The sequence below is a fragment of the Micrasema longulum genome, unplaced genomic scaffold (genome assembly GCF_059751315.1).
Source record: "Micrasema longulum isolate JH-2025_06_02 unplaced genomic scaffold, ASM5975131v1 h1tg002382l, whole genome shotgun sequence".
In the NCBI taxonomy this organism is placed as follows: domain Eukaryota; kingdom Metazoa; phylum Arthropoda; class Insecta; order Trichoptera; family Brachycentridae; genus Micrasema; species Micrasema longulum.
In genome coordinates, this window is record NW_028279532.1 from 2,798 (window position 1) to 146,976 (window position 144,179).

Here is a 144,179-nt window from a genome sequence, read left to right on the forward strand (position 1 = left end):
CCAACTTATCTAGACCAAAATGTTCTAGGCGCTGATCATAAAAAATGAAGGGATTTGCCGATGTTAAATTTATATGTTAGGTTACGAAGACGTTTTTCTGCACATATTAAATTTAATTCATGTGAGTTTTGTAATGTGGTGACCAGACTACATATCCTTATTCCAAATTACTACAAACTTATGAATTGTATAAACAAAACATCGAAGGTACATATTATAATATTAATAACTCCCAGGGCGGTTAAATACAGTTCTTGTATACAAAAATTTGGATAAACTCAAAGCATTGTTGACAAATCAGCTAAGAAAAAAAAAGTCTAAGAAAAAGTATAAAAATTTAAAAATAATTTCAGGCGTTGTCTAGTATATGGGTGAAATAATTTCAGAATTTAAAAGGCCTTGATAAAAGTTTTAGCTCTTTAACTTCACAAAGATCAACAAATTAAATAACTGAAGAAATATGTAAGTTTAAATATGGGCAGTGAATTTAAAACCAAGAGTTAAGTGACCACTTAAACCAGCCAACGACAAGCCCTGTAAATGTCTAGATTTCTATATTTCCTTCTAATAAATGTTCTCCGTCTCTGTTTTAATATGTTAACAGCATTAATAGTTAACTAATATATATTTCAAAGTTATTTGGAGAAGGATAGCACATAAAAATCAACCATAAAAATGATCGTAAACAAAACATAACGACTTTTGAATTGCGAATAGTTTAACTGAGTACCTATTCAAGGTATCACAGTTGCTGAAGTTATTAGTAATTTCAAGAGCTGTAATTGAGAAAATTAATCTGTGGAAAGCTAGGAAACGAATCAAGTGAGAAAACTGAAAAAAATGAAGTATAGGAGTTTAGCGACGCCAGAGGTGGTATTGTTCTACAGCATCTATACAAGTCTACTGACTGCAGAACATACAATTCTACCGAGCACAGCAGTATCTGTGCAAGTTGGGGGTCGGATTTAGTAAATTAATTTCAATGAAAAGAAAATTACATTTCACTGTATAAATGTTCTGAAGACAGTGGTTTGCAAGAGTTGACTGCGGCTATTATGTGTTTAAGTGAAAATTATCTATGTTATTTAACCTGTACTCCAATTTAGCATTTGATGAAACACTAGACAATGTGGATATGGGGGTCAGAAAGAATGGCGTCCATATGAATAATATCGGATATGCCAAACGTTATTCTGGCAGATAATATAAATAACTAACATAAAACAAAGTTCATCGTATTAAGCCGATATGCGACAGGACTACGCAGAAGGACGTCTCACGTCAAACGGTGTTAGTACGGAGAAAGTTGACAAATTTAAATACATTGCAAGTGACCTAGTTGAAAACATCGATCCAGAAACCAAAATCAAATTCTAAATAGAGGCAGCTCATGCAAAATTCAATATAATGATAATTATTTTCTGTAATTGTAATCTCAATCTGAAACTAAGGCAAGAAATGGTTAGGTCAGTGCTCTTATACGGAGTTGTAACATGGACCTCAAGATCAGTATTATGAACCGGCTGGAGGCATTCGAAATGTGGATGCATTGAAGAATGCTACTCATTACATGGACCGATTGGTCAGCAATGTATTATCCGGAGCATGTGTTTAGATGAAAAAAGGCAAAATGGGGAAGTAAGACGAGGTGTGGGCAGAAGGCAGATCTCCTGTCTCCGAAACATACGAGACTAGACGGGGATTAGAACAGTCAAGATGCAGTTGAGAGCTGCTCAGGACAGGGACACATACTCTCAGGTGATGGGAACCTGACATAACACATAAATAAGAAGAGGAATGAGGAATAGTGTGAACGGTGAGAGGCTGCAAAATTCAAAGTTATAGACGACGCAGCAAAAGAAGGACGGTTGGCCATTGCAAATGGTGAATTTGAATAAAATGGTAGCATACTTATGACCACAAGAATCGATCACAGAGCACTGCAGATTGAATAAACATCTTGCTACAAAAAACGGGTGGTGGTTCCGTGGCTAGGTCACCGATTCACAAATCAGAATAAAGAATACATACGAGTACAGTTCTACATTATTACTTTTATTGTCATATTATCATTTATTTATTTAACTTATTGCTTTACGGGATATCTTACCACCAATCAAAACTGGTTCACGTAGAGTTAAAATTTAGCTATTTCTCTCTTTACAAATAATCTTTCACATGTCTTAACTCTGTGGGTTTTTATTCCTGTGTTGACATGGACGGATCATAATACTAAATTCAATAATAAAGTACAACAGATATAATAAAGTATTACAAAAACATAATTTAAAAATAAAACATAAAACATCACTATAGAAAGAACACACAAAGACAAATATTAGACTTACCGGAAACAGACAACTCAAATACATGAAAAATAATAACAGTTTCCAACTAGAATTATTCCTCCTCCTAAGAAAAATCGAGTCCTCTCTCATGGAAATTAAAATGGCGATTTATGAAATAAAAATTTCTAAAATGACTTAATTTTAATTTTATGCAGTTTCTAATACGAGCATTTATTCGTGTAAGTTATGTAATTGGCTAAGGTCCTAAATGTAATTTATATATTTCATTTCATTAACACTATTATAAAAAATATACATGTATTCAAAATTATTTTATTTTCGATGCTAAATAACGGAATACCAGCCAGCAAAAAGCTGGTATAAAGTTTTCCAAACTCTCGGTTTTTTAACCAATACGTCAATATCTGTAATAGGAAATGAATTATTAAAGAGGTAGGTGGGTTAATTTTAAATGTTTAATTATTTATTCAGGGTTTGCATGCGTAATGGAATGCAAATACGATGCAGCGAAAACTTTTGAAAAGTTAACTGTGACGTCTGTGGAGAGTTTCTAACTAGACGCAAAAATTTTCAACTCTCAAATGATGTTCAAATTGTGAGCTGTGGGATTCCCAGACAGTACTCGTATGGGGAGTTATGCACTGGGCTCATACTTGTACGTGAGAAATTACACGCCATATTCATTTCTTTAAGCTCCGGGTAAAATGTTGATTATACGGTATTTTTTCCCTATTCATAGAATGAGTTTATTTCATATAACTACTTATTCAATAATCAGAATTATATAAAATGCTATTGCGAAATTACCACTATAAAACAAACTCAGTAAAATGAAGTACGATATTTTTGTTTGCACCTCAACAGAGTTGAATTACAGCGCAGAGCATCCAGGCTTGAGGAAAATCTAATTTAATTTATGTGTCCTCACCGGGAATTGAATCCGTAACCTACTGTGCGTGAGTCAAGCGTCTTAACAACTACACCACGGAGGCCGCCTTATCTTTTATTTTATTTCAGAACCCATTTTTAACTTTATTAATATAATTTTTTTTAAGCCCTGACAAAGAAACGGTCACGTTCTGAAACCGGTCGCCATATGAATCTTTTTAAAATAATATTACACATAATAAAACACATGTTATTTAACAATAATGCTTTTGGATGCGCCTGAACTACTGAGCTCAATAAAATTAAATATCCTAACTAGAAACCTCAGACAAAACTTACTCTTTCATACCGATAACCATAGAACTAACTATGGTTTTCATTCCCCTATGCCCAGAATTCTTAGGTCTGCCAACAAACATACCAGTCTTGATTTCTCTGATAACAAGTAGTCTTCTTTTAAACAATCACTGAATCAAATTCAATTATAAACACCTCTCTCCCGCTTCCACTCCTGTAGATACCATTGTGTTTTTCTACTTTCCTTTATAATAATTTTCTTTGCATAAATATGTCCTTAAAAATGCCCATTGGGCATATATAAATAAATAAACAAACATGAAAAATCACAAAGTCAGTGCTTATTATATTAACATATTTCAGCGTAGATGAAGAACATTTAAGAGAAGGGAATCTAGAAGTCCAGGCATCCATAGGACTTATGACCTGTCATTGGATGGTTTAAGTGGCCACTTTACATACTGTGTAACATTCACCATTTTGCCATTGTTTGAACATCTATTCCTTCAATTCTTCTATCTGTTGATGTTTGTGAAGTTAAAGAGCTGAAACCTTTATTGTTGCGGGTGAGATTTATCTAATTGAATTATTTCACCTACATCCTATCTTTTTATATATTATTAGTTTTATTCGCGTGTTTATTTATAAATATTCTTAACAAACTTTAATTTTAGTTATATTTTGACCGGTTTCGAGGTAACTTCCTAATCAAGACTTTTGCTACCTGAGATTCACTCACGTTACTTTATTTATGTTTATTATCATATTATATTACATACATAAAATTATAATTTATACAAGTTGCTTTGACTATCTAACTAGGGTTTTTTACCCGGTTCTAAGACACTAAAAAATAAAATAAAAAAACAGTAATTAATATATAAAAACAGTTATAAAAATAGTGGACAAAGTAAAAAATATAGTGAAAACATGGTAAAAAATGTAGTAAAAATATAGTAAAAATGTAGTTAAAAATTATGCAAAAACATAGTAAAAACAAAGTAATAAATTTAGTGCAAACATAGTAAAAAATTTAGTGAAAAAATAGTAAAAAACATTAAAAATATTTATAAAAATATTTTTAAACTCAGTAAAATGCAAAGTAAAAAAAAAACAGAATACAAGTAAGAAACATATTTAAAGTCAAAGTAAAATAATAAATGTATGTGTATAGCAAAAAGCATATTTAAAAACATATCAAAATACCGAGTAGAAAGATAAAAAAAACAGTATAAAATAATGTAAAAGATATAATTTAAAAAAAGTGTAAGTATATAGTAAATAAAATAGTTTTTATTTTAAATTAAAAAAAACATTCTTTGTTTACATTATAAAAATGTGTAAGAAAAGAACAGAAGGATTGAGTAAAGACATAGAAATAATATCATATGAAGCATAACGGGAATATAATGAGGACTCGAAGGAAACTTTAATTTTTTTATTTAAATTTTTGATTAATAGCTTTACTTATTTCTAATATTCAGGATTATCTAAACGAAGAGCATTTTTATTTATATGTGAAATTTCTACAACCGTTCCTTGATTGAAATTTTGGAGTTTTGTATATTAGACGATTAATAACTTCTCTGATTCAACTCAAAATTCTGTTAAGGTAATAATCACCTAAGTTGATCAAGATGGGTAGTATTTGTTGTACTAACGCAATGATGCCCTATGCACTTCTGGGCGCGAATAAGGGAGTGATAAAAATATAAAGTACGTACAAATATTGGGGATCTAACCAGTTACTGGAAATTTAAAACGATGTTTTTAAATTAAGACGAAATTCCTCGTTTGGTTCTGCGTTTTCGAGTTGTGTAAAAATATCTCACTTGGAGACGAGTGCATTGTTTAGTGTTCCGAGGGAAATAGCTATGGGTGTATTTACCTTTTTAGGGTACAAAACACAATAAAAACATCGCAGTCTGTCGTAGACAAGTTGGAATTAAAGTTTAATTGTGATTTACGCTCGTAGAAGCAATCTCAAAATAGTTTTGACTGAATAAGGTAGTCTCCTCGGTAAAAAAACAGTGATTATTTAGTGCCTAAATGCTTCGTAGAGTTTAACTTTGGCTGCTGGAATTTCGATCCTACGGCGAACTAATTATTGTACCAGTATTGAAAATGTTGAACTTAAAATAAGCTTTCTTCGTCGTGAAAGAGAACAATCTGTTTTTTTGAGCTAAAGATTTTACATCTTACTTTCTTTTACCCGAGGCTTCGTTCGCACGGTATTAGAGAGAAATTAGTTAGTTAATTAATTAGTTTTGTCGTTTATCTACTTATTTTTTATGTAATACGAGTAAACGTCGTTTTGCGCCGGTTCGATTTACAACTACGCCGGTGAGTGCCGGCGTGGGATTCTCCGGTACGATCGACATCAGACGACAGTAGACGCCGCGATTCTAATAGCAGACACACTTTTACACGTTGTTTTATTCTATGATCGTGTACGCCAGCAGCCTATTGTGTGTGTGAAATTGTTCCAGAGTTAAATCAAAAGAATATTCACATACTTGGAGTTTATGTTATGATTCTACAAGAAAGGAAGCAACAATCAAAGCAAGTGAACATGGAATTGTATTTTGAAAAAAAAAAAAAAAAAAATGAAAATGGATGGTTTTTTTTTAAATGTAAGAATTTAATTTAGTACCGAAAAACTGGTGAGTAAGTATTTACTATAAAAAAAATAATATTTATATAAAGAGATTATGATTTATTTTGTAAACGAATTTACACTGTATTTATTAAATACATTTATAAATTATTTTAAATACCTATAGGATATGTATTAAATAAACGTGTTAGATTGTTCTTAGAATTTTTACACGAAACCTTAATACCTTCTATTAAATTTGTGTTCATTTTACGACGATTTTTTTACGCCGGTGTCTCTCGGAACGGAACCGCGGCGCAAAATGACGTTTACCTGTACTTCTAAAAATCCCAAATAAAACAAAAAAAATGTTTTTTCGATGGAATAATATATCTATCTTTCTAGAGTAGCTTGTATTGATTGCAGGTCCTCTAATTATCACTATGAAAAAATATGACAGTCCGTTAGTCTATAGCGATGCAGCGTTGTTATTATGTTCGGAAATCCAAAATCCCACTCGAAAACGAAAACGAAAACGAAAAGCAAACCGAACTAACCATAGATAAAGCAAGTAAATTATTGAAATCAAAACAATTCATTTTAAATGAATTATTTTTGACAACTCAACTTGCCGCTTATTAATTTTCAAACAATGTCACTTATTGTTGACACATCAAATATTTTTTCTAATAATAAGTTTCCTATTTTACTTCTCACCTCTCCAGCTATTACTTTGCAAAAAAATATGTCAATCGGACGCTCCGTTGAGACGTGAACGAAACATAAACAAACAAACACACTTTAGTATTTACAATATTAAAATGGATTGCATTTATTTAAAATGAACGTAAAGAAATATGATAAAATTATGTTCACAAAAATCATTAAGAAATATTATTATTTATAAGATTCACCAAGTTAATTTATATGCCTCGTCAGTAACGATTTTTTAAAAAACATTTAAATACATTACTTATTTAATACTAAAGTCTACTCGGCAAAGAATAAAGAGCTATCACGATCGTATTACATGGTTCAGAAAATGGTACATGATCTTATGCAGTTTCTTGTACAATAATTCTGGTGCCAAATCTTGAGCCGTTAAATTTGGTGTTTTACATAAGGCAGATTCTGAGATTAAAAATTGCGCACATGCATATTGCAGTGCGTAGAAGTTTTCAGCGCCATGACAGATAACGGGCAGTTCCACAGTCTGGAACACCACCCCCCATAATTAATAAATTACAACAATGCTCCTAAAAGCGAACTGAAGTTTATCAATAAATACATAATAGTTTAAATACCTACCTTCTAGTAACATCCAAAATGATAAATCAAACCTTTATACTACAATATTAATGTACAAAATCGAATTAAACAGGAATATTGCATCTCATAAAACGAAACAATACGGAGCAAAATGGCCATCAAGTCGTTGGAACAATAGGCATCATCCCTTTGTAACTACACATGTGCATCAACCATCTTCCGGGAATTATCAAGCAGCCAGTATGCCACATGGCGGCGGTATCTACCTACTATCTACAAAAGCCAATTTTCGGACGTCTATCTTTATTTTGTTAACTATAATGTTGAAACGGTGCTTAATGAATTTAGTTTTTTATTGCTTACTTCTCGACATGAACACTTGACAAATTTACTACAATGTTCGATGTTTACGTTTACTTTTTGTAAACTTATTTATATAATTTTAACTTGCTAGAATCCCACTCGTCCATGCGCTTTGTAGATGCATGACAATTGGTAATCTAGCTTCCATATGTAAATGTTATCAAAAATAAAATACCAAAGTTTTGTAAATGGGATTTAGAATACTAACCGTCTATGCACTTAGAAGATGCAAGACGTGTTGTAATATTACTCCTTTTTATTACTAATATTATTGCCATAATTTATTTATTTTAAATTTCATTAATACAATAAATTTCATTATCAATTTTAAAAATGTGTAAATCGGGGGTAGATTTCTTACCGTCCATACGCTCTGTAGCTATAAGACATGCTGGTATATTTATTTATTGTAAATACTATCCCAGCACCCAATAAATGATCTAACTACATATATCTTGTGACAACTAATAATATATTATTCTGCGATCAATAATCAATATCAAGTTCCTCAAACAACATGAATCGTAAACCTCACTGAAAATCAATGATTCCTAAAGGAAAAAGGCAAGCGTGAAAAGTGCAATGAAACAAATAACTTCGAAAATAAATAACGTAACACATCGTGTATTGTAAAAAAAACCCTAATATATTTTTTTAATTCGTTGTTATTTTCCAGTTCCAAAATGATTAAGCGGATTACATGATTAATAGCATATTTAGATATCATATCGGCTTCGCTTAAAACCAATGGCATGATAATGAAATAGACGTGTTGCGAGTGCCTAATAAATGACATTTACATTCGTGGGTTGCCTTCATCCATTCTTTAACTGACCTTCATCGTAATAAGACTTAACGCTACGCAAAAAAAAATGTCGTCATACGCGAGAAAATGCTTTAATTACGCTAGATAACTGTAAAAATTAGAACAGATGTATCGTTTCAATCATAAATACGAGGCATGCACTAGATTTATATATGTATGGGGTTCGTAGTCCATTGATCGATGGCATACACACGTACTAAATAATTTACTTAAAATATAATGCAACGACCGATGAAGCAAGTCATCGTTTTCTACTGAATCCACTACAAAATATTATGCAAGTCTAACAGTATTGCACGTAACGACGAGAGCGTCGTCCTGCAGTATATTTACATTATTCCTACCATGGAGAAATGAAGAACAAAGGAACCCCTTTTTTTTTTTCATTTCATTACATTTTTTTTTGCACCACAACAGGCCAGGAGGCCCAATTACAGTGGTGAATTACATTACAGAATAACCAGGCTTGAGAAAAATCACATTTTATTTTTTGTGTTCTCACCGGGAATCGAACCCGGAACCTTCCGTGCGCGAGTCAAGCGTCTTGACCACTACACCACGGAGGCTGCCAACATGGCTGATGATGAGACCACAGGGCGTGGTTACGCCCAGTCAATCAGTCAGCCAGCCAGTCAGTCAGTGAGTCCCAGTGCAGCCAGTTCAACATCTTATCGCCGTAACATTCGCGCGACATTATTTAATTCATCATTCATTCGCCATGTAATAAATACGCATTTAACAGTAACCTCGTGTCTTCTGTCAATCTCTAACTGGGGTCGGAGCTTCACCAACTTTCAACAACCTGATACTACATATGTTATTAAAAAAAAAAAAAAAAAACTGCAGTATTTTATTGATACACTTGTTGACTATTTTTCCACAAAAACGTTATCTCGTTCAAAGCATGTGGTGAGCCGTGGCACAAGCTTCTTTATGCTCTCCTAGAAGAACTCCCCCGCCAGCTCCTTCCCCCCCCTTCAGAACCTTTTTCTGCACCTGCTCGTCCGTTGAAAATTTAATTCCACTCAAGTGTGTCTTCAGGGAAGTGAAAAGATAATAATCTGAATACGCCAGGTCAGGACAATACGGGGGGTGGTTCTAAACATCCCAACCAAATGATTTCAAGAGCGCCTTGGTGGCTAAGACTGAGTGAAGACAGGCTCATTTGCTTGTGATCTTTTGACCCACCTCCCGAATTCCCCTGACTTGGCGCCTTCAGATTATCATTTATTTACCTCCCTGAAGGCAAACATGGGTGAAATTAAATCTTTCGCCCATTAGCGGGTGCAGTAAAAGGTTCCGAAGTGGGGGAAGGGGCTGGCGAGAGTTTTTCGAGAAGGGCGTAAAGAAGCTTATGACACGGCTCACCACATGCATTGAACGAGAAGGCGATTATAAAAAATAGTCAACAAGTGTATCCTGTAATTTTTATCTAAATTCACTTTATTTTTAAAATATGTAAATCTAGTCCACGTACTTTCTGGACATGCATTGTGCGTTGCTTTGGTAACGAGTAACGAGTTAATAAAAAAAAATGAACCAAGAAACTATGTATACATTTTCTCACATTAATTTTTGCATGTGTATTGTAACAAGTGCAACGTTATATTTGCTAAATCTGAGATGGAGCTAGTAAGCGGATAACGTTGTTATTTATTATAAGTCAGTGCTTAAAACAGCTTTTTTTTTCTTTTGACAAAAATCAAGTTACTTTTTTTTGAGAATTTATAAATCGCGATTTCAATTTAATTTAACATTACTGGTTTCATTGGCCCTTTTCCTGAGAGTTTAGCTTATGGAAAAATTAAGTCCTACAGTTTTTTATAAAACACTTGTTTGGATGAACCGATTTTGGGCGGAGAGTTCCAAATTCGTTTCCTGATATGTTCACAAAAATGCTATATGACTTGAAAAGCCTAGGTGTTTCACCACAATAATTGAATCGCCTGATTTGTTGTGGTACAAAAAATAATAAAACAAACCTAAATAACTTTCACCGCCATTTTTTAGTATATATTTTATTTCATTTTCAATTCTTAGTTGAAATATGATATCCTGAAATATGATACCTTAAGGATTTATCCATACAGTTGATTGGACTCTCGACAAAGCCTTATATTGTTGAAATATTATTTCAAAGGGATTAAATATTATTTTTTATCAATTTCAATTATGCAGTAGAAAATCATTTACAAGATAGTACGTCGATGTTACTTTTACCTAAGTATTAAAGAAAATAAATATATTCTTTTGATGTATTTAGGATTAACAATACGTAATCATTTTTATTTGTTAATTTCAATTAGCATATACGCCTAAGGGCATTTACAAAAATAACATAAGGAAGTACTAGCATAGTAAGTAATATTTTGGAAAAAACTTTTTTTTTACCAAGATGCGTAGGAACCGAAAACGTATGGTGTAATGGAAAGTAAAATTAAAACTCAATATAACAACAACAAAAAAATTAAACACATTTTTAGTTATGAACAAAAAGACATAACATAAAAAACATATTTAAAAAAAAACAGTGAGTAAAGAGAAGAAAATAAATATGTATGAATAAAAAATAATCACAAGAAATATATATTCTTATGTAAAAAGAATGCACAAAGAAATTGGCTTGCTCAAAGTAAAGCAGCAAATTAAATATTATGTAGCAATTTTTATACATAAAATAATTAAGGGGATGAAAAAAAAAAAATAAATTTAACCAACAATGTCAAATGTAAGGTAAAAAAAAAGCAATCTGTTAATTTCTCTACAATTTTATTGTGCATGCGGAAATATTGATTGACACAACAGAGTAGATAAGTAAAGGGTCATTTAATAAGAGTAATTAAATTAATGAACGTTAAACTTAAAATATAAAACAAATATCATTTGACATAAAATGGATATTTTTATATCACGTTAAATAATATTTGATGTTTTAAAGATAATGTTGGTCAAATGTCCACGATAGAGTCGTTTAATCCGAGATCCAATTTTCATTAGATGAGCAAAGTAGAGTAAAAAAAATTACTACCCTGGCAATACTAAGGAAATTTTCATTTTGTTTCTTCGACAATCTGACAAATGGAAAAATAATTCAATTTTTAAGTAATGCATTTGTTACACACACATTCATTTGCTAATTACACATGAAATGTGATTGCATCCTGTTTCTTTAAGATCCTAGCAGTATTTCTACACTTTAAAAGGACACAACACGGCAAAGTTGAATTCAAATCAGGAGTTGCGTACTGAGCGACGTCTACAAAGAAACTAATGGGTCAAAACGTAAACCTACTCATTTATGAGTAGTTCAGTCGCCTTCTGTTTGATGTGCATATTCGGTTTCTGGACTATTCTTAATTCTTTGGGTAGTTCATTCCTGAGCCCGGTGGCACCTTGCATAGAAAAGGAATAGGGGTTTTTCATATATTTTTTGTTTTTAAATGAGCAAAAAAAAACGATGGCAACGGTATCAATATTTTTTTCGTACGACGTCAGATAAATTTTCAAGAAAGGATTAAAATATGCATATTTTGAATTATCCGAAAACGAGACGTTTTGCGCCCTGTAGGACAAACGACACGTATGACGTTTAGGAGCCAAACTTGTACGCAACGTTTATTAGAAGAGCGGTCGGCAGTCATAACGCGTGACGTCGAAATGACATTATATATATATATATGTATCAGAGGCAGATCCTTAGTATGTGCATAAGTGCAGTGCACTGCCAAGTGGAAATTTGTGTAAATAAATTAGTAATCTTATTGATAGTAAAAATATGTTACAAGTAGGTAGAAAGAAACAGGGAGTCGTTGCAATATTATACACGTAAACATCATCATAATATTGAATACTAGCGCCAAAAGATCTAGCGAGATTGACTCTAGCGGACGATTTTCTCATCTTGTTTACGCATGCGCAATCGTCCCAGTGAATATTCTGTTTTGCACAATCTTTTACCCTGAATTTGTAAGAACTATATTATATCTCCTAAAATCGTCATTTGAGCGAGACAGACAATGCTTCATACCAATGAATTGTGCGTTAGAGGGAGAAGATAATATACATATTCCGGCCATTGCCGACGCATGCGCAGATTTGAAGTTCGTTTGAAATGTCACTTTGAACATGCGTAATGACATGATATTAGTACAAATTTAGTTAACTATAACGTGCGTATTATGTTGGGCGCATTTAGCGTTTCTAGTTCCGATCCGCGGGCTGTCATACTACTGCTCGTTTATCACGTCAGACCTATCATATTATTATAATATTATTGAAATTAATAATATACAAGTTGACAACATGTAAAAAAAATGCACTGCCAATGTTTTCGGTCAGGAGCCGCCAGTGATATGTATATATATTTGGATAATTTATAACGCACCATTTTTGTGAAAATCACCTCAAGGGCGCTGTACAATAAATAAGTATCCCTGCACGTCTAGCAGCTACAGAGCGCATCGACGACTGGGATTCTAGTTTCTCCTTTCTAATTATGATAAATTTCAATTTCAACATAAAAGAGCAAGGTTACAGCACGTATTGCAGCTACAGAGCGCATGGACGGTAAGTAATCTAGCCGCCATTTAGCCGCCGTGAAGTGTTCGAATGACATTAAAAGAAAAGCATAAAAAAACTCATTTTAAAAAATAGAAGTTCGATTATAACAAGTCTTGCAGCTACTGAGCACATGGACTGGTGAAATTCTAGACCACATTTACAAAATTAATAGTTGATAACATTTACACATTGACGCAAGATTACCAATCGTCCTGCAGCCTACAAAGCGCATGGACGAGTGAAATTCTAACAACTTAAAATTATATCAATAAATTTACAAAAATAAAACATTTTATTTATTTATTATTTCACGTTTTACATAAAACTTTTTTAAAAAATATGAATACCTCATTGGGCACAACCCGTCTCGAGGCATTCATTTACATGATTTAATATATCATACTTATAGTGTCTAAAAACATAAATAAAATACATATAAGATATTACATATTCACATTTGAATCCACACAGATATATATACATATATAATAGCAATAGAGAAAAAAAACAAAAAATAAAGAAAAATAAAAAGAACAACATTAAGAAGAGCAGATAACAAAAAAGTAAACAATAAATAAATAAAGTACTGTTCTAACATTATGGTTAAAGAAATAAAGAAAGATATCCGAAGGGTATCTATTGTATCATATTCGGACATGTGGCCAACAGGCTGCTCGTTTATTCCTGGAACTACTGTAACCGAGGGGTGATGCCAACTGCGGGCCGTTTTGTATGTGCTAATTTATAAACCCAAAAATTATAAATGAAAACTTTTTGTTATATCATTAGAATCGTTAAAATTCAGTTTAAATATATTTTATATTTTTAACTTTATTCCCGTCTTGTGAGAGTACGCCATTGCTGTAGAATGGGGTGATACGTCGAGGAGTGTTCTCCACTGAAAAGAAGGAAGTGATAGACAATGATCAAAAAGATAAATGGCGGATAGTTTCGAGTTTAACCTTTTAACCCTTCGAGTCTGTATGTACACTTACAAAAATGCTAATTTTACATTGGCGGGCTTATTATTGCCAAATGGCGATTTTTTCCAACCAACAATAATCCATGTTGCAAAACATATTCAACAGAAAATAAAAATAAAAAAGCTAAAGATGTATAAAAATATAAATAAACATATTTGTGAATAAATTATTTTAAATCGATACCCATTACTCAATAGGGAAAAAAAAAACAGGAAAGGAAAAAAGATTAAGGAAGAGAATGAAGATGTTTCAATATACGCGGTTTTTTAGAGCCAGACCGCGAAACTTCAGAGAAACATTTCTCGCGGTAAGCTGTAACGCGGTAAAAAAATCGTTATAATTTAAATAATAAAAAGTAATTTATAAAAAATATTTTTCTTTTAGGATTTCAAAATTAATTAAATCTTTTATTTCTCAGACTAGCATCCCTTCCGCAAACCCCTACCCATCCCCGACAAAAAATTGCGATAAAAACGTATTTGACCGACGAAGCGATACGCACCAGACGTGGACAAGGGAAGCGGCTGGGTAGGAGAGGGGTAGGGGTTTGTGGAGGGACTGTTTTTGTCCGAAAAATTAATGATCTACTTCATTTTGAGATTACATAATTTTATCACATAAAATATTTTTTACTTTTACAAGCAGATTTAATCCAGGTTTCAGAAGGTTAAAAGTGTTCGCATAGAACAAAGAACTCTCAGTTATTTTTAACCGTGCGTAGTTTTATAGTATTTTAACTCAAGTATGTCAGTATACCGTATAGTGTGCTTTATTTTCTGAACCATTTCTGCTCATGACATCACTCGAATTTATTTTTGTACCAGGAAAATGATCATTTATAAGGATTAGGTAATGGCGTTATAGACGACAGAATCTTCAGCCGAACGAGGAAGCAGCAGCATTCGCATCGTTTTGTGTTTACGCACGCTTAGAATCCGTGCATAAAAACGACAAGAAACACTTTTTTTTTTACAACAACAAACCATCACACCGTTTCAACGTAAGGGTAGGCAGAGAGGATAGAACGCAACATCACCCTATCTCTGCATACAGATTTTATACACATACAATATATATATACATATAAGAGCGGGAATATTGCCTTAAGGCAGTTTCTTCCTACCTACCCAAACCGTTTAGTTTGAGAAAATTACAAATAAATGGACATATTTTTATTTCAATCAATTGTCCCGTAAAGTCAACACGACAAGTTAATTTTTTTTATAATTTATTGCCAAAAAAAAATTATGTTCAAAACTCGTTTATTTATCGTAGCTGCTCCAAATTTAATTTACACTGTCCCCATTTAGATATTTTTAATACAAAATTTTGTGACTTCAAAAAAAAACTTTTTGAAACACTGTAAAATAAAACATTTGTCAGTGTGTAATAAGTTTATGTTCCTTCAATTATGTATATTTTATTATAATATCAAAATTTTGAGTTGGGCAACTATATTATGAAAATCCCTCTCTTCCACTCCTCCACTCTATTTCCTCATCCCTTAACCTTCTTAAGAGCTCTTTTTTTTCTCATGTCTTATATAATATATTATTTTTTTCTTTACTGTGTAACATGTTCTCTAATTATATTTGTGAAAAACTTTAACTGGATGTATGTACTATTATTTATATTTTGTATTCTTATACAAGTGTTGTTTTTCCTTAATAAATAAAAATAAAATAAAAATAAAAATATTGAATCATACAATTTTAAACAAAAAATTTAAACAGAGATTAACAAAATAAGAATATATAAAAAAAAATACGATACTATGAAGAGAGGAGAGGGGATGGAAAGGAAAGAAGAAGGATAAAGGAACAATTTAAATATTTAGATAGTGACATTTCAGTCTTAACTTAAATGTAAAAGAAGAAGGCGTCTCTAACATTAGTGGGTAGATTATTCCACAGTCGAGCGGCTACGACATCTTCTCATGCACGCGCGCCGATTATTCCGACAAAATGGGAATCAACTTGAGGTAGAGTAGGATTCGAACTACGGACCCCTGTTCCATGAGTCCGCGACACTAGCCATGGGACCACAACCCGACTTTACTCAAAAACAACAATTTTGGACTTTTGCCATTATTATCGCTCACGTGCGATGTGTGCTAATAAACCATTTATAGGAATGATCGTTTTTACATGTACTATTCTTTTTCAAGAATACGTTATTAATCAATTTGTTGTCATTTTTCTTCTTGTTCTCTTCATTTGAAAAAACGGACACAACTTTTGTTAACACCTATACGAATTCTACTCGTCTAGCTGCAAGACGATTAGTAATATTGCGTTAATATGTAAATGTTATCAACTCTAAAACACTCAAATTTTGAAAATGGGGTCTAGAATTTCAACAGTGCATTTCGACGCTCAGTAGCCGCAAGACTTGTTATAATCTAGCTCCTATTTCAACAAACGATTTTTTTTCTATTTTTTGTTAATAGCATTCATAAACTTAACTTCATTGTTATACTAAAACATAATGTAAATGGCGGCTAAATTACTTACCGTCCATGCGCTCTGAAGCTGCAAGACGCGCTGGAATATTTATTAAGTGTACATCGCCCTTGAGGTGATTTTCACAAAAATGGCGATGTATAAATTATCCAACTACAGTAAGGTAAAAGCTTTAGATTAAACTTTCATGGCGGTTTTCAAGAAAGACATTTTTATTTTATATCGACCCCGATAAACCTCCTTCATTATCTTTCAACAAATTAGTCAATAATATTTTCTCCTGATTTGTGTTCCTCCCCATTTCCTTGATTGAAAGCGAACAGAAGGAGGTTTCGAAAATGCTCACTTTCGTTTACTTGACATTCCATTTTGAAATAATCACAATCAAATAAAATAATACATGTAACGTCAAAGTTAACACATTTTTTTTGAAAGGAGAAAATTTTTTCGGATAAAGTATAAACCTTGCCATTTTGTTTTATTTTCAGTCCTCATTTTTTTAATTTATAAAAAAAACAGATTCAACTTATCTTCACAGCCAATATTTAATATTATATTTAATAGAGAGTAAAAAAGAATAACAGTTTTCTGATCCATGTAGTACGGGTTTAAGACTCGAGACAAGTTTTCATACAAGCTTCATAGCTCATAGCAGATACTTCTCGCGTGTATGTTTCTTTGTATTTATAATGGGCGTAGTCCTTAGTACTACACATCGTATCGTAACTCTTCGCGGAAAAGCACTTTCTGAAAATTGAAAAATTATAACGTAAATATGAAAACATTAAAGCTACACTTTTACGTCTCGCGATTCAATTGTTCAGTTCCATAAAAGTTAATGTCATTGCGGTTCTGTACCTAGGATAACTACATAAATTCGATTTCCATCACAGTGTTTTTTTATAAAAGTTTTGTTTAATAAACATTAGATATTAGACAAAATTCTGTCCCATGTTTAAAATAAAATTTTGAAAAAAATTGTGGATGGCGTGAAACATTTTTATTTATTGAACACTTTATATACGTTTAATTTAAATACCTGTACCAGGGGCGTGCGGTGAGGTTTTTATTAGGGAAGCAGTCAGTTGGCACTAGGTACATAGATAAAATATGAATTTACTACCAACACAGCAATTCGCGTTGAGTATTTTTAAATAAACTAAAAATCAATTTTATGCAATAATTTCATAATAAACTAGTTATGTTTCATAGTTGAATATTATAATACCACCGTGGCAATCGATTTAAGTTCTACATTTGTGACAAAGGGAAATATGCCCGTCCTTATATGTACAAGTCATGCGCGGCCTGTCCATTGATTGGATGGAACCAATGCTTTCCTAAAAATTGTATGACTTCCCTAAAACTATCAGTACCTATTTTTTGTTGACTTCTTTGAGACGGTCGCCCAGTAGTCAATTCACAAGTCCGCGCACGCGCAAATTGAGATCTTACAAGCTCTGTGGAAGCAGTTCTAGCAAACCAATCCATGTTTATTTTTCATATATTAACAGTAAAATAAATGAAAAATAAACATAAATGAATGTGAATGTTTCTTCTATGTCTGATACTGAGCCAGTGTAGTTGTGTGCGGTATTCGGTATGTGGTGAAACATAATATTATTATTAATAATACCTTTACCAATAAGATGCGAGTTGACTGTTGCATATACATATCTCTTTATCCGGGCGGATGAAGAATGCAGGTATGTGTGCAATAGAACCAGAAGCCTGGATAAGTGTTTTCGAGTTAATACTCGATGGCTTCTCTTAATTTAAAGTCATGAATAAGGAAATCAAGCGGAGATAAATCCACCTCGTTGTGTAGTGGTTGACGCGTTTGCGTCGCGAAAGGTTTTTGATCTGCAATATTTCGTTGTAAGTCTAATCACTCTAACTTCATATGCAGATAATCGAATTACGCTGTGTTTGATTTTTCGAATGCAGTGGCCTATGCACCACGAGGTGTGAAAGATATACATGTTTATGAAACTATATGATATACATGTTTATATATACATATATATTTTTTTCTATTATTCTTCATTTTACTAATTTAGATTAGTTTAAAAGACCTATATTTAAGAAAATCTATACTTTAAATAAAATAAATACCAATTGAAAGGCTTTTTGATAGAATCTTATTTTTCAAATTTGAAAAAACTTTCTCTAATTGATTTAAAAATATGCATTATATGGTAATTATTGTATATGTTTATGAACAATTCAAGAGCTTTTTGACATATGAGATTCTATCAAAATCCCTTCATTAAAAAAAGATTCTATTCATAGAGAGAAGTCAAAACATTTGTTCGATGTTTTGTGGCCGGAGTTGTGAAAGAGATTCAGTCGGTTACTGACAGTGATGGGAGATGCACGTATGTAAGATGACCGGTATATTTATGACTTTTAATTTATTTTTATATTACAGGGATAAATTATGTGTTTAATTGAAAAAAATATGGAAAAGGAATTATTGAAAAGTATGTCTACATATTTAAAAAAAATTCTAAACTTACAATGTTTCATCTTTTGGATGTGGTAGCTCAATGTTAAATCACCGCGCGCAAAGGAATTGGAGAGTCTTTTAAAAGTAAAATAACAATTCCCTGCCAAAAAAACCTCCGCATCAGAAAGGTTTGAACGTTGAACCCCGCTTTACCACAACTTGTTTCCCATTTTCTATGATTTCAAACTTAAAATCATAAGGAAGGTAAACATTTATCTCAAAAAACAAATACTACTGAAGACGACATTTCAGATATTCATTTTTGATTTAAATATCAATCTGCTTGTTTTGTACAATCCTAAAATGAGTAATGTACTAAAAATTTTACATTGAGTACTGTTGACTCCTGGGAATGTTGTAAGTTGTAAGCGATATTATATCCACGACTTCATAACGAAATAATAAACATACACATCAAGTCGTCACGTACTCGTTCGAAGTATACGTTCCATATTGTAAGTGACTCCTTGTCAATTACAATTTAGTTAAGGTATGCAAGTTTGACCTTTGGAGTGACCCTAGCGTTCAGCTAACAACGCATTAAGAGACACATTGTAAAAAGCGAACGTTAAAACATTTTAACGGGAAGCGCTGGCAGCATTACAAGCTATCATCTTTTTGCTTTATGCCGCTGGGCATACTGACGAACACAAAAACTAAAAAATTGATTAATATTCATAGCTCGAGAAAGTAACGGGTCTAAAATCATCGGTTCGTTTGAGCCGTTAATTATTTGCTGAATATGTATGTCGAAGGTGCAAAAACATTGGTGCGCGTTCTACCAAATCTCTAGAGTTCGAATTCAGAACATAGAATTAATGTTTTCATCTTCAATTGCATCAAATTATGGCATTCATGAATTTAGGACTTCACATGCGACGTCTTTCGCGCGGACTTACGCTTACAGGAATGAACGCCAATTTAACCGTATGAGCAAACAAGAGTGAAACAATTATTTTAATAACTTGAAGTCTGGCTGACCACACAACCTAAGATGTGCATTTTGCAGGAAAGAGCCAGCTCTAGCAAAACTTTATTGTATGTTGTGTCATTATGTATTAAACGTATTATTTTATATTTATGTTAGTGTACAATTAATTCATTGTTTTGTTATAATAACTACTAAAATATCAATTTATGGTTTACCTCTTTGTTCTAATTCTCAAGGCACTCTCTAATTACTTAATCCACAATTCCTCTTTCTTCTCTAGCTCATATAGTGTCCATGCGGCTTGATTATGGAATCATCTCCCATCCACCATCAAAGATGTTACTACATTATCTCTGTTTAAATTACGTCTGAAGAAACATCTCCTTTATTTTCCTTAATCTCTCCTCCTTTCCTTTTTTCTCTTTTTTCCCTTTCCCCATTGAGTAATAGTTTCGATTAAAGGTAATGTATAAACAAATACGTTTATTTCTATTTTTAAATATCTTTAGCTTTTTAATCTTTTTTTTCTATTGAATATGTTCTGTAACTTGAATTATAAAAATAACACTTTTATTTTATTAGTTGGTTGGAAGAAATTGCCATTTGGCAATAAGCCCGCCAATGTACAAATAAAATTTTCTACAAAAAGTTAAATAAATGAATAAATTAAATAAAATTATTCAATTATGTGTTAATGGAATTTTGGTGATTTTTTTAAAGTCTGGCTGACCACATAACCTAAAATATGCATTTTGCAGAAAACAGCCAGGTCTAAAATTGAATGAAACTTCATTCAAAATTTGAATGTATGAGGTAACATACTTTAATAAAACGTATTTTTATAACAGGTATTTTAAATTTAATGAATTTTTTAAATTAAAATTCGTACGTATTTATGCACTTGTGTTTATTTAAGAGAACGAGACTTCTGGATGCATTAATCTTCCTACCAGCGTTTATACCGTAAGGTTTTTTTAGTGCTATGGGTGTTTTCTGCGAATTAAACAATGCCGTTTTTGTGATCAACACTATTTTCAGAGTGTGATTATTTCCGTTTTCTGTATGAAAATGGCCTGGGCTGGTATTCCAAACGCAATCGCGGCCGTATTATCTTGTATATTTACACACAAAATACACTTGAAAAACAGTTTTCTGGTGCCGCGAGAGTGGTTTAGAATAGCACCTTTGGTTGTTTTAGGCAGAGCATAGAATTGACCTTACTATATTTGAAACACCAATATCTCATTTTTCATAATTGTGAACTGGCTGTTTTCTGCATAACTACAACAACAACAACAACAACAAACCATCACGCCGTTTCCCCGTAGGGGTAGGCAGAGAGGATAGAACGCCATAACACTCTATCTTGGCATACAGACCTCGCTTTCTCTACATTCATACATCTTCGCATGCACGCACGCCGATTATTCCTACTTTTGACATGTCCATCTTCAAGTATTTGATGGACTCGATCGTGCCATGTCTTTCTCGGTCTTCCTCGTTTTCTGCATCCATCAACATTTGCATCGTAGATCCTTTTAGCCGTTCTTTCGCTGTCAATTCGCTCTACATGTCCAAGCCAACGCAGCACCCCTTTTTTGATTCTGTCAATAATGCATGTCTCAGCCTTACACACTTCGCGGATCTCGACATTTGTGCACCTATCGCACATTCGCCTGAGGGATCGCATTTCGTCAGCATTCAACCTACTTTCATCATTATTTTTCCAATTACATACTTCAATCCCATACATAAGAGTTGGAACTAGAACTCCGTTGTGAAAATTTAAATAAATAAAATTAGGAGTCCTCCGATAAAAATTTAAAATATAATATACGATATTCAAAATTATTGTCTAATTAAACATATTATAGTTATAATTAATGAAGTTTGAATTGTTAATTTAATTATTAGTCTGATACAAGTTTTGCGTATTCACTCTATCGCGCACGATTATTTACTCTGCAGCAAACGCGAAATGGAAGTGTACATAACAAAAGCATGAAAGATTGAACGCTTTCTCCTGCTTTTATTAATGTTTTTTACGACAAGTATTTTTTGCCTCATTGTGTTCGAGGCTTACATTTACGTACGTTCTTTCTCACTGCTTTGACTATTGTGTAAGGATCTGTGAGGTGGTCGGCTGTGGCTTTCTTACGGAATCTCTCCGCATTTGCTTAATGAAGAGAAAACCAGAGAAAACTCATTCAGGAGAAGCCGGACTATTGGCAGACTCACGTTGACAGTGTTATTTACTTATTTATATGTATATATATTTATTTACTTCGACAATCAACTTTACTATTTTACGATGTATTATATTACCTCATGCGATAAGTGAAGGTATTTAAAACAAACCTAAAAATCTCCACCAAACACAGAAAATTATTTATTGATGCCCAAATAAACTATACATTAAAACCTACCTATATAAATAATATTTTTTTATGTACCAACTTGTAAAAACAATTATACCTCGAATTCATTCATTAGACGTACCTGTAGAAATTATAATGGACTCAGTATTGATGTAGACATTTTTAACTGCACGTTGCATTTGTACAGAAAATTTCTTCATGGGGTCGATTATTTGGGATAGTTGCTGAATGTGTATCTTGAGTGGTTCTAAGGCGGCCTCCGTGGTGTAGTGGTCAAGACGTAAGGTTCCGGGTTCGATTCCCGGTGAGAACACAAAAAAATAAATGTGATTTTTCTCAAGCCTGGGTGATCTGTGATGTAACTCACAGCTGTAATTAGGTCTCCTGGCCTGTTGTTGCCAGGGAGGGTCCGATGTCTTGCAGGGTACCTGCTGGCACAGCGCAGGTTTAAACTGTGTAACTCGGTTATAAGCTTAGACTATACCCTGTCTGCGTTATCTATAAGTGCAAAAGCACTACAATTAATGATATGAATCATAACACGTTTAAACAGGTGAGTCGAGGTCCTGTTGTGCAAAAAAAAAAATGAAATGAAAAAATGAAATATGCAATGTATATGTGCCGCGTGTAATATATATGTTTGTGTATATTTTATATGTGGGTTCTTGTGTGTGCGTAGATGGCTCATAGTGTACATTCGGTATTTTTATTTATTTTAATTTAATACCTCCATGGAAAACGCAAATGTTAACAATTATTCTTTTCTCACTTGAAATTCTTATTTATTTATTTTTTTTGTCACATTTAATAATTATATCTTTTGCATAATTTATGAAAACTTAATTGGTCTTTTTGTGTTGAAAAATTGTTATTTTTAATACTTATTATGTATGACTGCATGTTTTCTGAATAAAATAATAAATAAAAAATAATAATTATGATAAATAAATCTTGCAAAAAACAGATTTCAATTATACTTGACACCGCGAAATTCCAGCGTTCTTAATTGAGTTGGTGAAGCATAATTAGAAATCTAACAATTATTTTTACAAAGTTTTTCGCAAATATCTCAATTTTCGCAACTCCTTCAATGGAGATTTCTAAGTTTGCTTGTAAGACCCTTAAGTCTTTATGATTTATTACGGTTGAAATACCTTTCAGGTCATCATTCAGACTTCTACATCGCTCCTCTAGCTGCATTCGCTCAAAGTTAAATAAATGAGGGATATCTTGGGTGTCTCGTCATCACATTTACAGCTTTTGATTTCTGACAGCTTAAAACGGCGATGATAGCTCATGAAACCACCGTGGCCGATGAAAATTTGAGATTTATTTAAAATATTTTTTTTGAAATGTTGGCCATCTTTCCAACGTGTTATTCTTTCAAATGCGTAACGAATGGCGATAAAAATTTGAGATTTATATAAAATACTTTTTCAAAATGTTGGCCATCTCTTCCTACGTGTTATTCTTTCAAATGCGCAACGAAGCACTTTTAGTTATACATACATCTTATTAAAGTTCAGAGATATTCGGTTTCAAGGGATCGAGCATTCTTGTGTTACTAACTGCGTATTAAGCTAACTTCAGAATCGCAATGAAAAAGAATCTGGTTCTTTATTAGCATCACTCTTACTTTTGGAGTCAAATTTTATGTTTGCGTTCATAATCGCACTTTTCGTAATGCGATACCTGCAGCCAATGACAGAATACACAAGTTCACAATGAACCGGATCGATAATCATTTTAATAATACCTGTTTATTCGCTACTAACGTGGTAACCAATTACTCAATTATTTATTTACAGTAGAATCTAATTATCCGAACTCCGACTATCCGAATCGCTTTCAGAATTTCAGAAAAAAAACAGAAACCTACTGCGATTCGCAAAATAACGACTTGGCTGCCCGAAAACGGATAGTGACAGTCAAAAAGCTTACTTTGACTGAGATGCTAAGCAAGCAATTACTTTCATTTACAGTACGGTACGCCATACACATACTGTACTAATGTACAGCACTTGTAACTACGCTCAACATGTAAAAGTGTTGCCTTTTCATTTAATTAATTGAAGGCTCATTTTTCATTTTCAATTTCAATCATTATTTATTATTATTTATTTATAAATTTATTGCAAAAAAATAATATACATACTTAATAACAGGGAATCTATATAAACCAATTAATGTAAAATGAAAACGAAGTGTTCTCTGTTTATGGTAGTCTCTATCTAACATGGCACAGCCTGTTTTAAGATGGAGATTTTCTATCTGTAGAGCATAAGTAGTCTTATACTAATAAAATAAAAACATAAAAAAGAAAAACTAAAACTACTTAATTATAAATGCCTAGCTTATCAAATGTAAGAAATTAAAAATCGTTATTATACAAATATAAAGTATATATATGTTGCTTAAACATAAATATTAAAGTAAAGTATATAATAAAACAAATATAAAGCAATGAAATACATAAAAATATAAATAACATGTTAACCAATTATAAAAAATACTACGTTTTTTGATTTACATATATTTTTTTAAAAAATCACTCGCTACACTATGCGCAGTCATTTTTATTTTAAAATTTGTTTTACATTTCGAGTCTTTTATATTTGGCAATAAATCATTAAATATTTTTGGAACAATTACATTGTATTGCTTTTTACCAAAGGCGGTTTTACCATTCATTTTCATCTTCAACATACATACAGTAATTAATTAAAATATGTCATTTTTTCGTAAAAAAAATCCAATCGTCCGAATTTTCGATTATCCAAATGGGGTCCGGTCGCAATTGATTCGGATAATTGGAGTTCTACTGTATTTGATATTTTACTAAAATACATTATATAATATCGACGCGATTCTAGCAAAAGTTGGTAACCACATTTGACTAGTTGTGAGATATTGTACAATCTAATCACATTTAAACAACAAATAAAATATTATAACGATTGAAATTTCTTCCATAAAATGGGAAAAAAAGGTATTTATATTAAAATTTAACAAATTTTCCCATACATACAAATTGGATTTTTTTTAAATATGATGAAAAGAAAAACTGGATCACAATACTCATTGCAAAATTGTTTAAACCTGAAGAAATAAAAGAAATTAAAAGTATTGAAATATTTAATATCAATTTGAAAAAATACATTTTTGGTAAATTTTGCTGTAAAATTTTATAAAATTATAAGGTTCATATCAGTCCTAATTTAATAAAACATTAATAAATAAAAACATATAAATGATTATATACCATGCATTTGAAATGTGTAATATTTTTTTAATACATATATGGAGTATTATAATCGTATCTCCTTTTTGAAATTGCCAAGTAATAAAAAGATAAACCTCTTCATTAGGTAAATTATTTAAAATTATAAAATATTCCGAGCCCTTATTCTGTAACTAGTGTTTCGTAAATGCATTTGTATCGTATGAGCGAGACCGAGAGTGAAATACGATTTTGATTGCGTTAGAGTGAGGTGGATATATGACGAACGAACGAACTTACGAAACGAAATTGTGACAGAATGAGGGTTCAGTATTGTCTGGCTATGCATCACGGAGAACGGACACGCAGAGTGACCAATAGAGAGTACAAAATTAAGGCTTTTACGGGTTTCAAGAGCCTGAGTAAGTGTAATTTACCGTCAGAAAACCCCTCTCTAGCTTAAATAGGGCCCAAACCCGTACATTAATTCTCCTTTTATACTTACTAATGGTATTAATGCGAAACTAAACTGGGTTGTGCTAATATTCGTTATATTCTAATTTGCAGACAAAGACTGGAAATAGCGGGCGGTTTAAAAGGTCGATACAATATCCATTAATACGAAAATGTTTTTTATTTATTTTTTGTTTCCTCTGTACAAACAGAAAGCAATATAATGCGAGAAGAATGGATAAGAAATATGTAAAGCCTTTACCCGTACTCGCTCAGAACAACACAAATAGCCTGTTACTCTTTTCAACATTTTTATTTATTTTATTTTTTATCCCTCATTGAATACATTTTTGTTATTTTCTTGTGTTAACCTTTTCTTTTCTTTTATTACTTTCTTATTTCATTTACATTTTTTAGATCTTAATTTTAATATGTACTTTTAATTTTCTTATTATTTTTTTTTTTTCTGTAGATATGAATTGAAATTCTCGATTTACTTTACTTTGTTTAATTTATTTTTTATCTTGTTTTGTTTACATTTATGAGCTCACCCTATTTATATATGTGTCTATTATTTTTTTTCTTATATTTAAAATATATTTAAGTAAATAACTATTCTTTAATTTTGATTGTATTATTTTACTCTATTTTCTTACTTAAAAAAAAAAAAAATCTTCAAACTATTTTTATGTTTATTATTTCATACTTATACAGTATTATGTCTGTACTCTTTTTATTTGACTATTAATTAAAACTAATGTCTGAGCACCCGATGACAAACTATTATTGAATAGTTTATCGGGACAAAATATATCTTAATACTTTGTTTTCTTTATAATGTATTAATATTGTAATAATATGTATATTTTGTTGAATAAAGACTCTATAAACTAAAAAAAAAAATTTAAAAAATCTTTAATTTGTCTATTTTTTTACATGTGTTTTTTATTTATTTGTAAAGTATGAACTTCAGGCGAGAGTGTAAATCTGAGTCAAGTATAATTGATAAGATTAAGAAAGGATCTCTGAGATGGTTTGGTCACGTAGAACAAATGGACGACGAAAGAATGGTAAAACAAGTGTATGTGGCGAAAATGAACGGCAACGTGAGACGAGGACGACCAAGGAAGAGGTGGCATGATCAGATAAACCAATATCTTAAGTTTGGTCATGTCAAAATCAGACAGAACCGAAGGGCATGTATGACAAGATGTATAAATGTGGAAGAAGCTAGGAATGTATGCCAGGATAGACGAGTGTGGCGGTCCATTCTCTCTGCCTACCCCTACGGGGAAATGGTGTGATGGTAGTAGAAGTAGTAGTAGTAGTTAAGGTCAGCCTCGTGGCGTAGTGGTCAGCACGTGAGGCTACCATGAAAAGGGTCTCGGGTTCGATTCCCAACATGGTTGACATGAAATATTTATTTAAAAAGGTGTTTTTACAGTATGATATTTCATAGTTCTTTAACACCAGAACCGTAAGACTGATCATCTTACCTTCATTTAACAAAAATGACCAAGATATGCTGCGATTGGTGTACCAGTGCAGTGCCCTGTGCCTCATTAGGTGTGGAAATAGAATGATAATGAAAGTTCATAAAAAATAAAAACGATCTATCTACTTCTACTTATTCCATTTAATTTATTTATTCAGATATTTAAAACATTACAGCAAGAAAACCCAATTCATTCTTAATACAATAATAGATCACAAATAACAGTAGATAGTTATGTTATTAAAATAATATAACAAAATGTTAAAAGAAAAAAATAAAAGTTAGAAAGTGCTTTCCTAAGGGAAGGCCCACCGTCGTGAAATATGTCGACATCCGAGACGATGCGATTAAGTAGCAAGATTGCCCTACCAACCGGCATAACCATTGGCAGGTTGGTTCTGCATCGTGGTAGGTAAAACAATCGTTTGCATCTACATCCATCAAAATTTCTGAGTTATATGCAACGACCAATGCGCGCTTTCATCATCACACATTTTTCTACTGTCTGAAGGTGACTGAGTTGACTTTGTATGAAAAGTTCTGTCATATTTTATCATAGCGTCGCGTCGGGTCTCGTTCCTTAAAAACTTAAATGACGCACTCACTTTTATAACATACTCCTTTTTCGTATCCTGAGGATAAAAAACGCAGTTCTGAGAGTGAAATAGAACCAGAACCCTGGATGAGCGTTTCCGACTCGGTAGCTACTCTCAGGTAAAATTCCCGCAAAGGAAATCGAGTGGAGATAAGTCTACGTCGTAGTGTATTTAGTTGGCGCGTTTGCCAACCATGCTTGAGGTCTTAAGTTTGATTCCATGCAGGATTCACATGAAATATTTATTATGATGGTGATTCACTCCGATATTTCACCATCTTCGGTGATTCACTCCGATATTTCACCATCTTCGGACTGGCACCTGAAACGTAAGGCTGATCACCTTATCTTCATGTAACCGATGATCAAAATACGCTAAATTATTTTACGGATGCAGTGCTTTATGTACCATTTGGTGCCGAAGGGGAAATAATGATGATGATGACATACTCTTAGACATATAAAGCTATTTATTGAACCGGACTGTGGTCCCGTGGCTACTGTCGCGGACTCCCAGTTCAGAGGTCCGACAATCAAACCCCCCTCTACCATAACATGACGTTCATTTTTCTAATAGCGAGTGTTTTACAACTTGTTGATAGTGGCCAACGAAATTGAAATATTTGGGTATCAAAAGAATGCTGATATTTAATTTTTTTTACACATTTTTAAAAAAATAAAGTACTTATCTACGTTAAACGTGTAGATGTTAATGTTTCGTCTATTTTGTTTATTTTTTTGCCTCAGACCCCCGAAACCCTTCCGACCTGGCAATAAGTTTAAAAGTAAAACGTTTGGCCACAAATTGAGATGCAAGATCATTTTCTTGTTTAGTTCAAAATCACAGATTGTTCTTTATTGAACAGGGGAAGGGAATTGCCTCTTAAAACCGCGTTAGAAAATTTGTATTTAATTTTGTGCTGTAATTGGCCAAGCGGAGAATGAGCATCCTTTTCTGGGTTATTTTTCTGAAAACGTTTTAGGGATGTAATTGCAAAATAATAAGCTACCAAATTTAATTTTGCATAATTTTATTTTATAAAAGAAAATTTCTTGAATAACGCTGGTTTATTTTCCCGCTTAAATACGCAAGTTTTTCTCCGTGGCATAATGAGTTAGTGGTTTTTCAAATAATTTTATTTGTTGATAGATTATCAAACTAAACAATAACTTAACAAACTAACTAACTAACTATTTCATAAACATTTCTTGTATACCCACGAACCGGTCAAGCCTTTGTGGGATTTTTTGTTTACTATTTTTACTGTTAATATGTTTTTCATTGTTTTCTATTATCCTTTATTTGTTTAATACTCTGTTTTACCTCTTATGTACGTATATTGTAAAAAAACAAAAAAGTTATTTAAATAAAAAACTATCTATCTTATTTTGGTCGCTGTTTTTTTTTTGAAATTTTGAAACAAAACCGCCCGTGACGTCACGGGTTCAGGTCGTTGAATTTCCCTGATATTAAAAAGGATAACCCATTATCTGTCAAAACACGCAAAATATTGAAAAACATGGCTACCTGAAATCCGAAAATCTATCAAACACATAACAACGGTATAAAAGATCTGTTGTTATTTACCTGGGCCCGTATTATAATGCGGTGTTCACATTTATGTTCAATTTTATATATAAAGTAAAATAAGTCTCTGTATGAAAAATAGAATATGAAAACATTTTTTTAGCATGTTCAGTTACAGATTACCGACGAAGATATTTTAAATTTTAATGCAAGTATACATATTTTTGTACATAAATACCGATTTTAATTTATACGCGTTTTTATCGCGGCCCTGATCCTGAGACGTTTTAAAGTGGTTCATTTTTGTTAAAAAGGTTATTTTTGTAAATTTATTTACTAACGCTCAAGAGGCTTTTACATTATACAGATCGTTATAAACCATTAACAATTATAAAATATAATTTTAAATCAAAAACAAAAGAATTTATTAGATGCTCATTTTTTTTTCAATATTTGTTTAAAGTCTAACAATTACATGTATGTGTTTGGATAGGTGCGTAGGTTTTTACAATCACTATTATCAATACGTTAGTTTTTTAGGTGATCCCGTTTAAATTGGATTCCTTCCGACTTTTCAGCTACCATTGCAGGAGTCTTCAGAGTAAACTGTGTATTTTGTAGAAAAAAATGTGTTTATGTACTAGAAATTTTTACCGTGTCGCAGTCGGCCATCGGCAGCTGGCACATTCCGTGTCATTTTTGCAGTGCGTAGTGCCGGGAACCATGCTGAGTTTAATTTCAGCCCGTCGGCGCCAGTTTTGTTTATGTTATTTGGGTGTTTGTGTATTTCAATTGCATTTTTTATTATTCGTGCACAATAATTTTAGGGTTATGCAAAATCTGTGGTTCGAAGATATGTACATATTCATGAACTCGTATGTTTATTCCCGATAGAGTGAATTCTCGGGAACAGATAATTAATGTGCTAATTTTAGAGAAAATTCGCCGTACAATTAAATGGTCTTATTTTTACCGCGTGTAACAAAACATTTTTTAAATCCAATATTCCATAACATCAAACTTCCTTATTGAAGATATGCAAATAATATTTTACATTTACTACCAGTGATAAATAAAAAAGGGATATACGTAAACATTTAAAAGTTTTTAAAAATTATTTTGATGAAAGCGGTTTAGGGAAAGAAACTTTCTATACGATGACTGCTCTCAGGTAAAATTCTAGTGAATAAAAGTTGAGTAGTGATTTTACTGTCCCTAGATTGGCACCTAAACAAAAAGACTGATCATTACCTTCCTGTTGTACATGATCGAGATTCACTGCACGTACTTTCCAATACAGTCCCCTTTGCACTGTTCGGTGTGGATTAGGGTTTGATGATGATACTGTTATTGGTCTGAATTCAGGTATTTTACACAATTTTCCAGCTTGTTGTATGCTGATGATGCAGTTCTGTCAGTAAGCAGCAACGAGGATTTGCAAAAAATAGTCACTAGAATACTAGAATGTATGATGTATGCCTGGAGAGCGAATTGGTGATGAACGAAAGTAAGTCAAAAGTGATGGTATCTGAAAGAGATAGTGAGGTTACTGATTGCATAATAAATTTAAACAACGAATGTCTCGAACAAGTAAGAGAATTTGTGTATCTGGGAAGCATGTTTTCAATAGATGGAAGAGTAGAAAAAGATGTTGAAAGGAGAATGAAAGCGGGCAACAAAATGAACGGAGCACTAAGCACAGTAATTGCTATAGAATATGTCAATCGAAACTAAACTGGCAGTGCACAACGTAGTTTTAGTCCCAACACTTATGTATGGAAGTGAAACATGGAACTTGCAGAGGAAGGATGAAAGCCGATTGAACGCGGTTCGATATCTTAGACGAATGTATGGAAAATCAATGTATTACAGGGTTACGAATGATGAAATCAGGCGAGAGTGTAAATCTGAGTCAAGTAACGTGAGACGAAGACGATCAAGGAAGACGTGACATGATCAGATAAACCAAAATCTGAGGTTTTTTTTTTTTTTAAACTTTACATATTACATTTTATTACATCTTTTATTAGTATAAAATATTCCCAATCAGCAAAAGTGCTGGTATGAGGGGATATTATTTATATAATAACACAATAGTTTAAATAAAAAATTGATAAAATAACATCACATATCACTCGTCACACGGGCTGTAAGAACTGTTTTATTTAAGTGTTTTTTCAGTACGTACATGTTTGGTCATGTCAAAAGCAGACAGAACCGAAGGGCATGTATGACAAGATAAATGAATGTGGAAGAAGCTAGGAATGTATGCCAGGATAGACGCATGTGTTGTTCCATTCTCTCTGCCTACCCCTACGGGGAAATGGGGTGATGGTAGTAGTAGTACCTTCATTCATGTCTGATAAAATGCACACGATGACAATATAAAACGGTTTTCCATTTTTATGAGTTTCTTTTTAATAAAGACTGTCGTATTGCAAAAATAATAATAAAAACTGAAATGCCCATCTCAAAATTTAAGCTTTGTTGGAGAATTTTCAGTCACGGCAACGAAAAGCAAGTTACTCATAACAATTGGAAGTTCCGCCTATTCTCTTTATATTTTTAGCATACAGCATACATGCACGTCTTCTGATTCATCAGATAACTTATTGACAACAGATGTATCCTACTTTTAAAAAAAGCACAAGATAATATCAAGCGTGAACTCATAACGCTCCATTGTCTTCAATCTCAAGAGTTATGATAATTTGCTCAGTTTTCCGTCATGGCATTACTTAGACGTCAAATAGTCTAAGTTTGAGCGGAGCTATTCATATCTTTCTCAGGGCCTGTCAGCATTTAGCTCCAAAATGCCAATCATTTAATTGGATCAGATCAGAAACTAGTTTATCGGCTCGCGCTAGGTTGTTAAAGCCTTCACTAAACGTCTCAAATTACTTGCCACACTGTTATTTATAGCAGCACCCTAAATTCCCTCTCTTGTACTGAACATTGGCCATTATACTAACGTCAATATTTCATTTGTAGCTAAGTGCTAGAGAATCCATAATGAAGATACACGGTTTAGAATTGTTCGAGCGTATTGCAACGTCGAAATTTTCAATAAGGAAGTTCAATGGTTTTTTTTATTTGTTATTAGACTATCAAAATAAACCAAATTTTAAAAAAATCTTTTGTGTATCGTTTTATCAGCGCTATGATTTGCACGACGGATGCAAATTACGACATGCATTCTGATATTGACTCCTTTCATTTCTTTTTTTTCCATGCTAAGGTACCGTTGTAGTCCAACTTTTTATTTATGTATGAAACATATAATACATATACCGTATATATATATACGGGGTGTTCATTAAACCCTGTCACTCCCGAAACCACGATGATGAGTATGAGCAAGAAGACATATTGGCACATTAAACTATGTTTTTAGAACGAATAAAAAACTAAAATATCAAAAAAAGCAAATGGTTGCTTACTTCTGCAGGAGAGAAACGAGGAAGGGGGAGGGGGGAGTCTGATACTGCGCCGCGCTCCCCTAACTTCTCCCCTGCAGAAGTGAGCAACCATTTGTTTTTTAAATATATATATTTTTTTATAATATGTCTCCTTGCCCATACTGATCATTGTAGTTTCAGATGTGACAGGGTTTAAAGAACAACCTGTATGTATATTATACTCCTAGGAGTTATTAAAAAAAAAACTCATATAGGACCGTACATAAAAAAAAAAACATTTTTGTGACAATACATAATATCATACATAGTTAATACATCCGAAATGGTAAGAACACATCAAACACTTGGATTTGTAGCGTAAATAGATAGTTAAATTTATTTCAACAGAGAGGGAAAACGTTTTTGAGAAGGGAATATGGAAGTCTAGGCATTTACAGGGCTTATGACCTGTCATTGGCTGGTTTAAGTGACCACTTTACACACAAAACGATGTGTTTATGTGTATTTGTATGAGAGTAAGTGCAGATGTGTGTTTATGTGTATTAGTGCGGGAGAAAGTGTTCAGGAGTGTGCATCATTGAATAGTGAGTGGGATCGTATCGCAGCCAGAAATAATAAGTCTTAATTTATTTTATTTTTAAATAAATTAAGGGGTGTGTAAAATATATCAAAAGATGAAAAAAAAAACATATATTACATTTATGATATATAGGAGCTAGATTATAGCACGTCTTGCAGCTACAGGGCACATGGACAGGAAGAAATCTAGCCCCTATTCACATTTTAAACAAATAAATTATTTGACAAAGAAGTTTAGAGTTTAAGTGATATTTTAAAAAACAAATTTAAAAAAATAAAAGTTAGATTAAAGCAAGTCTTGCAGCTACTGAGCGCATGGACGGGTGGAGTTATAGACCGTATTTACTAAATTTAGATATTTGATAGTCGATAACCTGTAACCTGTTTTTATTATAAATAAGTGTTTTTACCATTGTTTAATGGAATCGATAAATTGGTTAAGGAATAAATAATGATTATAATTAATATATCTGCACTTGAAAATTTATTTTTACTTTGGAAAATGATAATGATGGGATAAAAAAAAAATCTCGGCAGTTTTATTTTTTTAATTCAAATTATTTTTTCACCGTTCACTAGACTGGTAAAATTATTTTTATTTCAGTGTATGCAGGTACATGAAGCTAATTAGGGTAATTTAAGAACTCGTCGTAAGCTTTGGTAAGCTAGGAAAAGCTACAACTGTAAGCGGATTAAACAATTTCTTCACATTTCTTTTCCGTGGGTCTCAGATGTTTTACTATGGCAAGCAAAGGACAGTCACTGTAATCAAATGTCCATATAACATAAACATAATATCTGTCTTATTCAAAACTTGACCAATTTACGTCCGAAAACATAATTTCCAAAACAGATCAGATCCAAGTCCAGAAACCATGAAATAATTAGTGATCGACCATAATAAGATTTTCAGCCGAAACCGGATTTCTGATTCTGTTCTAGTTTCGGAAACCGAAACGTATTTATGTAAGTTAAAAGTCACTTCAAAACACCCAAATTACGCGTTTTACGAGTTCATTAAAATAAACGTTAATTTTTTTAATTTATAGAGTCGTTATTCAATAAAATATACATATTATTACAGTATTAATACATTATTAAGAAAACAAAGTATTAAGATATATTTTGTCCCGATAAACTATTCAATAATAGTTTGTCATCGGGTGCTCGGACATTAGTTTTAATTAATAATCAAATAAGAAGAGTACAGACATAATACTGTATACGTATAAAATAATAAACATAAAAATAGTTTAAAGATATATTTTTTTTTTAAGTAAGAAAATAGAGTAAAATAATACAATTAAAATTAAAGAATAGTAATTTACTTAAATAAATTTAAAATATAAGAAAAAAATAATAATAAAAATAATAAAATACACAATGAAATAAAAGGCATAAATTTGATGAGAAATTTGAATTTTTAGCGCTTTTCGGTTCGTTGTTATGTTTATTTATTTATTTTCAGTTCACAAAAAGTAAAAGATATCACAATATAAATACAATTTTAAAAATAAAAAATAATAACACTAAACATCTTTCACCAATTATAATTATATTATGTTATACATATAATTTAGGTGTAAGAGTTCATCAATCTACGCTATAGAAATATTATTTTATTACGATAAAGAAATCACTAATACATTAATATGAAAGATCTTAGAATACCTAACTATAGTAGTCAACAAATCATAGTTAGATAAGATTTTAATTTTTTGTCAGGCATGGCAAAAAATAACTATTTTTTTTAATGGACAACAGTCCAACTTTCTAAGTTGCGATTTTTTTTTATGTATAATTAGTTAAGTATATTTGAGATACTTCGTAAAAAATAAAACATTTGGTCACTAAGTCAAGGAAATGTGTCTACACATAATAAAATAACAGATTATTATTAAAAAATTACAACAGCGATGGAGAATACCTTCAAGAAGGGAATATGAAAGTCTAGGCATTTACAGGGCTTATGACCTGTCATTGGCTGTCTTTAGATAGCCACTTTACACACTGTGTAACATTCACCATTATCCATATTTCTTCAATTCTTCCATTTGTTGATTTTAGTGAAGTTAAAGAGCTGAAACCATAATTGTTGTGAAGATATTCATCTGACTGAATTATTTCACATACTAGGCAACGCCTGAAAACAATTTTCCTATTCTTATTAATTATACTATTATTATTTTTAAATAATAATCATTTTATATATTTAAATCTATTATACGATTTTATATTTTATAAAAAGATTATTATTAAATAATTGTTGAGTTTCTCTCAAAAAACTCAAAACGGTTGTTTTATCATTTTTTACATGTAACATTAAACTTGATTGAAATTAACCTTTTCCGGTAGGGCTCTCATAGAATGCTTTTTGTCCATATGGGCGACTTTATAAGCGGGAGCTAAGATTCAAACAAAAGTGTTATGTATTTTGATAATCATTGAGAAAAATGTAGTTTTCCTTGACTCAAAGAAATATTATATCGATATAAATTCACATTAAAATTCAAAACAGAGGATTAAATAAATGTTTTATTAATGGCAACCGGTGAGGTATTCTAATCAAAGGAATAATTCCGATACGCGTGTGTTATTATTTCACATATAAAAAACCTTTTAGTATAAGTTGTTGGCTTTTATTATTAACGATTTTGATAAATATCCCTAAAATTAAATAAACCTTGTTTTAACCGCTTTTTTTAATAATATACAATACAATACAAAAATAAAAACATAATTGTTTGATTTTTTATTTAATTTGAATTATAATGAAAACATATCTTGATTATCATTTCAATTATGCTTTTATATATATATTCTTTTTATGTTGATTTTAATGATACTCTCATTTTGTTTTTTTTTAATACTACTATATTTTACTATTATTTTGTTGATTTTAATGATACCACTATTTTATATATTTGATTATGCGTGATTATTAATTTGTATAATTTATATTTTAAAAATTATTTCTGATTATCTTTTTTGCATTGTATTCTTTGGAATTTTATTATTTATTGCATTTACCTTTATTTCTAGATTGTTATTCTATGTCATTATAATTTTATCTAATTAATTTTACTATGTGTTTTTATTGTTATTTATTGTGGCTTGACACAGGCATAGCCTAAAAAGCCTTAATAAGTTCATAAATATTTAAACTAGTGTAATTTTGAATGAATAAATAAATAAATGAATAACCACCAAGTTAGTGCTTGAAATATAAATATTCTCAAAATAATTATTTGGTTAAGAGTCACTTTTTTATTTTGTTCAATGAGTGAGGACTAGCTAATTGTTTACAACATTTTAAATTTCGTATTACCTTTTACAAGGTTGGGAGATAAAAAGATCAGATAAGCATTTTATTTTGGGGGAGACGACATAAGCATAATTACAACATGTTTGCAAAACAGTTTATTTTTATCTTAGGAAAGTTTTGCTATCGGACGGAAATTGGGATTAAGCCATATTTATTATTCAAAGGGTGGGGAAAGAACACAGAGAATACAACATAGTGCGAAATACATTTTTATCAGATTAAGTTAGCGCAATACCTTATGTTTATAACACGAAAGTTTACGTGTATTCCTAGACAACAACAGTTTAACGGTAACTGCAAAAGTCAAATATCTAGGACACATACTGACTGATAATTGTAAAGATGATCAAGACATAGAAAGACAGAGAAGAGCCATCAATTTCAGGGCCTCTATGCTAGCAATACGCTCATTTCAGTACAGTGACGAAGTGAAGACAACCCTCTTTACATCGTATTTGACGTCCATGTGTACAGCGAAAATATGGAACAATTATACGCAAGCAGGGTGGAATACATTAAGAGTCATCTATAACAATGCATACAGGCAATTATTTGGACTGCCTAGGTACTGCAATGCCTTCGAAATGTTTTTATCTGGACGGGTAAACACCCTCGCTGCCCTACTTCGCCGAGGAGCCTATGGGAACGCCTGGAAAGCTTCAACAACGCGCTTTTCCAAGCCACTGCAGGGTGGATCCATTCACCATAGTTTAAGCGATGGCTGCAAATGCAGAGAACACCATAAGGACATAATGTAAGAAAAAATATTTTATTTTATCTCACTTATGCCAAAAATCATTCAATGATTATTTTTGTTTCGTACTTTAGTAAAGTTATCTCTGCATTGTTATATTAAAATTAAATATGTTTTAGTTTTATATGGAAGAATTGGCTCTGTGCTCTTTAGCCATTTAATCGAAATATTTTTTTTATATTTATCAAAATCTTTGACTACAAAATTTTATCAAGAAATATCAACAAAAAACATCAATATTATTAATAATCACCATTTTTAAGTACTATAACAAAAAACGCAACGTTTAATTATCGAATGTTTTAAAATTTATATTATTTATATGGTTTTAATCAAATGCTATTAAAATATTTCATCCTTTTATTACCACTACAATAATTATTTTTTCTGTCGGTTTCTGTCAATTTTGACATTAACCTTATTTAAAAGAATAAATACCAAAAAAATCTAATGCCGAAACGTTGCAATGCTGGATATATACAATGTTTTTTTTAAATGAATACAAATTTAAATAAATGAAACTTATATTTGTTGAAATAAGTTTGTTTTTGAAGTATTCGAAATAATGAAAATAGACATTTATTTTTCAAAATGATATGAGAATAATTATCAAATATGTTTAAAGCAGGGATCCCCAACTGAAATCACATGATGGGCCAATAAAATAAGTACGTCTGTCATAAATATTTCGAAAATAAATAATTATAATACGTGATATTTTTTGCGTTGAAAATAAACAAACAACTTTCAATCAATTGTACAAACAAAAAAATCATATGACATATTTTTAATTCTTCAATATTTTTTTAATGTTAACCGGTAATTTTGACGTTATATATATTTTTTTATATTTTTTTTTTTATAAATCATATAATACTAAGTATAATACATTGAATTACATTCCCAGGAGTTACAATCAGATGCAGCTATAATGCACATAGCTAGTTGCTTATTTTAATCGATATCGATGTAATAGGGACATCCACATAACGATGGCCGATATGGGTAAATCATTTTTTTATTTCAGCAATAACAAAATGCAAAATGTATAGAAAATTGACGACCTCGAAAGGGCAACACAAAATTGAGCTACATGTGGCCTTATATGATAATGCATTCAATCTTGTCGGTACATATTTTGATATTTTTGAGTAGTTTCGGCTATTTTGAAAAACGTTGAGATATACAGGGACTTGATTATTATTTTAGTGCAAGAAAAACATACACCAGACATATCTTATATGCTAATGCATTCGATGTAACTAATCCTGTCGGTACATATTTGAATATTTTTGAGTAGTTTCGACTGTTTTGAAGTAATTAGTTCCTAAAACTGAAACAAGTTTTGCGTAGGGCAGTCACCCATTTGGTATTCCAAAATAACCACTCCTTTAAAAACCTTAAGTTAGCAAGTAAGTTTTTTTTTTTAAATATTTTTTTAGTTTGATTGTAATGCGGGTTTCATTTATTTTTGTAAATATTTATATCGTATTGGAAAATGAACTACGTTTCATATTTCCATTCTCTGACGGTACAAATTTGTACCACTATTAAAAAAAAAATCAAGAACAATATGTAATCATTTTCAAGTTTTCAATAACATAAATCAAAAAGAAAAAGATCAAAAGCTTTGCTACATATTTGTTCAGAGATCAAATAATTAAATATTTTAGAATCATTTCGATACGTATTGACAGTCTTTTGATTGAAATTTGACATACATGAGGCATTTTTTTTTTTTGTAATATGTAATAAGTACAAACTAGTACATTGCACATAATAATACGTAAAAGCAAAATGTGTGCTATACTGATAACATAGTTACTAGGACCTACTTTTATGCTAATTGATTGGATTATACAACAAAAAATAAATACTCAAGCCTTAAGTGCAATCTTGTGCTAATTGAATATGTGCGCGATATTCAAAGAGAATCGCAATTATTGCCTAGGGCTTATAATTTTACCTTGTCTAGCTCGCTCTAACGTATGCTGAGTGACTTCAAAGAACATGGTCACAATCCCATGTACCTTAAACCGGTTTCATAACACTAATCCGTGGTTTTATGGCAATTTCGTAATTTAAGGTAGGTTATTAGTCGTCTCGGGACCTTGAATAGTGTTGGTATTATAGTGATGCGAATAGGGAATAAATTAACTATTTTAATTTCCCGAAAACGGTTCATTGCATTGGCCACGCCCCTAATTTGTCGCGATTAGGTTAAATTAAGAACTTTGTTTGTGATCGTTTAAATTTAACCGTTTAATAAAATAGGACTTATTGACAGTTAGAGAACATTTTTTTTATGCTTATGCAGCTTATAATTTTGATTGCAATTCTTAAATTAAAATTCACAAATTTTGACTTAGGACTATTTAAAAAGTTACTCTTAAATTACTGTTTACTGGAAAGTTGTTACATGGATTAGTTATTAAACTGTTTACGTTTTCATGGTGTAGCTAGATAATTTAACTTTGTGGGACGTTTTTAACGAGTTGGTAATAATTCACTATTAAAAAATAGAAACCAAGTTGTGGTAGGGTGGGGTTTGAACCTTGAACCTTTGATCTACGAGTCCACGACATTAGACACGGAATCACAACCCTGTCAAAAAGCTTAAATGACCTTTTAATGATTTTTGGAAAAAAAAAACTCGCTTGCCGACGAGATTTCACCATTCGAGGGGATTTCAATAAAAAAAATCCTATCGAAAAATTATTTACCTCGCTCCTGCGGGAAAACGTAATTTGATCATTATTATAAATATTACATCAACATGTACGTTATAGGTAAATGCATGTTTTTCGATTTTAATAATCATGATAATAATAATTATTTTAAAGCAATCACAAAAAATTCATCTGAATTATTGGTATCTAAGCTGTACGGTTAAGAAAATACTGAAAAAAATATCGAATAGTTCGATTCTAATAATGATTGACTTTGCGCATCACTAGATTGATATTATTGTCTATTTTGTTATACCTGGGTATGGGTGAAATTGATATAATGATTCGCTGTCAACTATCAATCATAATATTCTCCATTAGGGTAAGAATCAATTTCTGATTATATAACACGCCAACAGCTACGATTTGTCCATATAAAGTTCAAATCTATTGACGCTGTCGAAGATTTATGATCAAATTGAAAGCATAAACCAACATAGTAAATACTTTTACCGATTCTTTCAGTCAGCATAGGTTGGTGAAATAGTTTTATTTAATTGACAAATAGTTAACATTGATACAATATAAGAGAAAAATTGTGGAGAAGAGATATAGAAGTCTTAGTTTTTACATGACCTTTGTAGAAACATTTGTAGACAAGAACTGAATTTCACCCCCAAGAAAGTTGATATGTTAAGTCAGCAGTTCCCATTTTTTTTGCTATGGAATCCTTTTTTGATCTACCTTTTTTGGCGAAATCCCATCTCGTCATCATCAATAAAAAAGTCAATTGAAAACAATTAATTAATAATAATCAATTGTTTTAAGGTCGAAATCATGAGGTTTGATATTTGCGATTTGGAATTATTTGCCAAATTTTCTTGCGTGACTATCATCTGATTATTCAACACCTGCCATTACTATTTGTGTCAATTTTAATACAATGAACACGTCAGTCATCAGTCATCGTATTTCTATTGTTAGAGATTCTCATTTCGTATTCATACGCTCGATGACTCGATATTCGATAAATCAGTGAACAGCAAATCAAGTATAGTAACTGTGAAATGATGTTATCCAAAAACCTTTAATGATTTATGCCGTTTTGATTAATGATTGAAATACCCCGTAACTACATTATTTTGTTTTTATATTTTTATGTATAGTTTAGAGAAACTTGCTAAGATTTATTTTACTTTTTTTTTAAAACATGGTACACAGCATGCGCCGTCTGCTCATAGAACGCATGGAATCATTGGTTCCCCTAAATTGAGCCAAATAATGTTTATAAAATATCATGTTTAATAAATTAATTTTTTTTTTTTTTTTTTTTTTTTTTCTTTTATTCAGGAAACATACAGTCAACAAAGATGTTAAAAAGCAACGCAACCCACAAACACATCTGTTCACCAGCGCTGACATGCGCGTACTGATCGGCGAGTACTTGCTACCCGCTGGCTGGGCATCGATTTAAAGAACGATCGCGGTGGAAGCAAATTCGAAATTCCGTTTCAGCGCCGTACAGAACGCGCAGTCCGGGCGCAGGCGCAGACTTCAATTCTCACTAGGCAATGGAAGCAATCGAAGCAAAACAATACATTATTTTCCATGTGATACGAACGCAATACCGCGCCGCGCCGCACAGCACAGATATGCGATTTCGGTATTTTGGCGCTGGACATAATAGTTTAAAAATTATTTTGTGGTAGAGTAGGAATACAAAATTAAATCTAGAATTTAATTCAAGCATAACATCAATATAATGTTGATTTGTTTTAAGAAAAAAGTTTATAATCTACTACATATTTTGATTTTTTGGGTCCAAATAATGATCAATTTTTTTTCGTCGAAAAGTCAAGTTTTTTAACAAGTTAATATCAATTTTGGCTTCACTGCATTTTAGTCAAATAAAATATAACGCTACAAAATACTCGCAGTTATTTATTATAGTATATATATAGAAGTTAGTTGATTTGTTATTTCAATTTATTACTAAATATGTGAAATTGTTGCTTTTATTTCTAACCATTTAAGTGTTTAGTTTATCTTTAATATCTTAAGGGCAGTGTATACTATAATGTACCAGTTACTTATATACTAATTGCTTCCCTAATCAAAAAACCCCAGCGCACTCTCCTGGTACACAGGTAAATGTAATATCAAGAAGGTTTAAAAATGTGTAATTTAAGTTAAGTTAATCAATTACATGTACTTTTTTTTCGCTCCCTATATCTAAGTTAGTTGTAATTATTATTATAAAACCATGTAGGACTATCATATGATTAATTGTAAAGGATCTTTACCGACAAGCCATATTCATTGGCTTGGTGAGTCCTGAAAAAAAAAAAAAAATAATTTCAAAAATGTCTTAAAATAACTAAAATGTAATATTGTATGTAAATAATAAATAAATAAATAAATAAAGTCTTGAATCACTGAATGATTGTTGACATAAGTACAGACCACAAATAATAATGAGATGCATTTACCATTTTTTTAAATTAATGATTTTAAAACTCATAGGGATAAACCATAAAACTGTAATTTTCATAAAGAAATACTTTTACTCAAATATATTTATTTTAATTTTAAAAAAAATTAGTCGATTTGATTTGATTGGAGAACATGATTCAACTACCTTGGGAGTTAATATATATTTATAAAATGAAGAACCTTTTATAGTAAGAAATATAGAAGTATAGGCATTTACAGGGCTTATGATCTGTCATTGGTTTAAGTGGCCACTGTACACACTGTGTTATATTTACAAATCTGGCTAAGTTTGAGCATCTAATAATTTGAACAATACGCACCATCCCTCAGTAATTGGACATATGTGCATCTACCATCTTCCAGGAATCGGCAAGCAGCCTGTAAGCCACATGTCCGGCAGTAACCATGATACCTACAATCTACAAAAGCTACTATTCGGACAGTTTTCTTTATTTTGTTAATCATAATGTTGTTAACATAAAAACTGTATGGATATTAACATAAATTATAAATGGCAGACATGCAACTATTGTTCCAAGTTCAAATAGACTGCTGTTTTAGTGGGTTGACCATCTTAAGGCAGTTCTCGAGATCCAAATTTAGAAGCCATTTTTTAACAAATAATTTGAATTTCTGTTTACAGATTTTGAATTTGAATTTTGAATCAAGAGATATAGTGTTGTAAATTTTGGGAGCAAGATACATATGACTCCTCTGACCAAACAATGTTACCACAACAAATAATTGTTGTTATTGAATGTACATTACAGTATAATTATATTAAGAACATTGTCATGTATTGATCTGCGGTAAAAAATTGCGAATGTGAAAATATTCAGAGCAGTTTTTCTAAATGTTTGTTGCGACAGAGCGAAAAAACGTTTTTTGAAGTCCAAGCATTTACAGGGCCAATGACTTGTCATTGGAAGGTTTATTTTATCACTGTGTAACATTCACCATTCTGCCCATTAAAAATCCACATTTCCACAACTCTTCCATCTGTTGAATTTTGTGAAGTAAAGGAGCAGAAACTTTTAGCATTTTACTTCACAAACAAAAAAAATGGCCACTTAAACTTTTGTATTATTTTCTTTATAAATGATCTAAATAGCTCCTTAGGGAGGAAATCTAGCATGTCAACAAGCGTTTGGACATACTCAAAACATTATTGTGGCACTCTATACGGGGGGGTGCGATATATCAATACGTACCAACGCCATCATTGTACAGATAAACGATCGTTTACAAACATTCTCTGTTATTTGCCAATCTAACAATGGGAAAATAAACCGTTTAGTTTTTGGTCTAATTTACAGGCCAACAACAGGCAAAAGGCCTTTGTATTGGCAGATACTCGTACGTTAGTTAAATTAAGTCATAAATAAAATACATCGGATTAAATTAAACAAATACCCCAGCTGAAACAAATTTAAACCTGCGTTCGTCGTTTTTAATTGAATCGCTTAATAGTTTGCAAAAGCTTTGATACCAAATTGATTCATATTGAAAAGGTCTGGAACGATGTTTTTTAAATGCACTATAAGTTGAATGTTGAAGTACACGTGAGGTCACAATTACAATTTTTCAAAATTTGCCAATCAACTAATCAATTTTTAACATGAGTTTTATAAAGATTTCAGGTTAAAATCTTGCATACAAATAATAAAGGATTACAAGTAAATAATATGGATATAATGTAATAACTTATATTTAAATATAAGTTACTTATAAAAAAATACTTGGTACACTTCCACATATTTGTTCGACCAATTAGCGCTTTTTAAATCTAGTGGTCATCTTCAGACCAGTCTGTGGAACAGAACAAATATGTCGAAGTATACCAACTATTTTGAATAAGTAACTTATATGTAAATATAAGTTGTTACACCATTTCAATGGAATTGTATGATTTTATATGTGTTTCATTGCTATGTAATTATGCTTTATTTTTTTAATACTCTGTTTTATCTCTTATGTTTATTGTAAAAAAACAAAATAATTTAAATAAAAAAAAATAATAATAAAAAAAAAAATAAACAAAAAGAAAATTCCATCAAGAATTGTCAATAAATAATTTAAATAAAATAATATGGAAATATTTCAAAACAGGAAGGATTTCAAAAATAATGTCCCTTGAATCAATAATCAAACCACCTTTCAATATAACCCATTATACGATTTTCCATTGTAATGGTCACCATTAGCTATTAAACTCACGCCTCTCCCTTCATCCCCTCCCTCTTTTACAACTATTTCTCACACAACATAAAACATTTTCATGAATTATATTTATTGCATGTAAGGGTTACCTACTTAAAGCACGTGGTTTCAAATCGGCGTGTTGGTTTTATATTTTTATGCAACAACGATAGTTGAGGTATATAGAGGGTTTTGCAGTTTTTTTTTTTTTTTATTTATTTTCCAAAAAAATTTACAAAATAGTCTTTAATTAAAGTCCTGTTCGTTTAATTGATGTCCTGACAAAGAGACGGGTCCGTCTCTAAACCTGTAGACATTTAATAACATTAAGTCAAATTCTAGACATTATTTACATTTCATTTTTAATTTAATTAGGTACATTTTTATTGCATTGACGACAGTTTTTTTTTTTTTTTAATGCATTATAATATTACATACATTTTTAGTACTCTTTGCCCAGCTTACAAGGGTTCATACCCCGTTCCAAGCTAGGCAATTACATTTTAGTACATAATAATTATTTATAAATAAAAATAAAGAACAGGCAAATAAATATAAACTTACTGGTATACATACATACACATATATAAATACATTTACATGCACACATACACGCATACATACACATATATACATATAAACACATACATATAAATACATACATACATACCAGGGGCGTGCGGTGGGGTTTTTGATTAGAGAAGCAATTAAAATATAAGTAATTGGTACATAATAAAATACACTGCCCTTAAAAAAATTAAAGACAAACTAAATGCATATCTAGTAATAAATTGTAAAAACAAATTAACCAACTTCACGATAATACTATAATAAAAAACTGCGAAGTATTTTGAGGAATTATATTTTATTTGACTAAAATGCAGTAAAACCAAAATAAATATTATCTTGTTAAAAAACATGATTTTTCAACGAAAATTGATTGGTCATTATTTAAACCCTAAAAACCAATATATGTAGTAGATTATAAACTTTTTTCTTACAACAAATCAACATTATATTGATGTGATGTTTGAATTGAATTCTAGATTTAATTTTGTACTCCTTAATAAAATAATTATTAAACTATTATGTCCAGCGCCAAAATACCAAAATCGCATATGTGTGCTGTGCGGCGCGGTATTGCGTTCGTATCACATTGAAAATTATATATTGTTTTGCTTCGATTGCTTCCATTGCCTAGTGAGAATTTAAGTCTGCGCCTGCGCCCGGACTGCGCGTTCAGTACGTCGCTGGAACGGAATTTCGAATCTGCTTCCATCGCGATCGTCCTTTAAATCGATACCCAGCTAGCCAGTAGCAAGTATTTGCCGATCAGTACGCGCTTGACAGCGCTGGTAAATTGGTGTGCCGGAGGCTACGTTGCTTTTTAACATATGTTTTTAAGGCGATGGTAAAATTTTTTCACATTTTATCGCGATTATTAATCAAATTATTATTACATAATTTGTTTATAGTAATCGTAATGTTAGGTATTATGACTGATAATCAATTTATAAAATATGCTATTTTATAAACATTATTTGCCAAGATGTAGGGGAACCATTGGTTCCATGCGTTCTATGAAATGACACGGGTGAAATTTATAAAAATAAAATTAAGTGACACGAAATATGTCAATAAAATTTTAATCAATGTATATTCCTCCTGAGAACAGATTTCCCTGGTGAGAAAGACTCTAAAATTAATTTTATGCAACAAAATATTTATCATAGCATAATGATAAAAAATAAAAAAACATAAACAAGTAATCTCAGACGTGTTACATAAAATTTTCCGGCAACTGGAGGAGAAAATTTCGATTTCAGACGATGAAAAACGTAATGACCTGAATCGTAAGTACCTTTCTTACCCCCGCGTTATATTACGAAAGGAAATTTTATTACTAATATCTCATTACCTCCCCTTTCGGTACAGGGGTGAGTTTCCTTTCATATTCTATTCATGAATTGCTCACATACATCGTACTTTTAGTTTTTTCTCACAGACTTTTCGGATATTTTTATTTTTACGTACATAGCGGCAGCAGTTGAAACATTTTGGTTTTATGTACATACATATTTTTTCAAGTCTCCTTACATTTTTTTTTTGTATTCTGTATATATGTTACGTAATCAAATATACCTAAAAGTGCGCAAATGCGTTAGAAATGGCAGGATGAAGAACAAACATCTCGATTCTGTTTAAAAACTAGAATAAGTACCTACGGTCAAAATTGATACAATAAATTGCTTAAATGCTGGCATTACCAAATTACGAGGGAAATCTGAAAAGTAATTTCATTTATTTATTCAGATATTTAGAACATTACAGAAAGAAAACCCAATTCATAATGAACACATGTTCTCTTAGTGCTTTGTCGGGTATCCCCAACGTTAGAAATCACTCTGGCGAAGGTCTCTTTGTCTTGTGCTACCCAGAAGTTCTGCTCCACAGTCCTAAATTCAGACCAATCTCAAATTTTACGCAGCCAGGACATTTTCCTTCTTCAACCCCCTCGGTGACCTTCAATCTTGCCCTTCAAAATTAAATGAAGCAAGAGGTACTTTTTTCCTCGCATAATATACCCCAGATAAGTAATTTAACAAATGTTTATGGTGGTTAAGAGTTTTTTTTATTATCGCTCGATTTATGACTTCTGAGTTCGTTATCAGGTCTGTCCAAGATATCTTAAGCATTCTGCGATGTAACCACATCTCAAAAGCCTTCAGCCTGTTCGTAGAACACATGTATATAAAACACGAACAAAAACAAATAGCAAGATAAAGCAAAAATTACAAATAAATACAATTCTTAAGCTTCGAAACCATGTATTTATTTTCCAACACAGTCACCAGAAAGTCTAACACATTTCTACTAACTTCTAACAAGTTTTTTCATTCCGTCACTAAAAATTCTTCCGACTTATCTCGAATCCAGGACTTGATAGCTGTCTTCACCTCATCATCCTAGGTGTAATGATTACCCTTGGGGTATCTCTTGAGTCGAAGAAAAAAAATAAAATCCCAAGGCGCAAGATCAAGGAGTGTGTGAAATCGGTTCAAACTTCAGGTTTCGCAGAGCTTCTTCATTAGCACGCGAGGTCTGCTGCGTATATCATCAACAATTATGGCGTTTCTAGGCTCACCACCACGAACTTTTACTACCCATCAATTAACTGTAGACCTATCAATAGCATCATCACTATAAACAGCCTTTAAACGCCGATGAATCTTAGTAGGAGTCACTTTTTCAGCAGTAATTAATTCGATAACAGCATGCTGTGTAACTCGCGTTGACAAAGCACAAGATCACGTCTCCATACTTTTGCTTCTCAAAATACAACGCCTTTGAACCTGCGCGTGCGTATAGAGGAGGAATGTTACTTCCACATGCCACCTAGTGCGCTTCTAAAGGTCATTTCGTTCGCGTTCCACAAGCATATGTGCAATTGTTTCAGCCTACTCTCGTACAATAAACTTGCTTTGAAATTATTATGTATGACAAGGTCACGATATTCCATTTAGCACAACTTCTATCATAAGTTGATAACAATAACAATAACAATAACATCGCCCTCAATTCAGAAACTAACTCTTTTTTGGCAGACTAAATAGATGCATTAGATTTTATTAGCCGTAAGAAGATTTTTTACGCTCAAATCATGGGGATAGAATGCTAATCCCAAACACGCCTTGTAGCTGCAAGGCGTGATTTAATATAGTCCTTCATTTAACAGCGCCCTAGAGATACATTTCACGAAAACGGTGTTTTATAAATCGTACATTGAAAATTTATTTGTATTTTATAACGCAGTTTGTCATATGATTACAATAAAAATGAAGAACATTATTAAAAAGGTAATATGTACCTATAAAATGCATCAGCTTAATTAAAAATTAATGTTAAATATAATTTTTCTTATGATCAGGAAATTTTAAAAAATTACATTAATACAATAAAAAATAAAATTGCGTTAATATTATAAAAGTGGTAAGAAGACAGACTGGCTCTATACTATTTTTTTATTTATGTTGAAATAACTTTTATTGAAAAACGCAATATTTTTTTACATTTCGTTAAATACATTTTTCGTCAATACTTTTATTTTATTTATATGATTTAAATCTTAGACAGGTGTCGTGGCGCAGCTGCCAATTGTGAAACTGGCGTCACGGGTTAGATTCCCGTCAGTTGTAAAAAAAATTAAAGAATTATTTTTTTTTCAGTTGGTCTGGGTGTTGTGTTGTAGTATATTTTTCATTACCTTCTTCCATATTCCCCCCACCTGCTGACAAGCCTCTAAATAGAGACTTAGCGGGTTAATCCATTTAAAAAAAGAAAAAAATTGATACGTTCTTCTAATTTAAAATTTTTTCGTGGATATAAATTAAAATATTTGATTTATTTTGTTTTTTTATCAGTTTTGGATGGATTTTTTTTTATGAGCACCACTATTTATTTTTTTACTTAAGTTTTAAAAGTATAATGTATATGTTTATTCTTTAATAAAATTGCCTTTTTTCTCATTTTGATTTTTTTTATACATTCAAAACCATTTTTTCTCGTTGTGTTGAGTTTTAAAAAAATATATATTGTCGTTGCGCCGGCAATATATGTTAAGTATTTTTTTTTAATGTGTTTTACAGTTCTCAATTATTTTTCTAATATAAAATTTCTTATTTTTAATTTAAGTAATCATTAAAAAAAATTGTGAAAAAAATCCTTAATCCAAAGGTACATTGTGTTATTAATATCCTGAACAATTTTTCCAGTGTTTTTTTTAACAGATATTGCCGGAGAGGCGTAGCGATGACATTTTACAAGTGTAAAATATAGTCATTGAATTTTCATCTTACCAAAATAATTTTAAAAAAATTGTTAGTACAGAACCTGTTAATTTTCAAAAACGAAATCATATATTTTTATTATTAAGCCATAAAATGAATAATAAATTGTTATGACTGGGTTTAAATTGTTACAAGGTTAAGTATTTCTCTTTAGTTAATTGTTAAAACTTTACAAATGTTATTGCCGTGTCCGAGTGGTAAAAAATACAGTTCCGAGGGTGAAATAGAACCAAACAAGTGTTTTCGACTCGATGGCTACTCTAAGAAAAAGAAAAAAAAACATGAAAAAGAAAATCGAATACAGATTTGTCCATCTCGTTGTGTAATTGCATCAAAACATAATAGCACGGCATTTACCGTAAATAAACCAACGTAACACAAACTTGTCTCTGACTGGTAATATTTGTTTTTAAAAAATGTAATTATGTACGTGTTAAAGTTTTAAAAAAAAACAAACAACACTGACCGGTCTTAGTTCGGTGCACTGGCCCTAGTTAAGCCTGGCAATGATACGGTAAATAAAATAAATATACATAATAATATTATATACCTATGTACATACTCTCTGTAACTGGGCTGCCAAAGTGTAGTTTGTTTGGCTTTATTCCTCTCGTCTCTCTTAGACTCTTTCGACTCTCTTGACTCTCTCGACACTCTCGGCTATCTCGATTATCTCGACTCTCTCGACACTCTCGACTCTCTCGAAACTCTCGACTCTCTCGACACTCTCGGCTATCTCGACTCTCTCGAAACTCTCGGCACTCTCGACTCTCTCGACACTCTCGACTCTCTCAACACTCTTGACACTCTCGACTTGCTAGACTCTCTCTACTCCCTCGACACTCTCAACACTCTCAATTCCTCGACATTCTCGACACTCGCAATTGCTCGACACTCTCAATTTTCTCGACTCTCTTGACACTCTCGACACTCTCGGCACTCTCGACTCTCTCGGCGCTCTCCACACTTTCGACTCCCTCGACTCTCTCGACATTCTCGACGCTCTCGACTCCCTCGCTTTTCTTGACTCTCTCGACTTGCTCGACTCTCTCTACTCCCTCGACACTCTCGACACTCTTGACTCTCTCAATTCCTCGAAACTCTCAATTCCTCGACACTCGACACTCTCAATTTTCTCGACTCTCTCGACTTTCTTGACTCTCTCCTTAAAAGATAATACGCACTTGGCCAGTCTTGTCCTGTATTCATGCATGTTGTGTTTTTTTTTTTCTTTGTAAAAGAATAAATAAATTCCAGCTATAGTAGCGCATCAGTCACTTAGCCTTTTTACCATAGATATATACAATGTTAGGTACGAAGCTATGTACGCATGTAGGTACATTATATTGCCTTCCTTCTTACAATGTATTTGTTATTTAGTTCCCCAAATAAATCTTCTGAAGCGTCCCTAAACAGGCTCAGGCCAAGCGTACAGCGTAGCTCATAATAAATCTCCATGAAGACAGAATTTCTAAGGATATTTTCATTTTGTTTACCTCAGATGAATGGATCAAGGGGTTTAAAAATAAAAACAACATAAACTTAAATAATACGGACGAAGGACGAAGGAAGCTGGCGAGAGGTTGAATTAAACGTAGTTATGCAGGAAGTTGCCAGTCCACAATTTTGAAAAAATCGATATTGATTATTATTATTTATTATTTGACACTTTATATGCATATACAATAAATATACATATAAGGGTGGGCATATTGCCTTAAGGGAATTTCTTCCTACCTACCCAAACCGTTCAGTTTGAGAAAATTATAAATACATGGACATATTGAATCTTACAATTTTATACAAAAATTAAAAGCAAAGATTAACAAAAATAAATATAAATATAAAAAAAAAATAACACTATACTATGAAGAGAGGAGAGGGGATGGGAAGGAAAGAAGAAGGATAAAGGAACAATTTAAATATTTAGATAGTGACATTTCAATCTTGACTTAAATGTAAATAAAGAAGGGGCGTCTCTAACATTAGTTATGTTCATGTCTAACATGTTACCGGGTGCAGTAAGGTCAATTGTATGTTCTGCTAAAAACAGCCAGACCGCCTTCATATAAAAAAACTGAATTTATTGCCTTCTGAAAATTGTGTCGATCGCAAAAACGGCATTTCTCAACTTGCAGAAAAGACCCACAGCACTAGAAAAATCTTACAGTACTTTGAAAATCTCTAAAACTGGTCAAATACATAATTAACAAATCATCGAAAGGGTCGAGAGTTTCAAATACCTGGGAGTTTATGTTACAGAAATGGCAGCTTTCAAAATGTAGAAGGACGTAAGCTGATTTCTTGCTTTACCACTTAGGATATAGAGATTTTGGTATTATTCATGTTTTCATTGTATATTTATTATTTACTTTTAAGACTGAAAAAGCACACATAATAAATAAAAATCATGTCACAATCAATATGTCATACAGAATTCGTAATTTTACTTTGTAGATAAAATTGAATTTTAATTTTCACTTCCCATTGTAAAAAGGGCCCTGGCCAGTTGCGGTGGAAATAAAAAAAATACGTAACCGAGTATTTAAAAAGCAGTTTTATTATCATATTTTAACAAAGATGTAGGGAGGTACATGTAAGTCAGGGCGTTTACATGGCTTATGAACTGTCATTTCAAACTGTGTAACATTCCTCATTCATTCCTTGTTTAAACACCCATATTTCTTCAATTCTTCGTTCTGTTGAATTTGGTTAACTTAAAATCAGAAACCTTTATAGATACGGGTTGGATTAATCTCACTAAATTATATCTCCTACATACTAGGCAACGCCTGAAAATATTTTTAATTTTTTATACTTCTTGGACTGGTATGTTTAATCCAGATGATGCTTAAGCTTCTTACGTTCTCTGAAATGTTCTCCATCTCTGTAAACAAAACAAACAAACAAACCATCACACCGTTTCCCCGTAGGTGTAGGCAGAGAGGATAGAACGCTTTGCTTTTAATTTTTGTATAAAATTGTAAGATTCAATATGTCCATGTATTTATAATTTTCTTAAACTGAACGGTTTGGGTAGGTAGGAAGAAATTGCCTTAAGGCAATATGCCCGCCCTTATATGTATATTTATTGTATATGTATATAAAGTGTCAAATAAAATAAATAACGCCATATTTGCATACAGACCTCGCTTCCTCCACATTAATACATCTTCTCATGCACGCACGCCGATTATTCCTACTTTTGACAAGTCCCTCTTCAAGTATTTGATGGACTTGATCGTGCCATGTCTTTCTCGGCCTTCCTCGTTTTCTGCATCCATCAACATTTGCATCGTAGATCCTTTTAGCCGTTCTTTTGTTGTCCATTCGCTCTACATGTCCAAACCGACGCAGCACCCCTTTCTCCATCTGTGTATATTAATCTTAACAACTCCCGATGCCGACGAAGTGAAATCCAGTCCCTGTCTACAAACATTTGGTCAAACTAATAATATTGTTAAATAGATTTAAGAAGTATTTACCACGGTATGAAGAGAGTCGCGTAGTAACTTTATTTCGGTGACAGCAATTTGGTACTTACCTGTAAAAAAAGAATATAATTAGATCATTATAAAAGGAAGTATTTAAACATTCTAATAAATATATACAAACACGATAAAAAAACATATTAATTAGAGAATATACATAATGCAAATTATTTTTCACTGTTTGATATGGGTGAACAGTTTCACTAAGAAAAATATGTCCAAACAAAGATAAATTACAAATTTATAAGATAAAATAATGACTGTAATATTTTGAGCATGTCTAAATATTTGTAGACAGGGTGGATTTCCATCCCTAGGGGGTTATTACGATTTTAATTTGTTGCAACCGAGAGAGAAAACATAATTGAGAAAAGAATATGGGAGTCCAAGGGCTCATGACCTGTCATTGGCTGGTTTAGATGGCCACTTCACACATTGTGCAACATTCACCATTCTGCCTATGTTTCAACATCCACATTTCCACAACTCTTCCATCTGTTGAATTTTATTGAGTAAAAGAGCTGAAACCCTTATCACATGGGTGAGATTCATAAAAAATGTTTTCCCTCTCTGTTGCAACAAATTTAGATCTAAATAACTTATTTATTTGATTTTTTTATTTTTTTATTTACTACAACTACCATCACGCCATTTTCCCTTAGAAGTAGAGAGAGAGGATGGACCGCCAAACACGGATATCCTGGCATACATTCCTAGCTTCCTCTACATTCATACATCTTGTCATATATGTCCTTCGGTTCTGCCTGCTTTTGACATGACAAGACTTGGCTCAGAATTAGACAGCGGAGAGACTATCACTCCCTCTCACTTCTGTTCAATGTACTTCATAGTCCTGACGCTCCTATATACCTGCGCGAAAAATTTCAACGCTTATCAGTTCATGGTTAACCTCTTCGTTCTAATTCTCAAGGCACTCTCTTAATACCCATTCACAGTTCCTCTTTCTTCTCTACTCTAACTCATATAGTGTTCATGCGGCTCGACTGTGGAATCATCTCCCATTCACCATCAAAGATGTTACTACATTATCTCTGTTTAAATCACATCTGAAGAAACATCTCCTTTCTCTTCCTTAATCTCTTCTCCTTTCCTTTTTCCTTTTACCTCTTTCCTCTTTTTTTCCTTTTTCCCATTGAGTAATAGTTTTGATTTAAGGTTATTTATACACAAATACGTTTATTTCTATTTTTATATATCTTTAGCTTTTTCATATTTTTTTCTATTGAATATTTTCTGTAACTTGAATTATAAAAATAAAACTTTTATTTTATTGGTTGGTTGGTAGAAATTGCCATTTGGCAATAAGCCCGCTAATGTACAAATAACATTATGTACAAAAAGTTAAATAAATAAGACTTGAGATTTTGGTTAATCTGATCATGCCACATGACCTTCCTTGGTCATCCACATCCCACGTTACTGTTCATACTCGCCAATTATACCTGTTTTACCATTATTTTGTCATTCATTCGCTCTACATGACCATGCCATCCAGAGACCCTTTCTCAAGTAAACCTGACTCAGATTTACACTCCCGCCTGTTTTAATGATTTGTAACCCTGTCATGCATTGATTTCCCATGCATTCGTCGATGAGATCGCATTTCACAACATACTCGAAGCATTGTTGATTAAACTTTTGAACTTAAGGTGATTCTCAACGAAAATATGAAACTAATTATTTTCTTTTATTTTATTTTTTATTTAATTTTACAATACGCCCATGGGGCATTTACAAAAAATATACAGGTAAGTACAAACATAGTAAATAATAATTTTAAAAATAAACAACATTTTTTTGTAAACATGTAGAAACCATAAAAAGCATACTGCTATAAAATATGGATATAAGAAAAGTGAATGAATTTAAAAGCAAATTGTAAATAACTTGTTAAGAATTTAAACAAAAAAAAAGTATATATATACATGTATACATAAAAAAATAATGTTATTAATATTAAAAACAAATAATAAAAATTAGTTAACAGTGATTATATATAAGATAATAATATAATAACACAAAAATATTTGATACATTAATTTCAGAAATATTTTGCATAGATAGCGCTTTTATAATTATTGAAAAATGCAATTTTTACGTTTTTTTTACTGGAAATTTTACCAAACTCGGTTTGCGGAAACTTTACACTACATTGAGTGTAACAAATACCATAACAATACAATTTAGATCCTCTTCACAAAATGCTGTACAAAACAAAAAATAAGATAAGTTATTAGGACCGAAATTATATTGTTATGGTATTAGTTACAATCAATATAGTATAAAATTTACGTAAATTAAGTTTTGTAAAATTTCCATTGAAAATAAACGTAAATATGCCATTTTTTAATTGAAAAAATGATAAAACGCGCTCTTTATGAAAAATTAGTTTTGTATTTTCGTTTAAAATCTCTAAAGTTTTCTTAATACAACTGTCCTCTCGATTTGTACATTTATAGCAGTATTTAATACTAAATTATTTAAATGCCATTTAAACAATGACGTGCTTCCGACATATCAACGTCTCTTTCTCACGAATAATCCATTGATGGACCCGAAGCTAATAAAGTTTCTAGACACAGCATACATCTGAACGTGGTTTTGAATTAATAAACCTGAAATAAGAATATAAATCACCCAACGCGGGAAATTTCGAAGCTAAAAATAAATTCAAGGGTGCTGGAACACGAATTTTAAATCGTTTTTGCATAGTAAGCTGGATAGTCCATAGCAACAGAAAAGATAATTCAGCCTTTTCCCCACTAAAAAAGGTTACGCTACCACCATAGAAGTTCGAGAAATATGAAAAGTAGGTATTTGTTTCAATATTAATTTATTTAAAACCTTAAATAATGTATTCTAATAAAAATATGGGATATTAATCTAACTATACTTTTAATATGAGTTTTATTTACAAGATTTTGCATAACTAGATTGATTACCCGCCAATTTATATTTGAAAACATTGATTTTATTTATTTTCGAAGTTAGCTTATATTACAATTAGTATATTTATTTATTTATTTATACTTTTACATTGTTTGTATTCTTTTTTTTATACAGAATAATGTTCCCTCACTGGGGTGTCCCGTGCCGAGGGAAACATTTTACAAAATGTGAAACATGCCTAAGATTAGCTATTTAACAAAGTTAACATAATAATCACAATAAAAAAACGTAATTAATCCAATTAATATAATTATCATTAACATAATAAACAATAAAAAAATAAAATAATCATAAAAAACATAACTCATTTATATGGACCAATAGAACCAATTTCATAAACAGTACGCACATTTTACCTATTTGGCTTGATCCACTTATCGATCCGTGCGCAACCCACCTCCACTATCCATTTCTTAATAGCAATTTTATATTGTGAGAACTTACTTATTGTCCTTACGGATAATGAAAGTAGATTGAACATTTTAACAGTAGTAGTTGTAGGCCAATCCTGTTTGACCGAAGGTTGTATTTAATGTTTTATTTTTTGCAGCATCAGGGTGGAGTATCTAGTAACTCTTGTATTTTTTAACGGAAGGTCGAGAATAATGTTTACGTGCGTATAGTAACAAAGCTTTTACATAAAGTTGTTTTATAGATTTTACATTAAGATTAAGATAAGAGCTAGTTCTGATTGGGACTCTTAAGATAATTTTTATTAAAGCTTTCTGTGCCATTATTATTTGCTTGATCAGTGTGTCATTTGCACATCCCCATCCAATTATCCCATATTCCTAAACTGATTGAGTTATTGCGTAATATATTTTTACAAGTTCTTTTAGGCTAATTATTTATTGAAAAAGTAAATTTGCTTTTCAATTTATTTTTAAAATGATCAATTTTATTAGTCCATCTTAATTTCGCATCTATATAAATTCCCAAATATTTCATAGTACCTACTCTGTCCAACGATTTACAAATACATTCAATATTCGGAATTTGGTTATTATAATTACAGCTGTAAATAGTTAAAGAAAGATTTTGATTACATATAGTTTTATTATTAATTTTAAATGTTATGTTATTTGTTTTAGAGTAATTTAGTGTTAGATAATTTGAGTCTAACCACTTTTTTACTAAGTTTAAGTAATTTTCAGCCTTTTCAAATACAATATCCCATTAGCTTCCTTGAGATAATAGCACGGTATCATCCGCAAAGCTAATTATAGAGTCTTTTATATATAAATTACAGAGATCATTTATATAGAAAAGAAACAAAATTGCGTAATATATTTTTTCAAGAGTATGGATATTCGAGCGTTTACAGGGTTTATGACCTGTCATAGGTTGGGTTCAAGTGGCCACTTTTATGTAGAATTCTACAACATTCCCCATTCCGCTTATTAGCGAATATCCATATCGGTGACATTTTTTGGTTTTTGTATATATGTCATGAAACAAGGAAAGCTTTCGCTAGCGCGTTTGGAGCGCCATCTATGTATTTGATATTGAAGTTAAGTATTAAAGCAAATTACTTTATTTATGTAGCTAAGACTCTATCCGAGTTAAATTAATTACTAGTAATCGCCTGCAGATGACTCTGCAATTTATTTTTACTTAATTTTTTGACCAGATCTTGTTGACACAATATTATTCTTGGTATGTGTATATATATTTACATATTTATACACACACAATTCTGGGTTTTATCCCAAGGGGGAGTAGGTATATTATTATTTATATCACTACAGAGATGGGTAGAATTTTTGTTTCAAGAGTATGGATATTCGAGCGTTTACAGGGCTTATGACCTGTAACGCGCTAGCGAAAGCTTTCCTTGTTTCATGACATATATACAAAAACCAAAAAATGTCACCGATATGGATATTCGCTAATAAGCGGAATGGGGAATGTTGTAGAATTCTACATAAAAGTGGCCACTTGAACCCAACCTATGACAGGTCATAAGCCCTGTAAACGCTCGAATATCCATACTCTTGAAACAAAAATTCTACCCATCTCTGTAGTGATATAAATAATAATATACCTACTCCCCCTTGGGATAAAACCCAGAATTGTGTGTGTATAAATATGTAAATATATATACACATACCAAGAATAATATTGTATTTTTTCAAGTTCTTTTAGGCTAATTATATTTCTTTTAGTTTTTATGGTAAACTATACTTATTTGTCTTAACGTATTTTTTTTTAATATTGGCAATTGGTGCCTACAGTGACAGTTTTAGTGACATTTATATATATCATTGTAGTTGGGGCCACTTTATTGAATCCATCAGTGTTTCGTTGGTTTTGGGAGCGACCAGTTAGCCTTTAAGTAAACGTTATTGGCACCTTATTGTCTTATATTGTGGCATATAGGACGATAAAGGGTAAGGAATTTAATTAGAATTCAGAAATCTTCTACTAGCTGGAAATTGTTTCGAGATAAGCAAGTCTCAAATGAAGACGTTGACTGTCATAAAACAAGCGTGATATGTACTAATTGAGCATTGATTGAACTTAAATTATTTAAATACCTTGAATACACAATCCACCTGTGATATTATACACACAAGTTGACATTAAAATCCAATTAAGTCACATAATGCGGCACGTTATTACATTTTAATATTAATGTAACATTATGGCTTCGTATTTCAAAGGGCTGCCCCCGCCCGCACCCACGCCTAGGTTCAGTCCCCTTATAATATTATATTTAATACCTAGGCAAATAAAACATTTGTCGTGTTACCAAATGTTTGATTGTATTCTTGATTGCTTCCTCTCAATTAATTATAATTATTTAATGCTGTAATTAAAAATGACGTTTAAAGAGAGCTTAGAAGAACGCAATTAGCGAGCAGTTTTATCCCGCTAAGTCTTTTGAAATATCCTGCTACAAATGTTATTGTTTATTATTTCCGAACCTTTTAGTTTCTACTGGATTGAATATGATTTAATATCATTCAATTTATTTAATAAAATAATTGCGTCCTTATGATTAAACTAAACATTTCATTTTGGGACTATTTTCAAAGAGTTGTAAATAACTCACTATTAGAAAATGATAATCAAGTTGTGGTAGAGCGTGGTTCGAACCTTTGACCTCTGATCCTTGAATCCGTAATATTAGCCACGGGACTACAAACCATAACTCGGTTCTTATGTAATATGGAGTTATTTGCAAGGACGACCTGTTTTATCTGCTTGTTGAAATAATCACTTTACCCACACTATAAGATAAACCATTCTGCCTTTGCTTTGACTCCCACATCTCAATTTTTTTTTAAAGTCCCATATATCCGCTAATTGTTATAAGCTTAAGAACTAAATCTTCTACTGAAGCTTTAATCTGAATCGGGTTATGGTGCTGGGGATGCTGGATTACAACACTCTCGAATCTCGTCGTCAAAATTTTCTTGGCTTTCTATAAGCTGATTTCTGGAAGTGTAATATATAATCCAAATATACTGAAACAGATCAGTTTATATATTCACAATTATTATACAAGAGCTAGATCTCATGCACTGTTTTACACTCCCAGAAGCCGCACAAATACAAGTCAGAATTCACCCATTAATAGGGCAATTCGCTTGCTGAATATGGCTTCTGCGGATAATATGGATTTATTATTCTGTACGTATCGATAATTTAGCATCTTTTTGCATTTTATTCATTAACTTCTAACTTATATTTACAATCTGCATTAAGAAATGGGTTAAACAGCCCGTAATATAATACCGACAAACAATGATAAAATCTTCTAAGAGCTACTTTTGTTTTTATGCCCCAATGTCCAGAATGTGTAGATTAGTCAATTCAACGCAGTGTAGAATGAAGATGGATTGGCATGGGTTAGTTCGAAGTCTTATGTGTTTTTCGTGTTTTGAACATATCGTATACCATTATTTTACTGCCACTGTTTGTCTTTGCTACACGGTTTCATATTATTTTTGTTCAATTTCTTGTACATATGTTTCTTCATACAACTGTTGTAACTGGCTTGGGCCGTATATATAATAAATAAATCAAAATTAAACATTAGTTAAAATTACAATCCTGAATAAATAATAATAAATGTAAATATGCAAATAAAATCAAAACTTTAAAAGAAGGAAAATTACTGTCTAGGTACAAGAAGCAAAAAAAGACGAAAGACTCCCTCTTAAAATAGTATAAAAATTAATTATTAAAGTAATTTTAAAGAAACCCTCAACATTCAATTCGGAAATTCTCTATATATTATTTAAAGTTCATACAGTATTTTTATTATAATGGATAACTTATTAACACTTTTTTTAAATAAATTCCAGTGTACAAATTTATAAAGAAGAAAAAGCAAAAGAATTTGAGATAAATAAGTGTCTCAGATACCAAAATAATACTAAAATTCCTAAATCCCGCACAGGTTATTGTCAAAATATCTTTGTCTTCAAAGGTGTCAAAAATTACAATAATCTCCCCAATGAACTATAAACTATTAAAACTAAAATAAATTCAAAGTTTATTTAAAGATTTTTTTTGAACAAGTGTAAAAACTGCTTTTAATTTCAATTAGTATGAATGTTTTATTATTTTATGTTTTTTTCTTTTATATCCTATTAGGTTTTTTTTCTGAATTAGTCGTAAATTCAAAATTATATAAATTCTAGTAAATTAATGACTATAACAGTGTAAGTCACTCTCCAAGCACAAGAGTTAGTCTCTTTTTTTGGGGAGTTATAGTTATAACATTTACTAGATGTATAAAAGTAGATTTGTATAGATTGAAAAGAATACGTGTTCCATTTATTAAATATTTATTTATTTATACATCAACGGTTCAAAGAACCTTTTACAAAAATATAATAATTTACAGAAATAATCACAGCAGTGCACAATTATCATGTAGTACATGGTATGAAATAATAGAATAATTAAAACTAAACAATTTAGTAAACATATAATACAAAAAGTTAAAAAGAAACATTACATTTCTAAATAAAAGATAGCAATAACCATGAGAAAATCTTATGTACTAAATATAAATATAACACAGTAAAGTTGAGAATAACTAGATAATAATAAAAATATAAAAAAAACAACATAAGTTCTTAAAAAAATAAAAGTTTTTTTAGCAATAATACAAAAATAAAAAATGATTGATGACAAGTATATTTGATTAATTTTTTTAAAATATAGAAAAATAACAATGTTTCAAGGAAAATGTGCAAAGAGTATTATGCGATCATTTTAATGACTAGTGTATCAATTAAATGCTTTAAAATCTAACCAATGAGAACCCGGGAAACGTAATAGCTAGGTACCTACGTAGTAATTAATTGCCACAAAGGCCAAGTTAGTTAGCTAGGAACTGGAGACTGGAGACCACACTGCTAGAGCTAGGTGGGAAATTCAAATTAAGATCCAAGCTTCCTATTTGTTTCAATTCAAGATAGGAATAATTATAATATACAAAATGACGTATAATTAAATGGGCGAGTTACAAGCGCGAAGAAAGTGGCATTTTAATTCGTGGGTGATAGAGAAATATCACAAACTACGAATACCGATAAAAACATATGAAATGGATAATGAATAATAAATTGCATGTTCAAAATCAATATGGATATTTTGGATATATGTTTTAGATATTTTTAAAATTAAAATTGTTGAAAAATCTTTTTTTATAGACATATTGCGTTTTCACGCGACATTTTTGGCCTTGATATTTGAAGATTTACATTTTTGGCATGCATTTACTCTTTACTTCATATATAGCCAAACTGATGATAAAATGACAAGTTAATATAATCACGTGAAATCCAACATAACGATTTTCGATTAAAAAATTATTGCGACCTTACCCAAAATACATAATTAGGTAGATTTTACTAAGCCGTATTAGTTTTTTCGATTTTCATACAGTTTTATGTAGCATTTGACGTTTAATCATCAGTGTAGCCATATATGAAGCAAAGTGCCGTCGCATTAAAAAAAAAATATTCCCAATTTAACTACTCTCTGAGGGGTAGAGAAGATTCAGAATGCCACCCAAGGTGCTCAATCACATATGTTTATCACATCGATTAAAAGCCCTTAACCAACAATTACCGATAATATTTTTTTTATCGCGTCGGTAATTACCGAAAAGTGCGGCCAATGTGATTGAGCTGCTTAAATAAATGTAAACTTAAAATTCCATTTGAAAAAAATCTTTCATTTAAAGAGGGCGGCCCATATGAATGGTCGTAAAAATATACAATAAGCTTTTAAAAACAACGAAGGAAATTAGTTGTATAAAAGTGTTTGCAGAAGTGTCAAAAGTGTTTTTGATAAATAAATGTTACAATAATATTAAACCATATTTAGAAGACGTATCGGAGAAAATGTAGACTTATTAATGTAAATATTGTAAGCACTAGGTATATTAATTAATGTTATATTTTTACTGTTATCATTTTCTCAACTTTTAATATTTAATTTATTAAGATAGAATATCAGAGAGGATAAAACATCATATAACTCTGTTTTTTGAAAACAGACCTCGCTTTCGCTACATTAATATATTTTTCATGCACGCACGCCTATTATTCCAACTTTTGACACGTCCATCTTCAAGTATTTCTTAGATTCGGTGGTACAGTGTCTTTCTCGGTCTTCTTCGCGTTCTGCATCCATCAACATTCTTTATTTAATTTTATTTAGGAAAAACAACAGTTGTTTTATAAAAATACTACATACATCCAGTTAAAGTTTTTTACAAATATAATAAGAGAACATGTTACACAGTGACGAGAAAAAATAATGTATTATATAAGACAACAATATAAAGGTTAAGGGATGAAGAAATAGAGTGAAGAAGTGGAGGAGAGGGATTTTCATAATATAGTTTCCCAATTCAAAATTTTGTTATGATAATAACATGAAATAATACAAACTTTAAAAATATAGATTACACAAACATCACTCTGTCAGATTTAAAATTTACACTAAAAATGCATTATGTAACTTAGTAGACATTATAATAATAAATATGTACATCTCCCTTCCCCTTCTTATCCTCTCTTAAAGCATTCTTGTTCTAAACCCGCCCAATTTACAACTTACTGTTCTTAAAAAAATATGAAAAAATCTTCGATTTTTGAAAAATATTTACGAGTACATGAAAATAACATTTTTATATGTATTTATTTAAATGTAATATATTTTCTTTATTAACTTTGTATACTTTGTGGAAATCTGTTATTAGTTCTGAGTTTATACACTATATCTGTTTGTTTACTATAAATATGTATGTAGAACTGTTGATTTCCCAAATAACATAAAATATAATTAAAGGTACGTAAACTTATTACACACTGACAAATGTTTCATTTTACAGTGTTTGGCATCGCAAATCCTTTTAGCCGTTCTTTTTCTGTCCATTCGCTCCACATGTCTGAACCAATCCAGCACTCTTTTCTTGATTAAGTCGATAATGCTAGATATCACAATGTATATTATTTAATTGATAAAGATGTATAATAATTATTACCATATCGAATATAAACCTTGTACCTTTATAATAGCAAATCGAGTAATAACACTTGAACTACCTTAAGTGCTACGTCAGAAGACTTGCAAATGAGATGTTTATCTGGACCGTGTATGAGACTTTGTGCTTAGAAACACTTAAGCGTAAATTGGAATCTGTTAGATGAATACCTTTATACTAAATATAAAATTAAATAGATTTAAAAAAATCCGCGTCGGGACGGATTTAGAAACTAGGGCCCCGATTACAATAGGAAATTATCAGAGTGTTCTTCGACTGTATATAAAGATCGACTGTATGCAAGATTTGACTGTATTCAATATTCGAAACGCGGATGATACTGTCCTTCTAGCAGATAGTATGGAAAGCCTGCAACCATTATTGGACAAAGTTCACACGGCAAGTTTGAATAAAGGGCTAGAGATGAATATTTCCAAGACTAAATGTATGGTTTTTCGGAAAGGGCTACCAACTTTCCCAATGACTTTAAATCTTGGAGCGCAGGTTATTGAGCAAGTTCATCATAATAAATATTTAGGATGCTGGCTGAATGATAAATGGGATCACTCGCAAAAGATCAAAGTCAGAATAGAGATGGCGCGAGACTGCTTTTTCAGGATGCGTGACCTTCTTTGCAGTAGAGACTTTAATTGAGACCTCCGAATGCGCATTGCTCGATGTTACGTCTTCTCAGTACTTTTTTACGGCGTCGAAACGTGGACACTCACCCAAAACACTTCAAAAAAGATCTAAGCCTTTGAAATGTGGTGCTACAGGAGGATATTAAAAATCCCCCGGGTGGATAGAGTCCGAAACGATGATGTTCTCCGACGGATGGAAAAAGATAAAGAGGTACTGAAGACCATTAAGAAAAGAAAACTTGAGTACTTTGGGCATGTGATGAGAGGCGAAAAATATAAAATTTTACAAGTAATTCTACAGGGAAGGATTAAAGAAAGACCTATTGAAGGTAACCTATAAGTCAACATGTTTAGATGATAAATTGTATGCATATTTTGCTTTTCATACAGAAAACTTAATTTTACTTTGTGGATAAATGTTAACTTTCCACCATAATCGGGACCCTGGGGTGCTATCCTAGGTTAATCTGTGAATTTTTATTTTTGCAAGCAACTACACTTTAGTTTGGAAAAAGTTACCAAGCGACATATTGCAACTTTATAAAAGAGCCAATTAAAGTTGTTTAAACTAATAAACGATCTCCTATTTGAAATTGGTATTTAAAGTATATAAGAACGCCAAAATGATACGTATGTATGATATTATTTTATTTTAAGAGCCCATTGAAAATCATAAATCACGTGAAAAGTAATTCGTATGCGTCATTTTCCTTAACAAAATCGTATAAAAAATATTACCATACGTCTATTTAAATTTTGATAGTTAAATGATACTCAAAAACCCACAAAAAATCCCAAAATGTGAGTTTTAAAACTGGGTCTGATTTGACCCACCACCGCCAAGCACATATGTTTTCTGCAAGCGGGCTTTGAATAATTGCAGATTTAATCCAAGAAAAATGCATCAAATCCTTTTATTTTGGGTGTCAAATGACAATTGACTGAGGCAAACGCGTGATATGACAAAAATAAAGTACCGTCACGAAACAAGGATGCAAAACAATATTTCGATTTTGTAAAAAAAAATAGATCAATAAATAGTGATACGTCCCAAATTGGAACATAGAAGTGGCGAATGGTGGTTTTATTTACAGGTAAGCTATAAAAAATATCATATATTTGTACCTACATAGAAAGTACATAATATAATGTAGGTAATATAATATAATATAAATTGATATTTTTCCATCGTTCTGTGTGATACAACTGTCAATGTCAACTCTCATCCGTGAAATCAACTCAAACGACGTAACTTCGTGATACATTATATTATTAATATATTGAGTTTTTCTACTGACATTTCTTGGTGGAACTGCATTTTAATTATAATAATAAAAATACTTTTTAGTTTTATTCCACTTTTATTCATAATTATTTTATAATTTTGACGATGTCGGTCACGACGAAACCCGGTCACTCGTAAAAATATTTATAAAAAAATTATAAATAAAAGTAGAACAAAACTATAGAGTATTTTTATTATTATAACATTATATTATATTGATATATTTTCCATTAAAAAACAAATAAAAAATAGCACTACGAATTCAGTCAATATTAAATATTTAATTGAAAAGTCAACTGGCCGAATTATTCTAGAAATTATTAGTGCTAAAAACGGCCGCGTTGAGCGCATGTGTCCTGCAATATGACGCATGAAAGTAATTATGGTGTTATGTCAAAAGTACCACCTCAAAGAAAAATAGCCTTTAAAAAATATTGTTTGAATTACTGTTTTCCAAATCAAGAATCTTTAAATAATTTGTGTAATCTGCAAGTTTAATATAGGAGAAAAAACCCGCACTGGGGTTAAGACATTCAAAATATAGTATACTTATTTCTACGAAAAAATAAGCTGGAATAATCGGCTAGTTTCTTGGCTCACCGCAGGCGCTGGGCGCGCTTTATTTATATTAATATTTTTATAAAGATAAAGATACAAACGGTGGAAATGATTTAAAATAAAAGTAATTATTTATTTGTTTTTCTGTAAATAAAATTACAGTAAAACATTATTACGGTTAGTTGAATATAATAATAAGCTGCCCCTGGAACATAGGCACCAAATGGGTTGAAGAACATCTTAAGTTCCTTTTGAATAAATAAAAACATATTTGATATAACTTAAATACATCAATAAATATTACTTTGGCGTAGGTTTAAAGCAAAAATTATACACTACGTAATACATGTATCTATAAGTTACGGAAATCCGTAGAATACATCTTTAGATTTCCAAAAAATGACGCCGTCTTACCTAATATTTTAAGTCGCAACATTATAAAAAAGTTTCAAAGACACTGTCATGACAAACGCCTCGAGAAGTTTCAATCGAATTAGGTAAATTTGAATAATACAAAAATATGTATTCACAGAAATTTAGATAAGCATTGTATTTTGATAGAAATGTTGATATAAAGCGTCTTAATAGTACATTAACGCCCACGCCATAAACTTTCGATGGTCAGTTGTATAACCCATTTCAAAAGTTTTTTGAATTGGGTGAATTACGTTCCCAAGGCTTTCATTGGGTAAAACCTCAGAAAACATAATGTAATATTTTTATTTTTTATTTTTGGTAACCTTGGATACACATTTCTTGGGGACAGAGATAGAGTTTATAGTGACACTTAGTTTGTTTTAAAATTTAGTAATTTTGTTTCTTTACAATATTTGAGTTTGTCCAAATGTTCGTAGACAAAAGACTGGATTTTACCTCCTCGGGAGTCATTAAGATTAACAAATTACAACAGGGATGGAGAATACCTTAAATAAGGGAATATGGAAGTCTAGGCATTTACAGGGCTTATGACCTGTAATTGGCTGGTTTAAGTGGCCACTTTACACACATTGTCAAGTATCCTCAGCACGGGTTACCCCAGTTAGGTCACATTATTATTAACGGATCATATTTTATCGAATGCAAAAACGAACAAATGAATAAAGACGGTGTTGATCTGTACGAGTATACCTTTTACACAGGGGCTAACCGTCTTTATAAACGATTACGCGCAGATTACCATTATATTTGACTATCGATAATAATATTTTGTAGTAGGGATATATAAAAATAAAAATAAAATTATTTTTTATAAATTACCGTTTATATATTCCACCAAAAATAAATACAAATATCGGCGCCCAGCGCCCAGCCCTTTCCTAGTGAACCAAAAAACTAGCAGACTTCATCAGCTTATTTCGGAATACAGAAATGTATACTGCATTTAAATTCTCAAAACCCATTGGGCCTAACTCATAATCTTGGCCTAAAGTTACGCCTAAGTATAGTGGATATTTCGAATAAGAATCCTTATTCTACCACTATAATAAGGATGGTATATCCATCCGAAGTATGCCACTATACTTGGGCGTAACTTTATGCTAAGATTTTGAGTAAGGCCCATTAGGTTTGCACGCAACGCACATAGAAAATAAAATAAAAAACAGCATAATTTAAAATAGTAATTCATTATTGAAAAAACACCGTAATTTTTTTCAGTTTATGAATTGCCGTCTTAAAATTGAGTTATATTTCAGCACTCCGGGGCCGTGATTATGAACGGCTATCTTCATCGGTATAGGTATGTTTATTTATTTATTTATTCTTATACTTACGGTTCACGGAACCTTTTACAGTAAAAAGTTTTACAGAAATAATCACAGTAGTGAACAATTCATTCTGTAATATATAATATGAAATAAAACTATATAATTCAACTGAATAATTAAAACTAAACAAATTAGTTCAAGTAAAATATTAAAAAAAAAAAACTACAAAAAAGTAAAAAAGAAACATAAAATATCCAAGATGACAAATAAAAGATAACAATTATAGTGAGAAAATCTTATACTCTAAATATAAATATAACAAAGTAAAATTCAGAATAACTTCACATAAACATAAAGTAGCTAGTATTTAGATAGGTAATTATGAAAAAGAAAAATAATGCTACAATAATACTTTATAAATAATACATTTTTTGGATCAATTTGAAAGCTCAAATAATCTTATTAACACCTTTATTTTATCAGTTGGAATTTGACAATTTGGAATACTGAGACTAATATCGATATTTATGTACGAAAGTGTGCATATTTGTGTTTGAAAGTTCAATGCATCTTCGTCGGTAACCGGTAATTAAACATATTTAAAAAAAATCTAAACATTTTCTTTTTTTTTATACAGAAAACTTAATTTTACTTTGCAGATAAAAATTAATATAAAGTTTAACTTCTCATCAGGAAACGTACCCAGATCATTTTTTTTTAAATTACAGATGATGCCACCTGACTACCGAAAAATATAAAACACTGGCAATGAATGTGCCTAATATTCAGATTTATTTCATTCATCACTGCTTAACTTAATAAACGAAGTTACCAAGATATATTCATGGCAAAAAGACGAAATCAACTTCAAGAGACCGGGTTAAAATAGTAATGATTTTTGTGATTTGTGGGTTATTTTATTGGCGATCAATACATCTAAAACCGCTAAATGTAAAATACGTGAACAATATTTTTAATTTGTCCAAATTTTTGTAGACAAGGACCGGATTCAACTCCCTGGGGAGCTGTTAATATAGACATATTACAACAGAGATAAAGAACATTTTAGATAAAGTAATGCCAGCCAATGACAGGTCATAAACCCTGTAGATGCCTAAACTTCTATATTTCAAAGGAATATAGAAGTCTAAGAATTGACAGGATTTATGAACTGTCATTAGGGTTTGCATATTATTATCTCCCATTTTTAACCAGAACGATTAGAAAATACTAATAATTACCTTTAGTGATCGATTAAAAATTAAAATTTTCAGTCGTATACCTAAACATACCAATTTCAATAGCTTAACCAAAGAAATCTTATCTCTACCTACCTATTTTAATAAGCTTTATCTTAGATAAACTTAAGCCCAAAAATCTCTTTACCTTCCTTAAAAGATAGTACAAGTTTACTGATAGCACTCAACAAATAAATTTTGTAACAATCTCTCTTTCTTTCTTTGAATCATTTTAGCATACCTTTGTACATCTATTTTTATCTTATCTTACAACTGCATTTCTCTACCTGTGGTTATATCTTTAGAATATTCACAGTTTTCAAGAGATTAATGCTAAGCAATTTTTAACTGAGTTGTATATTTAATTTATTTTATTTGGGATTTTTACCGCTAATATATAAAACATTAGTAGAAACATATTAACAATACTAGAGTCAATAAAAAATCCACTGTTAATCTAATAATACATAATATATACAGGATGTTCTTTAAACCCACTCAAATCCAAAACCACGATGATCAGTATGGGCAAAAAGACATATAAGCATATTTAAAAATAACACCTGTATAAGAAAAGAGTTAACATAATTGTATGTGTGCGACGCGACGTTTGTATTCATGTGTGTGAATGTGAATGTGTGTTTATGTGCGTGTGTGAATAAACGGTTGAGGATGCGTATGTAAGTATTAAAAACAAAAAAAAAGAGAATTCATGTTTATATTGTGAATTATTTCATAGGAAAGAGCTTGGTAAGAGCTTTTTTAAAAATAATTTAAGCAAGTAATTAACATATTACAACACATATGAATAACATTTTAGAGAAGGGAATATAGAAGCCTAGGCATCTACTGGGCTTATGACCTGTCATTGGCTGGTTTAAGTGGCTACTTACACACTGTATAACATTCACCATTCTGCCTATATTTGAACATCTTTATTCCTTTAGTTATTTTATCTGTCGATGTTTGTGAAGTTAAAGAGCTAAAACCTTTATTTATGCGGGTGATTTTCATTTTATTGAATTATTTCACAGCATTTACGAAATAGATCTTATAATTTTAATTAAATCTAAAAAACACTCAGCTTAAGTTTTTATTACATTACAATCCATTTCAAAAAGTTTTCTTTCGTAATTAACCTCATTAAATTTGCCGTTTCAAATTATTTTGAACATTTGATATTCAATTGATCAAAAGAGTTTAAAACTTCACTCCGTCAATTTCAATTCAGTTTTCTCGAGGTCTAAAAACGAGAAAAAATAACTCACATTTTATTAAGCTTAAAATACATAGTTATGGTAACTTCCTTTCTCTTTAAATTTTATAGAAATCATAAAAAAGTAAAAAACCGAATAATTAATGTAAAAAGTTCTAAGTTTCCATAGATTTTCTTGACTTTTTTGCGATCTTGAAAAATCTCGTTTGTAATGAAATAACTTTGTTCATTGAAATTTTAAGCGAGTATAAAAAAATAAAAAAAATTTGTTTGAATGGCAAAATATTTTTGAGTGTTGAATCATTTTTTCAAAAGATTGAATGTCCACGTAAAAATATTTTTTTAAATTTTTATTTCAATATTACTAAAGGTTATGGTTCTATTTTCACACAGAAATGTGTTTGTCATCCGCCTGGACACAGAGACAATGCATCAGTTGCAGCGATGAATTAAACTATTTATCTCATGTTAGTAAATATTAATACACAACCACTTACCTATTTTCTTATATTGGTTGCAAGACGTACCCGTCTCTTCGTCCGTCTCGAAACCAGTAGACTAAAAAAGTCGATAATTGGTTATATACTAATATTAACTCACATTAGTTACAATGTTTGACCACAAGGTCAATTCTTTAAACATAAATAATAAACTTTTTAATTTTATTCAAATAAAATTTTAGACGCGTTTCGCCTTTCGATATTATCAAAATTACAAAGAATTTGTAATGGATAAGCTAACTGCATCAGAATATAAATTGGTAAATTTACAACCATATTGGCAATAAATTCGGGTTGTGGTCCTGTGGCTAGTGTCTCGGACTCCCGGACCAAAGGTCTGTGGTTCGAATCCCACTCTACCCCAACTCGATTCCATTTTCTAATAGTGAGTTATTTACAACTCGTTAAAAATTGCCCTCAAAATTAAATATTTGGGTAAATCATAAGAACACAAATATTTCTTTAAAAAAAAAAAAAAAATAGAAGTCCCTCAGTGAAAAACATACACCCTTTCTTTTCTTGGAAACATTAGAAAATGAGCTCCGATTAAATGAAAATACAAAAAAACATTGGTGGCAATCAATTTATTTTCATATTGCCAGAAGTCAAAATCAACTATTTATAAAATCTTCTAAGAGCAACTTTGGTTTTTATGCCCCAATGTCCAGAATGTGTAGATTAGTCAATTCATCACACAACTTGGAATTTTTTGGGATAGATCTTCGGGCTTTTCGTAGATCTCTTCGCGACTAAACAGTGCGGGATGAAGTTGGATTGGCATGGTTTAGCTCGAAGTTTTTGGTCTTTCGTTTTTTTGAATATATTGTTTACAATTATTGTTTTGCCCTTGTTTGTCTTTGCTAAATAGTTTTATGTTCTTTTTGTTCAGTTTCTTGCATTTATGTTTCTTCATGTAACTGTTGTAATTGGTTTAGGCCGTATATATATATAATAAATAAATAAATAAATATACGGCCTACGCCAATTACAACAGTGAATATGATGTACAAGAAATTGAATTAAAAGAACATAAAACTTTGTTGCAAAGACAAACAAGGGCAATAAAATAATGTATTTACATAGAAGAAATCTTTCTTTAACTTTAAATGACATGTGAAATATTCTCAATTGAAAAGAAAAGTAATCCTTGAAAACCGTACAGTAATCCTTAGAACAGATTTGTCTAGAGAGGAGGACTCTTAAACTAATTCTTTAAAAAAATAATTTTCATAAAGCATAGTAATAAAAATCTAGATCTAGATGAACTAGATAAGTCCTGGAAGGCGACCCGGAACAGGCAGAAGAAGTGCCGGCAGGCCTCAAGCAAGGTGGTCTGATGACATAAGGGATTGTAGATAGACTCGAGAGTGGCTCGATGATTTGGGGGTCACATGAACTGAAGAACTCTTTTATGACAGAGCAAATCCAAAATAAGTTTCTGAGATATCTCTACATGAGAGAGTGCGGTATTCTTGGCTCTACCCGACCGAGTTTCTCCGTGGTATGTTTGGCTACGACAGTTTCGAGACTAGAAAAAACGTGTATTTGACTTCACATTTTTATCGATTTTTGCGCGGTATTGTGGATAATCCTGAGATTATGATGAGCATTGGTTTGTATGTTCCTGAAAATTACCTAAAACAGCGTCAACATAGATTACAGGACCAACTTGTCGATGGTTACGCCTGTTGGAAGGGCTACCGCCATGCTGAACAACATCGCTTTGAATGTTGATGTGTTCCATGTTTCTGAAGGGGTTTTCCGGAGCAGTATTCTCCTACTACTTTGACAAGAGTCTTTTTGATGTATTTTTCTCTTTTTATAAATTGTACGTCATGGGTTTAGGTTCGTAAAATAAATTGATCGAATTGAATTGAACAGTGGTTGGTCGCAGTTGGCTCAAGATGGGGAGATGAGGAAACTTAAGTGGGAGGTCTATGTTCACTATGGAACGAGGAACGGCTGACGATGATGATGAAAGTAATAAATATATACATGAATAAAACGATAAATAAACTACAGCACATCAAAATTATCGAGCTAAAAATGCCAATACGGTTATTTGGAATTATTTATAATATAGAAACGAAGAAAACTGACAGGCATTCTTTCTTTTGCAGATGTCAGTTTGAAGCATGTCACTCGAAAATAATTTTAGTATGGACGGACGGGTAAAAACTGTTGTGGAAAAAAATAAACAATTTAATTTTCTAACAGAATAGAGTAGCTGCCTGCACCTGACACTTTTCATCATATTCACAGTCGTAAAACGAACCCCCAGAATTTTAAAGTTATCTGGTCCTAGATTAAACTTTATTTTTAATTTCGTATTTATATTTTATCATAATCATCATTTCTTTTTTCGCATATAATGGTGCATAGGGAACCGCATTGGTATGTCAACGGGAGCGTATCTTGATCCTTTTTTAAAAAAGAAATATAAGCTGCCTAGTCCTTCGCTTCAGGTGTCAATCCATGGACTTCGAAATTTTGCAGTATAAAAACACATCTTTAAATAAATAATTTAAATATTTTTAAGCATCATCCCATCTGCATCAAACTGTGCATAAAATACTACATTTTAAAATCAATGTTACAAATATTAATAATTTGTTACTTGAAGGTTAAAATGACTAGTAAAAATTATATTTCTTTTAATTTTTTAAAACACCATTATCCGAAGTTCAAATAATTCAAGGAAAGTACATATAGCACATTGCACATAAAATACAGGTGACATAATTAGGAAGGTCGGTAGTTTTTTTAAATATTTTTGTATATCGTATTATCAGCGCTATGATTTTTTAAAGTTTAGTAATTTTGAAATGACTCCGCCTGTGAAGTCACAAGTTCTCCTCCGTGGGTGCTGCTGATTAGTTAGTTGGCTTCCCGGAAACTGGAAATCTATTACAACACTTGTTCATTTATTTGAAATTCACCTATACATTACAGCACACCTGCCAATTACAATGAACATAACATTTAAAAGTATTTTTTTCAAAAAGTGCATTACAGAAATTAAAATACATTTAAACACGTAGTCTTTAAAAACAATTTTTAAAAAACCAACGAAAACTGAATCACTAATACACAACACTTCTGCTTTTTAAACGCCAGATGTGGAGCGATTAGTGGTCCCCAAAAAAGATAGCCTTCAAGATGCCTAAATGAGGCCTAGACTCATATGGTGACCATCGTGTAAAATATGTGTTCGCGTAGGCATTCTTATCTGGCGACCACTATACGTTCTCTAAATTTGTAACTATGAATATGACAAATATCTGCACTTTTCGAACGTCAGGGGTGGAGTGGCACTCAGAAATTATAACTATGAATATGACAAAATGTCAATGAAAGAGAACATAGTAAATATACCATTGAAACGGTGCTAGACGTGCGCGCTGCACCGCGCCGCACCGCGCCGCGCCACGCCGCGCCGCCGCCGGTTGTCGATAATTCCCGATGATTCCGAGCACGCTGCCGGTAAAAAATCGACGTGAAAATATAGAAAAGCCTTTGGACGTAAAGACGTTTGTTACATTGGACAACTTAGCTGTTTTAACCGGTTAAGCGCCATAAGCTCGATAACGCGCTCTTCGTTTCCGTGATCGGAGGGCAGGCCATACAAAAATTTAACAAACGATTTTAAATTTCGTGCACTTGGAGAAATCTGTAAAAGTCTTGATGACACACTAGGACACGAGGCATTATTAAAATTATCGATAGCGCAGCGATTTACATAAGAGCTATGTTTGACGTTTAACACGCGTCAATAATGAAGGGTTGGCACCCAAGTTTGGGAGTTCCTCTTAGTAGTGAATATTATTTTTTGTCAAACTTTTGTTGTAATATCTGATGTAATTATTTTATTATTTCACCGAGGTTTTAATGTTTATTTCTTTTCTTTGTATTATAAAACTATTATTTGTGGATAGAAGAAAGCGCGTTTTATATTATTTCTCAATGTATAAGCACACTTATCTTGATTTTATAGTGAAATGAACGAGTCTGTGTTTGTTTATTTGTTATTATCAGGACCTAATACGATGCGCTAACTATTTATTGTCAGTTTTTAAAAATAGTTTCCCCTCCTTAATAATTATTGTTTCTCTGACTAAATATTGCTTAAGCTTTACTTAGTAAAAATATCTTGTTTACTTTATTTATTACATACGTATACAGTTCATGGCTTATAATGGCAGGCATATTGTCATAAGGCAATTTCATCCAACCTACCAAAACTGTTCCATTTGACAAAATCATTAGTACATGAACATATTGTACATTGTACGTATTACGTATATTATAATATTTCGTCTACGGTCTTAAAACGGAAGGAGAATATAAATGTATGATGTAAACATACAATTTATGAAGATATAATGTATCAAATACGCAATAATGAATGTATGCAGCAAATGGCAACCCTAATTTTAACTACGTTTTTCTGAGGCAATGGTGTCTTAAATGACAAATCGTACTTTTATTTATATTTTTTGTCGTATGATTATATTCTTAAAATAATTGTTTTAGGTTTCCTAAAAAAATACCTAAAATTTTGCGCCCTGCTGGCAACTGCCACGGCAATACCTAGCGGCACTGAAAGGGTCTTGGTAGTTTCTGCCTTCTCGTAAAGACAGCTTCTGTAATAACTTCTTGGGTTTTGATCGCTACACTACAAATCGGCGCACACGTCTAGTTGTCTAGTAGGAACCACCTATATGAATAAATAAAACCACTACTGTTCTTCCATTACTGTGAGATCGTCACCAATTTGCCTCGGTCAGATTTTCTCTCCTAAATATCCGTACATAGAAAAATACGGTCAGATTTTCAAGATGAAATTGTGAAAATTCCCCCGTCGATAGGTAGGTAATTACTTTAACTAATTACTCAATGAAAAATAATTGAAATAAATTACTAAATTATGTATTATATTTCTGTACTAACTTAACACAATTAGTGGAAAGTGATAGTGACTGATTGACATTGCATACCGCATATCAAGGATACTCGTATTAACTTATTTTATTAAATTTAAAATACAGTCCACTTTATCGGAAAAGCCCTAGGGCTTCGCCTCCGCTATTTTTCGCCCGCATCCGCGTGGGAATTCGTTTTCCCACCAACAATGTTTTATAAACATTCCTCGAGAAAATGTTTTTTTTTAAACTAATTTTCGATGCGCCCTATTTCTTTAATTTCTTCAGGAAACTCATTGTACAGCTTCAATCCCTTGTACACACTAGATTTTGGGATCGTGCTTTTGCCGTTGCCGGCCCCTCTGCCTGGAACCAATTAATTGCCTTCAAACTTACGAATCATCGACAGTCCCAGTCAGTTTAGGTTCCAACTAAAATCCTACTTCTTTAGACTTTCATACCCTCAATTTTAAATCTGAAAATATAATATGTCACTTTAATATAGTTAGAATGTAAGTTTAGGTATACAAGTGTAAAGCGCCCTTGAGGTGATTTTTCACAAAAATAGCGCTTATAAATCAGCCAATTATTATTATTTTATTGAGACTCTGTTTTACTCCTCATTTGAAAATAGACCACGAAACCTCTAAAACTGACCCGGGAAAGTGGACTCGCTTTCAAAGGTTCTGAAAGCTTATTCTGTAAAAATTCATATCAACAATTTAATTTGCAAAGTGGCGACATTATCGAGTCTTTTTTTTTCCAAAATCGGAAAAAAATCTAATTCGTGAAGCCTACGCAATGATAACTAAAATATTTTATATGCAGTTTCCATAGGGAACAGGTAATCAAAATTACATAAACAGACTACAAAGACAGCAAAATAAAATATTAAAGTTAGTATATGATCTTCCCTATCAGACAGCAACTAGAGAGCTCTTTAAACAAACTAAGCCATTAAATGTCATTGTACTCTTCAAACTAGAATTATTACAATTAATCTATAAATTAGCCACTGATGTAATTGTAGACGAAGTACTAAAACTTGAAAAAAATTGTAGTAAACATGGACACAATACGAGAATATCAGAAAAATAATATAATATACAACCTTCTTAAACGAGACAAGGACAGTCGAGACTAATAAACCACGGACTGAAATTGTACAATGAACTTCCAGATAAAACTAAACAAAAAATTCAATCAAAATTTTCGAAAGATGTAAAAAAATTCATCATTAACAACAGAGTATGAATTTTTTTTTTTTAATAATTTTTGTAAAATGAATGTAATGATCCGTAAGGGTTAATAAATAAATTTTCAAATAAAAAAATATTTATTAATCAAATATGAAATTAACACATTGTAAGACGTCACTCCCCTTACGTTTACAAAAATAGTTTTTTCTTTTACGTAGTGGGACGTTAATATAAATATAGTCCAGTCCAGTCCATTAATTTATTTTTTTAAATTTGTATTTAATTGTAATTATATAGACCGATTATGCTTAACGACAAAATCGACGTTTCGCTGTACGTTTTCTGCCCCATTTTCTGTGTCCGTACTTACGTTTTCCGTTTTTCAAAATCATTTATCATATTTGAATACCGTACGTCCGAAGATAGCAGATAAAACTGGGTGTTTTTTTAAGTTTTTGGATGGCTCTAGCTCCCATAAAAAAAACATTTATTAAAAAAGCAAAGTGATAAAAACGACAGTGGTTTTCTATCGCGTGTAAAAAAAACATTGCTCCAATGCCATAATCTTGGGTTGTTTTATAAGAGTATCCAATGCTCCATCCCCATTACACCATGGTGAAAATTGAAAATTGAAATCGAAAAGCAATCAAAATTGAACATCTCCTTAATATTAAGAATGATAATAGGACATTGTCTCGTTACCCCGCACTTATCGAGAAAAGGTGTCTTTACTTCGGCAATGTGTCTTTGTGAAAATGACGATGAGACATTAGATCATCTGTTATTTGACGGTCCCCTCTACGACAGAAGCGAATTCCTTCAAAATATTTGTGAAGAATATAATACGTTCCCTCTTAACGTAAAATTTTTACTAGCTTAGAATTATTTGGATAATTATTTACTTCTGACTAAATTCTTAAGGACAAATAAAAAAATATTTGAATTGGTTAATTATTATCTGCCAAATTTAAATAATAAGTCTTATTGAATGTCCCTCTTTACTTTTGGCCTAAAATTTGATGTTTACGTTTAATTTAGACGGTAATAATATTTTATTGTCATATAACTCTTTCATACTGATTTTAACTACCTCACATTATATTATATTTTTTCGTGGGTATGGTTTTTTTTGTCGTTCACTGAAGCGTATATTCTTTAAATTTTTTATTCTTGTTTCTAAGAGCCAAAATCACTCGCAAACGAGTAGAGGCATATAAAAAATTTATAATAATAAAATATTCCATAATCCGTATTCTCTTAACGGTTATTAACATAATATTGTACATAAGGGCAGTTTTTTATGTTTATTACAAGTGTATATCGTGTAGATATTTATCTAAACTTTCAATGTATTATTTACAGACCATCGAATAAGAGACGTCTATATTTCAAAAGATGAATATTTTCTTAAACAAAATGTACGTCGGAATTTATCAATACGAATTCCAAATAATGGGCTTGGCTTTGTTCCTAGTAATAATGGATAGTAAATATGAAGGGGGCAGTCAAAGCACCGTACCTATACTGAAATATTGGGAAAATAATTATTGAAATGCGTTTAATGTAATATTTATAGTTTATGTGACGCAACACGTATTTATTTCTTAAAACTTTTATTACAAAAACATTTGCACTATGGCAGTCTTAATGATAAAAGCAATGTCTTTCAGCCAACCAAAAACAGAGTGGTGTAAAATTGGGCAAAATTTGTATTTAAAATATAAATATACACAGTTTCATATTACAGCTATTATTGGTGGGCAGATGAGCCAGAACATATAAATTTGGAATGACGACGAAAAGAAAGCAAAGAATATTGGTTTGGGTAACGAGTTTGGAAGGAGACAGGAAGAAGATCAAGGAAAGAAAATAAATAAAAATCAAGGGAATTCAGAGTTGTGAGGATATATTACAATCATATTTTAGGCATTTCTTAAAGGTGGCCAAGGATAGACAGTGAGGTAGTTCAGTGATTTTGAAAAATATATTTTTGTAAATAGACTATCAAACTCAGCTAAAATATATATATTTTTAATATTTATGTATCGTATAATCACCGCCATGATTTTTTAAAATTCTTTAATTTTGAAATCACTCCGCCCGTGACGTCACGAGTTCAAGTCGGTGAGTTGTTCTGACATTTAAAAGCAGAACCCTGTAGCTGTTAAAACACACTAAACGCTGAAAAACATGGCTACCAGGAAAACTAAAAAATTACAGCACATATAACGCCATTATTGATTGGTTTTTGTTCACCTAAAACTGTAACGTTTCAAAGTAGCTCATTTCTATTAAAACTATTTTTATTAACTTTTTCATGCATTTTCGAGAAACTTCGCTTTACAATTAAATGCTCCTTTTATTGCCGTGTGTATGAAAACATTTTTTAAATCCAACTTCCCGTAACACCAAACTTCAGCATTAGGTGCGGGTTAGGAGTTGTTTATGATAAGGAAAATTTAATTAAATAAAATAAATTAAAATTAAAATTAAAATTAAAATTAAAATTAAAATTAAAATTAAAATTAAAATTAAAATTAAAATTAAAATTAAAATTAAAATTAAAATTAAAATTAAAATTAAAATTAAAATTAAAATTAAAATTAAAATTAAAATTAAAATTAAAATTAAAATTAAAATTAAAATTAAAATTAAAATTAAAATTAAAATTAAAATTAAAATTAAAATTAAAATTAAAATTAAAATTAAAATTAAAATTAAAATTAAAATTAAAATTAAAATTAAAATTAAAATTAAAATTAAAATTAAAATTAAAATTAAAATTAAAATTAAAATTAAAATTAAAATTAAAATTAAAATTAAAATTAAAATTAAAATTAAAATTAAAATTAAAATTAAATTAAATAAATTATCTCGTTATTATTAGGAAATATTATATTTAAATATGAGTTAATAAAAATTATAAAAATATATATATATAAAAATTATATATATATAAAAATAATATATATTTAAATATGAGTTAGTAAAAATGCGTGTAGCAGATAAGTTAGCTCAAGGTGATTGCCATTAAATATATTTTTTTTAAATATAAGTTCTATGTTTTTATTACAGTTGATAATTTGGTTAACGAATATCATTGTATTATTTATATTTAAAGCATTAACTTTGTGGTCAAACATTTTAATAAGACTCAAACTAAAGTCAAACATTCTAAGGTCAAAAATTTTACTAACTAGACATAAAAAATTGTACAATAGGTACTGTACTTTCAATATAATAATATTTTTATTTATGGATGTAGCCACTCCACTGGCCCATAGGCACGTTCCGGAGTGTCAGTGTATTATTTATTTTATCCATAATTGTACATACTTTAACATCAATTGTGTAAAAATTCCAAAGAAATTGAAATTAAAACATACCTATATCAATAAAACGAAAAAGGATTTTCAAGAAACTAAAATTATATTATTATATATGAAACATATTCCTTAGCATCCTGTCTAGTCTTTTTTGCAATCCATTTATGGATTCTAGCTTTGAAAATATTGTTTTTTATTTTGTTAACCAGTATGTCCTCGCTTAAAAAGTTGTATAGCTTAGGGGCCAGAAAAGTATAATGCCTTTGTCCGTAATTTGTTTTTTTCTTTAATGTGTTCATACTTTTAATTGATTAAACATCGACTTTACCCATGCATATCTGTGGTTTTTTTTGCGGATTATTTTGGAGGCTTTGTTTTATAAAATAATGAATTTATTTTAATTTTCTTGGTTTCATATGATAATGCGCTGCTGCGTGGATTGGTGTGTGGTTCAGTGATTGTGCTGTCGGTGATTTTGCATGAATCCTTATCTACAAATGTTTTGATGAAATGAAAAATTTCAAGTGTGTATAATTAAGAAATATTGTTGATTAATATATATTATCTAGTTTAAGGGTAATAAGATTTAAGTTAATGTTAGGACATTCATGTATTACAATATTTGTTCTATTTGAAGATATTTTTTTTTAAAACGAGTCAAATTCTTTCAAAAACGTCGAAAGTATTCATCTATTAAAAAAAACATACACACATACATTTTCATAACGTTAACTGGTTTCTTAAGATATGTATGTAGTTATATATCTTTTGCAGAATGCGTACTTTTCTATGCCATAAAAATGCGAGTTTATTTATTTAAAATTTTATTTTGGCATCTTTTCTGTGTTTTGTTATAGAATCACAGTTAATTTCGTTAAAAGGTTTGTAGCTTGTAGGTACGTAATTCTTTTCTATGGACATTAATAGATTCATTATACAGGGTGTGTTTTGTGGTCATTCTAGAATAAATTAAAGGTAACATTCGTAATGCATGAATATGCCAATACGCGTTTAATTACGGGTATTTAAGCAAAGGTGTGTCCCATGTATGTATGGAAAATGACGACATAAATTAGATAATCAGAATCAAAACGGAAACGCTAAAATCATATAGCATAAGCTTCTTTATCAAGGTATAATAAACTAAATAATATAATACTATTCTATTTTAAAACTATTTACTAAATATTGATGCCCTTGGTGTGATTTTTACAAAAACGGCGCTTTATAAATTATTCAAATATATATATATATATATTAAATCGAAACATATAGAGCTCATAAAGTTTGCGTAGTTTTGAAATCGGTCGGTAGAAAAAATAAAAAATAAGTTATCAAAAATAAGGTTGCTTCACATTTATTTTATGGTGATGAATAATCACAACGTTAGTGATTCAAAAACATAAAATTTGTTTTACATTTTGATGGTGTTTTGATAACCGTAATTAGTTTAACATTTATTTATTTTTTTCAATATAGTAAGTCTACTAAACACGTAATATATGAGGTATTTAAAGAAAATACTGCACACATAAAAAGTCTTTAGAGGTTTTTTATGTGGTTGCAATCAATAAAATTGATTAAGAAATACAAATTTGATTATGAGACACATCGCCAATTTCCCTCATATTCTGCGCTTACACTTCGTGAATGGGATTATTAGAACCGAGGGAGTGGTTCAATACCAGTCCCTCTAATAGGGATCTTGGATTTAGTCCAAGTTTATATTGTAATCCACGCTTCTGGGGATGATGGAATAATGGGCTAATAGCCTAATCCTAGATAGATAAAACGAACGACCGTAATAATATTTAGTTCTGTTTGTGCAATGCACGACCATCCGAAATCCAACAGTTGTGTAATCACTTTGACATGAAGCAGCTTTAGTGTAAAGTTTTTTCTTTGATACTATAGAAAATGCATTCTTAACAGGGTGAAGCATTATTATTAATTACACACTAGCAAGCAACAGCAAGCAAGACTGTTACATGCTAAGAGGCCCTTTGGCCTAGCTTTATTGGCCTGACGACCCTCAGTTGATTAATTAAAATCTCAGGCACTGTGAAATTTCCTCCTTTCGAGCGTTACAATTTGTTTTTTGCTGTTAGGACCCATCTAAATATAATAATGAGCCGGGGTGTGGTCCCGTGGCTAGTGTCGCGGACCCAGGGATCAGAGGTCCAAACTTCGCACCTCGCTCTACCACAACTTGGTTCTCATTTTCTAATAAATAAATACTCGTAGTTTGAGTAAATCATAAGAACATGATTTATTTTTTTTTTTAATAATCTGTCACTCAAAATAATGCTTCCAAAACCACACAGTTAAAATATATTAAATATCCCGACAGCCTCCGTAGTGTAGTGGTGAATACGCTTGACTCACGCATGGAAGGTTCCGGGTTCGATTCCTGGTGAGAACACAAAAATTAAATGTGATTTTTCTCAAAAAACCGAATAATCGGTAGGGTGCCAACCCGACCTTCCCAAATTGTACCGATTTTGGGTGAAATCTACCGTTAGTAAATGAACAAACTGAAAACTCACTTGTTTCAGTTTTTTCAGCAAGCTATTGTTTCTGCCTGTCTGTTTTTTTTTTAAACTACACAACAACAGGCCAGAAGGCCCAATTACAGTGGAGAATTGTAGAACACAATAGTCAGGCTTGAGAAAAATCACATTTTGAATTTTTGTATTCTTACCGGGAATTGAACCAGGAACCTTCCGTTCGTGAGTCAAGCGTCTTAACAACTAAACCATGGAGGCCACCTATTATGTTATATTTATTACGCCTATATATCTGTACCTTAAAGCTGAAACGTTAGAAGACATTTTTTGCGAAATTGAGTTATAAATGTCTTTTTGTTCTTTTATTCAGATTCTATTAATGCTTAAAACATTGGAGTCCTCCGGTATACCGTATACCACTTCTGAAATAGCTAGTTCTAAAACACCGGTAGTCCAGAAAGACTTTAGAGCTGAATACCCGGACGTCCATTTACACGTTTTCTAGACTGTGAATTCGTTTTTTTTTTTTGCTGTCAATTGAGTTTTAAGGAAGGCGTATATTTTCCTACAAACATTGAAGTCCCATAGTTATTTTAACAGTCCATATTTTAAATGTTTTTTTCTTTAACATACTTATCAAAAACCTATAAATCCAAAAAACAGCAACTAATTTTGTTTTTACTTCGAGAGATACCACATTTAAAACTATTTTACAACTTCAAACCGCTCTCCTGAACGAAATTCAACATGTTTGACCCATTTTGATATAGCAAACATACTTTAATTTCAGCATTTTTTCCGTCGTAAATAAACTAATACAGAGTAATATAAACTATAAAATATTAAAACATTTAAGTTTGTAAGTGAAAATTCTTGATGGAAGTTCATTGTAATTTATTATATTGATACGGTATAAAGTTAAATTTATATTTACATACATCAAAGAATCTTCACCAGTAGCTAACCTAAAAACGTTTGAAAACGTTTAATGGCAGCGAGATAAATAATATAGTATAATATATAATTTTTAAAAATATAAAGGAAAATAATACAAAATAATATATTTACCAATTTTATAAAGTACTACATTTATTAATTTACACATTATTTTTTTTTAAATCTCTCCTGCACTATTTAAATGTGCAGTTATTTTTATTTTAAAATTTGTTTTACATTTTGAGACTTTTATATTTGGCATTAAATCATTAAATATTTTTGGCGCAATTACATTTTATTGCTTTTCACCAAACGCGGTTGATACAAATGGGACAATACAGTTAATTTGTGTTGCCTAACGAGTGTTTATATTTTGTTAGGTTCTTTTGACCTCACTTAATTTATCATAAAATTTAAGCAGTAGGCACTTCACAAACAATTGTCTTACATTCAATATCTTAAACTTAACGAAAAGATCTTCCGTTGGATACCTCGAGGGTTTTTTAAGAATGATCTTCATGATCCATTTTTGTGCTGTTTTCACTGGTTCAAGGATTTGATTGGATTTTTAGAGTTTTTTAATCTGCAATATTTAATTGTTCCTGAACTAGCATGTGAAGCGCAAGACTGATCACTTTACCTTCAAGTAACAGATAATCGAAAAACATAGCAATTGGTTTACAAATACAGTACCTTATGCAATACTTACGGAAGGAAAAATAATAAGAATGATTGTGTTATATTGGTTTACAAATGCAGTATCCTATGCAAAATTTTAAATTCCTTTCTTTTTATTCTCATCTGTTTCGAATGGTGCATAAACCACTGCTTCTTAATTATTGTTACGAGATGAAATGCTGATTATCCCTAACAGTATATTCTTTAACAATACAAAAAAACACGTGGTTGAACACATTTTCAAAAATAATCATTTTATTGAAGTCGGTGGACGTATTACATAATATATAAAATGTATATTTACACGATATAGAAAAACCAACTGAGTACATAAAACCAAGATGTTTTGTACAAACGTCATACAAACTACAAGGTTCTGAGTGATGCTCGATAATCGATTGAAATTGGAAATAATCTTATAATTCTGACCAATATTAAAATAACTGGTTGTCTTATTCGGTATGAGTTTTATTTTTTACCGCCCTACCTTTGGGTTATTATTAAAAAAGTAGGTAAAAAATCGTCGGGTTTTTTTTCCTTTTGGTTATTCTTAAAAAAATAGTTAACAAATCGCGTTATAAATTTGTATTAAAATTGTATAGTAACAATATCAAAATTCAGACTTAACTATTTACATACTAGAATTAAGTTTATACAATCTTATTATTATAAAAGAACACATAAGATTATACTTATGTATGCCCTACTTCCATATAGCCAAATGTTACAAATGAAATATCAATAAAATGTTCATTTGAAAAGTACCCATATTTTTGTCAAAAAAGTAAATTGTATAAAGTATGAACAAAATCGATAGGAAGACCCTTGTGTTTGAAACGATTAAAATTGTCTTGAGGGAGTACTTGCATCAACCGATTACAGTTCAAAGCCACGGTAATAATCAAAACAATCTGTTATAAAATATTATTTTTTTAATCAAAATTTTGAATCAGTCAACTATATTATGAAAATCCTTATCCTCCATTCCTCTGATGAAATATGTATTTTTTCTCTTAACTGTTTAACATGTTCTCTTTTTATATTTGTGAAAAATTTATGTATGTACCATTTTTTTATATTTTATATTTGTATACAACAACTGTTGTTTTTCCTAAAAAAAAACAAAAATAAAATATATAAAATATACAAACAAAAATAAAATATAAATAAATAATAAATAATGAAATAATAAAAATAATCGACTCGAAAAATAATTTGGAACTGAATCATTTGATATTAAATACCGATCTTTTTTTCACTTCACTAACACAGGTAAAAAAATGTTTTTAATATGAATACCGTAGGTACGCCATTTTATTATTGAGAATTAAAATGTACGATTCTGACATTTGTGTTCGTCAATGATTAGGAATGCTAATTAAATAAATAAGGTCGTGTTATGTAGATTTGTATTACAAAGAGAAAGATAATATTTTTGATTATTTATAACCTTGTGGACCTTGACTGTTTCGACAAAAAAATATAGATAAATATTAAAAACTAATATTAATATAAAAATGCCACCGTAGTCACAATATTTGTTCAAGGCAAATTTAGCTGTTACTATCGATTGTGTATTTTTTAAAGGAACACGTATTGCCTTACCAACAGCATCTCATATTTATCAAATAATGCGTTGCCATCAACAATTCGAAATGAGTCACTTTTTGTGCAACTCCTTGACCAAAGCAACGATACTGACTGTCAGTATATTATTTTTATATACTTTAAAAATACTTATACTTATTCAATAAATTAAATTGTACTTTCGAATGAAATATTAATACTGTTCAGTTTTTCATGGTAACAGTTTAATTGACGAATTTTTCCATCCCACACTACGACATTTCTCTGCATCTTTTCGTGACGAAGGTCCGTTAAGGAATGAAGGCACGAAAGACAATTACCCAAGAATTAAAATGCCATTGTGAGACGCGTGCTGTTGACACGTGGACAGTACAGTATTGTTCTGTGTCAGGACTCAATCATTGTCCACGTGTAAACAGCAATTTGCAGGACAAAACATTGTTCCGAGACACTGTCGCGGAGATAGACTGGCAGGATATCTCCGCGAGACTATGATTAACACCACCACCGCGCGGTCCGCCGTCGTAACTCGCTCGTAACAAATGTCATCGTGTAACTTTCGTATAGTCTCAGCGTTTTGTCCTGCGCCGTCAAGGCTGTTCACAGAGCTGGGACAAGACAATATTGTATTTTCTATTGTATTGTCCATATCTAAACGGTACTTTTGATTTTAAAAAAAAATCCTTCCGCGTTCCTCAAGAAATTAAATTTTCTTTGGGGAATTGACAATATTTTGAATATGTCTAAATTTTTGGAGAGAAGTTCTGAATTTTATCCCACAGGTAGTTTGAAATACATTACAATAGAGACGGTTGTCATTTTTAACAGGGAAAATAGAAGTCAGGATTTACGACCTCTCGTCGACTACTTTTTAAAATTATTTTTTATAGTATATATTTATATTATTTTTTATTTATTTTTTATATTTTTCTGATCATTTTACACAGCGCGTGATATTTACTTTTGTTTGTATTTCTGAAATTCTTACATATGTTGATCTTTTTGATCGTAATTTTTAAATATTGTTTGCCAAAAATATATATATTATGTATATCGACGGTAAAAACGCTAAGTGACGTGCGTATTTTATTCACACCATAGCGAAATCCCACAGCACGATAAAATAACATAATATGGATTTAATATTTGTTGAATATATATTTTTTTCCTAAAGTATGACTAAATGTGAAATCACTGTATGTGGAGTTATAAAAAAAACAGGAGGTGGAATTTGTGTATCTGGGAAGTATGTTTACTAGGGATAGAATGACCGATAAATATATATACTTCTTCTTTTACCAGGTAGTAATTCAACAATGTTTGATTATGTTCAAATGCTTGTATACTGGCTGGATTTCCTCCCTAGGGAGTTGTCCATATTTAAATTTATTTCAACAGAGAGGGAAAATATTTTTGAGAAGGGAATAAAAATTGGAAAATTGTTTTCAGGCGTTGCCTGGTAGGTGATTTGGTTCAGACGGATGAATCTCACCCACGTGGTAAAGGTTTCAGCTCTTTTACTTCACAAAAGTCAACAGATGGAAGAGTTGAGGAAATGTGGATTTTCGAACATGGGCAGAATGGTGAATGTTACACAGTGTGTAAAGTGGCCACTTAAAACAGCCAACGACAGGTCATAAGCCCTGTAAATGCCTAGACTTCCATATTTCCTTCTCAAAAATGTTTTCCCTCTCTGTTGAAATAAATTTAAGTATGAACAACTCCCTAGGGAGGAAATCCAGCCAGTCTGCAAGCATTTGGACATAATCAAACATTGTTATATATTTTTTATCTTTTGTTTAATAATATACATGCTTCCACTTTTCTTGTTGTGTCCGACTAAACACAGGCTCTTGGTTTAAGAGGTATTTATTTATTTATTTTGGACTTTATATACATATGCAATTTATATACATAAAGGGGGAGGGGTCATATTGCCTTAAGTTAATTTATTCCTACATACCCAAACCGTTCAGTTTGAGAAAATGACAAGTACATGGACATATTTTGACAGAATCTTATAATTTTACACAACAATTTCAAATAAAAATTAACTAAAAAATTTTGACTTATAATTTTATACAAAAATCAACTAAAAAAAATACACTATACTATGAAGAGAGGGGAGGAGAAGAAAGGTGATAGGATGGAAAGAAGAGTTAGGGATACGTTATTATTTATTTGTAATACATGTATTTATTTAAATGTTTTTTTTATAATACAAGGCCTTAAACATTTTGTTATTTGTAATGATATTTTGGCAACATAAATAATTTTGAATTTGAATAATTTGCAAGTGTGAAAATAATCGAAATAATACAACGAATGACACAAAATTGTACTGCTTATTTTTAAATCACTTTTATGAAAGGTCTGAACGTTTTTCCTGCGTTGTATTTCGTGTGATTGTATTATTTGTTTTCTTTGAGATGTTTTGAAAGTCTCACCCCTGGGAATAATGTTTTCTGAGAAATAGAACCAGATCTGGGTACATTTGCGAATGGAAAATTCTTTTCCTTTTTCTGAACGGCGAAAAATATTTATGAATTTGCTGGAACAGGGGATTAATAAACTTTTAAAATTCGACCTTTTACAAAGCGCGTATTTTTATACAGCTTAAAGCGTTTTTTCACTTTTGTGTGGCGTCTGTCGTGTCAATCTACATAACATTTATAAAAAAGTTAAAATATAAATTAACTAAATCTGTGTGCGAGGGGTAAACGCAGTATTTCCAAAAACCCAACTTTTCAGGACAGAAATAAGTGTTTTCATACTTAAAACATCTTGTATTTTTCAATAAGAGGCTTTAAAGAAATTTTGTTATTAAAATATACGCACACCAGAATATTTTCTTACCCCCTGAAATGGTACTTGAAGCGTAAGACTGATCATCTTACTTTCATGTAACAAAAATTATCTAGATACGCAGTGATTGGTGTACCAATGCAGTGCCCTATGCACTATTGAATAATGATAAAATATACACATTTAAAAAATCTTTAGGAGTACTGAAGGTTTTCTTACTGTCCTTAACCTCTAATTTGGTGCAGAGCTACAATAAAAAAAATATTAATTATCTTTTTAACTAAATGTTATGAAATATTTTTACATCAACACTTACTGGCTTTTCTATGTCTAACGGTTCGAGACGTACCCGTCTCTTCGTCAGGACACTAATTAAACCAACATACAAACCAATCGCCTCGGATGTCGACATATTTCACGACAGTGGGCCTTCCCTTAGGAAAGCACTTTCTAACATTTAATTTTTCTTTTTACATTTTGTTATATTATTTTAATAACATAATTATCTACTGTAATTTGTGATTTATTATTGTATTTAGAATGAATTGGGTCTTTTTCTGTAATGTTCTAAATATCTGAATAAATAAATGAAATGAAATGAAATAAATGAAAAATACGTGTTAAATAACATATGAGGTGTCTTCACAATAACGATTTCTCTGAATTTGCAAATCACCTTATCAATTTATGACTTTAATAAAAATACAGGAGTTGAAATCTTGCATACAAATAATAAAAGGTTAATAGTAAATAATATGGCAATGTTTCACATTAGAAAAGCATTAAAAAATAATGTTCCTTTGATCAATAATCAAAAAACTTTTCAATATAGCCCGTTATGCGATGTTCCTTTGTAATGGTCAAGATAAACCAATTAAACTCAAGCCTATTCCTCCATACCCTCCCCCTTCTTTTTAAACTTTTTCTACTTTTTCTCAAACAACACAAAATATTTTCATAATCTAATCAGAGCATGTTTCTCCTAATCAGTGCATGTACTTACTCGTTAAGTTAATGCTTTAAATATTAATCATATTTTTATTATTTAAGAAATTAAGAGAAAATAAATCTACCAAGTAATAAAGAACAAAAAAAAATCGACACAACAGTAACTCAATATCATCATATTTGGAGTTATTGTAGTTTATCTCTCGCATACAGAAATATATTTCATAATTTTACGTAATCATTCCGCGTCTGCGAATAAAGGATATAGTTGTGTGTAAAATATAACCAGAAACTCTTTTAATTTTGACTTTTTTTATGCAACTAGGTCTTAGTGGATACTCAACTTACAATAACTGTTTTTGTAAATCAAGAATGGAATTTTGCAGTAAAGTACGTAGGTATTTATTTTTAATTCAGTAAAAAGGTATAACTTTTAAAAAATATGTGTCATATAAAGGGTTCATTGCGCCGAGCCAATTTTAAGTAAATCATCACAAAATATGTGTCCTATAAAGGGTTCATAGCGCCGAGACAATTTAAAGTAAATCAACACAAAATATATGTCCTTTAAAAGGGTTCATAGCACCTAGCCAATTTTACCAATATATAAAATACGTTCGTGTCGTGGTGTAATGATCAGAGCGTTTACCTACCATGCGCGAGGTCTCGAGTTCGGTTCCCGACATGGTTGACATGAAGTATTTATTTAAACAAGTGTTTTACAGTAGAATATTTCATAGTCCCTAGACTGGCAACTAAAGCGTAGGAGTGATCATCTTACCTTCATTTAATAAAAAAACGAATTCGATATGCTGCTATAAGTGCACCAATGCAGTGCCCTATGCACCATTGGGTGCGCTAAAGTAATTGTGATTATGATGATAATACAACAAATCTTACTTTGAATACACTTTTAAAGTTGAAAGCTCATCCCAAATCAACAATTGAAATCAAACAGAGAGTTTATTTTTTTTGTATATGCAAAATATTTTTAATTACTTTTTAAATGAAAATTATTTCGTTCAAGACATCTCATTTTTCTAAAATTTAGAATTACTAACCCAGAAATCCGACGATATATATCATTTAACGTTTATAATTAAAACTGTTGAGTTTTTTCCTTATATTTTTACATATTTTTTCTACGTGGGCACTTTTTAATTGTTTCGCCTTGTTAGGGCATTTTCGAACAAATGTAAAGATTAAATAGACCGAAGGTCCAAATATGGAGTTTTACAAAATAAATGCCAACTTAAAAAGTAAAATCATTAAACTAAATCTTGGAAACATTTAAGTAAAATCCCCCTAATACTGGATTACCTAAGATGACGTATTTTTTTATAAAGATGTCATGCAATAATTACTTTTAATTCAATGGCGGGTTGTGTAATGTCAAATTGAATTAATTATTCACTAATTTGACTTTTATTCTCTTCTTAAATATGGTATCTAAAAAATATAAATATGTTATGCTTTACTTTACGTATAAAATATTACGTTACGTAGCGCAAATGACCCGTAAATGTCATTTTATTCAATGACATTTTGAATATTTAGAACCAGAGTCTTTGAAAAATTAGACCCTCAAATCTTTTTCCACACAAAACAGATCGGTATGTATGTTACTCCAATTTGTAGTAACAAAAATGTCATTTATCTCCCGTGAAACAAAGCCCAAAAGCCTTTTAGATCCAGGGAATGTGTTGACAAGCAAGCGGATCTTTCTAGGCTGCTACACACAGTACAGATCAAACACCCAACCGTCCCTTTACCTACGGCCCAGTGAGTGACAGGCAAGTCTGTCAGTACCTACTAGTGGTAAAATAATAAGCGTTAAGCCTAGAATACACGTCAGATTCTGCTTCCGATTGTCTGACCAGACTGTCGGATCTAACAAATACAATATACCTGTCCGATTTTCGTAACTGTTTTTTTTTTGTGGTTCAGTCGTTTCCGATCTGTCTAGCGAAACAAGTTGTGTCCAATTAGTAAAAAAAAAAATATTTTATATATACTCGTAAAATTCTTCTGTACGTGTGATGTCATTGAACTCCTAAACGGCTTAACTGGTTTACGTGCGGTTTTCAGCAAAATGTAGATATTTGCGCTGCGCGTGTTCGTATAATCATAAAATTTTCGATTGAATCTGTAAAAAAAAGGTTAGAAACAACATTTTTTTTTACGTCGACCTACCAGGGTTGCATTCGACGAGAATGCATGTACAAAAAAAATAGAAAGATGTTGTTTTTTAGTGTTTAAAAAAAGTTTGATTTTGAACGTTTTCAAACAACATTTGCTTTTTATGGATCCCAATCAGATTATTTCCTTACATTCCTTATAATTTCTTCCCATTTATTTATTTTTACTGAATTTTTGATAATACTTAAATAATATCAACTAACATTCAATACATTTAAAAAAATCGCATTAATTAATGAAGTGCAAAGTCATTTCCCTTTGAAACATCCAAAACTACTTCGCTATCCTGAACTTCAAGGTAAGTAGACTTGTAAACTAATGAGTCGGAAGAAAAAATCGGACGTGTATATTTCACTTATATGGAAAAATAGGCACCGTGCGCCTCCAGACAATCGGATCGGTAAAAAAAATTACGAAGCTCGGACAATATTAATGTTCGAGTAGACGTCTGATCCAATAGTCGGATCGGACGTGTATCGACTATGTCAACAGATTCTTAGCCCAGACGCCTTCCGACAATCAGATCAGACTATCGTAAAGAAAAATCTGACGTCTATTCACGACCTTAGCATTGTCGGGATTCGTGATCTCTGTCAAGTACTAATCGTTTTATTTATGGTTATTAAAATGCTGCGTTTTTAACACTGACAATTCAATAATTATTGTCACATATTTTAAAATAGTTAGTCAGTGTCTGGCCCGTTTCTATAATTCAAATATATGAAAAACTCAGTGGAAACTTTCTCTTTTGCATTCGAACTCCGAGGAGTTAGCAAACGGTTTTTTTTAAAGCTATCTTAACTGTAAAAATACATAATCCGAGATGTCTTTTGATATCATTTTATAGTCTGAGAATTCTAGCTAAGATATGGCAAAAAGAGGCCAAGGTTTGCGTAGCCATTTTTTAAAGACATTAAGCGTATTTAGACTTCAATTGTCAAACTTTGGTCTAGCAAAACACTTATACACAGTAGTGTGCACAGAGTTTTTAACTAGGGTAGGCAGTAAAAAAAAAGTACATTTTTTTATAATATGAGTAATCAATCTTAACAAATAGTTTCCTTACTCGTCACGTTAGTTTTTTGTCCATAAGGGATAACCGAGAAAACGCGTTGTTTCTTAAAACGTAACACATATTTCCGTCACTATTACAAGTTTCACAGAACGCCATTTAATTTTTTTTTTTATAAAATTTACAAAGTTCATATTCTCGAATGTGCGAAAGTAATCAATTTCAGGTTACTAATTTGACATTTGACTTTTGACCGTCTTTTATGAAATAATTATTTAAAAAAACGCTAGATGTCAGTAACGTATTCGTTAGTTCCTGAAAAGCACTGCTTTCAAAGTTACCCATCCACGCGTAATTACAACTGAAAAAAAACCCACACCTACACGTTTTGTTCATGTAAACAGCAGCTGCAGTATGGAAAAAAATAAGCATTTTTAGTTTGTGCCTTAGCCGACCATGGCCGATGGCCGCACGCCGATCGGTACGAGCGAGTACTTAACTGAATTTTATTTGGCGCAGTTTTCAAATTTTACTAATAGTTACTTGTATGTTTTATATTTTGTTTTGTAATTGTTTTAATGAAATTCTGGCATGGTAGGCACTGTTTATGTGCCTATATCGAAGCACGCCATTGCCTACACATTATATCAAGTTTGATTGGCGGAACTTCTCCTGCTACAAAATTACAATATTCGACAGTCACGGTGAGGCCGTGGAAATATATAATAATTGATTTAGGCCAGAAATCAATATAAGCAATAAATACATAAGAAAGTTTTACGCAAAAACATTACGCAGCTTAGTTTCGAAACAAAAATTGATTCCTTTATTAAAATATTTTTGCATTTAAAAACAAAAAAATAGCGCAATTTTAGAACACGTGCGTTTCTTGGCACTTGCCAAATGCGTAGTATGTTTGAATTTCATTTTTTGCCTGTTTGCTGTCAAAAATAAATCGAATCATTTGTTGCGTAATTTTTCTTGAAAAATATAATAAAAATGCTGATTTGAAGTAAAATTGCTTATTTTTCAATTGACCACGAATCAAGTCGGTCTTGCAGTGTAATGGTCAGCGCGTTTGCTTACCATGCAAGAGGTCTCGGGTTCGGTTCCCGACATGGTTGATTTGAAATATTTATTCAAAGGGGTGTTTTTACAGTAGAATATTTTATACTCCTTGGACTGGTACCTGAAGCGTAAGACTGATCATCTCACCTTCATGCTACAAAAATAATTCAGATACGCAGCGATTGGTGTATCAATACAGCGCCCTATGCATCATTAGGTGCGGAAAGGGAATGATGATGATAATGAATGAATCAATAGTCAAATCTATACGCTTTGTTATGTTACTTTCATTTTTTACATTGGCGCCGTTGTGTATTTTATCAAAAGATTAAGATTAAAGTTTGAAAGAGTTAAATGATTTACATTGGGATCGTTTAAATTTAACGGTTGCTGAAAATTACTAAATACCAATCTCAAAACAACTACCCTTTACTTACAAGTTCTTTAGAATATCTTGTACCCAACAGAACAAGACTCCATACCACATTTAATTTGCCAGTACCTAGGACTAACTCAAGGAAAAACTACTTTTTCTTTAGAGTTTTTCTTTTCTTATTTTTGGTAAACAACATTTGAAAAAATTGTTGTTTTTTTCCCAAATAAAAATAAAATAAAATAAAAATAAAACGTGTTCTTACTCCAGCAAAAACATTATTAAAAACTTTGGGGAAAAAACAGACAGATTTTCTACAGAAGTTAGCTTGATAGTTACTTTGTCTCTGTACCTAAAAACGCGCTTTTACTGAGAAATATATGTCAATTTAGTATAATTCGAGGGTGAATTGGTGGATAGTGGATCTAAAAGACCATATTACATCCAAAAAATATGTCTGAGATACAACGCTACTTTTTACAAAGAAAACAAAAGTTCCCAAATATTGCAATTTCGGGTGTCATTTTCAACAAGTTTGAAATAACTCACCGTTATAAAATGAAAATTAAGTTGTGGTAGAGTGGGGTTCGAACCACGAATCTTTGATCCGTGAGTCCGCGACAATAGCCACGGAACCACAACTTGGTTCGTAAAATACTTTGCTAAAAAATACCTTTGCGAACGGTGATGTAACACCGTGTTACATTTAGCAAAAGACGAGATATTTTGAAATACAAAAATGGATTATTAAATCAATGGATCAATTAATACGTAGATACGCCCTAAGCCCTAATGTGATGCCCTAACGCTTAGTGATGCCCAACGCGCATTTAGTTGTTCTTCGACCGAAAGCCAGGCGTGACGTTTAGAATCGAAATCAAAATGCCTGTTTGTGTCTTGAAAACGTGTAAAAACATATCGTATAAATACTGAAAAACGACGTTTAATAATTTGTTTATGGGGGATTCGTAAAGCTTAAAGTAATTCGTATTCAAGTAAAAATATTATTTTTCGTAAACGTCAAACGACGCCTTGCGGCGCAATTGCGAAACTCTTCTTACTTACATGGGTGCACTGATAGGAATACATTTTTAAAATATAATAAATGTGAGTTAATAGTATTTTTGCGTTCCCCGAAATCAAGTGAAAAAAATAAATGGGTCAAAATTATAAGGAATTTAACGAAATAATCTGATTGGGATCCACCAAAAACCAATGTTCAACTTTATCGTAAACTAACATATTATAACAGAGATGAAGAACATTTAAGAGAAGGTTATTTAGAAGTCTAGGCATCCACAGGGCTTATGACCTGTCAATGACTGGTTTAAGTGGCCACTTTACACACTGTGTAACATTCACCATTCTGCCTATATTTGAACATCTATATTCCTTCAATTCTTTAATCTGTTGATGTTTGTGAAGTTAAAGAGCTGAAACTTTTATTTATGCGGGTGGGATTCATCTAATTGAATTATTTCACCTACATACTAGGCAACGCCTGAAAATGTTATTTTTTCATTTTCTCTACTTTTTCATGGACCGGGTGGATTTATCAACAATATTTTGAGTAGAAGCCCTAGACTTCTATATAACGTTCTCTTAAATGTTCTTCATCTCTGTTGTAATATGTTGATATACACAGCTTCCCAGGGAGTTGAATCTAGTCCTTGTCTACAAAAATTTGGACAGACTCAAAATATTGTTAATTGGAATACGTTAATCACTGCTCTAGTGCCATAATACAAGGAGAAAATACGGAAATACGTTTGGATAAAGAAAAGTCAGACCGCCTTTTCTCTTAATCTGTTCTTTGTAGTGGCAACCAGACGTACCCAGTTTGAAACATAATAATATTATTTATTTACATTATAATGTCCGTCTTTGGACAAGTAAAACACTCATAATAAATTCTGATATCGTTCTTTTGAGACTCCTCCTTCTGGTCTACAGACATTTAAAAATACGAAAAGAAATAAAATTTATTGTTTTGATTATATCATCACGTGGTTTGCGTTAAGTTCTAGCACTTAAAATGATTTATAAATCAAGGGACCAGATTACGTGCTGGGAAATTAGTCTTTAAAATGTTTCAGTTGCCATGATAAATAGTCCATTTTGATATCTTTGTTAGGAGGTACATGAAAACTATAATATTTTTAAACTTTGATTTATTTTGTTTTAGTTTATTCGGCAACATACACATGGAACTTAATTATTATAACGGATCACTTGAATTTCCATACAAGTGTTCCAAAGGATTAGTTCCAGTTAAGCTAGGGTTTCCTAGGACAGCGGTGCCCGTATCTTTACGGCCGCAGTGAACGGTGATGCGGTGGACAGCCGTCGTAGAGGTTGCTAGAGAGTGGTTTTATTTTTTAACGGTTTTATCAACACCGTTTTCCTAGGAAACAACTCTCTAGTCACCGTTACGACGGCTGTCCACCGCATCACCGTTCACTACGGCCGTAAAAATACCGGCACCGCTGTCCTAGGAAACCCTAGCTTTAGGCGTTTTAATATACAATAATGATTTAAGTATTTAGAAAAAAATAACAGAAATAATAAACATTGTGAAGAAACTGGACGATACGTGATAAAATTCAGATAAGGTTTTACATATTTATAAATACATTATGTATATTTATACATTGTATTTTTTTTAAAGTAAAAAATAAATATTTTCGTTCTTATGATTTACCCAAATATTTAATTTTTAAGGCCATTTTCAACGAGTTGTAAATAACTCACTTTTAGAAAATGGAAATAAAGTTGGAGTAGAGTGGGATTTGAACCACGGACCATAGGTCCGTGAGTCCGAGACACTAGCTACAGGACCACAACCCGATTTACAATTACGTATATTGTATTATTATTTTAAGCGTAAGACATTCTTATTCTGAGTTGTATTTTTTATCTTAATTTGTTGCAACAGACGGGGAAAACATTTTTGAAAAAGGAATATGGAAGTCTAGGCATTTACAGGGCTTATGACCTGTCATTGGCTGCTTTAAGTGGCCACTTTACACACTGTGTAACATTCACCATGCTCCCTATGTTTAAAAAGCCACAGTTTCTCATCTTTTCCATCAGTTGACTGTTGTGAAGTAAAAGAGCTAAAACCTTTATCAAGTGGGTGCAATCCCACTATTTCACCTACTGAACAACGCATGAAAAAAACATTTTGAATCTTTAGACGTCCTTTACCGGTTTGCTTACTCAAAAATATGTTGAGTATGTCCAAATGTTTGTAGACAGGCTGAATTTCCTTCCTAGGGAGTTATTTAGTTCTGAATTTGTTGCAACAGAGAGGAAAAACATTTTCGAGCAGGAGATATGGAAGTCTAGGTATTTACAGGGCTTATGACCTGTCGTTGAATGGTTTAAGTGGCACCCCATAAATAACTTAATAACTCCCTAGGGAGGAAATCCAGCCTGTCTACAAACATTTGCACATGCTAAAAACATTATTGGTATATTGTTCATGTTCATTGATTACATAGGTTTTAACATGTTGCAACAGAGATGAAGAACATTTTAGAGAAGGTAATATAGAAGTCAAGGCATCTACAAGGCTTATGACCTGTCATTGCCTGTTTTAAATTGCCAATTTTGGGCAAATTTAAGTGATAAATACACCTGGTCCATGAAGAAGTATAGACATTGAAAGAATAAGATTTTCAGGCGTTGCCTAGTATGTAGGTGAAATATTTCAATAAGATGAATCTTACCCGCATAAATAAAGGTTTCAGCTCTTTTATTTCACGAACATCAACAGATTAAAGAATCGAAGAAATTTACATGTTTAAATATGGGCAGAATGGTGAATGTTACACAGTGTGTAAAGTGGCCACTTAAACCTGCCAATGACAAGTCATAAGCCCTTTAGATGCCTAGACTTCTATATTCTTTTCTCTAAAATGTTCTTCATCTCTGTTGTAATATGTTAATATTAACAGCTCCCCGGGGAGTCGAATCCAGTTCTTGTCTGCAAAAAATTTGGACAAACTCAAAATATTGTTTACGTAGGTTTTATTTATTTTACAGAAACAAACAGTCGACAATGATATAATAACTTGAAAAGATACGGTTTAAAGACAGACCAGAGAAGTTTCTAAATAAAAATTATACATATTAAATTGGGGTCTAACAAAAGGGTATGTTTATGCGTATTTGTATAAGAGTAAGTGTGGAGGTGTGTTTGTGTGTATTTGTGTGGGATTAAGTGTTCAGGTGTGTGTAAGTGTGAGCATCATTAAATAGTAAGTGGAATAGTATCGCAGCCAGAAAGAATGAGTCTTAATTTTTTTTGTTATCCTATTAAATTGAAATTAAATAAAGCCTACAATTTCGTATGAATAAACTGTTTATGTTGAAAAACCTGTGGTTTAATTCAATTATGTATACCTTACTGTACTTTTAACAAATATTTTAGTTGAAAAAATAGTGTTAGGCGATTTTTATCGTTTTTTGTGAATCTGCATAAATTTGGAGGGCGAAGCGCTTGACTAAACATTACAGCGGCAGTTCATTCAACAAAAATACTAAAAAGTACAAACAAACCAATTAACTTTCACAGTAATAAATTCACTTCAAGTGTTGTTGAATTCATGTGGCACTGCGTTGAAGGGGGGAGCGCACTCTAAAAATTCAGAGATTCATAACATTTTTTTCAAAAGAAACATCGAGGATTCGTTCCATTTACCCAAAAATGCATGTCATTTTAAGTGCCATTTTTAATGTAAAAAAGGCGTATTTCTCTTTGAAAAATTAAGGCAGTTACTACATTTAACGAGAGTGTGATGAAGCGTTTCTATAATGAGCACAAAAAAATATGTCATTTTTGACTGGTAGGTTGCCATTTTTAACTGTGATGAAAATGCTTAATTTAAGTTGTAGTAGACTGGAGAAAGAGCGGCGGATCTCTGCTGTAAGGCAAAGCGTACTCTGAAGCAGTTGCATTTATTTGTTTTAAAATGCTTTAAACACATTACCAAATTATGTAAAAGATTAAGGATAGTTATAGGCAGCATGTTTAGAATAAAATATTTTGTACAAATAAAAACATTAAGACTTATTTTTCAATTTTTATGTACGGTATTACCAGTTGGGGCCTTTCTTGTACAACCAACATTAAAAAAATCAATATTTACAAAACTCGGCTCTTAAATTCATTAACAAATCAGCTAGAATTGATAAGGAAGAGGTACCCGAAGGTTTTAAAAAGCAAGGGTGTCGGCCCGTTAATGCTATTCTCTGGCTCAAATTTGGTACTAGATATCGATTTGATAATAACTACCAAAAAGGGTATAAACATACACATAAAACAAGGCTAGCACAACGTGAAGGCTCAAAAATTACAATGGAGACTAATTAAACGTAGTGAAAAATTAAGAAATGGGTGTTATCGGGTGCAGTAAGGTCAATCCTATGTTCTACTAAAAAAGACCAGACCGCTTTCATACAAAAACTGTATTAATCACCTTCTGAACTAGTGTCGATTACAAAAACGACATTTCTCAATTTGCAGAAAGCACCCACAGCACTAAAAAAATCTTAAGGTACTTTAAATATCATTAAAACTGGTCAAATACATAGTTGGATTATTGTTTGTAATATAAAAAAAAACTGATGTATTCATTATTTATCATTTGTCAAAGTCAAAAACATTCTAACTGTTGTGTAGATTTGATAATTCACTCTTTTCACAAAAGTGCTATTATCTCAGTTTCTTTTCTGCATAACTACGTTCAATTTAAAATCAATCTGAAAACGCACATAATGACTACTCTTACTAGACGAGACAAAATGTGATATGACATAATATGTACGTCTTGAATTTTACTTTGTAATGTATATATTATTTTAATTAAACGAATTGAATGATTAAACATTGTTACATTGCTTGTATTGCCCTGCCTTGCTGAGCCTTAAAGTCGTAACTGAAAAAAAGTCTTCATAGTTTTTTTTGCTTTTGTAAATGATATTAATGAATATCTATTACAAAAGCGGTATAAGTCATTTCTGCTTCTCAAATATGAAATATACTCTTGGAAAAAATAATAATAAAAAAAATCTGACCAGAAAAGCATAAGCTCCGGTAAAATGACGTTAGATTTGTGAGCACCCTGGCATTTCATGAACACATAGAGACAATCAGTGGTAATGCATTGAAGATGTTAAGATTTCTTCTGCGCACTGCCAGGGTTTTCGAAAATACCCGCATACTGAAAACTCTTTACAACTCCTTGGTGCGAAGTAGACTCGAGAGTGGCTCGATGATTTGGGGGCCACATGAACAGAAGTACTCTCTTATGATAGAGAAAATCCAAAAGAAGTTTCTGAAATATCTCTACATGAGAGAGTGCGAGTATTATCCTTGGCTCTACCCGCCCGAGTTTCTTCAGGGTATGCTTGGCTACAACAGTTTAGAGACTAGAAGGAATGTGTATTTGACTACACATTTTTATCGATAGTGCGCGGTGTGATCGATAATTCTGAGATTTTGATAAGCATTGGTGTGTATGTTCCTGATAATTACCTAAGACAGCGTCAGCATAGATTGTTTCATATTCTTATATACAGGACCAACATGCCTATGGTTATGCCTGTTGGAAGCACTTCCGCTATGCTGAACAACATCGCTCTGGATGTTGATATGTTCCATGTATCCGAAGGGGTTTTCCGGAGCAGGATTCTCCTGCTACTTTGACATGAGTCTCTTTCCTGTATTTTTTTTCTTTTTCATAATATGTACGTATTGAATATATGTTTGTAATGTTTATGCTATATTTAAATAAATAAATTGAAATTGAAAAAAGTTGAATTGAAAATGTATAATTCGCCAGAAACGACTTTTATGCTTAGCAGGGCAAAAAAAAAACAAAATTAATTAAAAAATAAAGTTTTTAGTCGTTCTTTCGGCGTTCGTTCTCTTTACTCGTTCAAACCAATGCGCAATGCAGCGTCTTTTCTAGATTGTCTAAGCCTTCTACTACTCAGTCGTAAATTAACCTACATAAATTATTCAACGCTCACTTAAATATTTACTTTTATAGCTTATAGTTTGAATACTTCAATTAGTACAAAAAGTGAGTCAATTAATGAATAACTCAATAAAATCTTAATGGCAATTGCCTCCTTAAAAATTTATGATCGAATGTGTTTATAAACAACATCTCAAGTGTGTCTAAATTTTCGATATAACCATAGAGGGATTTTGTTTTATTTATTTATATGTCTTGAACGCCAGCGGAAAGCTCTATTGTGGAATAATCTACCCACTAATGTTAGAGTCGCCCCTTCTTTGTTTACATTAAAGTCAAGATTGAAATGTCACTATCTAAATATTTAAATTGTTCCTTTATCATTTTTCTTTCCTTCCCACCCCCTCTCCTCTCTTCATAATATAGTGTTTATTTTTTCATTTATTTTTATTTTGTTAATCTTTGTTTTTAATTTTTGTACAAAATTGTAAGATTCAATATGTCCATGTATTTGTAATTTTCTCAAACTGAACGGTTTGGGTAGGTAGGAAGAAATTGCCTTAAGGCAATATGCCGCCCTTATATGTTTATATATTGTATATGTATATAAAGTGTTAAATAAATAAAGCTCGCGTTGACGCCTCTTTCCTGGGCCGACACAACAATAGGCGAATAGGAAAATATTACATACTACGAAAACCGATAAAAGTATATGAAATGGATTAAAAATAATTACAGGTAAACGTCGTTTTACGCCGGGGTTCCGTTCCGGGAGACACCGGCGTAAAATTAACACAAATATTATTTTTTTTGCACCACAAAAGGCAAGGAGGCCCAATTACAGTGGTGAATTACATCACGGAACACCAGGCTTGAGAAAAATGACAATTTAATTTTTGCATTCTCACCGAGAATCGAATCCGGATCCTTCCACGTCAAAGGTCTTGACCACTACACCATGGAGGTAAATATAATAGAAAATATAAGGTTAGGATCCGTGTCAAAATTCTAAGAACAATCTTACATCTAACATGTTTATTTGATACGTATCCTATGTATTTTAAAAATAAATTGTAAATGTATTTAATAAATACAGTTTAAATTCGTTTACAAAATAAGTAATAATCTAAATTAACAATAATATAATAATTACTACCTGACCAATTCGTTGAAACTAAATTAAATTCTAACACTTTTTTTGAAAAAAGCATCTAATTTCATTTTCTTTGATTGTTGCTTCCTTTTTTGCAGAATCATAGCACAAACTACAAAAAAATTAATCTTTTTTTAATTTTAATAATAATGAAATAAAAAATATCATCATACCTTTTCATTTTTCTTAAAAACAAAACGAAAACTAACTCGAAAACAATATCACACGCACAATAGGCTGCTCGCGTACACGGCAATAGAATAAAGCAACGTATAAAAGTGTGTCTGCTATTAGAATCGCGGTGCCTACTGTCGTCTGGTGTCGGCTGAGCCGGGGAATCCCACGCCAGCACCTGCCGGCGTAATTATAAATCGGCGTAAATCGAACCGGCGCAAAACGACGTTTACCTGCAATTGTAATTTCAAAATCAATGTGAGTATTGCGAAGAAATGTTTTCATATATAACTTTAAAAGAGAAATAGTAAAAAATATGTCATTAGAAACACGCGACATGTTGTGACGTCAAGATTGAAGTTGAAAAAACACATGAGTCGTGACATATTAGGGGCGGGTTAATGCAATGACTGTTTTTCATTCAAAATAACAAATTTTAATATATTATTTATGCTACTTATAGGTAGTAAAAATTATTTTTTCACTCTACAGTATTTCATGGACTTTTATAGCTTAAAAACTGTAAAAAAACGTGATATTCCTCTATTTTGAGTCGAAACATTATTTGCGATTAGAAACGAATCTTGTACGACAACCGCAAGCGTCTGCAGTAGTTGGGTAAAAGGACTCCAGTCAAACAGCGCCTAAAACTTAAGATCACCTAAAAGAAGCTCGGTAACAGCGCTGCGTGGTGGTCCAATGCCAGCGTAATCCACTACACCATTATTCAACAAAAGATAATATACCTAACTTTTCTAAATCTATATTTTCCTCGGTATGGCGAATTTAGACCTGCCGACATGTCGATATGTGTTTTCATTACGTCATCTCAGACGTCATGTGATCAAATTCAACCAATAATTGGCGCTAAAACTTTTCTCCGCGCTCAATTCTAGATGTATTTATTTATTCATCTTTTTTACATTACGAAAAATAATCCATATATATAAAAGGCAATATTTGAATGTGTGTCCTCGATGGACTGAACAACTCCTGGACCGATGTTCGTGTGATTTTCAGCGAAATGTAGATCTTTGCCATGAGCGTATTTATACATAGTTCTTAAAATCTTCAATTCATTGAGTCGAAAAAAAGTTAGGAGCGAAAATGTTTTTACATCCTTCACCAGGGTTCCATTCGCCGAGAATACATGTTCGTTTTTTATATATATATATTTGGATAATTTCTATAGCGCCGTTTTTGTGAAAATCACCTCAAGAGCGCTGTACAATAAATAAATATCCCACCATGTCTTGCAGCTAAAGAGCGCACGGACGGTTGGGATTCTTGTTCCTCGTCTCCAATTATGATATACAGGAGCTAGATTACAGCACGTCTTGCAGCTACAGAGCGCATAGACAATAAGAAATCTAGCCCCTATTTACTTTTTTTATTTTTTTATTTGACAATAAAGTTTAGAGATTTAGTGATATTAAAAAAAATAATAAAAAACAAATTTATAAAAATAGAAGTTAGTTTACAACAAGTCTTGCAGCTACTGAGCGTATGGATGGTGGAATTCTAGACCTCATTTACTAAATTTGGATATTTGATAGTTGATAATATTTACCTATTGAAGCTAGATTACTAATCGTCTTGCAGCTACAAAGTGCATGGACGAGTGAAATTCTGGCACCTTAGAATTATCAATAAATTTACAAAAACAAACATTGAGCATAATAGTAAATTTGGTAAGTGTTCGTGCTAAACAGTAAACAATTAAAAACTAAACAGATAAAGCATTTTAACACTATGAATAACAACAGATAAAAGTATCCAAAGGGTAGCTTTCATAGACTTTGGGAAGTCACTAGTCACTGTCGCAGTGTCGCAGTGTCGCACATATGCCAACACATGTTGTTTGCTAAATTCCTAGAAGATGGTCCGGTCCACGTGTAGTTGCCGGAGGGGGGAAAGAAGCCTATAGTTCCAACGACTTTGTATCCATTTTAGTCTGTATTATTTCGTTTTATAATAAATATGAAATTCCCGCTCCCTATCATCCCTATCAGATTATTTCCTGAAATTCCTTAATTTTTACCCATTTATTTCTTATTAGTGGAGTTTTGGCAACACTAAAATAATATTAACTGACATTCAATACATTTTCTAAAATCTCATTCCTAATTAAACCACACCCCCTGTTGGTAAAAAGAGCACATTTGACAGCATTTAAGGCGAAATTTCTCGCAAATGGATAAAAAATTAATAAAAAGCATTAAAGTTGAAATGAACTACTTTGAGCCACGTCAAAAATTCTTCCAAATCAACCAATCAACTAGTCAGGACAAGTCACCGACGACAACTAGCGACGTCACGGACAGAGTAACATATAATAGACTATATTGAGTTTTTCTACTGACATTTCTTAGTGGAACTGCATTTGAACTATAATAATAAAAATACGTATATAGTTTTATTCCACTTTTATTTATAATTTTCACCGGAGACCAGATTTCGTCATGACCGACATCGTCAGACTGGTGTGAGACCAAACAAATTTTATTATAATATATCAAATTTTATATTATAGGAGCAAGAATTCATTTAACATTTTCTTGAATACCCTTGTATATATATGCCTTTGTGGGATTTTTTGTTTACTATTAATATGTATTTCATTGCTATGTAATTATCCTTTATTTTTTGAATACTCTGTTTTACCTCTTATGTATATTGTAAAAAAAAAAATTAAAAGTGCAAGCAGGGGTTGAAAATCATGATTTGGAATATAACTATATATATATATATACGTATTTATATAATTATAATATAATAGAATGATAGTAAAATCCACTGAACTTCCTCATTGTTGTTATTGATGATTATTACAGTCAATGATTCGCAATGATTATTAAACAAATATGATTTAATGCTGCGATCCGCAGTAAAATAGATCTCGAGGAGTCATTCATTGGAAAACTGTAGATAAATTATTTCTTTGTCAGTTATTCATTGTGATCACGTTACATCTAGTAAGTAAATCCTATCTTAATGGAAAATAACTACTAAAATCTGAAAAATATATTAAATTTAAAAGAATGATCCTCATGAAAAAAATGAGTGATCATTATTATTATTTTGTTGAAAATTCACAATATTGTGTGTAAAGTTAACCCTTTCACATCCGAAACCACGATGTTCAGTATGAGCATGAAGACATTTTAGCATATTTAAAAAAAACATTGAGAAGCGTTTCAAAGTTAAAAAATATTTTTTAAAAAACCGAATGAATGCTACGATTGTTCAAAGTTCATTATGTTTTAATTACTTCGCGCGTGTCGTCACTAGTTTTCTTCGGTGACTTGTCCTGATTGGTGGGTTGGCTTCCCGAAAACCAGATATCTATCACAACACTCTCTCTTTGGTTGATTTAAAAGAACTTTGGACGTCATTCAAAGTTGCTCATTTGTGTTCATTTTTTTATACAATTAAAAGAAACTTTGGCGTAAAATTAAACGCTCTAATTAAAAAATATTAGAAAACATTTTTATATCCAATTTCCCATAGCACTAAACTTCCTCATTGGTATGGATGTTGTAGGGTGTTTTTCATAACTTCCTTCCATATCCTCTATTTCCTACCTGCTGACAAGCCTATAAAGGATATTCGTTCCAAAAATAAAAATAAAACATTATGTTTTTGCATTGCAAGTGAATCGAAATGCAAAGGATCGAGTGGAGACTAGTTCAAATATTGATACTAATATTATTGTCAATTGTATTGTTGTTCTTTTAAATAAATATTAAAAGATAATTCAAATAAAGTACCAAAAACAAAACATAAGGTTTTATACCTGGTATTATGTAATTACGCAAATACCCCGCACTTTGTACTTAGTAACAATGGTTTTATATTACGAAAGATTTACAAAATTACACAAGTAAAAGTGTAATTATATCCACGAACATTTCACACGGCGTAATGACCCAGAAATAAGGCCACGTGGAAACAAAGAACACTCACTACTGATTCTGATAAAACACGTGTGTTGACTTATTTTTTCCCATCTCACGTGTGTATTGCTGTCCCCGCCTAACTCGCATTGAGAAGCGTGGTTTACGACAGAGATAGCAAGCGTGATTTATTCCGCTGTAATTTTGAATTGTTCAAACGAGACGTGTTTTGTTCAAACTTTAAATACACGAATATATTAATATTTACATAAATGTGTGTGGACTGCGAACAAACAATGAACTAAGCTTGTGCATTGTGTCAACTCTGTTATCTAAAATGGTGGTGTCTTAAAGATGCACTTATAACCGAGTAAACATGATAGCTGAAAATTCACATGTTGGAATATGAATATAAGATATTATGTAGAATCATCACTCCGCATCACTCTAACAGAAACAAAGTTTTCCAAAACAGTGTACAAGTTTGGATGTTGTCTAAGGGAAGAGATTATTGCAGGAGACTGCTGCGAGATATTGCATAAATTTATATACTGTTAAGCATACTGTTCAGATGTTTATTGAAATAACATATATCGCTGCGTAAAAACATAAGGGCCACAAATCAAAAACTCCGCTTTATTGCAAAAATGATATTAAAATCAGTTATATTTTTCAATAAGAAAAGGACTTCCATGGATTTTGCATTATAAATGACCCAAATCCCGCAAGAGCCCTTTTGATATTTGTGTTCTCTTGGCTAACTTCAAAGCAAAACCGCCGCTCTTTGGGTAATAGTTCACACGGAATTCCATAGTTAGATAGATACAGCTTTTGAAAACGCATCTTATGATATTTAAAACGTAAAAAAAACAAAAATGATTCATGTTAAAAACTTTGATTGGGTCTACTGAAAAAAGTTAAATTTGATTTGTGGCCAATTTGAATTAAAGCAGCGATATGTTATTTTTTATTTTAATTTTGGCAATTATTTAATAAGTACATGCTTCCACTTTCCATTATGCTGTATGTCAAGTCAACACAGTACTCTTGGCCTGATAGAGTTAGGAATTTTTTTTTTTGTAATATATACGTATTTGTATGAATAAATAAAAAAATAAAAAATGGAATGTTGCTGATGATTGAACTGTTAATAAGGAAGATCAATGGTTTAAAAAAGTGTTTTTTTTATTTTAAAATTTCATTGATAAACGGGTTACATACATTTAATAAAATATTTTTACTTTTAAAATTCACAGTCCACTGTTAATGATAATATTCTTAACATCTTTTGTAAAGGTTGTCAGAGTCTTTTACTTAGTTTTGTCTGTTAGTTTATTGTATAATTTCAGTCCATAGTTTATAAGTCTCGACTGTCCTTGTCTCGTTTTAGAAGGTTGTATATGATATTTTTAATAGACTCGTCTTAGTCGGCCTCGTGGTGTGGTGGTGCGTTTGCTTACTGTTTAAAAAGTCTCGGGTTCAATTCCCGACATGGTTGACATGAAATATTTATTTAAGGTGTTTTTACACTAGAATATTTCGTAGTCCCTGGACTGGTACCTGAAACGTAAGACTGATCATCTAACTCTCATGTAACAAACATAACCAAGATACACTGCGATTGATGTACGAATGCAGTGCCCTATTCACCATAAGGTCCGGAAAGGAAATGACGATGATGATGTTAATAGACTATTAAACTTAACCAAATATTTTTTTTTCATTTTAGTGTATCGTATTATTAGCGATTTGATTTTACAAAAGTTTTGTGATTCTGAAATCACTCCACGTGTGAAGTCTCGAGTTCTCTTCCGCTTATTCTCAGTCAGTTCTGCCGATTGGTCCAATTTCTTGCCGTAAACCGGAAATCTTTCAAAACTCTTATAAAATGACTCGCCTACGGTCTGCATTGAATCGCAGCGAGACTTATTTTCGGAATCTCTAAGTTCAGTCATATCACTCCACTACTTCGGGAATTACACGGGCTATGTTTTTCACAGAGGGTGGAATACTATAATGGAAACTCGGTTGGCTTTTGTATAACTCACTGCACAACTCTGCTCCGGAATATCTAAGGGAACTCTGCATTTCAGATGAACTAGCTGACAGATATCTTACGCTTAGATCAGCTACATCTACGTCGAGAGGAAAAGCGCTATAAACGCAGCGCACTAAATTCAGCGAGCGCGCATTTGCGGTCGCAGGCCCTACGGCATGGAATGCTCTCCCAGCAGAGGTGCGAAATTGTGAGAGTGAAGTAATATTTAGAAAAAACTTAAAACCCACTTGTTCTCTAAATCATTCGGATAAATGTACAAAGTCCATTGTTTTTCTTAAAATACAAATTTAAAAAAAAATAAAATCTTTATATAATCACTTCGTTAAGGTCCCTGAGGTATTATATTACGAAAATGGCGCTTAATAAGTTATAAATAATAAAAATAATAATAATAATCATTGGTTGATTCGCATGAACTAGTGACGGCATTCAAAGTAGTTCGTTATCATTAAAATATTTTTAGTAAATTTTTCACGCTTTTTCAAGAAATTTTGCAGAACAATTTTGTGCCCTAATTTTTATCGCACGTAAGCAAACATATTTTAGAACTTCCTCGTTCTATAAGAATAGTTAAGTAAATATCTAAGGTAGGTATTGAACTAACGTAAAAACTTGCGAAAATGCCTTTTCTGTATGTTAATGCATAATATAAAACCACTGATTTTTCTTTTCTCGATAATACTATTGAGAAAGGACGAAAAGTCAGAGTGCGTGAGTTTAGGAGTGCATATAATATTCTCTTATTACCGCTTCAACCCTCCACCATTCCCATCCCTCATATCTCCTCCCCTATAAGTGGCACTTATTGCAGCTTTCTATATGGATTTTTCATTATGCACGGCCAATTGCTCCCAATTATGCTCGGGCGGGGGTGTCTGCCACTGGCACGGCCAGAGTGTACTGGCGGGTCTCCGCTGATATTCTGGTAATTTGTTCCACTACAGCTCTTATCAACAGACTCCAAGTCCCGAGTGTATGAAAAATCTGGTCCGTAAGAAACGTATGGATTCGCGACGGATAAGTCATTTCTGCGACAAATAAATGGTATAGCTCAGATTAAATTATTTCATAACATCTGAAAAATATTCAGAACTGTAAGAATAGAATTTAAATTTAAATCCTATGCTACTTAGTCACATAATAGCTATCAGTATTTAAGTTTATTTTATACTTATTAAACGTAAGGTATTTATTTATTTATATATACGCCCAATGGGCATTTTTAAGGACGTATGTACACATGGAAAATTATTTTCAAAGAAAGTAGAAAGACACAGTGGTATCTAGTATCTAGTAGACTTGGTGGGAGTGGAAGCGGGAGAGAGGTGTTTATAATTGAATTTGATTCAGTGATCGTATAAAAGAAGACAACTTGTTATCAAAGAAATTACTGGTATGTTAGTTGGCAGACCTAAGAATTCTGGGCATAATTGTGCAGTTTTTTTTTAAATATTAAAACCATATATTTATATTTGAAGCACTAACTTTGAGGTTATTCATTATAATAAAATAAATATAAAACAATTCAGTTTTTAACAACTATTTTTTTTTACCGACCGGTTTCAAAGCTGCACAAGCTTCTTTATCAAGGTTTACTTAACTAATGAATTCTATCCTATTTTATTTTTACATCCGTATCAATAGTGTAATATGTAGTTTTCACTGAAAAAATTAAAGATTAGTTAAATATTCCTTGATAAAAAAACTTGTTTAGCTTTGAAACTAACTAGTCGGTAAAAAAGTATATAATGAGTGGTTAAAAACTAAGATATTTTATATTGATTTTATTATAATGAATAACAACAAAGTTTGTGCTTCAAACATAAATTTCAAATTAAAATTATTCTTTATTTAGTTTTGTTAAAGTTTCATTTATCTTTTAAATTTTAATATTCATAAATGTTATAAAGTATTTGTATATAATCACTTACCGACTTGTCTATGTCTACCGGTTTCGATACGTACCCGTCTCTTCGTCAGGACACCAATTAAACCAACATGCAAAACCCACTTAATTTATACCCTGTCAACAGTAATTATAATAATCCTAACAATGATAATAAATGGATAAGAATTCTTTATGTAAATACTATACCCGCAAATGTATCCAAATTTTTAACAAATAATACTCGTATCAAACTTGCTTTTCATACAAATAACAATATTGGTAAATTATTTCTTAATACTAAAGCCAAAAATAGTTTATAAAATAATTCAGGTGTTTACCAATTAAAATGCAATTCTTGTCCTTCAGTTTACGTTGGAAGAACATCAAGAAATTTTTATATTCGTGTTAAAGAACATATGTGGTGTCTCCACAATGATAATTTCTCTAAATTCACAAGTCACCAATTTAAATCATGACTTTAATAAAAATACAGGACTTAAAATTTTACATACAAATAATAAAGGGTTTAAAGTAAATAATATGGAAATATTTCACATTAGAAAAGCTTGAAAAAATAATGTTCCTTTGATCAATAATCAAATCACCTTTCAACATAGTTCTTTATACGATGTTCCACTATAATGGTCGCCCTAAACCTATAAGCTCACCCCCTTCCTACATCCCCTCTAACTTTTTTCAACTATTTCTCAAACAACATAGAATATTTTCATAATTTAATCAGTGCATGTTTGTCCTAATCAGTGCATGTGGTTATTAAAATGCATGTCGTGTTGATTTTATATTTTTGTGCAACAACTATGGTGAAGGTGTTTAGTGGGTTTACCTTTACCACATGGGTGAGATTCATCCGGCTGAACCAAATCACCTACTAGGCAACGCCTGTCATAAAGGTTTCAGCTCATTTACTTCACAAAAGTCAACAGATGGAAGAGTTGAGGAAATGTGGATGATCAAACATGGGCAGAATGGTGAATGTAACACAGTGTGTAAAGTGGCCACTTAAACCAGCCAATGACAGGTCATAAGCCCTGTGAATGCCTAGACTTCCATATTCCCATCTGAAAAATGTTTTTCCTCTCTGTTGAAATAAATTTAAATATGACATAATTTATACTAGGTCAGATCAGGTCACCTAATGTATGTTTTTATTTATTCACGAAATGACATAAACGTAAATAAGTCACTAAGAATATCAAAAATTTAAATAATAAAATGAGATTAACTTAAATAAGTCACTAAGATTATCGGTAAGTCGGGACAAAACAATCACAAAGCTAAATTGTTCGTTATAATATTTAAAAAAATTAAGTAAACATGCCATTTGTATCGGAGTAAAATCGACTCAACCGGCTTTCGGTCACTATGTTTGTCTGCGTTGCGTCTTTCACACGGCAATGTAAACACAACACTAATTGCGTTGCTTCCATGCTGACATGGAATCTACATTCTCTGAGTAATAAAGAGACCGATGTAACGGCTTTGTCCTATTCCCACCCGAATGTTGCGTTTTTTTAATACAGAAAGATGTATAATGTTCATTGAAGTCGTTTTATGATCTTAACTCATTTAAAGCTTTCTTTGAGTTACGTCGTTTTCGTCCTAAAGATGCGATATCATGACAACCATTATATTTAGGTTATACTTAATTCTTACATCAAGAGATTGCGTAGTACGAGATTATATAAATCACCTCATTTAAGAAGACATCGCTGTCGTGCCTTAATCACTTTTGCACATGTTCACGAAACACGTGTTCAAAATTTATGTTTGCGAACAACTTCCGGTTGTGATGCTCAAAATTAAATGTGAGATGAATCGATCAAAAATGTCAATGTAATCAAAAAGTAATATATTTATTATTTGAGTCTTAAAGACTGTGGTATGTAATTCCTTTGTGCGCGGTGATGTAACATTACGTTACCACAATCAAAAAACGGCATATTCTAAAGTTGAAATTTAAAAAAAGCATGGAGACATAATGTTTATGAAGACATAGCCACTAAAAATAGCATTGGGAGTACCACAAGGATCTGCTTTCGGACCAGTTCTATTTATTATATACATTAATTATATTGTAGAGACATTAAAATATTTTAAAATAAGACTCTTTCAGTCGTTGCCTTAATATATATATCGAGAAAAAATTATAAAACAATAATGGGCGAATTGAATCATGATCTAAATAAAGTATCTCTAGGGCTAAAAATGTTAGTAAAAATTTCCTTGTGGCGAAGTTGTCAGCGCATTTGCCTACCATTCAAGAGGTCTTGGGTTCGATTCCCGACATGGTTGATATGAAATATTTATTTAAAAGTGTGTTTTCATACTAAAATATTTCATATTTCCTGGATTGGTACCTGAAGCATAAGACTGATCATCTTACCTTTATGTAACAAAAAAAATATCAAGATACGCTGAGATTGGTGAACCAATGCAGTGCCCTATGCACCGTTGGGTGCGGAAAGGTAAGGAATATATAAATGGATAAAAATTAATAAATTATTAATAAATATAAACAAAACAAAATATATAAATATAGGAAACAAAATAATAGAAGTAACGCCGTCAATTGTAGTAGATAATGAAAAAATGAATGAAGTTAGCAAAATTAAATGTTAGTGAATCGGGTTATGGTCCCGTGGCTAGTGTTGCGGACTCACGGATCAGAGATCCGTGGTTCGAACCCCACTTTACCCCAACTTGATTTCCATTTTCTAATAGTGAGTTATTTACCACTCGTTGAAAATGGCCACCAAAATTGAAATATTTGGGTTAATTATAAGAACGCTAATATTTCTTTTTTTTTAAAAACAAAAAGTATTTGGGTGTAATGATGAATTCCAAACTTATATTTCATCAAAATACTATGTTTTGATTCCTTTAAACTTATCAACTTTAAAGGAATTAAAACATATAAATCTAGATCTTAGAACTCACGAAAACTTAAGAATCACGAGCCATAAAATAAAATTAAGATGTGGGAGACGAACAAAAGTTAAGAAAATGATTCAACTTTTAGATATCATGACAATTTATCAAAGAATCAAATTCAATATTGCTAATGAAATAAACAACATTATTTAAGGAATAGTTCCGAAATATTTTCAAAATAAACTAAAAATAATGAGTTCTTTCATAGAAACTATGCAACAAGAGGATCTAAAAATGTAAGACTAGAAAAGAAATCGAAAGCAATGTCTCAGAACTGCCTTATGTACGAGTACAAGGGAATACAATTATTTGAGGAAATGCCAGAAAGCATAAAAAATGAAATAAATGTAAATATATTTAAAATTAAATGTTAAAAGTATATATGTGAAAAATATTAGGTAATATATAGTGTAAATAGTAAATTTAATTAATGAAAATGTACATATGAAACAGTGAATATTATAAATTAGGATATTAATACCCGTATGCATAGACAAAACTTAAGGTGAGGAAAGTACATCCTATTGTCTTCACTGCAAATGAGATTAGAATGTACTTTCCTCACCTTAAGTTTTGTCTCTGCATACGGGTGTTAGTGTATAGTAGTGTATAATAGTGATAAATAATGTTAGAATAAGTATAGATGTAAATATTGTGTTGTAAATATATATTAGACTATGTTAATCATAAAACTAAATAAAATAAATAATAATAAAATGCACCCGAGTATAGCCGAACGCAATCAGACACATCCAGACCGCAGAATTCGGCTGCGCCGAAGTTTGGCTAATTTTGGCCGTTTAACTAGCCAAAATCTTTGGTCGATCACATTTTTTTTTTTTTTTTTTCAAATACAGGAATCCAACTTTATTTGATTGTATAATAGGACAGGTGTGTGTGAGTTGAATTGAGGTTAAATAAGAAAGATGGACTACAATGGAAGTGTTGATTAAGTAGTTACACACAAATTACATCCTATTATCTTGAACAGAAGGAATTTACAAAAGCGAGCACTGGCGGAGAGCTGTGAGCAGGTGACACGAAATGCCAAGATAAAATGTAGTAAGTTCTTCCGATGCACGGAGTTTAATATCTCGTCCGAGCTGGCGTTGCAGCGGACTACGCGTTGCGGGCCAAAGCGGAGTTCGGCCGTGCTAACCTCACGGCTGTTGGTGTTGCTCGCCACAGTATGAATTTTAGCTTTTTAGGTAAAAACCTGTGTTGAGCTGAAATGTTTTACAAAATTTAAATGTCATACAATACTAAATGTGATTAGACACTTTGGATTACAATGCATTTTTTTCAAGTACAGCTTAATTAACTTAATTTACTTTTTGATGCGCCTAAACTACTGAGCTCAATAAAATTAAATATCTCAACTAGAAACCTCCGACAAAACGTAGTCTTTCATACCGATAACCATAGAACTAACTATGGTATTCATTCCCCTATGCCCAGAATTCTTAGGTCTGCCAACAAACATACCAGTCTTCATTTCTTTGATAACAAGTTGTCTTCTTTCAAACGATCACTGAATCAAATTAAATAATAAACACCTCTCTCCCGCTTCTACTCCCACAAAGTCTACTATAAACCAACGAGTCTTTATATTTTTTTCATAATAATTTTCCATGTATAAATGTGTCCATAAAAATGCCCGTTGGGCGTATAAATAAATAAATAAATTTAATTTATAAGTTATTTAACACATATTTCTTAATCTTCTCGAAAATATTTTACCCTCTCTGTTGCTATACATATTTTGTATTTATTTAATCCATTAATAAACTAAAAAAAAAACTAAAAATATTATTCAAACAAATTGTTGGTAAAATTAATACAATGAACATAAGAAAAATATAAACGAATATTAATAACAACGATAACGCAAAAATTTTAATAAAATGCAACACATTGCAACAACTATCGCATTTTTAACTGTTGTTTTATCGTACGTAACCCCATATATTTTTTTCCTACGATTTATAAGATGGGGATTTTGTTAGTTTTTCATATTCCATTCTATTGATAATTCAATCATGAGAAAAAAAGTTACTAATATCTCTAAAACCGAAAAAATACAATAAAACCGTTTTTGCCGTGTACCCTACCAATATTTACATACTTGCATTTATAGGTATGTTTGTATTTACGTTAGAACGGACATAAATATGTAGGTACACCCTACACGCAGTATGCCGAAATTATTCCTGTTATATATTATATTCCAGCAATATATCCCTCTTCCCATATCGGTTTAATAAAATGCCGGGACGGGATTCGAACCTCTTGCCATTCCGAAGGCAGGCACTGGTAGCAGATGGTGGCTGAACGTGACCTTATATCCCTCCATAGGCGAAATGCGAAATCATTTCAGTGACCAGCTGATAAAAAAACTAAATTATCGAAATTTCTAGAAGGCCCCTGATCGATACGGTCAAAATAACGTGAGTGGCATTTTGAAAAGTGATGCGTGCCTTTTAATTTTCTAAACAAAATATGGTCCTCCGTTATATGGTCTCCTTCACATGTTAATCGCATCGAATCAGTTCAGCATAAATTTATAACTAGGAATCACAAGAGATAAATATAACTATGCCGACATGGAACTTTTCCTGAATATATCCAGTCTCTCACAACGTCGATTCAATGCAGATTTAATTTGCTTTTTTAAAATACTGAATAGTTTATTTGATGTCCCGACTATTCTCCAACAAGTATCGATTTATGTTCCTTCACGGAGACTCAGAAATAATACAATTCTGTTCCACGGCCATCATATGACTAATTATGGTTTCCATGCGCCTCTACCCAGAATGATTAGATTTGTAAATGAAAATCAAGATTTTAAATATTTTGATTGTCAATTCAGTTTTTTTACAAATAGACTGAAAAAATATTCCCAATAAATTGACTGTATATTTCTAGAATTAACCTTGATTCCATAATGCCTGTCTAATGTATTAACTTGTCTTTGCTTTTCTTTGTTGTATTGATTCTATTATTTGTTTCTGTAAAATTATTATGGTTTTTCATTGTATGTATAAAATTAGACATTGTCCGTAAATTTGTTAAATAAAATAAAATAAAATAAACATAAAAAACAACATCAATTTATATAAAGCACTTTTAAAAAAATTGTTTATTCAAATTTATAAACAAATAAGAGTAAAATTTCATACTACAATGCTAAATATTTTTCTTATATTAAAAAAAAACATCAATATGTACTCTGCGTCTGAGCGGATAGAGTTCTGTGTGTGAAATTGAACACAAATCTTGGGCGAGTGCTTTTGAATCGATGGCTACTCTCTAGTAAAAATCCTAAATCGAGTGGAGAAAAGTCGAGTGGGTTCGATTCCTGGGAGGGTCGACATGAATTATTTGTTTATAAGGTAGTTTTACACTGCATATTTCACTGTCCCTGGACTGGTCCATAAAGCGAAAGGCTGATCACCTTACTTTCATATAACAGATGATCAATGATGACGGATGATTTCGATGATCGATGATTTTTTAAACCTAGTTTGTGAGCTCGAATGTAATTTGATTATAATTATATTCAAAGCATTAACTTTGTGGTCAAATATTTTACTAAATGTTGTTAAATTTGAGTATAACCACTTACCGACTTTTCTTTGTCTACCGGTTTTGAGACAAAATCGTCTGTTTGTCAGGACACCAGTGACACCAACATGCAAAACCTAGTATACACCTGTACCATAGTTGTTGCACAAACCACCATACCAATTTGAAACCTCATGATTTTACAATGCAACCCTTACATGCACTGATTTATTTATAAAAATGTTTGATGTTGTGGGAGAAATAGTTATAGTTAGAAAAAAGAGGAAGGAGCTGAAGAGAGGGGTATAAGTTTATATTCAATAACATTCAGCATAATTTAATTAAATCAGTCTACGCACAGGTTATGCCATGTGAGATTTTTGTTTTCTTATCATTTTGTTCTATTATTATTTACATGTACTGAAAACCTATATAATTATGAGAACAAAATTCATTCCATATTTTTTTAAATTAAAAATTAGGTTACAAGTTATTTATTTAAGTTTTTGTTCTATAAACATATCATATATGGACCAGCAGCCTGAATATTTTAATAATTTCTGTACCTTTAAGCTGAAAGGCTGAAAGTGTCATTTTTAGCAAAATTGGGTTATCAATGTCATTTTGTTGATATATTCGGACTCTATTAATGCTAAAAACATTTGAGTCCTCCGGTATACCACTACTGAAATAGCTTGTTCTAAAACACCAGTAGTGCAGTAATAAAACTCATGCTTTCAACAAAATTCATTAGTTTGCTGGTATTAAAGCAGTGGATACCGAATAAATTCCACAATTTTTATAACAAATTGCAGCGAGGAATTTTGAGCAAGATTACGTCCCATAGTCAAAATCAACCATACTTAACCATTATTCAAATCCACATACTGTTTACTTTCAATAAATGTTTTATTGCTTTTAACATCGTGTCATTAAAATTATATTTACCTGTTATTTTCATAAATAATTCATGTTTAAATTATTGCCACATAATTTAATGTTTTTTCGTAAAGAAAGTTTTATAAATACATTGTTTTTCATTCGATATTCTACATTCCTTTTTATACTAAAGTCCGAAGAGAAATTAGGGCGCAGGCCAGGCGGTTAGAACAAAAAAACAATGAAGTCCCATAGTTATTTAAAAGTCCATACTTAATATGTTTTTTTTTTCTTTTACTATTCGTATAAAAAGCCTACAAAACCATAAAAACAACAAAAAATTCTGTTTTTACTTCGAGAGATACATTTGAAACAGTTTTACAACTTCAAACCGCTCTCCTGAACAATTTAGCAAATGTGTCTTCCAGCATTTCAGCTTTAAGGTACAGATTTTGTTGCATTCTCGTCTAAACGGACAAGGTTTGTTGCATGAAAAACGTAAGATACCAAAACGAATTTTGCCCATTTTTACAGAACTCCACAAATTTTTTTAAAATCTTTTTTCGGTGTGATTTCAAAACCGTATAAAAAAAAAGTTTCTGCGTATTCCCTTAATAACATAACCATAGCTTTACACATAGTATTTGCCTACGAAAATTTGGACAGCGAAGAGTGTGCGGCTCTAAGGTAGCAAGCAGTTTTCTTGAATCACAGTTCCACTACGAGAAAGTTGTTTATATCGTGTGCAACCTTTATGTGAATCTCACTCGTTACAAGACCCAAGGGTAGAAAATGGAACTTGGAACTAACAGGTACTTGTGGAAATAGAACCAAATAAAATAAAAATCCTCTGGGAGAGTATAATGGTAGAAAAGGAAAAATAACAGTAGAAAATAGCGAGAGGTATACGTATATGTACATTATTATATATATTATGAGCGAAGTGAACTGAACAAGTCGGGTTGTGGTCCCGTGGCTAGTGTTGCACTCTCATTGATCAGAGGCCCGAGGTTCGAACCTCACTCTACCCCAACTTGATTCAGATTTTCTTATAGAGAGTTATTTACAACTCGTTAAAAATGGTCACCAAAATTGAAATATTTGGGTAAATTATAAGAACGCTAATATTTCTTTTAAAAAAATATTTTCTTAACTGAATTATTAAATCGCACACAACAAATATACAAAGTTATTTAACTTACAGTGATAGCACTTCCTCCACATACCCGAAAACCGTTTTACAGACCAAATGTATTCCTATCGGTTTCGCGCATATCAAAAAAACATTTTTCGTCAATAAATGAATAATTTTGAAAATGTACCTTCACTGCTTTCAAAAATGTTTTGAGTTTGTCCAAATTTTAATAGACAAGGACTGGTTTCTTGCTGCTAGGGAGCTGTTATTACAAACATATTACAACAGAGATGAATAACATTTTGGATAAGGGAATATAAAAGTCAAGGCATATACCGAGTTTATAACCTGCCATTGGCTGGTTAAGTAGCTACTTTACTCACTGCGTAACATTCACCATTCTGCCTTTATTTATAATCTATATTCCTTCAATTCTTCCATCTATTGATGTTTGTGAATAAATAAATTTCTTGATAAATCCACCTGGTCCAAAAAGTATACAAATTTGAAAATATTTTTAGGCGTTGCCTAATAAGCAGGTGAAATGATTCAATCAGATCACTAACAAGCTACAAAAAGTAGCTTGATGGGATTTTAGTTTTAGTAAAAATATAAAAAGTGTTTTTCTTTTTAAATTGTAAAAATGTATAATTATACTAATAAAATAAAAATAATAAAAAAGATGAATCTCACCTCCATCAATAAAGGCTTCGGCTCTTTAACTTCATAAAAGAAAGGATTGACATTTGTCCACAGGACCCTATTGCAATTACACGAATGGTAGCAAAAACCCCCTTGTATAATTGAGTTACAAAATATTATTTCCATTGTGGTACCTTGTATAAATCCAACAAGGTCAAATAAGATTATTTTAGCGAAACAATTTTAATTTCCGGAAGAATATAACAATTAATAAACATTAAAAGAGAATACCTGAACCATTGAGAGTGACTTAACAAAGGTTGGCGAACAATGGCCATTATGGAGGTTTGAGCACACTTATCCACTTCAACCTCGTATTGAAGGGGTCGCGCAGGAGCAGGGGTAAGAAATAGCTGGTAGAAGTATTCGACTAAGGCAATGAGGATAATCGTTATCTGCTTAAACAGTTAGCATAATATGATATTTAGCCATAGCACCAAACCGAGACTCTTATCATAAATTGCGTACGGTCCAATCACCGACACTAAGGTAACTTATTTATAAAAAAGACTTATCATCATTTATTTATTTACTACTACTACCATCGCTCCATTCCTCCGTAAGGGTAGGCAGAGAGAATGGGCCGCCACACACTTCTATCCTGGCATACATTCTTAGCTTCTTCCACATTCATACATCTTGTCATACATGCCCTTCGGTTCTGTCTGCTTTTGACATGACCAGACTTAAGATTTTGGTTTATCTGATCATGTCACGTCTTCCTTGGTCGTCCTCGTCTCACGTTGCCGTTCATTTTCGCCATATATACTTGTTTTACTATTCTTTCGTCGTCCATTCGTTCTACGTGACCCAACCATCTCAGAGACCCTTTCTTAATCTTATTAATTAAACTTGACTCAGATTTACACTTTCACCTGATTTCATCATTTGTAACCCTGTCATACATTGATTTCCCGCACATTCGTCTAAGAGATCGCATTCCAACCGCGTTCACTCGGCTTTTATCCTTCCTCTGCCATTTCCATGTTTAACTTCCATACATAAGTGTTGGGACTAAAACTCCGTTGTGCACTGCCAGTTTAGCTTCGATTGACATATTTTTATTAGAAATTACTGTGCTTAGTGCTCCGTTCATTTTGTTGCCCGCATTCGCTCTTCTTTCAACATCTTTTTCTACTCTTCCATGTCTTGAAAACATCCTTCCCAGATAAACAAATTCTTCTACTTGCTCGAGACATTCGTTGTTTACATTTATTTTGCAGTCAGCAACCACATTATCCTATAAATTTATTGCAAAAAAATAGTATACATACTTAAAGACAGGGAATCTATATAAAACTAATAAATGTAAAATGAAAACGGAATATTCTCTGTTTATGATAGTCTCCATTTAACATGGCTCAGCCTGTTCTAAGATGGAGACTTTTTTATCTTTAGAGCATAAGTAGTTCTATACTTATAAAACAATAACATAAAAAAGATAAACTAAAACAACTTAATTATAAATGCCTAGTTAATCAATCTAAGAAATTAAAAATCGATATTATACAAATATAGCGTGTTTATATGTGCCAAGAATACATGTTACTTAAACATAAATACTATAGTATAATATATATAATATTATATATCATACTATATTTATAGTTATTTTTATTTTAAATTTTGTTTTACATTTTGAGTCTTTTATATTTGGCAATAAATCATTAAATATTTTTGGAGCAAATACATTATATTGCTTTTCACCTAAGGCGGTTGATACAAATGGGACAATACAGTTAATTTGTGTTGCTGAACGAGTGTTTATATTTTGTGAGGTTCTTTTGACCTCAGTTAATTTATCATAAAATTTAAGTAGTAGGGACTTCACAAACAATTGTCTTACATCCAATATCTTTAACTCAGCGAATAGATCTTCCGTTGGATACCTCAAAGGTTTTTTGAGAATGATCTTCATGATCCATTTTTGTGCTATTTTCACTGGTTCAAGGATTTTACGAGAGCGACCTCCCCAAGCTAAATTGCAATATGATAGTTTGCTTTTGCAAAAAGCATTATATAGTAAAACATTTAAAAAACACATTGAAAAATATTCCTTTTAGTAAAAATTAATTTTTGAACATAATATTGTAACAATTATTTCAAATATTTCATTCATTTTACTAACTTTTTATGGCTTGCATCATCCGGATTATAAACAAGCAAAAGTCACTTAACCAAATTTTAGCCACCTTGCCTCATTAAAAACATCCAGATATTTTTTAATGTATCGGAATAAAATATTACCAATGGAATTATTAAAAAGACACGAATGAATTACGCTGTGTACATAAAACTTTAAAAACACAAAAATCTGATCTCTGCTGTTTTTGGGTTAGTGATTTGCCTGAACGGCGATGACCTATACTGATATATACTATAAAAACCACAGTATTCTTTTTGAGGGCTAATATGCCAGCTCATGACTGACGAGAATAAAGAAAGAACGCATAAATTATAATCAAGTTGATTGAATTTAATGTTATACATACTTGAGATTTATTTTATACCTGTTAATAAAAAACAGAACCACAATGACTGAAGTGGAATCAAATCAAAAAGTAATTAAGCCAGTAAATTGTTATAGCTTCACTGCTTGAAGGCTTTTGTTATTTTTTGCCTACTAACAGCTTAGCGACAAAAAACGTTGTAACGAAATAAAACGTCTTCAAATATTTAAAAATAAACATGAATTGAAAATATTAACTCGTAGTTTTCCGTGTCCTAGCGGGATAAACAAAACAGTTTTGTGTGTGAAATAGAACCAGAATCCTAGTTGAGTCTTTTCATTTCGAGTGCTACCTCAGGTAAAAACCCTGAAATGGGAAATCGGGTGAAGATTAATCTGGCTCGTCTACCGGTCAAAGTATTTACCTGCCATATCTCCAGCTCAAACCCAATGGCCGTACTTGTCGGTTAAAACTGACGCGTTAAAAGTTTCTCGCCGTGATTGTTTATCGTTTTAGCGACTCCAATGTAATAACGACTAAAATTTATCAATCAGGGATAATTACGTTTTTTTTTATATTGCTACACTTCAACCTCATGCGTGGCAACACTAACATCAAATGTCATTATTAAAAATATTTGGAAACAAAAAAATAAAATGAGACAGAAATAAAATTAAACATTTTAACCACACGGCACAAAATATTACGATTGGTTGCGAATTATGCATTGTTAACAATGTTTATTGACTCAATTTCAGCATCCTTTTTTATACCCACAACCATTGTTGACTCCCCACCTCAGTATCCTTTGATCATCCGCCACAATAAGACCTCGTGTAGTGAAGCGCGCGTTTATTTTGTTGAACGTGTGCCGCATCATAAACTTAGTTTCCACCAACCACCAGTGTTCAGCTCCAGATTGGGAACCTGCCCTAGTGTTGGTGCCGCTCGCAATTGACCAGTCGGACCACCGCAATTCCATCAAGAACGAACCAGGTTAGTGGCATCCATTCCTAATCCATCTCATTCGTTGGGGTCGTGACCGATTGATACTGCATGCCGCATATCGAGGATGTTAATTTATTTAATAAAAATTAAAGTACAGTCCACTCCGCTAAATAATATCGTAGAAGCCCTAGGGCTTCGCCTCCCGCAATTTCTCGCCCCGCATCTACGTGGGAATTCGTTTTCCCACCAACGATTAGATTTGATTTGATTTTGGTTTGATTTGATTTTTCTGCACCACAACAGGACAGGAAGCCCAATTTCAATGGTGAATTACATTACAAAACAATCCAAGCTTGAGAAAAATCACTTTGAATTTTTGTGTTCTCACTGGGAATCGAACCCGGAACCTTCCGCGAGTGAGTCAAGCGTCTTGACCACTACACCACCATCATAGATGAATTGATGAACACAAAACAAACAAGCTAAACACTGTCTTAAATTTTTTTAAATACTTATAAATATAATGTAGATGTAATTAAGTTAATTTATATAAAAAACCTTGCAATTTGCAAAACGATCAACAAACGGACAAACAGAAATTCGCACAGATCATACGAAACTCGACTCGCGTTGACAACGTGACCGCGATAAACTAGCCCACCTCTACTGTGATGGGTCAAGTTAGTTGAGGACATTTTATCGGCGTGATAAACATCTGTGATTGAGCAACTGCGGTCCCAAATATCGTTCTTGGCAAGGTCGACGAGAAATAATAATTTGTTTGAAATGTAATTATACACTGTAATATTTTACAGTTCCTGGGCTGGCATCGGAAGCGTAAGGCTGATCACCGATCGGCTTCATGTACTACAAGATTCGTTGCATTTGGTATGGATGATGAAATATTTATATAACCTAATATAAAAGTGTCATATTTGACACATCTCCCGCATTACGGTATGGGCCATTTAACACCATGGTAAAAAATCTACACGGCACTATAAAAAAACATGGGATGGATTGATACTCATTGCGATAGTCCCTATTAACAATGTCGGTTCCGAAAAATGACTACTTTTGAGTAGAGCAGTTCAAAGTTAGTTTTCCAACACAGTTGCATGGACAAAGTTATTAGTACCGTCAATAACATGATTTTCATTTTTTTAATTTGTTGCAACAGAGAGTGAAAACATTTTTGATTTAGGATTAAGGTAGTCTAGGCATTTACCGGGCTTATGACCTGTCATTGGCTGGTTTAAGTGTCCACTTCACACACTGTGTAACATTCACAATTCTGCCTATGTTTGAACATCCACATTTCCTCAACTCTTCCATCTGTTAACTTTTGTGAGGTAAAAGGGCTGAAACCTTTATCATGTGGGTAAGATTCATCCGGCTGAACCAATTCACCTACTAAGCAACGCCTGAAAACAATTTTCCAATTTTTCCTACTTCTTCTTTTACCGGGTAGTAAATTCAACATGTGGAAGTTCAAACATAGGCAGAATGGTGAATGTTACACAGTGTGTAAAGTGGCCACTTAAACCAGCCAATGACAGATCATCAGCCCTGTAAATGCATAGACTACCTTATTCCCTTATTTAAGGTATTCTCCATCCCTGTTGTAATTTGTTAATATAATAATCGTCAATCCAAACTAATTTTACCGCGCCGCGCGCCGTGTGGATGGGACGATGCGTATGAAATGGGCATATCTCTACAAGCCTTTGGTCAACTCGATCAATTCAATTCACTCGCTAAGTTTTTGTATCCGAACTCCGAACAACCAATTCATAAAATAAAGGTTTAACTGCCTTAACGGTATTTTTCGTGTTGAGCGGTTTCGGTAAAAAGTGGCTTCTCTTTCGGAACGAGAACAATTTTTGTAATGTCGATGACACAGAAAGATAGCGACATAAAGTGCTTCATTTAAATTGCGTACAAACAAGTTAACACATTCTAAAATACCCATTATACTATAATCTACACCATTACTTCTGATATTCCGAAGGAATTCATTTATAGAAGTAAAATAATTAGCAAATATTTTATAGAATTATGTACCTTCAATGCCATCAGAGTAAATTAGGTACACGTACAAACTCACCCTTTATTTGAGGTTCCACACATTTTTATAAGCATTCATATAAATACATGTTAGTCCAAGATCCTTCAATCCTCTAACTAAGGAACTACGAAACATTTAATCACTGGTGCAGTTTAAAGTAGATTTGAGGTTTTGGATGAGCATGGAAGGAACAGATAGACACATTTTTTTTTTTTTAAATCTTTTTTTTTTTCGGCGGAATTAAGGGCCGCTGGATTGACATGAGAAGTAGCGAGAGTGCTGGCTGGCGATAGGGTCTCCTGGAGGCAACTGGTGATGTCCACATGCTCCACTTAGGAGCGGATATGGAAAAGAAGAAGAAGAATAATCTTTAAAGACATGTTTGTACATGGGGACATATAAAAAAAAACATTACCTTTTAGGCCAGTAATTTTTTATAACTGTCCAGATTATGCGAGTCACAAAAACGATATGGTGATAAAAATTAGAAAAGTACGTATTACGGGAAATTAGTTTAACCGTTCCGAGCTGGCAGTAAAAAAAATCTACGAATTACCAGGAATACCCCAGCTAAAATGCTATAAATACGACTTTAAAAAAAAAATGTCATTATGATTGTCACGGTACTGTTTATAAAACAGTTTCATAATATTTCTAGTTTTCTGCGAAATTCATAATTTTAACAATAAAATACTGTCTTTAAAGAGAGGATGCTGTATAACAGCACACTGCTTTCGGAAGAATGCGTGTAAAATGTTAAGTACGGATTTCGGATATTTGTTGTTATGGTTGGAAATATACACCCAAATAGCAAAAAGCACACGCGCAAACTGACCAACATTTCAAAGATTATTAAACTGTTAAGCGATGAATTGTAATGCGCGCTGCTTGTACGGGAGAAAGACAAATGTGAATTATTATTGAAAGAATTCGGTAAAAATATATTTGAATACTTTGGATACATTCTTTAAATTATGGGGTATGATTATGCAAAAAAATAATTAATATGATGTTTAACAAAAAAAAACATTGAAAAATTATGCTACCGGTGGGACCTTAGATACCCCCCAGGCCCGGAAAACAGGTAGTTAAATTATAATTTAACTACCTGTTTAGTTTGTGTAAAATCACACATTTAAAATGCCAACCGGTTTCAGAAAACGACTCTTCCTTTTTCGATAGGATATTAGATTTATTTTAGAGATTTTACACAAACTAAAAATATTTACGTACCAGTTAAAAAATCTCAAATGCAGTGCTTGAAATATTCATTTTACAGATTAGTTTTTTACAGTGTTTGATGGATTGGTTCACGATTTAACAAACAAATCAATCAACAGTTATAGACACCTATTATTTAGATATGATATATTACTGCTTTTCTTCGGGTACACATTCATTTAAAAATTCAGACTACGCGGAATCTAATTTATATTCATTGGTAGAATGTACACCACGCGTTTGTACAAGATGGCATGCTCGATATTTTTATTATTTGAAAACAAATATTTTATTTATTAAAAAAAACGTATCCCCAACTTTATGAGGCCAACAGCCCTGTGTTATGTTGGGATATAACATAATGGAAAATGGAAGCATAAACATTATTAAAGAATACTGCCGTCATAAGAAAGAAGGACGCATCTAACATTTTTTTCGAAAATGAGTTAAATACATATTCGGAATCAGAAAAAAAATACGCATCTACTGGTACTTGAATTATCTTCCTAAAATAACCACAACCCTATTATTTTCACTAATAAATGAGGCTGAACTGCAAAAAGTCTTAAAGATTACTAAATATAAAAGGCTGTTCTGACTTATAAAATTATAAAAGACTATTTTTTTTTCTATTCCGTTTTTAAAAACATCTGAAATAAATGTACGTCTTCGTACTCAATTAAATGTAAGATCTGCTGGTAATTTTTAAGTTAATTGATTTTTAGGTCGGCGTTACTGGTTTGAAAAGCAGTAAATGGCTAGTAACATCTATTTTATTTAGTTGAGTAGAATCTATTGGCATATTAACACTAAAAATAAAGACATTTACTTAATTTATAAATAAAAAGGGCGTTTCTAGCCAGAAATGTCTTTTCGTTGCAGTATAACATATTTTCTTGTATTTTTTACTAAAAAGAAAATGAAATGTTAATTTTTAAATATACAACGTAAAATGTTTTTAAATTAATATATACATTCCGTTAGGGCAAACCATAATACATACTGTCGCATAATAATATACTTAATTTTTGTAGTATTTTTCACACAGCGAATTTTTCAATTTCCGAGTGTCAAAATATTTATTTTCTCCGTTTTTTGTTTTATGTAGAGACGTTTTTCTTTATTATAACGACAGAATAGCAAAAATTAAATATTATTACATTAACATATATTTCGATAAACATCTTGACAACACCCTGAATAGTGTATAAATTTATGCAATATCTCGCAGCAGTCTCCTGCAATGGTCTCTTCCCATAGATAACATCCAAACTTGTACACTCTTTCTGAAAATGGCTTTCGTTTTCGAGAAATTTATATGTTATTCCAGGACATCAAAAACTCTCGGGGCCACAAAAGAGAAATGCCTCCGAGCAAAAATTGTATGTGTTTTTGGTATTAAATAATTCAAATTACAGGAAAACCTCGTAAGAGCATTTGCTGGGATCTACTCTTGTAACCTATAATTATGTGAAGAAAAAACGCAAAAATGCGTCCTTATGTATTAGTTAATTTACTTGTGTTATCTTCAAGAAACCGAGCGAAAAATAGACAACATAATTACTTCCAGCAGACAGGTCAATAGTCAATGAGATAAGTCATACTTATATACCCAATGTAATTAATATAATATTACATAATTGACAATGAACTGTGATGACCATGATCTATGTTAGTATACATATGCAGTATATTTAGTCGGAATATATTTAAATACTGGAAGGGACAAAGTGTAAACTGTTCGATAGGAAAAAAATATATATAATAACGAACTTATTGCTGTTATTTTTGTTGATATATAATATTAAATAAGATAAAAATTGTAAATTTTAAAAACCACTGTAAAATATTGTGTTCCCATCAAACAGAAATAAATACATATTAAGGTGATTCTAAAATTCAATTTTCATTTAAAATCACCTTAACACACTTTTTTGTTCATTCATACAGCGATTCATAAACAGACAGGCGCCGTGGTGCAGTTGGTTAGACGGCCAACTGTAAAACAGGCGTCGCGGGTTCGATTCCCTCCAATTGCAAGAAAAAAATCCAAGAAAAATATTTTCTACCAGCTGACAAGTAGCCTCTTAACGGCTTAGCGGGTTAATCCGCTCTAACTTTTTTTTTAAATGTACAAAACTGTTTGTTAGTATTGTTATGCACTGTTGTACTGTTTTCAATTTTTTATACATTCTTCATTTTTTTTTTGCCTAATCTTTTTTTTTTCACCTCTCTTTTCTTATCTTATAAGGCATTTTCTCTCTTATACAGTATACTCTATTTTTCAATACTTTTCCATACTGTACTTCTAAACTTTCTTATATTTATTTTTGGTACGTGTACTTTTGTACACACACAAATCTGGATTTTCTCCCAAGGGGGAGTAGGTATATATTTTTTATTTATATCCCTACAGGAATGGGGAATGTTGTAGTACCTACTTAAAGTGGCCACTTAACCCAGCCAATGACAGGTCATAAGCCCTGTAAACGCTCGAATATCCATAATCCTGAATTTGAAAAAATTCTACCTCATCTCTGTAGGGATATAAATAAAAAATATTTCTTATATTTCTTTATACTGTGTTTCTTGAATTATATCTTGCTTATGTACTTCTGTTTTATATAATTAATATGTACTATGTACCTTTGTAAAAGACTCACGGGCGTAAAATGATTTTTGTAATAATAATACTATAATTCATGTACAATGTTTGACATTCCTACTAAAAAAAATACGATAAACATAATCTTTTTTAAATATTAATGATATAAAAAATGATGTAATAACTTATACTTACATACAACTACCACTAATTCCAACTGTATAATGTTTACCAGTCTGAAGATGCTCATTAGAGGGTGAAAGCGCTGATTGGTCGAAAAAAGAAGTGGAAGTGTACCAAGTATTTTTAATTAGTAACTTATATGTAAATGTAAGTTATTACATCATTACAATGGAATGCCATGAAGAATTATCAATAAATAATTTAAATCAAATATAAAAAATGAACTTAATGAAGTCACTGAAATTAAATATTTAGGTGTAATGTTGGATTCAAAACTTACATTTCACCAAAACGCTAAGATGGTAATAAATAAGATTGCAAAAAAAATATCAATTTTGGGAAGGATCAGAAGATTTATTGATAAGGACTCCTGCAAAACTATTTACAAAGCAATTATTGAACCACACGTTAACTACTGTAGTAGCATTTTATTTTTATCAAACAAAGAAAACATAGATAAACTAACTGTATTACAAAATAAAGCCTTTAGAATCATTTTGAAAAAAAACAGATATACGAGGGTAAAGTCGATGGTAAATGAAATGAAATTATTAACATATAAACAAAGAATATTTTACAATACAATGATATTTGTTCATAAAATTATAAACTCTAATAAAAAAACAGAATTTTGGAAAAAAATTGATCGGAACCAGCATGAACACGATCACAATACTAGAGAAAAGAACAAAATTAGACTTCCATTTAGGAAAAAGGCAAAGTCACAAAATTCAATTTTATTTAAAGCAATTAAAAAGTATTACGAAATGGAAAAAAATATTTATGAAGAAAAAAACATATCAAAATTTAAAATAATGGTCAAGACATATGTGATAAACAATTTATAAATTAAATATATTTGCAATGTTATTATTAGAACACACATAACAATATGTATGATATGTGTGCCCTATTTTAAGATTTAAATAAGAAAAAAATAACAAATTGATATGAAAAATATGGCGCTTAGAAAAATGCGAACATAAAATTTATAGAATTGAATTTTCAAATAAAATATTATTGAATTAGATAATATATTCAATTTTGGTATCTACATCCTGCATAGTATAAATAATGGAATCTTGAAATTTTAAAGATGCGTACGATTTTTTATTTATAATTTCATAACACCATTATTATTTCAATGTGTAGGTACTGTGATTCGACGCCATTTTAATTGGGTAAAAACAGAAATAGAAACGATACATCAGAACTAAATTAGTACCTCTTATTACCATAAAAAATTACAATTCGCACGTGGGGACGCGGACGTGGGTGGGTATCCAGTATCTAGTACAGTGCCTTCGAACGTTTAATAACCCCAGGTCAATGTGTTAGTGCCTGCCCGTGAATCAAGTAATCACACTTTTTTTGTTTGTGCAAACACACACATTCGAATGCTTTGTATGAAAACGTATTGTTACTTACACATTAGACCAGGTTTATTAAAGATTTGAATGGACCGTGTCTACTTAGATTGTATTTTTTTTGTTGTTATTAGTCGTTAACCAGTTAAAAACTTTACTATTAACAACTAACTTGTTACTTTTACAGTTAATAGCATGATGTGGATTGGAATTTCATACTAACTGGTAATTTAAAAAAAAAGGCTAATTGTAAACTTAACTATAATATTAAGTAGTTTGTATGTACTCTTCATGTATATTGATACATTTATTTTTCGTTATTTTTTGTTTCATTTTCTTTAAATAAATTTATTCACTAATAAAGTTGATAAATTAATATTTCAATGCAATGGCCTGGAGAACGAGGTATGTACCCATGTAAGCCGGACCAAATTTTGTATAATAATAACGTGTATTAAAATGTATTCATTAATTAATAACCTCTCTTAACAACGTGTTTCTCACATGTTTTCGACGTCTTTCGGTTAGATAAAAAATAACTAGGAATGATCAAGAAACCGGCTTGAACAATAATAGTAGTATACCTGAATGTAAACAAAAAATCACAAGAGTTGTGATAACTTATATAATACTCGTAATACTCTCATATATTTTCAATTATTTGTAATTTATAACAAAAATATTGTTGTAAATATTATTCACACAGATAACAAAAATATTAGCTTCAACAGTGGGGTACTTACATTAAAGTGTCTCAAATCCTTTGGTAATTTTTAACTTTTAAAATTGTCACGAACGAATCTGTCATTCAACAGGTTTGAAACAATCACAAAATAACACCTAATTAAAAAATAAACTATTTTGAATTTAGAACACAACTGTCAAATGGATTACAACACAGTTTGAAGCGTAACTTTCAACAATATCAACAGGTAGAAATACGTGGATATAAAGATAAAAGTTTTTAATACAATTTTACGAGTTCATCGTCAGAACGTCTTCCTGGAAACACGGTTAAAATTTTAATTGAATTCCGAATATTGAAAAATATTATCGCAAAAATGCCGGGAACATGAATAACTTCGATAAAACGCCGCTAGAGCGCTCGCGGAAGGATCGCACGGGACAAAGTTTCGCCTCTAACTGAACTTTGTAAAAATAGATACCTACTACCTACAGTGCCGTGTAAATTCCATGTGAAGAGAAGGAACGAGATAGACGTATTGTCGACACGCCTGCGCGCATTATTCATACAAAATTCTCACTGAAATCAACATAATTCCTACTGTCGATAAAACAATAATAACATTATTCAAATCAATTCTGAATTTACAGTGCTTTTTATCTTCACATTCGTACTTCGAACCTAGAATGACGACACCTTCATATTTATACTGTACTTTAACTATCTAAATACTTCTATTCGAACTCGTTAGAAGTTCAAGTTCAAAATAATTCTCAATTTTTATTGGTGCTGGGAATTTGTAAATAGGTATTATCAGGTTTTTGGGGGGGTTTTTCTGATAGTGTTTGTTTCAATTTATATATGTAAAGTTTATTTAGTTTAATTTTGTGTTAAACAACAAACATTTTATGTTATTTTAGCATATTTTCAGTACCTACTTATGATTTCTTGTTGTATTACTGTAGAATATTTTATTAATTAAACTTTCTACTGAATATGCTGTATAATTTTAAGGTTATTTTTTAAAATATAATTTTGGCAAATTTTCAGGTTTAATTTTTTTTATAAATCTAGGGTATAAGGAAATTTGTGTTTTTTAAAAATATATATATACTAAGCCAAATATGTTAGTATTATAAATGTTTGTAAAAGGCAGATTTGCCGTTTATGTCAATAAAATAAAATATTGGAATTATTTTTGTATACGTATTTTTATTCATTGTCCTTTCTGGTTTTGTTGTTTATATATATGCTTATAGTAATTTTTAAAAATCTATGCGGGAGTATGCTTGATACTCCAGTTGAATCTTTATTTTGTGAATGCGGAATAACATATATTGCCCTCTTGGGAAATTATTTTGTTTTGCTTGTCAGAAAGAAAGTAGAAATGTTATAAGAAAATTATGCTTTTCATAATATATATTCAATATCTAACGGTGCGCCGTGCCCACACAAGCCCAAATTTAGACCCTCACGCGCAGCGCTGTGACGTCATCTTACAACCCTCCCTCTGCTCGCAAAAAGCTGTTTCCGGTAGACAGTGAAACGGGCTATCCATTCGTAGATTTAGATAATCTGTAATCCTTTTTTTAAATTTTTTTTTTTTTTTTTTAAGTGGGTAATTGTTTATTTACAAACTAAATGTTTTTAAATAAACACTTACCGACTTTTTGTGTTTACCGGTTTCAAAACGTAGCCGTCTCTTCGTCAGGACATTAATTACACTAACATGCGAATTTCAGTATGCTGCGTTCATAAACAAAAAAGCAACTATTTGCAAAACTCCTATTTTGAAATATGACACTTTTTTATATTTATCATCTTTATGCAAATGTAAAAAAAACTAAATAATCATAAATAAAAAAACAACATGTAATTACTTTGTTTATAATCACAAAACTTGTGCGTGTCATATTTACACAGTGTGTTTGCTTATTAATTTCTAGATACAGTGTTACTGCCCTAAAAACTAAAAAAAAATAACATAGTTATTTGTACTGAATTTTTTTTAAATTGCTTTTTGCTTTATAATTGTTCGAAAGTTCTTATGGAACATTATCTGATATTAAACTCATTTTGTAATTTTTTCGAAAAGCTGCTGTTTTTACTCATGTTTAGTATATACTTTCACCATAGTCATCATGTCATCAAACTCCTTATGTGCAACCGGATGTGCATAGGGCACTAAATAGAAACTCCAAATGCATCTACTTCGACCATCTGTTGCAAAAAGGTGAGGTAATAAAGTACTTGCTCTGGGGGAATGAAATATTGCAAAGTTAAGCCACATTTTTATCATAAATACGAACCCGGGACCCTGCGCATGGTAGGCGTACGCGCCAACCCCCTGCACTACGAGGCCAGAATGTAGCCATCGAGTTTAGACACATCCAGGGTTTTTCCACCTGGACACAAATGAAATATCACCATAGCACACAAATATGAATCCACCGTGGAACGTACTGATGGGATACGTTTTATTAGAAGCTAACACCATCCTAAACATAAATCATTCCTTCTTTTAATCAACTATTGTTCTCACAAAATTAAACACCGGGTAATTATTATAAGTGGATCGTTGCAATGAAAAAGGTCAGAAGAAAAAAAATCAGAAGATATAATACACGGTAAACACTATAAAGAAAAGAAAACTTGAGTACTTTGGGCATGTGATGAGAGGCGAAAAATATAAAATTTTACAAGTCATTCTACAGGGAAGGATTGAAGGGAGACGCAGTGCAGGTAGAAGGCGCATCTCTTGGCTTAAAAACTTGCGCGACTGGTTCCATTGCAGCACTCAGTCCTTGTTCAGGGCAGCTGCCAATAAAGTAAGAATCGCAATGATGATTTCCAACCTCCATCGGGGAGAGGAACCATAAGAAGAAGAAGAATACACAATATGTCTTCTTGCTCATACAGATCATCGTGGTTTCGGATGTGACAGGGTTTAATGAACACCTGTATATGTCTAGGTATTTGTTTTTTTATTTTGCTAAATCATCCATACTTTGTATCAGATTTCAAAAACAGCTAAATAATTTTAAGAAACTAATAAATAACGTGATTATTAAATTATTTACATATTTTCTAATTTCCCTTTGTTTACATCGTCTCAGTTGTCGGCCCGCGTTTGCTGCCACGCAAGAGGTCTCGGATTCGATTCCCGACATGGTCGACATGAAATATTTATTTTAAAAGGTGTTTTTACACTCGAATATTTCACGGTCCCTGGACTGACATCTGAAGCGTAAGACTCATCATCTTACCTTCGTGTAACAAAAAAAAAGATTAAACAAAAATGATCAAGATACGCTGCGATTGGTGTACCAATGCAATGCCCTGTGCATCATTAGATCCGGAAAGGGTATTATGATAAAGGTGATAATTACATCATCTCAATGAAAACTTCTTTTACTTATTGTAAATACCTCTAAAAGGGGAAAAAAAGAGTTTCTTTCAGCAGGTGTCATTTTATGCACGCCAGGGTTACGAATAATTCATTTTGAGTCGGAGTCAGGTATAATTGATTCGATAAAGAAAAGTTCTCGGAGTTGGTTCGGTAATGTAGAACGTATGGATGACGAAAGAATGTTAAAACAAGTCTAAATAACGAAAATGAACGGTAACGTGAGACGAGGACGACCAAGAAAGACGTGGCCTTGATCAGATAAACCAAAATCAAGTCTAGTCATATCAAAAGCAGAAGAAACCGAAGGACATGTATGACAAGATGTATGAATGAGGAAGAAGCTAGAAATATATGCCAGGATAGACGTGTGTGGCGGTCCATTCTCTCTACCTACCCCTACGGAGAAATGGCGTGTGGTAGTAGAAGTAAAAGTAGCTGGTAGCCCGCCATAAAACTAACATTTAAAAAAATATCAACGTATGGTCTCAAGCAGTGACATCTGTTAGTGAACAAAAATTCAATTTCAAATAAATTTTTATTTTTATCAATGCCATCTATTAAAATTTTGTATAAGCTTTTTTATACCTCTACAGTAAAGTCTTTCTGAGGATATTATGCGGCGACAGGAAATTTTGGTGAATAGGGTTTTTCTGTCATTCTTTCACAGATGCCTCTCCGATTCCGTGCGAAAAAGACAACTGCACGTCGGACAGATTATGCCCAACTAAAAACAACATTTCGTTGTCCCGTTTTGACACCTCAAATCTGAACCGATTTTGTTTTTTTTAGAAGCTAAGTAATGTAAATTGTATTATTTTATTTTATTTTATTTTTATTTTGTTAGGGAAATCAACAGTTCTACATACATATTTTTAGTAAACAAACAGATATAGTGTATAAACTCAGAACTAATAACAGATTTCCACATAGTATACAAAGTTAGTAAAGAAAATATATATTACATATCAAATAAATACATACAATTTATACATATAAAAATGTTATTTTCAAGTACTCAATAATCAAAGATTTTTTAAATATTAATTTTAAGAACATTAAGTTACTGTAAATTGGGCGGGATAAGGACAAAAATGCCTGAAGAGAGGATAAGGAGGGGGGGGGGGGGGGGAGATGTACATATTTATTATTATAATGTCTACTAAGTTACATAATACATTTTTAGTGTAAATTTTAAATCTGACAGAGTGATGTTTGTATAATCTATATTTTTAAATTTTGTATTGTACATTGAAAAAGTCCTACGAAAAAAAGCATTTTTAACATACGATGTTTTACTTATTGGTACATGAAACAGGTGGTACCGTCTACAAATCCTGGCTGGCACATGTATTGTTATTAAACCAAGCAGCTCTGTACAGTCAACCATTATTAATGTTAACATGTGTATGTAAGATGAATTTTATACTTATGAACTATAATTTTATTTTATTTTAATCATTCATATTATAAATTTTATTTCAATCTGTATATTATTAATGTCAGAATGAATTTTTATCCATCGGTACGTTATGCGTTTTTCAAAAATAGTTATGATATTGACATATTACAACAGAGACGAAGAACGTTTGCGAGAAGGTAATATAGAAGTCTAGGCATCTACAGGGCTTATACCCTGTCATTGGCTGGTTTAAGTAGCTACTTTACACACTGTGTAACATTCACCATTCTGCCCATATTTGAACATCTATATTCCTTCAGTTCTTTTATCTGTTGATTTTTGTAAAGTTAAAGAGCTGACACCCTTATTTATGCTATATTTAATGTAATATAAACATATCCCTAGGGAGTTGAATCCAGTCCTTGTCTACAAAAATTTGGACAAACTTTAAAAAATATTGATTGTTATAATATTTGTAAACCGTGCGTCTGAAGATAGCAGATAAAGCTGGGTGCTCTTTTACTTCACAAAAGTCAACAGGTGGATGAGTTGAGAAAATGTGGACGTTTAAACATGGGCATGTTCCAGTAAAGTGGCCACTTAATCCAGCCAATGACAGGTCATAAGCCCTGGAGATGCCTAGACTTCAATTTCCTCTTCTCAAAAAACGTTTTCCCTTCCCGTTGCAACAAATTTATATCAAATGGCATTGAAGTATTGGCAAATACGCATTTCATAGATACATATTTTAATTTCTTATTTTTTCGTGATAGTATATGCTTGCTTGTTTATTAATTTAACTTAAAAATGTCTTTCTTGCTTACCGCAACACTTTATTTATTGTTTGCTTTACAGAATTTATGTCATAAGCTTATATCTTTACATTTTTTGTTTATATGCTTACTGTTTTTTCTTGCATACCTTTGTTATTATTGTTTTTTTTTTACTTTGTAAAACTTTTTATCATATCTCATTTTTTTTTCTCTGTATATTCTGTTTATTATTTAGTATGTTCGCATATATTTCTTTTTTTTTTAATGCCTTTTGGGCGTTAATGAACAAAATAAATAAATAAATAAATTTTACATGTAAATTACTCCTTAGGGAGGAAATCCAGCCTGTCTACAAAAATTTAGACATACTTAAAATATTGTTGCCAAATAAATTACTTACCATACAGGCTTGTTTACTTTTCTTTAATATCTCGTTAGTTCCACCTTTTAATTAATTATGTCTTAATTAAAAGTAAAGTAATATCAAGTTAAAGAACAAATATTTTAATTATCATTAAATAAACAACGAAAAAATGTATCACCAAACAAATTAGCAATAAATTTTACAATAATATTAAGGCAATAAACAAATTAAAAATATCTCAATAAGTCTTCAAATATCTACCAATTTGTTTATTTATGTAATCACAATATAATTAAATATGCGTTTTTTTGAGACCCAAGTCCCAACTCCATTACTTAAATAATGTTAAAAAAACTTAAGTCCGATTTTTGACCAGATATTAATAATATATTTATTTATATATTCCTCTGTACGTGTGATGTCATTGAACTCCTTCTAAACGGATTAACCGATTTACGTGCGGTTTTCAGAGAAATGTAGATCTTTGCGCTGTGCGTGCTCGTTGATATTAAAATCTTCAATCTTATGTGTAAAAAAGAAGTAAAGAGCATAAATGTTTAATTGATCGATCTACCAGGGTTGCATTCGAGTAGAATGCATTGAAAAAAAAAGGAAATGTTTAGTTTTTTTTGTGTATAAAAAAGTTTGTTTTTGAATGTTTACAAACAGAATTTGATTTTTGTGTATCTCAATCAGATTCTTTCCTTGAATTCCTTATAATTTGTATCCATTTATTTATTTTAACTGGATTTTTGGTAATACTAAAATAATATTAAATTCAATACATTTTTAAAAATTTTATTCCCTCTGAGTTTGACATTTGCAAAAAGAATGCCATGTTTAAAAACATATTTATGTTTTGGTATTCAACCATTAATTATATAAATTTAATATTAATAATTTTTAGTTTTGGAATTCAATCACAAACAAGTACCTAGGTACCTACTTATCAATAAAAAGTCTTTTACTAAGCTAATAGCAGGCAAGCCAACGTTCGGGCAGGACAACGTCTGTCGGGCCAGCTAGTTATATTATAAATACGTACCTATTGCCAACTTGTTTTAAACATCATTTTAGTTGGCAAAAAATACATTTATAAAAAATATTACTATAATAACCAACTTGTATAAGAAGTTTAGGATAGTAATGAATGTTAAAACATACGGACATAGTACATAAATCTCCGCGGTGTAATGGCTAAGATATTTGACCCAAGCACGGAAGGTTCCAAGTTCGATTCCTGGTGAGAACACAAAAATTAAATTCGGGCCGAGGGTTTCTGTGCTGTAATTCACCACTGGAATTGGGTCTTCTGTGGTGGTATTCTGAATCTTTTCTATCCTCTAGAGCAGAGGTCGGCAAACTGCGGCTCGCGGGCTACATGCGCAAGTTTCACTTTCGTTCGATTAATTTCGTCTTCCTATTCTAAAGAAGAACTTTAAGGATTATTGCCACTGAAAGTTCCAACACGTGGCGAGAATATTGCAAATGCTGTCATCATTAAATGCAAACCATATTTTGCTCATTTATCTTTACTTAATTTACTTTTTTTTTTATTATTGTAACAAGAGTCCATAGTCCACGGTCTCACGGTGTCTTTAATGATGTCCTCCATGATGTCCACCATGATGACCACCATGGTGCCCCCCGTGATGACCCCCATGGTGCCCCCCATGATGACCTCCGAAATGGCCCCCGTGATGACCTCCAAGATGCCCCCCATGATGACCTCCAAAATGGCCCCCGTGATGACCCCCATGAAGACCACCATGATGTGTAGAACCATAATGTCCATTGTGGCCCCAGGTTATCTGGTGATGTACTTCATGGTGTGTTGTAGCGTGAGGCCCTTGTATAACATGGTGTTGCTGACTATGGTAAACTGTGCGGTGTGGCTTTAGACAGTTACCCATCTTCAGAATGCTCTACAATAATTTAAAATTACCATTATTATTTTACAACTAATTCTTTTTTTTATACAGGTTCAATATGATTACTTAACCCTTTAAATCCAAGCCTTTGTATTTTGCATAGACAAACAAACAAAGCATCACGCCGCGCCGTTTCCTTGTGGGGGTGGGCAGGGAGGATAAAATGCCACATAACTCTGTACTAACATACAGAACTCGTTTCCTCTACGCGTGACGATTATTTTGACTTTCGGCATGTCAATCTTTAAGTATTTGTTGAATTCGGTTATACCATGTCTTTCTCGGTCTTCCTCGTTTTCTGCACCTATGCATGAATATTGATTTAATAAGTAACCTATAAAATAATATTTTTAGGAATTCAGTTTTTTATTATGCTTATTGCGCGTTTCAACCTATATAAAGTTTTATAATTTTTTAGATGCCAATTACTTTTTTTTTACTTTTGAGCGTCATATATACTTTTATCGTAACCGAGTATAGCATAACCGAGTATAGCACGCAACTACACTGGCTCAGTATCAGGCATAGAAAAAACATTCACATTGTCACAATATTTTAAATAATCCCACTTCGCCTGTTTATCTGAAAGAGCTCATCCAACCTCTTTCACAACACGGACTATCTCTTCGTTCTAGTAACGAGTGAACTCTTTTAATACCCTGTCATCGACCTAATTTTCTTGCCTCCTCTTTCACAGTAGTAGCCGCTCGACTGTGGAATAATCTACCCACTAATGTTAGAGAAGTTAGGCAGCAAACAGATGTTATTATGGCTTGTTTAAATATCTGGGATCCAAATTTCTCACTAGAAAAACTGAGACCATTATTTACAAAACTCTCCTCAGACCGGTCATTACTAAACTGAGAAACTAAACATGACTAAAAGAGATGAAAATATGGTATTAATATTCGAAAGAAAAATATTAGGGAAGATATTTGGTGCTGTCAACCAAAACGGAGTGTGGAGGAGACGGTTTAATCATGAATTAGAGGCACTTTATGGCGAACCTAACATTACACAATTCATCCAAATAAGAAGATTACAATGGTTGGGCCATGTACACAGAATGAATGATAACCGTACCCAAAAAAAGATTCTTTATACCGCTCCAGAAGGCAGACGGAGTAGAGGCAGACCAAAATTAAGATGGCTAGATAATGTGGAAAGTGACATTAGAGCGATTGGCCCGACGAACTGGAGAAGAGCCACGGGGTGCAGGGACGAATGGAGACAAATTCTGGAGGAGGCTAGGGCCCACAACGGGCTGTAGCGCCACTGATGATGAATGTTAGAGTTATGAATGTTATGTTATGAATGCCCCTTCTTTATTTACATTTAAGTCAAGATTGAAATGTCACTATCTAAATATTTAAATTGTTCCTTTATCCTTCTTCTTTCCTTCCCATCCCCTCTCATCTCTTCATAGTATAGTGTTAATTTTTTTTAAATATATTTTTATTTTGTTAATCTTTGTTTCTTAATTTCGTATAAAATTGTAAGATTCAATATGTCCATATATTTATAATTTTCTCAAACTGAACGGTTTGAGTAGGTAGGAAGAAATTGCCTTAAGGCAATATGCCCGCCCTTATATGTATATATATTGTATATGTATATAAAGTGTCAAACAAAAAATAAAACAAACATGCCTGTCACACGCAGTAATTTTTTTTATATTATTAAAAGAGAAATTCGTGAGTTCTTGCGTATTATTAACTCAAAATATTTTAATTTTTGGACCATTTCCTAAAAGTCGTTAATAACTTACACTATTCTTGTTAATGTGAATTTAGTATTTTATTCAATAAATTTGGCAATCAATGAAACGTTATAATTTACTGAAAATGTATTGCTTATTTTATTATATTATTACATAGTAACTTTATGCATGCGTGTCTAACTGTCAAAACTATCCTACACAATTTTTTTTGTGCATATTGGTATAATAACCAGTAATTTCAAAAAAATATTCTGTGAGTAAAATTGGAATTTATTGTTATGTTATGTTTTAGCACATAAAATTTTTGACTGACGGGAGTATAAAAAAATCAGGTACTTACTTTTATTAGGCAAACGTAAAATAAACATCAAATAATCATATGGTAATTTAGTACAATTAATACAGTTTAATACTAAGGCTTATTAATAGCAATCCGGGTGAAAAATTTGACTACCCTGGCAAGTACTACCAAATTGTCCGCCTTGTTTTATTTTTGTTTAACAATCTGACAGACGACAAAATAATCGAATTCATCAATAGTATTATTAGTGAATTCGCTACTTACACATTGAATGTGATTACACCCTCTTCTCTTTTAATCCCAGCAGTATTTTGACACTTAAAAACGACACAACACATCGTAATTGAATTTAATTCGGCAGTTGCGTATTTAAGAGACGTCTACAGAGTAACTAATGGCAAAAACATAAAACTACCCATGAATGAGTAGTTTTGTCGGCTTCAGTTTGATGTGAGTATACGGTTTCAGGACTGTATTAAAATTCTATGGTGATGCCTTTATGCAAAATTCTATTCTTATTTCAAATAAGTAAATGATGTAGGTACCTGCTTTTATATAATTTTCCTGTTCGATAGTTTTCACTTTTAATTCACTTTGAAAAATATTTTGTCCGAAATCTTATGTTCACAGAACAATATAGAATTAATCCATTTTTTAATAGAACTGTCGTTTTCCTGTCACACAGAGATATAATACACATTTAGCTGCTGTTTGTGTCATATCTTTATCAAGAACCACAATACGTACGTTCTTTATCTGATAACCCAATATTTACCATTTCCACATTCTATTAAAGTTAAATGACTCATTTGTTCATGCATGTAATTTGAGTGTCATAATTCGAAATGATATATCTATTAATCACGCTACTACAGTTTCTCTTACAGTAACAAAACATGGGTTAATCAACCAGTTTTTTTAAAACTTTATATGTGTTTGGACCCCTGTAATTAGTGGCCTTACTTGTCATGTACAAGCAGCGTTGCTAATGCTAATTTTCCAAATTCCCCAAAAATCTAGATCAAATAACCCAAATGGGGAGAAGACAAAGTCCTGATTTCCCACGAATTTCCCACATAATTATCTCAAGAAAGAAAACTCAGTTTTGATAAAATATGTATATAATAACATGAAAAAAAAAACTGGCTAGAATCGTAAGTTTAGCGAAGGTCCACCATCGGTAAGTTTGCCATTCATGCACATATAATATTACAATATTTTTTTATTCAAACAAAATAGACTTAAGGTCTAATCATCCTCGATATTTTGAGGTGACGTTTGTGGGCTCTTAAGAAGAATTTAAACGAATTTTGTTCATAACCTCCCTTGGGATTATCTTGCGCTTTTTTATCAACAACTTTTAACAACCTGGTAAAATGTTAAAATCCCCGCATTTTCCCCGCAAACAAACAAACCCCACAAAACCCCCAATCGAGTTGAAATTCCCCACAAATTGGCAACCCTGTGTACAAAGCTATGGTACTAGGAAAAATTCGTTATTCGATCACTGATTTTGGTTTATTAGCTTTATGAGTCCAATCACCATTGTTGCAAAGTCTAAGAACAATAACGCCTGATTACTACTTTTAACGACAATGTGAATATCTATTAAGGATATTCCTTCTTTCCTGCATTCTGCTTCAAGATTATGGCGTTATAAACTGAAAAATGGGAACTGAAATAACAGATTTTCGATACTCTGTGAAGAAATATCATCGCATGGACAATAGCTATCATTTTTTAATTTAAACCTACATGGGTAACTTCTCATAGCTCCGTGTCCGGTAAAAATTTGGGTCGTTTCGAAAGTACTCTGGTGATGACGACGGAAGTTTGCTGCATCAGCCTGCGTTGGGAAAAACATTTTAGTGATTTTACATGTGGAAGAAGCGCGGTAATGATTCTCTCAACGCTGCTGCGTATTTTGTTTTATACAGCGCTTGGCAAAGCTAAGGGTGAATTCTAAAAAGAAAGGTGCCGTTCTTTTCCAATGGTTTTTTAAAATATTTTTTTTTGAAAACTTATAAATTAACCTTTACGGATTACCCATTCATTTTATTTTTATTCATACTCTCTTATTGATAATAATATTGTTTACATATTTTGAAAAGTTTGTATGAGTCTTTTGTATAGTTTTGTCTGGTAGTTTATTGTATAATTTTAGTCCCTAGTTTATTAGTCTCGACTATCCTTGTCTCGTTTTAGAAGGTTGTGTATGATATTCTTCAGATATTCTCGTATTGTGTCCATGTTTACTACAATTTTTTTCAAGTTTTTGTTCTCCGTCTACAATGACATCAGTGGCTAATTTATGAATAAATTTTAATGATTCTAGTTTAAAGAGTTCAGTTATAAATATAACTGAACTATATAAAATTAAATATATAAATATATTGCTCAGTTTGTTTAAAGAGTTCTCTAGTTGCTGTTAAATAGGGAAGGTCATATACTAACTTTAATATTTTATTTTGCTGTCTTTGTAGTCTGTTTATGTCACTTTGATTTCCTGTACCCCATAGTAGTTGCATATAACATATTTTAGTTTTTACATGAGATTTTTTTTCCGTTTTTGGAACAAAATTTTTGATTTTCAAAAAATGACTCGATAATGTCGCCACTTTGGTAATTACATTCTTGATATGAATTTAGTTATTTTATCTCCAAATGTTTGTAGACAGGCTGGATATCCTTCCTAGGGAGTTATTGATATCTAAATTTGTTGCAACAGAGAGGAAA

At 31.6% G+C, this 144,179-nt stretch overlaps 1 long non-coding RNA gene across 1 annotated transcript; it reads right to left on the reverse strand.

The window, feature by feature from the left end:
- Positions 1-137,617: 137,617 nt before the first annotated feature.
- On the reverse strand, positions 137,618-142,188 carry LOC148272313 (uncharacterized). Its single transcript, XR_015824874.1, has 2 exons — positions 141,989-142,188; positions 137,618-139,416 (listed from the first exon to the last, which is right to left on the reverse strand). It is a non-coding gene; the product is annotated as an uncharacterized LOC148272313 (long non-coding RNA).
- Positions 142,189-144,179: the final 1,991 nt, after the last annotated feature.